Here is a 144,179-nt window from a genome sequence, read left to right as displayed (position 1 = left end):
AAGAAACGGGTTTAAGCCCACATAGCCATTCCCGTAGCCAAAGCTAAATCCATTCTTCCTTTCACAGTACAGATGTATTATCAACCTCCTTCCCCATCTTCTCCTTCTAGCTCATAGTGCAGTGGCTACTTCATGCACTTGCGTGTGGGTATCCAAGCCTAGCCGCCATCCTTTGCCAAACTCTGTCAAAACTTAAGCCACCAAGTTATCAAATGTACTCAAAATGGTCTATGTATTGTCCTGGGACTTGCTCTCAGTCTCCCTGGTGGAATGCTTCACCTGGCACACGTATTTATTATACATGAGGCCACCAATGGAGGATATAAGGCTACAAAGTGAGAGCTATAGCTCAGTGGTTGCTGCAGTTGTGTGGTGCTAGGAGAGGAGACTGCAATCCTGAGCCCAATGTATATTTTAACTTCTGAAGTGAAAATTGGAGCTCCTCTTACTCAGTGGTTTATAAGAGTTTGTGAGTGCTCAGCTCTGGCAAATGATGTGACAGAGTAGGTGGGAGCAGATTGAGTTGGTGTCTTCATGTCAGACTCGGGTACAAAGTAGGTGCCAAGTAGCTCAGCGTCATTAAGATGTGGGTGTTTTTACACATTCCCAACAGCAAAAGTCAGGCTGTACATGCTCCCTCAGGAACTCACGTATCAGCTGAATATCCAGATCCCTACTGACACGTTGGATGGCCCGAGGTGTTGCAGCACTTCATGTTTATCACAGATCAGCAGGACATAAAACCTTGAAGTGCTGATTGCCCACCAAATCTTAGCTATCACCCTCCCATGCAAGTGCAGTAGCTTTGCCAAGGCACAAAAGTTAACAGACCACTTGCACTGGGCTCTCTACTATGAGCACTGAGCTTCTGGATGGGCTGATTGCATCTCTTCCACCAAGGTTCCACAGCTGAGCATCCACACAGGGTAATGTATGTAAATGTAGCCTGTACTGCCAAAACACCCTAAATGACCAAAGTCTTTCCCAACTGATAGACCTTCTCCAGTGACTCAGGTCAGTGATTAGCTATGGCTTCCCCCTGCACTCCTCCAGTGTGGAGGATTTATTATCATCATGCCATGTTGTTATTCGCAGTCATTCCTCAAACCTTGCTGCAGTCATTTTCATTGGGGATGAGCTGAACTACTCCACACAACTATGTACCACGAGGTGTATTGATCAGACTAACTTTTCTGTTTCGTCCTTGCCTATCACATGCTTGTGTCCCAGTACAGGGAAACCCTGACTATTACAGGAAACCAGAAATGCAAATGCCTAAGGACAGATAAATGAATATTTAATTCAAACCAGCAAAACGTTGTTTGCAGTTATTTATTTTACTAAAATGGTTACATATGTTGAAACAAAGAGCAATAGTAATAATGTTTGTTTTTCCAATATCATAAATAATTACTGAGTTTTCATTAGCTGTTGGCTCAGCACTGATCATGACTTTTGTTTTTTAAAAAAGACACACACATATTTCATCAGAACTTGTGTTTTCAGAAAACTCTAAAGCAGCAGTAGAAAAAAAAATAAATTAAAGGAAACAGTAACAAGAAATTAGGCCAAGTATTTCTTAAATTTAAAACCCACTTGGTATGTTCTACAGATTATTCTTGTGCTTTGATCATTGGAAAGGAGAACCATTAACAAATTGTTTATACAATGGCTTGCCTTCTCCAGTTCTACTTCAGAGGAGTCCCCAAAAGTACCCTTTTTATGTGACAAATTTTGTTGTTGCTTATACAGACAAAAACACTGAATATTTCTAACAGAAGAGTTTGTCAAAACCATGAATTTATTGTCACAAAATATTTAATACCAGAATAACTTACAATAGTATGAACGAAAGTGAAGTATTAACTCTCTGCTATTAGTTATAAACTCACATTATTATGCCAAAATCCAGTAAAGTATTAAAAATTAATGTCACAGAATCTTAAGACATATAATGATGCAAGTCAGTAAAACATACTTCAACTGTTCATACAGTCACAACATACATTTCTTGCTTGGCACTTTAAGTCAATGCAAATCAGCAATTTAGAAAACAAAGTAAAAATATATATGTACAAAATATTTTCATATCAAATAATTTTCATTGTACACTAAATAAAACCAACAACGTTATGTTACATCAAGAAGTTTCCTAAGAAGTCACACCAAGGCTGATATTTGCAATGTGTCTTGACTATTTTAGTGCAACTGAAACAGCCTCTATTTGCAAGTTAGTTACATCGTTAGCATAGTCCTGCTTCCATTGATGTGGGAGTTCTGCCATTAAACTCAGCAGGAGCAGAACTAAACTCTTGTCTTGTTCATTGATGGCTCACCATAAAGAGAAGCAAGGAAAGGGATAAGTAGGAAAAAACCTGACAGGATACCCACAGGAAAAAATCCAAATCCTAGCAACAATCAGCTCTTTTCCAGTTTTCTGTAACTGATTCAGCATAAATTGGTTTTGGCTTTGCCACTGTTTATTCAAGCACTGTAAACTTCATTAGACTATTGTTATATGACTTAAGAATAACTTGTACACCTCCAGATAAAATTTAAAAATAAACCTGCTTTTATGGTAGTTATTACACTCAATAGCAGTCAATTTTAGAGACATGACATTTAATACATGGTTTAGTATCTTCTTAAAACCCTCCTGCCTTAAATGCTGAGATTTTTCAATGTTTCAGTTCCCTTGTGATTCTTGTTTGGGCTTTGATAGTTTATATTATAGACTTTTCTTACTGAAATGTGAAATGTCAATCAACTGTCCTCATTTATGCAGTACATACAAAATAAAAATAGTTAAACTACGATAAAGTAATAAGTTCCACCATGGAAACATTTCTGAATGGCATTATAGTTTTAGTTTTGTACAAGAAGAAACCAATTTTACTTCTATCAAAACTTCAGTAAATCACTAGTAAAGCTTTAAATTTATAGAAATTCAACTTGAATTTACAGCTAGTCTGGCTAAAACCTTCTCAACTAGAAATTTTTAAAGAGCAACACAGCTGAGATCATATGTATAAGTTCAAAATAATCTGAACAATTAACTTATTTCCTAAATTTGTGTGTTCTAGAGTATTGCACTTTTCAAAGGAATGATTTTGGTATTTTAATATACTGCATATACAGGTAAGAAACATGCATAACAACCTTATCGTCACTTTGACAAAACATACTGTACAATTTTTATAACACTGTTGATTAAAAAAAGAGAGTGAGAATGATGTAACAATTTCATTAAGACTCATCAATTTGTACAAGTCAAATAAGCACAACTCTCCAGGGCCTTCAGCAGTAATGTGTTTAGCCCTCGGCTGCTTAAGCCCACTTGGAATAATATACAAAGTTTAAGCATTATGGCATTGTCATTTTGAGGCATAACACTGTTGTACTATGCCCACGTTATAGCTTATTTTATCAAAGCAAGGCACTTACTGTAATAGCAATGCAAACATCTTATGCGCACTTTGATTAACATAAAATAAGTTAATGTTTTGATAAAAACAGGGTTTTTATAATTTACATGACTTTTATAGAAGCAATCGAACACTTCATTTAATACAATGAAAACATCTGGGTCAGAAGGGACCTTAATTTTTTTAACTGACCATTCTGTAAAAGGGGACCTATTTTCCACATTTTCCTCATATCAGTGAATCTGATTTTGCTGAAAACCAATCCTGTGAGGAAAATGTCCATTTGATGTGAAAAAGAAAGAGGACCCATCTCTTAAAACTGCTGAACTAATGGCACTTTAACAGTCTTTACTTCTGATATATGTGATGATTTCTGAATGATGCAGCTGGTAGTTCCCTGAAGTTTATCCTTCCCCTGGGCAAGGTTCGTTAGGGCCATAGCTGCGTTGATCTCCTTCCAGTATGTTTCATCTTTGCTGGATCCCTTTCTGTTAGCTGCGCTAGATACAAGCAATAACAAATATTTACACACACATCTTACATAGCTACATGATATCAGGAAAACTGTAATAACAGCAATCATTTTGGAAAATTGTGAAGTCCCTTACTCACCTTTCACACTTATTTGGTCCATTCTCCAGATTTTCTGTAAACAGGAAAAAAAAAAAAGTCTATTTTATTTTAATAGTTTTAAAAACAAGCATGTTCAGGGAATAGGCATATTGAAAAATAATGCAAGGTTTATTCCAAAATTGATACCAGATTTAAAACAAAATCTTTGCTTTGACACATACAAAGGACCAGCTTCATGCAGGCATCTGCCTGGAGAAAGCTACACTGAAAGTGTAGCTGTTCTTGAATGTTCACCTACATTTGGCAGGGTAATAGAGCTGTGTTTCAAAACATAAATACCAAAGACATAAGGAACTGCAAAACCTAAAAATAAAAATCAGCTTCATTGCCCTTCAGTGAATGCCTTTCAGTATGCACTAAAAATAGGACTCTCACCCATGCACACATGATGTGTGGGAGTTTTAATGCGCCCCTTGCCCAAGCAGTGCCTCTGTCACAGAGGCAGCTGAGAGGGACACAACTAACAAGCACACCTGGTTAACAGCCCTCAAAGATGAAATTGCATCACAGGCATAAACTGCACTTCCTCATCAAGAGTCATATTTGTTCATTCACTAAGTCCTCACGTCCCAGAGAAGCCAAAAATATTTACCAGGCAGAAATGTATAAGCTTTATTCAGTGGGTTTGCTATCCTGACACAGAAATACATTATAGAGGAGCAAGAAGCTGCTGCCCAAATGCAATACCTATGCAAAACAAGTCAAACCAAAGAAACAGCAACGGCATGAGCACTAATGGCTACAAGACCCAAAAAGTGTCTAAACACAACATAAATCTCATAAAGGAATGCACATCTTTGCAACACCAGATTCCCAAATACAAATCAACCTTATTGGTAGATTTCCATCAGATTATTAAAGTTGATCTTGTCTTTAAACAGAGCTTCCAGTGGAATAACCGTTGGTAGCCCTCCACTTAGGAGCAACCTTGCCCACCACAGCCAGCAGCCCATTGTCTCCTACAGCCAATAATCCAGCTCAGCTGCACTGCACAGTACTTGGAAGTGACTGCTGGAGACCACAGTCCCACTGAAGAAATGCAGGGAGACCAGCTGTAATTTCAGAGATCAGCTGTTTGTCAAACTGTTTGATCTAGCAGGCCTCCATCCTTTTGCAAAACAGCTTTATAAATAAATGCTCACAGGTGACCAAGGTTTAAGTTTTGTTCCAAAAGCGCACATCTTAAATCAGTATCTCTTAAGCTCTCCTAGATCAATGCTTGAATGGGATTCAAGATGGGAAGTCCAGCCTATGCAGAGGACAAGGAACCAAGGAAAAAAGAAACATTTGATCCAGAAAGAGGTACTGAATGACACAAAAATTCTCCTTCTTCATGCCATACTCGGCTATGAAGAATTCTTCAGCCCTGCTTCATTGTTTTTTTAATTAGAGACAATTTTAAAGAAGAGGTTTAGGACTGAATAGGTCAGTAGGTATAGAAATGGAAATGGCAAGTAATAGAGAACATCATTGCCAGAGCAAACCTGGATATAAATACACCTCTCTCAAGCATTTGTCAGTTTCTTTTGCAGTTGGAAAATATTTCCTATGAACAAAAAAATTGCTTGTACAAACTTCTGAGGGAAGTAGGTGTGAATGGTGACACACATTCCAATTCCAGCGTTTATTTGAAGGAGTATTTGCAAATATTTTTTACTGGTGTTTAGCCAGCTCTAAAAGAAAGCACCTTGCCCATGGTATATAATAGCAGTAGCAAAGCTAAAAAATAAAATCCAGGAGGAAAGAGCTGCTCATTCTTTAACTTTGCTGAAGATTTTTCCTGAATCACACATATTTTCTTATTCTGTTCAGATTTTATGTTTTTTCAAACAAATAATTTATGTCAAAGAAACTCAAAACTGGGTTACAATAAAACCATCACTGACAATTTGCAAAAGTGCTTGCTAATAACTGCTCTAAAAGCACATTAGTACAATGAAGTCTGAAAATCCATCATTTCAAAGCACAGGCCTTTTTTCCTTGCCAAAAATCCTTTTCTCCTATACCAAACCTCTGCCAGCATATCCCAGTTTGCATTACCATAGCATCCAAGCAGCTCCCACATGTCTGAACAGCTCTTAGCAAAGGAAGTAAGTATTACCATATTTTTTTGGTTGGGCATAACCACAGTCAGAGACACAAAGACCTTTCCTTACGCTCTCCTTGACATCTTGCCAGTCAAACCAGCCTGATGTGACTCAAAGCAAAAGTGAGGTTCACTTCACATGCCATGAATCTGCCATCTAAGTCATGTATCTTTGTATCTTGTCCACACTCCATTCATAAACAACAGAGATCTCCTCCAAGAAGTGGTTTCAGCCATTCTATTTAACACTGCAGTCCAGTGTCCCTGAGTGCTGCTGTGAAGCCAAATCCATTGGTTCTGTTCCATGGTCCCTTCCTCACACTTTGTCCTTGGACAGCATTATCATCCATGTGGATATGGTGAGAGCTGGATGAGGAGAGGACCATATCTCTGCTTTGGATATTCAGTATATCTATGATTCATATCTATATTTATTTAGAGAGATTTAGTACACTGCTAGTATAACTACAGCCTTAATGGCTTAGCTCAGCCTGGAAGAAATGCGGGCTGGTCATGTCTGGCTCTTCACTGGCCAAAGAACATAGATGACAAAATGTTATCAAATGTATAAAAAACCCCACAAAATTCTGAGTCTTGCCCAATATTTTGCTCTTTCTTCATCTTTTGTAATCTATCCGCTCTGCCCCCAACTACTAATTAAAGATTTTGATAATTAAAGCTTTTGATATTTGAGGTATCTGCACAAGAATTGCAAGGTATATTTCAACTGTAAGAGCAATATTTTTGTGAGATTGCTTCATGGAAGTGATCAAAGAACTTCATTCTCAAAATGGAAAATGTTCAGTTTCTTGACCATCACACAACATGTTCCTAGATTTCATCTCTGAGGCAATAAGGAAGTGGCACTGGGGCTGGGTAACCTCTCTGGCAATGGGGTTGGAAGGAATGGAAGAACGATGGAGCATACTGAATCTCACTGAGTAGCTTCATCTGAGGACTAGCCCCAGAGCAAGTGCTGACGGGCACTCCATTCATGACTCACTCCACTCTACTACATGAGAAGCAGCACTTTACCAGCCTTGAGGTACCAAGGTTGCTGCAGAGCTGTTCTCTCCAAGCACTGTGGTTACCTTTAATCTCACACACCTTTGGTGGCAGCACCTCTGGTCTCCTCTTAAAGAGTGTGGCTCTTTCAGTAGTTGGATCAAGGCAGGCTGTCACACAAATTTAAACCCCTACAGACTTGCCAAGCTTAGATCAGTGTGTCAAGTGACTCTAGGGAAAGCCAACGCTGATGAATTACTGTATTCCACATTGTTCCCAAGACTCATTTGATAGGTTAAACAATGATGTTTATGCTACTGCATACAGACATAAATACATTTCAACAGCATACAACTGGCCAGCACAAATAATTTTCCTAAACAAACAACAGTAGTGTTCAATATCATATTTAGTAATTGAAACCAAGCTGCTGCTGAAAGTGTTTTGTAGTGTCTCAGAAAGGATTACGCTTCTTGTCAAAGGATGGTAGTAGGCTTTTAATGTATATTGAGATTGTATAATAAATATATTTAATATTAAACATCAGAAATACCTATTTGCTACAGGTCTGGAAATCACTTAAAACAGTGGTCATTTGCTCTGTAACCAGAAAGTTTTAAACACTGTGAAAATGGAAACTCAGTCATTTAAAATTAGGGGTTGTCATTTATACTTCACTTTCTGGTGCTTCATTCTGCTCCCAGTTGCAAGCATCCAGAGAATCAGCTTTTGCCTACCCAAGAATGTCTCATTCTGCTCTCAACATCCTCCCAAAGAAACCAGCAAGGCAGGATATTTGTTCCCTCTTGTTTATAATAGGAAGTCACTATAAATCACCTACCAACGGAATCCTGTATACCTTTCCATTAGTATGAGTTTTCAGTATACAGTTTACTGTAGGACATAGTGCCAAGAGTGTAGACACCAGACAATACCAGCTTTGTGATACATGGTATTTTAGCATGGTATTTTTCAGGACTCACATTATTAATAATATACATGGCATCTTTTTTTCACCATGAAATTTCCTCATAAATATTAACTGGCTGATCCTGACAACTCTCTTGCAAGGTAGCCTGCAGTCCCTTTTTAGTAGAGACGGAAATGAGTCTCAGAAATCCGAAGACAAAATACTGCCTAGGCAATAGTTTGATAATTTCAGAAGCATTTAAAAACAGATTTTTCCAGGATTTCTCTTATATTTAAAATGTTTTCCTTTGTTCTTCTGCTATCAGAAAGGACCAGCCAAAGAAAATTAACCCCAGGGTTCTTGCAGGCAAACCATCCTTAAACTGCACAATAGCATCACACACCTCTAATTTACTGTGCACAAAGGCTGCCTGGCTACACAGAGCTTGCAGCACATCCAGATGTTTCAGAACAATTCAGATGCTTACTGCTCACTGCACCCAGACTAATAACTTTTATATACTTGGACAACTTCAGAGGTGTGCTAAATAATGTTAATTACATTTTATCCTTTGGATATAAGAATTCTGACCTAAGAATATCATGTGTGCGGTGATGAACCAACTTCACCCAAGGCCCTGCTGGGAACAGCGAAGGCAAGACTGACCCCTTACGTGGCACCAAGCAGCCTCCACATTGCTCCCCCACTCACTGTGGTATCTGGCTCAAGCTGAGCCACAATAACTGGCTTAAACCCTGCTTTGTGTTATCAGGTAACACTGACAAAGCAAAGATGGCTTGAAACCAACAGGGGAAAGAATGTGTGAATGAGGGAACGAGACAGAGAGGGAAGGGTACAGAACATTATGTAGTGGGGAAAAAATGGGCATGCAAGTCAAGACACAGTAGGTCAGTCTCACATGACCGTCATATTTTTTGAAGCTACTTAAACATGTACAGATTCCTGATGAATTACACATCTTCTAGTCTAGCTTAAAATGGAGAGAAAAAAAAGAACTGCTGGCCTCAAATGGTGAACACCATAAAACATTTGTTGGTTCAATAAAAGGTCCTGTATAACTTATCTTCATTTTAAAATTGGCAACATTATTCAGTTGTTTCTCTCACTGCCTCTCCTGAACTTTCTTTTGTTGGTTTTGGAGACTCTGGCTTAACATGTGTTGACCAGCATTTTCAAAACAAGCAAGAAGAGGAAAAAGAAGGAGAAACAGGAAATAAACTGGGGCAGCTGAAAAGAAAAATGAACATTACATGTGTGAGTAAATTAGTGGTGAGATGAGGTATTTCTGTAGGTCACATACTTACACACACCTTGACTCCAGTATTTTCCAAACCACAATTTCAAGGCACGTAAGACTTTCAGATCTCTGCTTCTCCAAGGAAAATGCTAGGTTGAGTTAATATTCCTTTACTCTTCTGCATTGACACAGCTCCTTTACCCCAAAGGATCCCAGAGTAAACCATGAATCACACAACACCACTAATATTCACCCACATCTGGGGAGGGAACCAGCAGCCCAGGCTGCTCAGCAATGCAAGGGAGGTGAAATTGTAGCCCAGAGCTGCAGGCCAGGCCCTTTGCTCTTATAAAAAATGTCATTTAATCTTGTTGCAAAGACTGTAGCATCAAGAAAACCTCAGCTTCTCTAACTTTAATTGGAGGCAGCAGGAGCTGGCCATCCCATATTTACACTTGCAGGCTCCCGTTTTGAGCCTGATGTAAACAGACAAATGAGTTTGTAAACATGGATACTGCTCAGCCAGTGAGCCACACTACCACAGGCTTTCTACAACACAGGCAGGACTCATCCCACCCAGCACTGAAACTCCTAAAATCCTTTTCTTTTTGCACCATCCTCCCAGTTTCCTCCTCAGGGACAATAGACCTATTAAGGATGAACTACAGAGAAGTGCAGACAGGAAAGCTCATGCTGGAAGAGACTCCAAACCGCAGAGTCTCTTACAGAAAAATTCCCCAAACACGCCCCGGTGGCTGATCTCCTGCCGACCCCAGGCCACCTCCACATGGGATCCCTTCACTGTTGTCCCTTGTGAGGCCACTCCTGCCCAAAGCAGGTCCTGGACTGGGAAGGTCTGTGTGAAACCATCTGGTTGGGGCTGGCAGTACTCATGCAGCAGAACCTTTTGGTGGAGGAATGAAAGTCCCTGTTGGAGTTTCAGGTGACCTGTGGCTGCAGACACAGCATGGCAGTGTGACCTGGGAGACTGCATGATACCAATCTCAGCTGGTCTGATCTCAGGGGCGTACTGGATTTCTACTGACAAAGATTTATTACCATGTCCTTTAGCTGGGTGGGAGGAGGAAGCTGTCAGAAACTTGCAGGAATGAGCTCTGGGCCCAGGCTCTAGAGAAAGCTCCTTTTCAGCAAAGCTTTATTTTACCACTGCTCTCTTTCTTCCAGGAGGAGGTTACAGAGCAGCTTGTAATGAAGTCAACCTCACAACTCTGTTACCTCACTCTTTGGCTTCACAGGGACACCAAGTATAACAACTGACCTGTCATCAGCTGTTACGTCCTTTCAGATGAACAAACTGCATAATGACAATTTATGTTCACAGCGACCGCCAGAGTGAATATTTTTTTTCCCTGTTCACCCAGTGGGTTTTTTTGCAGGAACAGCTATAGCCCTGGTCTGACATCTTCTATTAAGATCCATACAGTGGGTCTTGCCAGTGTTAGAAACATCCCTTTGCCATCATGCCCTAGACCAAAGCTTTTCTGTGAAAACACTTCATTGCAATTTGTTTCTTGCATCAAACTTCACATATAAGCTTTAAGTGTGAAGGACTGCTATCACTCAAGTTATTTCCTGAATACCTGAGAACCTGACGATGTTTTTACCTTGTGCAGCCTGGAGCCTGATGCAGTGGGAGTAGGCATCTAATTACATTTTAATACATGTGATTTTTATAAAATGAGTGTACAAGCCCACAGAGACTGTGATAGGTATATTTTATAAATCATAAAAGAGAACTTGAGTTTGCAAGTCTATATTAATATTTGCATTAATAAGTGCACTGAAAGCCCCACATAATAGTAAGCATGGTGCAAATGGTCTTACAGTCTTGAACTATGCACATGAATGTAAGAATTTATGAGTTAGCAAAATAGATAAAAACCTGGTGTAAATCGCTTCACTGTTCAGTCACAGCTGACTCTAAATTTCCCCTGACCATTGACAGTGTGTTCTCCTTGGTGAGATTCAGGGCACTGTGCGAGTCTTGTTTTCTTAGCCAGAACTTAGCAGAGCCTAAAATGGGAGCTGGGGCTGTGAGCACTGAGGTGAGCTGTTAACAAACTGGTGCTTATATGGCTTTATTTTCTTTTCATGTTTGCTGCAAAGCTGACTGAAATCAAATTTTTTCTTATTGAGCTGGCATGTTTCTCGTTGAGTCGTGCAATGTTGTCAGATTCCTTGGTGAGAGTCTCCCACATGCATTTCAGAATGCATAAAGAAACATCTGACCTAGGCTTCTTTTTTGTGTGTGTGTGTTATTTGGGAAGGGATTTACAACACGTGCTGTGCTGACTCATCAGATGAAGTGGTTTGCCCTTCTGTTGCAAACCATTAGGGGTTAACCCTGAAAACCATGTTAGGCAGCAGGTAAGGGGGAGGCTGAAATAAAGAAAAGAGGAGAAAGGAGAAGGGGAAGAGAAAAAATAAATAAAGGAAAGAGTATGGGAGATGTTACAAAAAAAGAAAAGGACAAAATGGAAAATGAAGATTCACCAGGAAAAAGAAGAGTAAGTAATATGAAGGGAGAAAACATACTACTATGTCAATTTTCTTTAGTTTTAATACAAAAATATCCTTTTCCCACCCAGGAAAGTTGCTGTTGTGCAGTCAGGCACGTTCAGTCTTTCACTCTGGATCTAAAGAGTTTAATTGGGAGCTCTTAAAGACTAAAATAAGGCTTTAAAAATAAAAAGCTAAAGTCAAATGCAGCCAGGGTAAGCACTACTACACTCCAGCACGATTGTTTTTCATTAAAAAAGCAGGGTGAAAGGGAGGGTTTCAAAGCCATATTTCAACCCTAGGCTGACACGACAGCAGTAAAATCTGATTTTGTTATGCTAGTTGGCTGTGGGTTTGGGAGCAGACCCTATATATGCAGTGTAATGTTATGATATGAATGCATGCACACAGGATATTTTCAGAAGCCTCTTGCAGAATATAGAGGAACATGCCACCCATTCCTGTGGCCCCACTTGCAGGAGCCAGCTCCTCTCCTGCTCCTGGGAGCCATGCAGGCTCAGACATGGCATATGCTGTACAACAAAAATTTAAATTATAAGGTGCTGTATTTTCAGGCAAGTGGAGGAACTTAGTGAATGTCAGAACTGATTTCCATGGCATGTTTAGCCAGAAGCATGGAGTAAAGAATGGGTAAGTCTATCTGAGAGACAAAATCCAGTTTCTTTCACTTGCCTGTAAGATAAAGAACTAACAAATATGGTCTCTTTAAACATCCACTTTCTTCCATCCACTGCATGGGGTACTGAAATGTGCACAATACTTCCCACAGAATCACAGAATACCCTGAGCTGGATCCACAAGGATCATCAAAGTCCAACTCCTGGCCCTGAACAGGCAGCCCCAAGAACTGCACCATGAGCCTGAGAGCATTGTCCAAATGCTTCTGGAACTTCAGCAGGCTTAGTGCTGTGACCGCTTCCCTGGGGAGCCTGTTCCAGTGCCCAGCCACCATCTGGGTGAAGAACCTTTTCCTAATATCCAACCTTAACCACCCTGACACATGTGCAAATACTAAACCCCAGATACCTAAGCAGTGTCCCAAACTTACTGTGCTCTGTGAGATCATAAGCACAAATTCAAGCAGCTTGTAAGAAAAGTGCATCATCAGGGCTCCAGCAATGTAATAGCCATAAAAATGACTGTAAGCTGCAAAAGACCCTCATGGTAACCCAGACAACTGCTGCACAACAGATCCTGCAAATCCAGGGATTACATGTGACATTTAAAACATTGTTTATATCTCCAGGGAGATACAGATATTTTCAAATATATACCTACCTGTATCTGCTTCTAAATTATGTTTGTATAAAAATGGGAATGGCTAAGCAATCTGCCTTCACACTAAGTATACTATGAGATACAGCAGTACAATCACTCATGGTATTTTCTGTGGTCACCACTTCCTGAAGGGACATGATGGAGTTGTGCCAGGGCTGAACCTGGAGCAGTTGGTGACACCTCTCCCTGCACAGCCTCGGTGCCATGACACAGCAGCTCTGATGCTGTTGCCGGAAGAGGACACAAGAAAAGACAGTCAGGTGGACGTAGCACATTAAGTAAATCATGTTAGTGACTGACAGTCTCTCTGCTTCTGCTACAGGTTTGTGTGGGGCTCAATAAGTCATTCTAACTGACCTTTTCACAGTACAGTGCCACAGTACATTCCCCGGTCTCTAGACTCTGACTTGAGAGCCTGAGCTTTCAACTTCAGCAGTGCTGAGCACTCACAGGTGCAAATGAGGTTAAATGAGGTTTTTATGCTGCTTTACATGCATAAAAAGCCATGAAATAATGAGCATCCACAAGGTCTTATGTATCTAAAATTACTTTAAATTGTAATTGTTTGGTGCCTTACTTATCCATTTGTGAAATCCTACAGATGTCTTATGGAAACACCTTCATTAAAGTTTGAAATGGGCCAGATAGAATGTATCAAGTGGCACTGAACAGCACATCATGAAATCAATCATCCTGTCCTTGGAGGGGCTCAGATGTGTTCATGCTATGGCTTTGGTGGTACAGAACCAGCAGTGAGCACCCAATGAGGATATAAGATGGGTTTTGAGGCATCTTTCCAACCAGGCCAGGTTACATATGTCAGAAAAGTATCTCTTTCCTCATCTAGCTTGAAATGTGATGGGAACCCCTTTATTCAGCATCCTGAGGAATTATCACAACATACATAGAAAGTTGTTGTCACACACCTCCCTGACCATATGCAGAATAACCAGCAGAAAGAAGCTGCTGATTGAGCTGCAGGAAAAAGAGCTGCCTGTGGATTATTCTCATCTCCAGCTGCACAAAAGTGATTTTAGTGTTTGATAACATTATTTTTGAGTCAACTCTTTAGTTCTGTTTCCTCTGCTTTACCTTGTGAAGCTATTGCAGTCTTCATGCTCCTGCTCACCACAACTTGCACTGTTATTATTTCCATTATAGGATTTCTTCTGAAACCTAAATATTCCCAGGCACCTTTTAAACAGGCCCTCAGAGATTCTAGTAAATTGGGAGGTATCTCAAGAAGGGTTATGTTTTCAGTTTTCCTATTCACCGAGTGAGTGAGAGGCAGTGCACCAAAAGGCAGAAGGCTCTTGGAGCAGAACAGCATGCCCAGAGTTATTCAGGAAGACGTACCTATTTGCCAAGAGCTTTTGAAGAAGCAGAAACACCTCCTTCTACTCCAAACATCATGTTGTGTTTAAAATGGTTTGAGTCCCAGTGCAGTGCAATTCCAGTAACTCTGCAGAAGAATCAGAAGAGCTGAAAGCCTATCCAGGATATCATGGAGAATGATGCAGTGTAATGAATCAGCCAGACTGTGCTTGAATTCTCAAGGAGCAGCTAAACCTGAACACTGCAGATGCTCACTAATTGAAAGTTGTAAGCGCCCTTCACAGCAGAGTCTTTGCCTAAGACAGATGAGGCTCCGGCATTCTGAAGGAGCATATGTGGGAGGTCTGAAACAGTAGTAGGCCAGTACTTAACATTGCAAAGGCCTTGGATGTGAACAGCTTTGTGGAAGAAGGAGGAATTGCTTCTCTGGCAAAAGGTATGAAACAGTCTGTGATAACAGGAATGAGAGCAAGGATGACTGAACAAATATTTGCACTGAATGCCTTGTCAGGATAGGGGAATTGCTACTGATAGGATCTTTACTTTCAATGTTACTGTTTCTGACAGTCTTACAGACTTTGCAGATGTTTATTGGCCACTAAATCATTCTTCAAGAATGTTGGCTCTGTTCCCAAACCTGAAGAGCCTGAATGTGAAGGGGTTTGTTATTCAACACACACTGCTGCTTTTGGAGACAGTGATTTTCAAGAAACCAGCAGGGAAGCATCGTCAACTGATAACAAGACAGGGACTGGATTCAGATTTCCCTGCACTCCGGGCCTCACCCGCTAAGGCAGGCTGAGTAAACGAGCACCACGTAGCAGGGCATTGAGTATCCACGTGGCAGAGAGCACTGCCTGAGCCGTGACAGCAACGCTGCGCCACAATAATGGACCTGCATTGCAACAAACACTGCTGCTGAGACAGGGCTTACCAGCTCATCCCGACCTTGATGTACTGACTGCTCTTCTTGGTATAGCACAATTGCATGAATTTTAGAGCCTTTATAAAGCTCGCTCCATGGTGTTGCAGAGATTAGTTCTGTTCTGCTCGGCTCCTCTAACTGCAGGACACGCTGCATAACAACGAGGCTCATTCAAACCCTTTGCCATTCATCTCAGGAAGAGTAGCTCGCAAAGACGCAATTGCTGAGCTGTGGAGGACCCTGAGCCACATTATTTCAAGGCAAACAGATTTGCTTTCAAACAGAGAGTTTTTGAACTACGGGCAATATGCTCAGGCTGTTTCTCTGAGTGAAGATGCTGATTCTCTGAGATCACTGCAAACAGTTCTCACCTGAAAAAGCTACACTAGCCACTGGACCACTGGAAGATGTACCTAAATAGAGACTGGACTAAAATAGTAGTAATAATAATTGTGACAGTAATAATACATATCTTTTAAATAACGAGTGATAAAAAGTAATCCATTCCCTTTGTATGAATAAAATGATGAATTATTGGCACACTGTATTATTACCACAGGAAAGATGTACTATTCATAGGTATTAAATATATTTCTCCCAAAAAGGCACCAACACATTGACCAGTGGATGTGATCTAAAAGCAGTTAAAGCCAATTCCCTCCTCTAAAGCCTAATTGAATTGCTGGCTATCAGCTTCCAAGATGAAAGACAGTGGTATCCAAAATAGCCCCTAGTAACATTTTCCCCCCAAATAGGGCAAATATTGTTTAAAAATGTCAGGTTGGTGCAGAGATAATGTGCTTCAAAAATATGTAAGACAGGTGCAGAAAGCAAGAATGTCATATTTACTATGTATTTGTTTTACATTAGCTCGTACATGTTTTCCTGGAAGCCAGGAGATTTCTGCTGGGGAATTCTCTCCTGCAACTGTTTGCTGTATCAGACATAAAACACACATACATATTTATGGCAAAGCCATATGGTATCTATGGTTAAATCAACTGACATACTTGAAAAAACATGACTTTTGATTAATTTGGAAGCTCTGTAGGTCAAAACCAGCTCAGAAGCTTTATTAGCATGTATAAATCACTGGTCTTCCCTCGTGTTACCATAAAAAAAACCCCAAAAAACCAAACAACCCTTCACCCAACAAGGTTTGCAATGGGAAACTGATCTATAGATATATGTGAATAAAAATTTGGAAAATACCTGCATTCATAGAAAGCAATTCCTTACACAGATGCAGTTGGAAATCACTGTGAACTTCTTGTTCAAGGAGCAATTTAATTAATTTTATCTCAGAGTAATTCACACTTATGGAATTTTTTTATGGGTCTTCCCTGACCTACTTAGATGTTTTCCTAAGCATCTGCAACAATCATATATTTGTACAGATACCCTCGCATTCTCACCTGCTTTTTAAGAATTAAGATCCTGAATTTCCACTTCTATAGAGAAAATCAGTAAGACAGAAAGCCATGGTTCCAGACATAAAGAACATTCACATTTTTCAGAAAATAACTATGGTGAAAGAAAGAGAGATCCTTTGATCCCTCCAACACAGTTCAACTCTAAGCTTTGAGTTTTTGGATGGAGGATAAGAGGAAGACTCTTAGCAGCCAAGCAAGCCAGGCAGCTACAACACAAACTCTCTAAGCTCTGTGAACTGTTTCATGTTTTCTAATTAACTTGGTGCTATTATTAGTAGTACTTCTGTTTCCACTTCTATAACAACAAAGGCTTTTTCTTTCATTTCACAAGAATTTTTTATTTTTGCCCGTGAGCCAAAGCTTTACCATAGAACAATTGCCTATACATCACAGCCTGTGAAGTTTATGGGGATCTGCAAAGGGCCTGCAAAGCAGACATAGCAAATCCCATGTGTGGACAGCGCCTGCATTCCTGCCCACCATCCTCCTCCAGCAATGGGCAAACAGACACTGCACCACCAGCAAATGCTGCATTTGAAAGTACAGGTTTCATCAGGATGCACAAACACCAGCCTAGCTGGGTGGCACTGTCATGTTACTTCAGACAAACTAGTGAGGTGTTGGCAAAACCAGCCCCTCTGAGCACCACTGGGAATGGCTCATCCAGCTTGCAGGCAGGGCTTGGCTAGTGTTGGCAGACACCATCAACCCCAACTGCAACTCCAGGTTCGTCAAATCTTCTTAAAATACTCTCTGGACAGCACTTCCTAGGTAACTACTGTCTCAGGTAGGAGCATCCTGAGAGCTGCTCAAAGCACCCTGAAGGCTGCTGACCACCCAAAGCCCCATCTGCAGCGACACGCTCCCTTCCTCTCACACCTCAAACACAGCTGGCTGCCTCAAGCTGTTATAACACGAGCCTTGCACCCTTCAAACACCCAGAGGCCCAATTTGGGGCTTAGATGACACCTGCCCCATTCCTTTATTTTTGTTTTTATAAGACTCATTAGCCTTTGTGGTGAAGCAGAAATTCCAGAATACAAACCAGGACACTGACAATGTGAGTATCTGTACCCTCAGACTCCAAGGAGGAACTGCTTACAAGAAACAACAGTGTCTAAAAACCCTGGCATCAAGGACTTTTCCATTTGATTTTGGTTAATGTTAGGAAGCCACATTGCTCAGATAGGCCTGGGTGAATCACCCTTTGCTTCATTTGTGAAATCTGCATTTCAGTAGAGAGAACAAAGTATAGGAACATATAGGAATGTCCAGCCATATCCAGTGATTGCAATTCTCAATCAAAATTGCTTCTCAATCGCGTTGTCTTCTTTTCTATCATATCTGTCTTTTTCCACTTCCTCCCCATTTCCAACTGGATCCTCATTTTTCTTTCTCTGCTATGACAGGGGATGAGAAAACAAAGAAGAAACTTTGCTGCAGTTCTTTCAAGAAACATTCAAGACTACCCATTGGGAAGGGACTTGGTTTGCAAAACCAAAGTCACACTGTAGCAACCCATCAAATATGAGGTGCTGTTATGTTCAACTGCTGGCATTAAACTCTTGTTCCGTAAGCTTTGGGTAGAAATTGGTAATTTCTGCCCCCCAAAGAGGCAGACTTGTGAATATGAAGCACAAAGACTTTGGGGAAGTTTCCCCTGGCCACAGTTCTGTGCACATGTCCTACCCCTGAGTTTGCTATGTAAGCTGGTTTCTATACAGCACTTAAAATGGAAAAAAAAAAATCCCTTTGAAAGAAGCACCTTGAAACACTGATATTGGCAAGGGATGACACTCACTTGCTGTAATTACTGAAAGACAAAATTTTTGATCAGGACTCCTTACTGAATTCTCTCCAAAGCCTCTCCGAGCCGCAAGTGCCGTGACCTTTAAAATCAAGGGAGCAAAATGTTCTCTGTTCTAATGACTGGTACTGTAAAAGCAGAAAATCCACATGCTAAAACTGAGATTTAAATTGTACTGTTTGGCAATAAAATCAGACTTGTTTCTTTTTGGGTATCAGAGTAAAACATGGTCTGTATAAAATGTTTAGAAGGATACTAAACTTTAGAAAAATGGGCAAAAGTTATAAACAGGGGTCCTACATTTTCAAGGATGGTGAAGACAGTATCTATGTAATGGAATGGCACAAAATCTATTGCTTAAATTCTACATTTACTTGCACAGAACACAAAAAAAAAAAAGGAAAATTTTCTCTGATTATATAATGAAGTTTCAGGTGAGTTTACAGCTCTATCTCTACCTTTTGTTCTTTGTCTCAAAGATACATGCAAGAAACACTTCTGTACAAAACATCCCTACCTTCTAAGCAGCAGAAAGGATGCCCCTACTTTGGACAAATACACACTTTTCATTTATTTGGACAAAAATATTAAAATTAAACAGAACAAATTTTCAATCAACACTTGTTAATTTGAAACACTAAAAATTCTCCCATATTGAAAGCAGATTGCTCTGAAAAAACATTCATTTTCAAGGTCATAATGGTGCTGGCAGAACTGAAAAAATTGTAGTCCAACTTGCTTGTGTTCAGCTGTGTTTACTTAGTCTCAATTTGACAAAAGTCTGCCTCTGATTATACATAGCAGTCATCTGCCCACAGATAAATAGATATTACACAAACGTTTGGAGGGAATGACATTTGGCTACCATTATTTTTGGAATAATTTAGCCTGCATCCTGAACTTAAAACACCAAAATGATTCATAATGGTTTCTGGACCCAAGTATTTCCACTTAATAAATAAATTTACCTCTATGACCTTTGTGGATTTTATATTGTACATGTTAGTGATTAAAAAAAAGGAGCAATTTATTGTTAAATATTCTGTATGCTTGGGAAGGATGGATTTACCCAGAACTCAGACCCAAGTCAGTGGCAAACCTGGTGCAACTCACTGCAGCAGCTCAGAGCCAGCACATGCAGTGCAAAGGGCTCAGGGTGCTGCTGGAGACGGGGCTCTAACTCAGCTCTACGAGACATCCCACCCCATCACCACCTGCAAGCACCGGGGCATTGCTCAGCTCTCTGCAGAGCATGCACCTGCAGTGGAAGCCCAGACTAGCAGAAACCATAACAGCACTGCCTGAGATAGAAACATGTTTTCTATTTCAAATGTACCTACCTCAAATGTAAACTTAATAGTTCTCTGCCTATTATTTTTAGGAGGGAAAGTTAATACTTATTGGATGCCAAACTGAAATTTTGCTTTATCCAAGGGAAACAGTTGTTTTGTGACATTTATGGAATAGCTTATATTTTAAAGGAGACATGCAGTATTTCTCTGATGTGGATAGAAATTTCGTCCAGTTAAAGATACTACTTAGTCTAGGGTATTTTGTGTTATAAATTATCCATGAATAAGGCAAAAAACTTATAAATAAATTATAGTCCCTACTCCCATTCCTTCCCTCATGCCTCTTCCTAATTCTCTCCCCTTTAAGCAACCTGCTGTCAGTTACCCAACATCAACTACCCCAAATGATGTTTCCACATCACACACTGGAAGTATTAAGGACAATTCAAAGTCCATGAGGGATATTGTTACTGTTGCACATTTAAAGTGGAAAATGTTTCCAGAGTGTGGGGATAGATGGAAGAATAAAGCCTAGACCCGACAGAGTCAGATACATTAGTTTCTGTAAAGTTAGCATGCTTTCAAATTGTCTCTTCAATTAGAACACCAAAATTAAGAAAGCCCCTGATGCAATAGGAACCATATGTGTTTGATGTACTCAGCTTCTCTAACAAAACATCTAAATATTCAGTTTAAAGAAAATTAGGAGACTTGTTTACAAAGAACTAGTTTATGTATTTACAAGACTAAGCCGAATATTTTTAGATAGAATGATTGCATACAAGTAATTTCCCCTCATTTTCCCTTGTTTCATGAAGGAATATTACTGTGAAGAAGGAATGTGTTTTTAATGTGGACAGCTGGAGGTATAGAAAACAGATTTCTGTCACATGAAACAAATGCAGCAAATATCTTCTTTACAGGGTGTTTCCTTACAGAGATTAAATATTAGAGCTCATTACACTATGATGCAAAGCCCCGCTCATTCAGAAGTGTGCTAATGACTGTGACCCAAAGAAGAGTTAATTCAGATGGAATCCAGGAAAATGAGGCAGCACAGAAACCTCATCAGCAGTCCAATCACATGACAAAATGCGAGGCATCTCCAAAGCCACTGCCTGCCAAAAAAAGAAAGGCTGCTGCAAGAAAAATACTTTCACAGCTTGATATCTGGGTCTTGTGACTGCTATCCAAACAAGGAGTAAAAGTGGTACTATATAATGTGGCAGGGTAAACAGAACCACCCACTCACCATCACCGATCATGTTTTTAATTCAGATAAATTCTGTTTCTTTAAAAAATGATATGGGAAAAAGAAACAAAACCTTTTGTTGAACTTGAAAATGATATGTGTAATTATCAGATCTGGCATGACATATTTTAGATTCATATATACCAGGAACTGTATAGGAATGCATGTTTTGACATACAGGATCAAACTATCAGTCCATCCCAGGTGATGTCCTTTCTACACTACTGACAGCTACTCGTCTCAGAGGAGCACAAAGACACTGCCCCCAGCCAACTATGCGTTAGGGTAAGAAGATTTCTCTCTGTAACTTACAGATGATGACTTGAAAAATTTTCAAAGAGAATATCTGATTTGAAAAATTTACAGAAAGGAGCAGACCTAAAAGAAGTTAAAACTTTCAGGAACACTGGGCCAAGGAAGCCTCCACACTTGGCCAGTTGTCTCACAGTAGCCTGAAAACTACTTAAGAGTTTTCAAAACAGGTCTTGGTGGAATCTGCCAAATTCTGGATTGGGTATGATTAAGCCAAAGTATGAGAAGCATTCTATACTTTTGTATTCAGCTTAGTCAGGGATTGTGGATGCACCAAGAGACTGGGTAATTAATAACCACATACCTCACACAAACAGACACCTCCATCACTACCACCACTGCCACCAGCACTAGAGTATTTCCCAGTGCCAGACTAAGTTGTGTTTTTGCCCTAAATTGTGGAGCAACAGTTAGGATTAATTTGCTTTGTATTCTAAGCAAGGTCATACTCTTTTCTGGAAGTGTACTTTCTCTTAGCCTGTGTAACATGGAAAAAAATGCCAAGACACAGTAATTAGACTCAAGGTTCCTTCCAAGAAGGGTGGCAGTATCTTCAATGCTTATCTACCCTCATTTCTCAAACACTTTGAAAAGGTAAATATGAAACTTCTAATTCTGGACTGTGAAAAATGCTAGTATCTCCTATACTTCTCTAATTTATTCTAGAACCCTTCCCTGTTACACTCCAGATTCCTACCACTATTTCCATACCTGCTTCCTCAGTATTTTATCTTCTTGCCTTCATCCCTTTGATCCCTTTTCTTTCCTTTTCCTTTTTGTTCTTGTCCTGCATTCCCCTTTCCGCGTCTCTCCCAGCACTATCTTCTTGTTACAATCTTCCAAAAGTTTCTGCTCTTTATTTTCCTACCTGTATTTATTTCCTGGCTGTGAGTTTTTATTTTTCCCTTCAATCCCCCTCCTTTCTTAGATCTTTTCCCTTCTCGAGCTAAAATGATACTCCAGCTATGACCTACCTGAAAAGAGAGTTACATCTTTTAAGTCCATTGTCAGTACTAAAGGGATGGAAAATATCTCAAAAAGAACTAAACGACTATTCCAGTCACTGTCCTGGACAAACAAGTGTAACTCCCATCAACAGCTGGAGGAGTTCAGCACCTGAGTCAAGTTATTTCCCATTTGCCACCAGTGACTGTTTGGGGTGGGAGTCCTGCTATAGCAATCTGTCCTCACACTAGGGCAGGGAGACAGACAGAATTTCATGCAGTGGCTGCAGGGTGTTGGTGATGAGAAAAACAACTCTGATAACAGAAGTCCTTTCTTCACTCTTAACTGAGAACAGCACCTAACTGAAGTGAAAACTTTGTTGAAACTTAAAAAGGAAGAGGCCTGTATAAATACGGAGACGGCTATGCACCACTTCACCCCAGTATTCTGCTGGATCTCTAACAAAATACCAAAACATCACAAGGAAAGTTCCTTGCATGGCATGAATTGTGTAATCAATATCACTAGTAATGAAAGTCTTTCTCCTGGCTTCAAATGAAGTGGTGTAACATCCTGTGTAAGGACAGAATTACCACACAAGCAATTAGGTTGAGAGGATAAAAAGACTAAGAAGCATTATTCCCTGAACTTCTTGAGATCTGCCCCTCAAAATAGTAAATGCTTGCTTCTCAAGACAAAACAAGCTAACAGAAACATGCACTAGAAATCATCTTTGTGGCCAACACTACAGAGAAGATACTGGGGAACACTTTTGTTTTTCATGGTGAATGAATCACCCCTGTAACACTCCCTAGTTGAAAGCCTAGTTTCCCCTCCAGCTGGTGTTGCCTGGACAAGCTGGAGCTGTCTGTGCAGGGCTCAATCCAACTTGCACACCAGATCTTACAAAATATTCTCTGTTTTCTTTGTCTCACTCTTTTTATATTGCTTCTGGTGGTTTTCTCTGTGTGTTTTTGTTGCTGCTTGCTTCCCACCCTTACCACTCTCCAACTGCTTGCTGGGCAGGCACAGCAATTCCATGTAAGGAACGCAGGAAAGAGAAGCATTCCTTGATTTTTCTGTGCACAGTAACTTGCATGACATTTGATCATAGACAGAGATTAAGTCATTCATGAACAGGGCCCAAAGGGAGGAACAACTCCAGAAAAACAACCCTCCTCACTGTTAGTGAAGCATCCAGGACTCCACAATCATTACTGCCACACTTACAGTTCATAGCCGATCTGGCAAAGCAAGGAATCCAACTGCAGGCTCTGTGGTTTAAATAAAATGTATCTACAGCAGCCTGGACCAATGTTTAAAAAAGTTCCATGTTGTTTTAGTCCAAGGACAAGCTTTTAAAACTAAAAGAAAACTTTGGCTTTAATTACAGATTAAAAGTGAAAGTTGTTTAAAAAGAATGCATATTCTAAGAACAGTAATAGAAGTTATTTAATATTTAAAGCTCATTTTTCTCTCTTCCAGAGTGTGACAAGTCTCCTTGTAAATATTTAAAACACAAGTTTGAAAGCTATTAATTTGTGGACAATATTTAGGGTGCTTCTGCCTTGCTGTTGTGAATCTTTGGCATAGCTCAACTTTTTCCTACATTTACATTTTCAATCTAAAATAAGTGTCAGATTTTGATACATGTTTCAATGGCCAAAAAATAACCACAACTGTAACTTTTACCTCCTTTTCCCCTAAATTTTGTCACCACATATGTGTGATGCAGCAAATGTCACCACCCTATATATAAATGCAAAGGGTTTATTCCAGAGCAGCTACAAGCAATGTGGTCCCAAAGTGGTTAGGTGCTACACTGGAGAAGCTGCTGCTCTTGGGATGATTTTCAGCAACAATTTCCCATCTGAAAATCATTAGTGCATAGCAGTGGATTTTCCACATGTTCATATGCTGGACAAGCAGGTTGCCCTTGAAGTATGTTTCCCCGGGGGAAGAAGGAAAGCCCAGAGAAAAGTATTGTATTGTCAGATCACGGTTTCACTAGAGCCAGACAAAAATATGGTCAAGCATTCACTTGGCTGCTCTGCTGGCAAAACGATAGGGTACCGAAATGGAGACAGCTAATGAGGAAGGCAAAGAATGAATCTCAGGAAGAAGACCTTAAAGGAGTACAGATTTTTTTTTCATTTAAAAACTCAGAAATAGGGGTAAGTATGCAAATGCAATGACTTTCAGATTACTGACCTTTATTTTTATAAGGTCAAAAAGGTTTAGAAAGGGTAGTATTTTCCCAGCAAAACATCTCATCTTTTAATTCAGCTTTTTGAAGCATCAATAAGAAAGTATTGAAAGAGCCTAAGCAAAAAACTGTATGATTCTAACTAGGCAGTATTTGTTATTTAATGGCTCATTAATCGATAATTTGGCCTGAAGGAAGAAAAAAAAGCTGGCAAAAGGGAATGGAATTCTTTAGCTCCTTGTTTTACTTAAGAAAAATTCCCAACGGGCTTCACTTAAACAAAGAACTTTAGTTTTCCACTGGAAAGACAAAAAGAAAATCTTGGTCTAGCATGTCCTGCCACATGCTTTAACTACACAGTAAAAGAGTATGTACTTGGATCCCAGGCACATTTCAAAAGTGCAGTATTTATTAGCTGCTCTGTTGCCAAGTTCCACTATTATCATTTTATTATAACTAAGGTATATTTTTACTAACTAAATTATATTTAGGTTTTTAGTTTAAGTATTTTAAGGTCTTGGAGTGTCACGTACAGATGACATACAATATATCAAAGGCCTCTGTTGATTTTCTCTCCTCTCCTCTCCTCTCCTCTCCTCTCCTCTCCTCTCCTCTCCTCTCCTCTCCTCTCCTCTCCTCTCCTCTCCTCTCCTCTCCTCTCCTCTCCTCTCCTCTCCTCTCCTCTCCTCTCCTCTCCTCTCCTCTCCTCTCCTCTCCTCTCCTCTCCTCTCCTCTCCTCTCCTCTCCTCTCCTCTCCTCTCCTCTCCTCTCCTCTCCTCTCCTCTCCTCTCCTCTCCTCTCCTCTCCTCTCCTCTCCTCTCCTCTCCTCTCTCTTCTCCTCACAGTTACCCTGTATTTGTGAACTCAGGGCATCTGATTTACCTAAACCCATATTCCAGCTGCAAAGATATGCAGGGGCCAAGAGAGCAAAATCCTTGGATGAAGCAGAGCTCGCCAAGGATGAAGGCGAGCCCTGTTACCGGATAACCCACCGCACGCATGTCCCTCACACCCTGAGGGGCAGGACAAATCCCTCTCTCCCTACTATTCCCTTCAGACACCTTGCTCCAACACTCCTCTCCCGCCTTTTGGCCAGCTCACCTAGGCCTGGCTTTATGCCAAGACCTCCTGTTCCCAGCTGGGCCTGGAGGTGTTACGTGGTGGGACATGGGCTCCCCATGGGCAAGGGTGGGCAGGAGCCAGCGGCTCACGAGGAGTTTACTTCAGAAGACCCATCTCCCACACCACCTGTAAAAGGATTTTTGTCCTGTGGGGAATGTGGAGCCTCTGTCTGGAGGGTGTCCAGACAGGATGGAAAGATGACATGAGGCAGGAGAGGGTTTTGGTCACATCAGGCTGGGTACTGCCACTGCTCTGGACAGGGAAGGGGTGTTTCTGAGCAGCCATAAAGCCCGCGGAGAGATGACAGAGTTCCTCAAACCTCAGCAAATGCAGCAGTACCACAGCACTGAACACAGCCTTTATTCTTCCTATTTTGTGCAAGGGATGAAGGATGAGGAGTACCCAAATATAAGCAGTTACATTATCTGAGGGTCACAGTCTTTGATGTGTGAGCAAAGATCCCACTGAAAGCAGCAGGAGTTCACAAAATGAAGTTTGGAAAGCTTTGCAAATACATGAACATTGTGTGTCAAATCATGTAGCATGATTTGCGGCCAAAACATTTAAAACCCAGACCACATCTTGGCAAATTGGATTTTTGCACTTCCAAGCACTTCCAAAGGGTTGGTTTTAAAACATATCTGAGTGTCTGTCCATCACTTATCAGGTGAAGATAAAGGCACTTTGACTTGGGTTATCAGATATAATTATTGGCCCCTTCTGAAATAAGAGGGAAGAGAATCAGGGGTGTGAATCTTTGAGTTGAATGAGGTATAGAGGAATGAGAAATATTAATGACCTTTTCCCTATGTAGATTCACAGCAAAGGTAATAAACACAAATTAATACTTATGTGCCCTTGTAGCAAGGAAGAATTATCACTCAGTCTCATTAGACAAGGAGTGAAAACAGCAGTAGAAAGGCTGTGACACAATATTAAAAGGAAAACAGGCTTATAAAGACACATGCTATTTTTATTCATTTAAAATGTTTAAACAAGCATTTCTTCATTTTGGCTTAGACAGCAAAAATAAGCCTTTGCATAAAACAAAGGATTACTGGGATCAATACCTGCAGGTCAGCCTTGTCTTCTCTGCTGGCTTCTGTGAAAAGGATTTTCAGCTTTGCAGGGGCAATCTGGAGTAAGCAAGTCAGTGAGGTATGGGATTTGAAAGTAAGATATGTCATTGTTTGTAGATAACAGAGCTGGGAGCCTCTTTTCCTCTGCCTTTGCAAAGTTCACTGCCATGGTGAGCTACTGCACAGCTCTGAGCTGAAGGAGTAAGCACAGCAAAACAGCAAGAGAACACAATTGTATTCCACAGATATCATCATCGTAATAGAGCACTAAGGAAATATATGTGTGTCTGTGTGTGTGTGTGTGTGTATATAAAGACTGCATGTCTTACAAACACCACTACAGTCTCAGGTGCTGGCCAGAGCAGAAGAGCTTTTTTTGTTTCTCTTCCCTTCAAAAAGTGTCACTAAACATCCAGCACTACTGAGATTCAACAGGTAGGAAGCCCAGAACTATTGTAATTATGATATTGCAGATAGAGAAAGGCTCCAGGCTTCACCAAGCACCCCTGCTCCCGCAGCTGACGTTAAGTTTCACAGGCTGCACTGGGCTTTCTCTGACAGTGCTGGCACAAACAGTGCTGCAGACACTCAGAGCTCTCTCTGACAAAGGAACAAAGACTGTTGTCTTCTGGAGGAAGCTCCTATTTGAAGATGATCCTGGGAAAATGAATTAGTGATGCAGAAATCAACAAGTACACCAGCTAGACAGCATAAGAGGGAGAAAAGCAGGACAATGAATTTTAGTGTGTCTGTGTAATGGACAATCCACCACAGTACAAAGCTGCCATAAATAGTCAGGAGCAGACCATTTACTTTGCACACCAGCTCCAGAACCGGCTCCCTGAGCCGCTGCCAGTTCAGACCCCTTATGGTGCAGCCCGCAATGGGAAAAGCCAGACCCTGCTCCTTGGGGTAGGGAAGAGCAATTAGACAAACAGGGACCTGGGATGAAAGTCTCCCTGAAATCAATGGCTGAGACAAATTCTCCAGCACACCAAGACCTCATTAAAACTGCCCGCAGTGTCTAGCCCACAAAGTACATCTAGTGCAAGGAGAGCGATCCTGCTGCTGTTTTGCAACACATTACAAAATACCTTGGCTAGCAGAAAGAATTTGAGGCAATTTGCTCCTTAAGAGCCAGGTCGTGAGGAGCCTTCATTTTTCCAGCAAACTGGATTTAAGTTGACAAATAGTAACTGAGACAGAAAAAAAACCCTGACCAAGTTAGGGGAGATGGAGAAACCGACAACATTTAACTTGATCTTCAAGGGTGTAAATCTGTCAATACCCACAAATGACCACAAGGCCACATGCCAGTTTTCACTCTGAGATATCGTAACTAAGACATTTGGCTGGTACCTCACATTGGAAAGAAAGTTTTTACATTTAGAAATGTAAAACATTGTAACATTTAAGGAATTTTGGCTACAGCCCACTAGCCAGCCTTCCCCCAGCCTCAGCTAAGGGATTATTTTGAATATTGCTTTGCTGTTCATGCATCTGTTGCCTAAATCAATGTGGAGGCATGAGGGAGGGACTGAAAATTGGCTCCTGAAATAGCGGTATATTTTAGTGTCATAACTGAGAGTCTTGGCAATCCCTTTTAACTTGAAATGTCAGTGCCATACCAAACGATCTGGTCATCATAACCTCAATTTCTGGCCATCAGTGAAAGAACAGAGATAGAGTCTCTGACATCAGGTTTCAAGGCCACTGTGAAAAATTAAGGAAAACAAATTTCATGGCTCACTGGAATTTTGCTTTACCTACTTTTGTGTGTTTCTTTTCAGCTGTTCCAGCTTCAGCTGTTTATCTGATCTCTTTCTGTTTGAATTCTTTTTACGCTTTTCCAGATTTTCTACAATGTAGTTTACCTCTCCAACTTTCTTCCCTGCTTTAAACTCCTGCTCTCCTGCTCCTTTTTTTTTTTTTTTTTTTTTTTTTGTAGCCCACATAAAACTCACTTATACAAGCCTTTTGCATGCTTTGACTGTTAGGACATATTTCTCCTTTAGCAGATCTAAAGTGGTGATTTGATGCCAATTTAATGCCATAAAGCATAAAAGACGTCAACAGGTCTTCAGTAATCACTGGTTACTTCCACATCTGCCTCTTTATCTCACACCCAAATTTTTAAGTTTGTAGTGAAGTGGATTTAATATTACTGAATCCAACTCTGCTTTTCTGGATAATTAGAAATTGAACTTTACAGATGAACATTAGACAAGGTTTTCCAGAACAGGTGTTTCTCCTTCAAGATGACAAAACTCTCATTCACAAACAATATCTGGAAGTTCCTGACATTTCCTGAATTGCAGGTGCAAACTCATCCACAGCCCAGCATTAGTCCATGCAGATAACCTTCAGCTCACTTCTCAAATTGTGTCAAAACCCTCCCAAAAGCTTCTCTGTAAATACACATGGAAGATCAGAAGTCTGGTCTCACTAAAACTGCTTTCATCATTATGTTTCTGGTATTCACATTACAGACAAATGACCTAAAAAATTTCAGTTAAACACATAAAGGAGTTTTGGGGTTTTTTTTCAAATTACAGAATTACTTTCAAAACCCACAAACCTGCAAAGGGAAATAGGATTTGCTGCATCAGATAAGATTACTAGTCTATCTGGTCAGCCACATTCAGTGTGTAGCTTTTTAGAAAAGAAAATTAAAATGGAAGGAAGAAATGGTGAATAAAACTAATTTTGCAGTTCAATACTGTACAGTTTTTACAGTAGTTTAAGAAGAATAAAAAAAATCTCACCCAAAAGAAAGCAATCTGGTCTTCTTATTTTTAACTTTTTCTATTACAATCAATAGATAAATTCTACCATTTGCACCAGCATGAATACAATTTCTTAACCTACTTGAGAATCATCAAACACTGCTTTGGTGCAAGACCCTGAAGACTTTCAAATGTTTGCCACTCATATCAAAATTTGCCATGGTAAGGAAAACACATGTGCTTGTGCATGTAAGCAAACACAGAAAGACCCAAACGCTTTTCTTTATTTACAGCTGTATGACTGAATACAAACAAGCTGCTTTTCACTAGTTTCACCACAGGCATAAAATATTTCCAACTCCAGGACTACTGAGAAGCTCACAGTTTTTTTCACCAGTCATCATGCTCCAAATTTACAAGCCTAACTCAGATGGTTATTACTGGGATGTACCTGCTTAAATCCCTTCCACAGATGGGAGAGTGAACACTCTTCATGCCAAGTTTCAGTCTGGATTGAATTTTTACAGCTGGGTCATAAATTTGCAGATTAAAAGGGTTCTAATGGAAACACAGGTACAACCTTAACTACAGCAACATGAACAGCAGCAATGTAACACTGCACGAGGGACAGTCTGTGCTACAAGCAGAACCCACCAGGAGTTACCCAAAGTCACATTATTTCTCCCCAGCAGTGGCGGAAGGAGGCTGGGACATGCGGAAAACCCATGCCAGGTGTGAAGTTTCAATTCAGATGTTTTTCCAGAAAGAAGTGAAACTTTTATGGGCTTGCCATTCCTTTAAGTTTACTGCCCCAGCCAGAATGTGAAAAGTCCAGCTCTTTTTTTCCTCCTGCTACTACCCTGTCTCGCCTGTGCCTGCCTTGTCTGCACCCTGTCCTCTCCTGGTCACATTTCTTGCACTGCACACAGATTAATATGTTAGTAAGAATCACCAAAGGCAGTGGTTACTAGAGTTGAAGATTATAGATTTCATATGTAAAAGTGATCCACTGGGCAATAAAGAAGAAGTTTGTCCCTGTAATTTCTTTTTCTTCATGCAGGTGCCATGGGCAGATGTCTCGGTGAAGAAGCAGATTCAGCTGCAGTCGCACAAGAGCTCTGAGGAGCAGAACAGGCACATTTCAGCGTTGGAGCCAGCACAAGTCTTGCTCACAACTCAGTGATCTGCCTCCAGCCATGGCTTTGTCTGCTCAAAAGTGCTTCCCCATCACTGATATATAAATTTAGGTGTGTGACTTCAAAGCCACGTCTAATGAGGCGACAGCACCCGTCTCTGTCTTTGCAAACACTCTTGTGTTTTCTTCCTCTTTTCTGCTCTTCCATGTATAAAATCATCCCATATTTTTCAACTTCCTTGGCCCATATCTCCTCTTTGGCACTAACAGCTGATACTCGCATTTTGCCACTGGCTTTCCTGGGTAGGGGACAGAGCAGATACACACTCCTTTGTGCCTTCAGAAGCATTCTGGGGTACAGCTGCAGTGCCAGGGTCCCTCTGCATGCACACCAAGGCAGCGTGAGGCAGCCAGGCTACAGAGACATTCCACAGGATGCAAACCACTGCTCCTGCCTGGTGCTGCCCCATTCTGTCCCTGGCTCTTACACCAGCACTGCAGCACCCAGGGCTTTCTGCTGCTCTGCTTGAGCTGGTACATTGCTGGTTACCTCATCTCATTATCTCCTCTGAGCCCCACTCTGCCCTCCTCTCTGAGCAGTGTTTCTTTTTGCAACACATGCAGTGCTTCTTTTTGCAGCAATGGCTGCAGCTGGCTGACGTTCAGGCTGAGGGACCCCTGAATCAGGGCAGAAGCCATGGCAAGGCAGCACGTGAGCCAGGTTTCTCCTGCAAGAGATGTGCACACAAATTTGGCTACTGGGGAAAATCCTGCTCAGGCAATGGAAAGGGAGAAGGAGTCCTCCATTTTACTTAATGAGTTTTCCCAAGCTGTAGTTTCACACTCTTTAAATATCCTTAAATTAACTGCTAATTTTCTAACTAATTTCCCTATTATATTCATTACTAACCATGCAGTCTACAGCTAAAACTGGAAAACATTCTGATTTATGACTATGTGCTTTTCCATGCACATAATTTCCTGAAACATTCACATTTTGGCTGGCCCCACGTTTTAAGACCAAGCACAATTCTGAAGACATTCAGAACAATGGGAAAATGGGGATAAATATTTTTTTCTCCTTGAAAACACCTTCACTAAATGAGTGAGGCCTAAGGCTTGTCAGGGAACAGCCCTTGCTGAGGCCTGGAGCATTGACTAACTCTAAAGAGGAATATTAAAATATATAGTTGTTAGAGATTGGTGACAGCACCACACATTTTTCCTGCTGTGTCTGAGAGAGGTCTTGGGCAAGCACACAGGTCTGATGCTTTTTTGGCCACTGCTGTGAATATTTGCATCGGGAAAATTTTAATGGTCTTGGAGAAACAAAGGCAGGATTGCTGCATTGGCATGGGCAGTGACAACATGTGGCCATGGAAACATGGCTGGTGCCCTGATTTTTTTGGTGTCTCTGATTTTTCAGTCAGATGTTGTAATCTTTTCCATTTCAAATCATTCATGCAAGAACATTTCATTCTCTACAATGATAAAGCTATCAGGAGTCCTGACACGTGCTGCTCTGAAGCAAGCTGATTTGAAGAAAATCCTCTGCAGCCAAACAACTGGCTCAAGATAGTTTTTACTGAAGCATATGGAAAATTTGCCATGACATCAACAGAAGCAAAACCAGAAGACATGCCCACAGTCTCTGCTCTGCGGGGTCTCCATAGCAATGATACCTGAATTATAGAACAGGCACAAATATGCTGCTATTTGAACACATCTTACCTGCATAGAGGCCAGTCTCTGGGATCTTCAATATTTTGGGTTTAAAGGGGAAAAAAAGCCTTAAACATTCATAACCTTTTGCATCTGAAAACAAATAGATAAAACAAGGATGCGTAGTTTGTGCATCCAGCATCTGTGAGAAAACAAATACTCTCTTTTCCCATAACACTAACCACTAGAAGAAGGGAGTGGAGAGAAGTGGCACAGGAAAGTTGACGCTGCTGGGAGTGCTGCTTCCCCTCTCAGCAGGGCTCGCTCCAGGCAAAGCTCTTCCTAGCTGGCTGGCAGTCCCTGGGTGCCCAGGCTTTTGGGACACTGCTCTACCCTCAGCTGTTGTTGTTCCCAGCCTACCTAGTGCTCTCTTCCTCCATTCCCCTACCTGAAAGAGGTTGGAACTGCTACCTTCCCACAAAAAAAGATTCAGTTCAGATGAAGCACTGTTTTTCAGGGTCATGTGGAAATAATCCTGACCAATTCCCCTTGCAGCTCAGATACTGAGAAACCAAGAAACTAAAGAGAATTAAAAAACCAGCTTATTTGATTTTTGGTGTTTGAACTGAAAGAAATGCAGAAAGTGAACCAAACTAGCAGGGAATGGGTAGGATCTTTAAAGTTCTCAGGTTTGGGCTATCACATCTGGTATATTAAACCTGACACTTCCTGTGTTGTAAAGACATTTCCTTTTATTCTTTCTTTAGAAAAAACAACAGAACAGTAAATTAAACATAATCTTCTCCTCAATTCTCAATTCCATGCTATTTTAGTGTTGACAAATCAGGTCATGTAATAATAAAATTCCTGCAGAAATACGATCTTAACTGTGTAACCTTCAAATTGCAGTTATGCTGCTGTGTGCATTTAACACTGTACTTGACATTCACCTTTTACATTTCATTTCTGGATGATATTAGGATCTGCAAAAAAGACCTCCTTCAGCTCTCCCAGGTTACCATTTATTTCAAAGTATCCCCAAGGTCTCCAGCACCGTTTAGATCAAACTTAAAAAAGTCACTGCTGTGAGCAGTATTTGCAGGTCCCTTGAGTTGTTTCTGAAAACAGGTTCCATTGTGTTTGTATTACGCTCTCAAATTTTATGGCTTATTTTTAAATTACATGTTAATTTCTAAAAATGTTCAGTTGTGAGGAAAAGTTGGCAAGGACCACACAAAATCACAGCACTGTTCTGCAGCTCGTGTGTCTCTCAATAGTACTTATGTGCATGGCTACACCCTTACATTTAAGTGCTCTGTAGGAATGTGGGCCTGATCCTGCAGTATGCAGAAGGTCTCATCAGAGGTGCTCAGCATGCTGGAATAAACGACCCAGGATCATGCTTTATAAATCACCAACTTTGCAGGCTCCAAAGGAAAGAAAGAAAGGAAGGTGAGAGGAAAGAAAAAGTCAGTAGTAATGAAACCATCAGAAACAGAGCGCACTCCTGAGTATAAATGTCTAAAAATAGAAATCAAACATCTTCAAAAATCAGCCAGTCATTCAAGCATTTGTTTAAAACCACCCTCTTTTCCAGGCCTGCAAGTCTTTAGTTTCCTCACTGTTTTTATTTGTCCTGGCTTTTCTACTGTGCTAAGTAACATATAAAGTGAAATTAATGAAAAATCAGCCTAGAGAAAAAGGACTCCCTGTCCTGCCATTTCGTCTCTTTTTCTCTTGTTTCAATTTTTGCTTTCCTTCACTAGACAACAATATGCCAGAAAGCTACTAATTTTTCATTTCCTTGTGCTACAATGATGCAGGACATTTTGTTTCTGCAGGTGACTGATGATAGGGTACTCAGGGAGCACTGCAGCGTGATTACAGAAAAGCCAGAATTTCAGAGATCTGTAAACCAAAGACTGACATCCCCTCTTTAGATTTATATTCAGCCTCACTACAAACATTATTAGATCTTTTCCTTGTAGATTTCTGGAGTGCCCGTTGCAGTCAAGACTGTTGTTTCTGCATGCATTTGTACAACAAATAAAGGTAGACAAGTCTGGTTTCAGTTATTCCTGTCACACAGAGAACCCGCTGTGAGTGACAGCATGGCAAGCAGTTAGTGAAAACTACTTCTCCAACACAGCTTTTTAACTAAACAAAAACACTGAACCAAGCCTTTCAGTCATCAGTTTAAGATGCACATTTGACCAACTATATCTATTTATATTATACCCGCACCAGGATTAATCTGAACTGAAGTTTTCTGCTTTAAGTGAATACACCTGTGTATATGTTATATACATAAGAGTATCAGCTTACGACAGAAAGACTTGCAGAAACCTGTGACACACCCGAGGGCAGCTGCACTCTTCCCTGGCTGCTCTGCTCTCCCTGCACTGTCTGCCCACGCCGCCTCCCGCAGCAGCTCCCTGGCTGCTCAGGCTGGGGAAGTGGCAGTGAGGGCACCGCACCTGCGAGGGCTCCGACTCGGGGGTTTGCTGCCCCTGCTCCAGCACTGAAACGCTTTCCCATGAGCTCACCATAATTGTGTGGAGGTAGAAAACGAGGCTGCTCTGCCGACAGTCAGTTATATAGCCTGTCCTTGATCTTTATGTGGGATTTCCCAGTTGCATGAAGCTGGAGTAGCATATGGTCCCGTGTTTATAAGCATGTTAATGACTGAAATGGGAAATTCTACAACCCGTTTTCCTTATAAACTTTAAACTGCAATTTCTTGTTTTTGTTACTGGACACTGCCCTCGTATGCTGCTAATTTGACGCAGGCTGTTGAGACACACATGGCCACACTGACCCCGGGTGCTGAGCAAACAAAGCAGCTGCAGACACACTGATGTACCTGAAATCAGGGTCCAGCCCATAATCAGAACCAGACAGGGTGAGTAAGCTTTCTACTTATGATCTGCCATGGAAAGTTACCCTTCCAGGGAAGCACAATAAAGAATTAGTTTAAACTCCAGTGACTGCCTGTCCTTAGAGGCACAACGACCTTGCCAAACGTTTCTCAAAAATAAAACATCAATCAGTTTTCACTCTGTGCCTTTTGAAATACTGCTTAAAATGTCTTCATAAATGAAAACATCTAGTAGGGACTTGACAATCCTGCAACATCTCCTTTGTGTTAAAAATCAGCCGTTTTGCTCTACAAAAAATTGCCATGGAGAACTCCTTCTAAGAGGAGACATCTCACTTAAAAATACACTTGCCACTTTCAGGAGGGTAAGAGTGGTAAAGTCAGCCATACCCCATTATTTGCTTAATCAAAATGTATTACAGCTATTTTTGAAAACACAGATACAGGTTGGTACACAACTGCACTGAGAACTGCCAACCCAGGTATTCAAATTACAAATAAAAAACATTTTAAGAAGTAAATCATCCTTATTTATCTCTCCCTAATATTCATGTCAATAATTTCATCTATTTGAAGGTAAGTTTCATAAATGGACAATAACTTGAAAATATCTGCTTTGTTCACGAAAAGCTTAATTCCTGCACATTATAAGATCATCAGAAAATCATTAATGGGAACTGTAATCTTGTAACGGAAAAAAAGCCCATTTTTACCTATATTTCCTGAATGTTCACACATATATAGCAATGATATAGCAAAAAATATCACATATACATATGTTCTTTTTTTCTTTCTATATACTGCATCTCTACTTTCAAAGTGCAAAAAGAATAAAACTATAACCTAAGAGCTGCTGGTCTGTTCTCAACATTTGTAAAAATGTCAAGGAAGATATTTAGGAACTGACTTAAATACAGTCTCAAGAGGAGTTCCAGGAATGTCACAAACTTTTAAGGACAAATATGCTAGGTTTTTAGTCATTCCAGCACAGCTGGTGAATTTACACAGTTACAATGTGCCTCTCTCAGCCTTCACATTAATGACCATATTTTTCAGTGCAGCTTGAAACTTGTCAAGAAGAACTTAATCCAGTAGCAAATTTATTATAAATTTTAAAAAGTCAATGTGTCCATTTCTAGGTTGTGGTATAAAGTACAGAAAAACAGAAGTTTACATATCTGAGCTGCTGCATCTGTTCTTGAGTAACTTCTCACTTAAAAATAAAAATTGGCAGACAATATGCTTGTAATGAAGACCAAATGCATTTGGTATGTTGAGAAAAACGAAATTAAATGAACGGAGAAAGTTAATTTTGAAATTTATTAATTGTGCATGCACTATTCTTCCTCCCCACGAGACCCCATTTCTCTACAGGGCCCCCACTCTCTCCTTGGTCATTTCCAACAACCTGTGCACACAAACATCCTCCTAATCCCCACCACAGAACTCAGCCTTGTGGCCTCTCCACATGGACACAAAAATCCCCACAGGAAATGTGCCAGAAAAAAGAGAGCAAAGGCTGAAAACTTGAGAGGTTGCAAAGGCACCCGAACCTGCCTGCCAGGAAAGCCAAGGGGAACCAAGTACAAAATCTAAATCTGTGTTAACTTTATGGCAAAATCCTCCAGTACTCTTCAGCAATATCCATCCCTAAGTGATGCTCACCTCAGGGGGGTCCCTGGCAGAATAACCTGACAAGAAAGGCCCAGAACAACACATGGGTTGCTGCACTGAGTGGAAACCCTGAGACCCTGGTGGAGACCTTCAGAGATTGTGGTGCAAAACTTCTTTTTTTTTTTCTTTTTTTTTTTTTCCTTATGTCCCAAAGAAATACAGAAGAAGCTTCACAAGAGGAGCCTTCCAGCATTCCCTGCCCCACAGGGACTTGAGCAAGTCCTGACCTTGCCCTGATTTACAGCAATTTACTGGCATAAACCAGGCAGTCCCATGTGCCTTGCTCTGACTGGTAACACAGTGGATGATATTACATCATGTTTTTATGTTTTTATTGATAAGATTAAAATAATAAACTATGTGTAACCCTTCAATAACCAGTAAGACAAGGTATTTAATGGCCAAGTCTGTGTCCCCTTAGCTCAGTGCACTGTATCTGGAGAGTGATGCAGAAATTAGTCTACAGCAATGCCTATATTCCTAAGAGATGCATGAGCACCAAAGGGTCACATACTGGACAAGGCACTCTGAGGACAGAAAAGGTGCAGTACAACAGGGCAAGGTGTTCACATGCGCTCCACTGAAGAGCATATAACTCATGTAAGTGCCACAAAAAGCCACCTTGAAATTTCAAAGCCCTCCTCTTCCTCCCAGCTGGGGCCATGAAAAACTTCAGTCCTTCTCTTCTAGTCCTCCCATATTTTAATAGAATACTGAAGAGTTTTCTCCTTCCTTAGGCTCATCTTAGTGCTGGCAAAAGGTGCCCTGTAAATGTAATTTCAAAAACTATCCCCATTGCTCCATTTGAAAAGCAAACCAGCTTCATTAGTGGTCAGTAACAGCACTCAACTGTTATACTGCAGGTAGAACTTCTCCAGAGAATGAAAGGGTGGACAGGATTTATCCACTCTGATATGAGAGGATGTATAGGAATCATCTACTCTCATGCAAGAAGACAGACAGGAATTATCCACTGTCATATGAGAGAATGGACAGAAGTTACCCAGTCTCATAAAAGGCACAATCAGGTGACACTTATTCCAGGAGACACTGTCTACTGAAGTTGTCTGTAATAGAAATCAAGCAGAAAAATATCCCTTACCTGTCCGATAGACAAAATTGCCTTCTGTCTCTGATGATGATGGAGACACCAGCTCTTCCTCAAATTCATTGGAACTAAATGAACCGGAATGATTCCTTTGCCTTGTTTTTTCCATCATAGCTGCATTAGTAGCCATGACATGTCTCAGTGAGTCATTTAGGTAACGATTCAGTAAGCTGCTTTTGTATTTGGGGGGTGACACATAATCCTCATTGGCACTTGTTTCTGGTCTCACTCCTGTTTTTATTACTGAACTTTCAGTTTTAATCACAGTGTGATGAACTGGTTTGTTATATCCCCCTTCATTCATAAGGTTTCTTGGAGGATTTTCTCCATCTGAAAACAAAAGAACAAAGATACAGTAATACACTGAGTACCTAATATTTAACATGAGGCTTTCTTTAGGTATTTTGAATTGTGATAAATATAACTAAAACTAGAAAGTAACTTCAGCATTAGACACCGATTTTCATTTTCTTCTGTTCACACATTGCTCATAGTAGTTCCCATGGTTCTCAGATGTTACAGCTATTCTAAATTAATTAGCTGTTGAAAGCAGTCTTTGAGTCTAATTTGCCCACGAGTAACACAAGGCAGGTAGAAAAAATCTGAAAAGTGCCCTAACTCAACAATAAGCATTTAAAAAGCTGTGTGAATAAGCTGAATTCTTACTATCATATCTTGAAATCTGGTTCGCCTGAATACCACAGCATATTTAGGTGCATCTTCTTAAACTGTACTCTTTAAATTGTTCTGCAAGCAATCTTTTCAAGGGAAGTGAGTAAAAATGTGAGTATATTCTCACATTTTTCAAGAAATGTGAGTACAGACTGAAATTGGAACAAAGATATTTGAAACTGAGTGCAAATTGAGACATACTCTTCTAAAAATTCACACAGAGATTTCTGACAATGTTCTGTAGGATTTGTTCTTGTCATTGTATCTCCATGTCACAACTGTCTAAAAAAAGTACCCACAGACATAATTAATACAAGAGCTCTATTAAAAATACGGGGTACTTTAAAAAAAATCTTGTATTTGTTAATTTGAGTAAGAAAGAGAATTCCAGTGCACCCTTTATGGAAAAGAGTTGCTAGCAAAATACATTAAATAAATAACAGTAATATTCTTTTTACCATCTAATAAGCCCCGCTGAAGTTAATCAGATTCTCCAGTTAAAGATGTATATTGCTATAACCCTTCCATCAAGGAAAGTAACAGTCAAGTGATTTCTCATTTCTCTATACCAACAAATGTAATCAGTCTTTTTCCTTTGATACAGATTAACAGGAATAGGCTTGTAGAATGTAATGAACTAACAATTATCTTTCTAGCAAAAATGAAATATAACAACATGCAGCCAGATTGTCACCTTGAACAACTTACACAATCCTGCTTTGCAAGGCTGCATAGTAGTTGGGAGCCCATATAGGCACCTAATTCACAAAAAAAAATAAAGGCAGATCCACTGAGGGTATTTTGTGATTAAAAATTAGAGCTAACTCAGGGTATCTAATACTTTCTAAATATATTTTAATCAGTTCAAAATCGATAAAAGAGCATCAACAAACCTTCAGAGCATGAGTCATCACTGCTCACGCTGAGTCGCTCAGCATTTCCCTGAACATATTTGTTGTACAGCTTTATTCGTAAAGCCCAGCTAAGATCTGGTTGCCTGACAGTGTTCTTCAGGCGACGTCTTGCATTGGCAAACCAGTTTGATACCTGCATACAAATGAGTGTATTAGTTTCCCTTGAAAATTACACAAATAAAAAAATCCATAGAGCTCTCAAGAGTTTTATGTATGATTCAAGGATACAGAAAATGAGAAATATGAACAGAAGTCCATGAAATTACCACTGAGCAGAGCAGGAAACTCATACAAGAAGGCAAGCTCAGGCATCCCACCTTTCCCAAGTGTTAGCAAAACCACATTATCACAAGATTTCAATTAAGATGTCTCAAATACTAGCTCTGTATTCTTCTTCTTTTTTTTTTTTAATTTTAAAAATAAAGCCCTGAACTTTCAATATGAACCTTCAATATATCACCAACTTTCTAAATTAAAACTATTATCGAATTTTCAGGAGTTTCCTTTGTTATTTATATAAGCTACAATAATGCTGTTGAACAGAAAAGACATTCTGAATCTGTATATAAAAAAGCCCAAATTTTCCCTTGTACTTTAACAGAACTCTGACAAACCACGGGCATCAGGAAAGTCTTACAGAGTACAACATACTTTGACTCACTGCAGATATCAACCACTTGGTCTACAGAGCAGCAGATTTTAAAAACTCTTTTTGTTGTGGACACCCTAAAAACCAGCAAAGATGCAGACTCCTCTCAAGGTGACTATTAAACAATACTCTGGTTTGTCTTCCTTCCCAACTGCAGAGCATTTTCTAGAGTTTGACATAGCAAAATGGATACATGTTAGTACCCCTCTAGCATACAGGCTCATCACAAAGTCAGGCTCAAACACAAGTATTTCACAGTGGTTTAGGCACTGAATGAGCAAAAGGGCACACTCTACCCTTCTGTGCCAGCAGTGCTAATTAAATCACTAAATGGGATGCATGTTCTTGCAGTGACTTTGCATGAAAGCACACCTGAGAAAATGCTGGCCTCGATTCTACTTCAACTCAAAAAGATAGAAAATAGAAAATACTGACAACTGTATCTTTACTATGAGCAAGAGCAGAGGCAAGCGACCTACATTCTAACAATGTTTGCTTAATGATAAATAAGGTGTTAAAAGTGCTATTTACCCCCTTGCAGGAATAAGTGCATTTTGACATGACCTCTGCAAGAAGGAGGCAGAGTAGCACCACTTGCAAAGGAGAAAGTAAAGGATGTTAGCAGCCTACAGCCCTGCTCACATCTTTGTGTTGTGAACACGCACACAGAGGAAGCCAGACTAGAGTCATCATATTCTGACCCAGAACGATCATACCATTTAATTTACATCAACCTGCAAAGCAAGTTCATATACGTTTTATCAATACATGCTACCCCACCTAGAAGAGAGCCAGACTATAGACCTTAGTGTCGGATTTTGGCCCTAGTTTTGTCATCTGTCTATTGTAGCTAAGGTTACTGTATAAATCACACAGAAGTATGTCTAATTATTCTGGATCAATAATCTCTCCTAAAGTGATTATGAGAAAAATAAACACTATCTGCCTAAAAAAAAAGGAAAGCTTCAGTTCAGAGTCCCAGCTAGAACTTAGCAGTGGTGCCTTATGCATGTCACTTTGATTTTACTTAAAATCACGTTTACATGAAACAGGGTTCCACTGAAAATACAGTGAGCCCTGGATCAGTGCTCAGATGCCAAACACGTAACTTTATAAGCCTTGTAGTTTACTACAACAGGTTAGAAAACCAAAAATGTAGCTGGCAGAGTAAGTAATTTTCCTTCTTTTCTGAGGCTACTTGCTTACAATCATCATATTGACACAGAAATTTTTACAGTATATGAGATTGGGTGGGCTGGAATCCATGCACTTTCTAATGCTGTTAACAAACTCACTCCAGACTGCTCAGCTGAAGCAGCAGTCACCTGCTGCATGACAGTGTAATTCTGAAATCAAGTGTTTAACAGCAGAGATGGATCAATCCAGGGTCCCAATGAACAGGATTGCAGTTACTGCGGCATTTTACCAAACTGACAGCTTTCCAACCTCTCACAAGAAAGATTTCATTACGCTTCATTTTATTACATACTGAAATTTTTCATCAGTGAAGTGCCATTTACAGAAAAGAAAGATAGGGTAGTATTAGTGTGATTCATACAGAAAAGCAATTAAATTTAGCAGGAGTGATTTCTGCATGGTACTCTTGGTTTATTTTGAGCTCATTCTTGCCATGCCATTGCTTTGCTTTCTGCATATCAATATGAAAATATGAGTCATATTTTAAGTCTTCTGCCATGAGAGAAAAGAATAGTAGTATTTGATTGTTATTTCATAATGAGATAAATATACTGCACCTTGTTCTCCTGCTCTTTATAGAGCAGATGATTTTAAGTGCCATTACACAGCATGTACAAGACAATCAGGGGATCAGGCCCAGGCAGCAAGGATTTGTGAAAGACAGGTCCTGCTTGACCAACTTGATCTTCATCTATGACAGTGTGCCTCACTTAGTAGATGAGGGAAAGGCTGTAGATGTAGACCTGGACATCAGTAAAACCTTTGACACCATTTCCCACAGCATCTCCTGGAGAAACTGGCTGCTCATGGCTTGGACGAGTGTGTTCTTTGCTGGGTAAAAAACAGTTTGGATGGCCAGGCCAAGAGAGTGTTGGTGAATGGAACTACATCCAGCTGGTCACCGGTCACCAGTGGTGTTCCCCAGGGCTTGGTACTGGGGCCAGTCTTGTTTAATATCTTTATCATTAATCTGGAGGGGATTAAGGGCACCCTCAGTCAGTTTGCAGAGACACCAAGTTGGGTGGGAGTGTTGATGTGCTGGAGGGAAGGAAGGCTCCACGAGGGATCTGGACAGGCTGGATCCATGGGCCAAGGCCAGTGGTACGAGGCTCAACAAGGCCAAGTGCCTGCCCCTGGGTCACAACAACCCCTGCAGTGCTACAGGCTGGGGGAAGAGTGGCTGGAAAGATGCCTGGTGGAAAAGAACCCGAGGGTGCTGGCTGACAGCAGCTGAACGTGAGCCAGCATGTGCCCAGGTGGCCAAGAAGGCCACTGGCATCCTGGCCTGGATCAGCAAGTGTGATGTCAGAGACTGGAATCCTTTGGCATATGGTCTCATTTGCACCTTAATTCAGGCAGAGGAATTTCTAATAATTTTAAGAACTGGACCATAACATGTGGCCAGCAGGAGCAGGGCAGTGATTGTACCTTTGCACTTACTCAGCACTGGTGAGGTCACAACTCAAATGCTGTGTCCAGTTCTGGGCCCCTCATTTCAGGAAGGACACTGAGATGCTGGATAGAGTCCAGAGAAGGGCAGCAAAGCTGGTGAAGGGTCTGGAGCACAAGTCTGATGAGGAGCAGCTGAAGGAGCTGGGGGGGTTTAGCCTGGACTAAAGGAGGCTCAGGGAAGACCTTACTGCTCTCTACAACTACCTGAAAGGAGGCTGTAGCCAGATGCGGTCAGTCTGTTCTCCCAAGTACCAAGCAATAGGACAAGAGGAAATGGCCTCAGGTTGAATCAGGGGAGGTTTAGATTAGATATAAGGAAAAATTTCTTTACAGAAAGGATTGCCAGGCATTGGAACAAGCTGCCCAGTGAAAGTCACCATGGTTGACTCACTGTCCGTGGAGGTATTTAAAGAAATGCAGACGTGGTGCTTAGGAACAAAGTTTAGCAGTGGACTTGGCAGTGCTGGGTTAATGGCTGGACTTGACGATTATAAAGGTCTTTTCCAACCTCAATGACTCTATGATTTTGAAAGAACCTCAAGTCAGCTATACTAAAGCACGAAGCAGCAAATTCACTCTAGAAACTCTTATCTCAAATGCAATTACAACAAGGCTCACTAAAGCCTTGGAAGAAAGGAAAGTTAGTAAAATCCATTTAAGAGATTTTTAGGCTTAATCTATGATGTGGTAATCTCTAGGTGCTTTCCTGCTCTTGGGCACTGGTGCATGTTGCTGGAAAATCCTGATTTCTAAGACATCATGAGATTCAACACCTCTCTCCCTCCTCAGTCTTGGACAACCTCCAGGTGTGTGAACTGGAACAGGCTGCATGGCCACAGGCTGCACCAGCCAGCACGCTCACCCTGACCTCCAGCCACCACTTGTCTCCTTCAAAGACAACAACGGTTTTACCACCCATTTCAACCAGCCCCAAATGTTACGTTGTCTATCCATGTGGTCTTTAAAAACCTGCCTACTGCTGTAGGTCCCACTCACAGAGTGCCAGTTTGCACCACTTACCTAAACCATTACAAAAAGAAACAACCAATGCTGCCAAAAACATCCAACCTTTCCCACAGTCCCAATCTGAGCTACTCTGATCTCCAAAAATAATTTTAAAAAAAACCAATAAATGATTTAGATAAAAGCCAGTAGGAAAATCTTTGTCACATAAACCTCCCAAGAACTAAGAATCTTGAAAAAACACATGATGAAACTCACTATTCTTGTAAAGTAACAATCCTGTAGTTCTTTGAGAAGTAAAAAGACAAAGCCCAAGGGGAATGATAATAGATGTGCTTTCCAGCATTCATTTTTTTAGAGCAGTTCAGTCGTTCCCTAAGAGCATCAGGTACTTATATCAACATCATGAAAATATTGACCCTCTGGCTTTACTTCTGAAGACACATCTTCAATTTTATTGTAATTTGTTCTGCTTCAGTGCTTAAGAGTGGCCAAACTTTCAGAAAGGGAACAGACATCAAGCGATTCTCCTCCTCCAGTAATCCAGATATGCCTTTATAAATCTGAATACTATTAAATCCATAGCAGCACATGACTGATATATTCATTCTTGTATTGAAAAAACCTTCTTTTCAACAATATACCCATTCATATTTCTTTCTGGAAGGAATATACAGCCATTTTTCTTTTTTATTTCACAAGAACATCTAAACAAAAATTTAAAATAAAATAAATCAAGCACTGTGGTAATAATACAAATGAAAATGTAGCATATTAATAGGACAAATTATTGGATTCTGAACTGAAATCTAATTGGAGTAAAATATAAAATGCCTTTTCAAACTATATTGCTTTTTTGGTTTCCTGCTTTGGCAGTTGTGGAAGTAGAAAACTTTGGACTGTTGGACTGAAATCTGCAATAACATTTGCCTTGAGGACTCCCAAAGACCTTGTTGGCCTGCATAGGAGTAAGTCAGCCCAGAATTTGCCCCAGGTTTTGCTCCTACTACTCAAAGAACAAGATGATTTATGATTCCTGCAAAATCCTTGAAAGAGTCTTGACTTTTCTTTGACTGCGCACTGCAGTTGGACATGCATCTGGAACAGTCCCCTTGCTGTCCCACTGCACTGAAGAACAGGAGGGTAGGCTGAAGTATTAGTGAAGTAGAACAAATTAATTTAAAATCAGCCAACTGGGTGATAGCAAAACTAACAAAAATAAAGTTGTGAAAGATTTGACATGCAGATACTAATAACAATTATTAGTATCTGCATGTTATTAGTTTGTCCCAATAACAAAAGTAAAAAACAGAGCTGGATGTTCACCTCTTTGTCTCACAGAACTGGCTTTATCTATGCCATGGTCCTGAAAAAGCTCCTTTGGATAGATGGTACATATTGGAATTAGGTTCATTAGATGAAAGAAAAGCATAGGGAGAAGAGTTACATCTGTATTATCAATATTACTGTGACCAACATCATCTTCCTGGCAGCTGCTGAAGACCTTTTCCAAAGTCATCAGTCAGGTGAAAAACAAAAAAAACCCCAACCATTCATTCCCTAAATGGCATTTTGTCAGAAACAAAAAGGGATATTCAACAGTATCTTTTGCCTTTCCTAGGGCTTGTGACGACAAGGTGTCAGCACATGAGGGATGCTGGGAAGAGGTAGCAGCTGTCAGCAGACAACAGCCTCCACAGGAGTGGAAATCTGTGGGAGCAAACACCACGGGACAGCACTGAGAAATGTAAAAAGAGTGGTAAATATAAAACAGGTCAGCAAACGTGAAGGCATTTAACCCAGAGGAAACATCATACACTGATTCCTGGTTCTCCAACGATGTCTAACAATATTACTAGATGAGAAAAACAATTTATAGGCAACCCTGGTTGATGCTTTTGCTAAGTGCCCCTCCTGGGACAGAAGTAAAGCTTTCCAACAGACACCAAAGCCCAGTCACAAACCTGCTCTTGGTTATACCACTTGTCTGAAAGAGCACAGCCTTCAGGAAAGCTATGTCAGATGTACCCAGCGTGACTGAGATCACACCCTGGCATGCTCTCTCTCACTCTTAGAGAACAAAAATTTTGAACTGGATTACAATCTTGTTCTTTTTGAGCATCCAAAAAGTAGGTGTGGGGTGTGTGTTGTTTAGCTCTTTGAGGCTCAGGAATTAGTACTGGTGCCAGACATATGTATTTACATCTCCTACAGATGCTATCATATTCCTGGATTAAAAGAGCATTGCACACAAATGATGGAAAAAACAACTGGGATTTCTCTTTGATGTTGTGCTTCTGTAAATGAAGATAGATGTGCCTGTTTGCACAGTTCTTTCAAATATTACAGATCATAGAAACAGAACTGGTCAAATTCAGGTTCAGCGTAAACCCACTAGAGTCACAGGGGTCTAACAGAGCTAAAGGCAGCCCTCCCTGATTCTTTTTAATTTTATTCTACACCTTACATAGATCATAAAACTCTGTGGAGCCATGTGGCCATGGCTCACTTGATGCTTTTATAAAGGCTAATACATCTAATCCCCATCAGGATTTATCAAAGCTGCCACAAGAGAAATTCTGCAAAAATCCATCAGTTTTTTTCCCTTCTCTGTTCATTCCAATGCATTTTTAAAAGAATAGCAGAACTCCTCAAGATGTTGTTAATGGGAAAGTGTCCCAACACACATTCTGGATATATATTTTATATCTCATGTAAAAATACAGGGATATTCTAAGAGCCATAGTCCAATAAAGTACTACTATTGAATTGTGCCATTGACGGGATAGTGTTTATCTAATCATAGTTTAAACCCTTCTAGCATATTTTTTAAAAGCAAGAGAAGTTTTTTTAACTATATCTTCCAGTTATAACTGGCATTTTCTGAGACATTAATATTATTTTTGTCAAAGCTATAGTGTTTTTCCTAAGTTTTGCAGTATGTTCATAGTGAGGTACTGAAGTGTAAAAATTTCCCATTTTGCCATTACTAGAATTGAAGTTCATAGCACAGGTTTTTTTGAAGGAGCACTCAAAATAATAAAGTTGAATTACCACCTGCTTTTTTCTAATACTTTAGTTTACTTTGATCTCTTTGTGTCCTTTGCAAAGTGACACATAATGTGTTAGGCAGAGTGATGAGGACCCAACCTGCAAACACATGGGTTTCATTTTACACACCTACCAGTAGCTTGCAGTAAGGAAATTAGATTATTCACAATGCATAAATCTTTGCAGCATCCAGACCTGAGATAGCATCACTCGGCAACTGATAGCATTTAACCACATATTTCAGTAGAGTGCCAGATGGCAAAGAGAACAAAGAAGTGAGATTTATAAACATTTGCAGCAAACTTTATGTCTCTTACAGCAAGACAATTGCCAGTCACTTCAGGGGAGTATTACCTGAGAGCAAAACAATTACTCCCCATGTCTAATTACATTACAATAATTCCTGCAAGACTGTGAAGCACATCCACCGTGAGCTGAGCCACTGAACACAGTGTGTATGGTAATGCTGATGTCTGTGCAACAGGTGATGACAATTACTATCAGAACAGTAGAGCAGTTTCCATCCTAGCCCCTTTTTGAAAGGAAAGAGTAGCTCCCTGCAATTTCCTCAACAATTCCTATTCTGTGCTGAAATCTCCTATGACTGACTTTTTTTACTTGAGAATTTTTAAAGACAAAGCAAAAATGCTTTCATTGTATTTATTAATGAGATGAAAGGATGAGGGCATCTATTCCTAAGAGGGCAAGCACACACTTTTTGCTGATTGTCTGTAGCACTTCTCCAGCCACAATAGCTCAGATGCAGTAATTCTTGTTTGAGGGAGACAGTCCTGCTGGGGTGGGGGAGCCCAGGGGAGAGTGGAAGAAGGATGTGCACAGGACCCTTCGTCTGGCTGGCTGCACGGATGCTCCCCAACACCCAGCACTGTCCCTTGCTCAGCTCACAGAGGAGCTTTGGCGGATGTTGTCCCCATCCCTCCCGTCCATGAAACGTCTCAGAGCGGCGTTTGGAGATGCGGGTAAGGGGTTCCCTTCCTTACCTGCACCAGGGTCATCTGGGAGCCGAGGGCCAGCAGAATCTTCTCGGTCTTGGTGGGGTATGGGTTGTCGCGGTGCTTGTAGAGCCACTGCTTGAGCGGCCGCGCCATGTCCTGCAGCGCCTGTCGCTTGTGCCGCACCTTCCCGCCGCTCTGCCGCGCCCTGCCGCGGAGAAGGGGCGCTGAGGACCGGAGCGGCGGGACACCTGCCTGCTCCCTGCGCCCGGCCCCGGGCCCTGCCCGCTCCCCCCGCCTGGCCCCGGGCTCCCCTGCGCGGGTGCGGTAGATGCGCCCTGTCCCAGGGGGGACCCAGCTCGGGGGTGCCGCAGCTCCGGGGTGCGCCCTGCCCGGAGGAGCCGAGCCCCGTCCTCGCGGGGGACGTTCAGGGACTTTCCACAGCCGCAACCCTCGGCCCAGACGATTGCTCAAGAGAAGGTGATGCCACCAGCTCCCGAACTCCCCGTGGAGGGTCTGGGCGAGCGGACCCAGAGCTGGTGAATGGCCGCGATAATGCTGCGGACCCGGGCGGCGGCCCCACCGGTCTTTCAGCGGGGCCAGGGCTTCGCCGGTGCGAGTGTCCCGATGTTTTTTGGTTCTCGGCACCTGACAGGAGTGTGGCCAGTCTGTTTACAGAGGAGCTTTCCAGCGCGGCCAGGCCGCACCTCGCTCGGCCGGCCCCGCATCCCGCAGCAGGGGTGCGCGCTGCCCCGGGGCCAGCCTAGCCTGGTTCCCCATCACGGATTTATTTCCCGTCGATACTCAAGAGAAGATACCCGCGTCACCGAGCAGCTCCGGGATCATTTCGCTCCTCGGAGCCGGTGGCGAGCGGTGCTCCTGGAGGAGCCGGCGTGCCGCTCCCAACGCCGCCAGCAACGATGCGAGGCAGCGCGCAAAGCCCCGCGCCTGCCGAGGGAAATAGCGGATGCCGGGGGAACGAAACCCGGGTCCCATTAAAAAAAAAAAAAAAAAAAAAATGTGTCCCTTTGTAAATAAAGGCCTACAATAAAAAGTGAGTGAACAAAATCGGAGGAATCCTAGGAAAAGCCCAGAGGCGGGCTGGGGCCGGCGGCAGCGCTGCGCGGAGGAGGCTCCGGGCGGCGCTGGGTGCCGGTGGTGGCGGCAGGGGGCGCCCCGGGGCCGCGCCGGGCTGGGCTGGGCCGAGCGGCCGCTCCGCTGCCGCCCCGGGGCTCCCGCTGCAGCCCCGCTCCGCCGCGATCGCCGGCAGTAACATCTCGGTGACACACACCTGCGTCGTCTCGGCCAGCACCGCCGGTAAAACTGCGAGCTGATGCAATCGCTAGGGTGGAAATTCGTCAGTACAAGCAGCTCCCCCGGACTTGTCGGTTTCGCAGCCGCCTGACTGTACTCCTCGATCTTTACTTTGTAACACTGACCCGAAATGTCTGGTCAGCGCTCGCCAGTTCAACCCTCCGAGCTACGGCTGACAACACGCCGGAGCTCGCACGTCCTTTCATCACCTTCTATTTCACCTGTTCCAGCATCAAAAAAAAAAAACCCTAACCGCCAAAAACCAACAAACCAAAAAAAAGTCCCCCCTCCAAAAAAAAACCAGCTTCGAGCGGCTTAGCCTCAGCTGCCGTTTTAGCAAACCCCATCTTAACAATCACGTTATCCAGCCCCTGACTGACATCGCGCTAGTCCGTTCTAAATCCCATCCCTGGGAACGCACTGACAACACCGCTCCTTCCCGCCCGTTCGCTCGGCGCGCTGCGAACCCGCGGGGACGGCGGAACAAGTGCCGGGGCCGCGCACTGCCCGCCCGCCTCAGCCCCGCTGCCACGGCACTGCCGGAGGGGATCGGCAGCGCCGCCGCCCCGTCCCCGAGGTCTCACACGTCTCGCCTGGCGCCTCCGTTTTGGAGACTTTAATTGCATGAAGCTCCTGAACAAGCCGGTGGAGCCCCGGTATTCCCGGTTTGTTTTTGTTTGGAGGCAGAGGGGGACGTCAAGCGCAGCAGGACAGGAGCGCTCTGTCTGGCACATTCCAGCCCAATCGGACGCCCCTGCATCACCTATTGCCGGAATTTCCCACCGTAGATGCGGAATGAGAATCCCAGAGAATACGGACCCGGGGGTGCGGGGAAGGACCCAGCTAGAAACCCATCTTGCAACCCCAAATCGGCGACGCGGCGGCCGGCAGCGCCGGCAGGGCCGCCCCCGAAGCCGGTGCGCGGCGCGGAGACGAGCGCACGCATACCCCGTCCGCCGGTTGCGCAGGCTGAGGCTCTCCTTGATGGACGGACTGTCGGGGAGCAGCACCTCGGCGTGGTGTGGGCCCTCCACCACCCCCACGTAGGACCGGCCGCTCCGCTCCCGCTCCTTGGCGTCCTCCTCGAAAAGCACCTGGCCGCTGAGCTTGCTGAAGACGATGGTGTTCATGGTGGGGGGCTGGGGGCCGCCGTCGTGCTGGCCGCCGGCTCCGAGGTGCGGGGGCTCGCTGTGCGCTGCGGGGAGGCGGCAGCGGTCACCGGGCAGCCGCGCCGAACCGCCGAGACCCGCCCGGCGCGACCGGCGGGGGGGCAGCGCGGAGGCACCGGGCGCCGCCTGCCCACCCACGGGGGGGGAGGCAGCCCGCTCCTCCCACGGCCCGGCCCGCTCTCACGGCCCCCCACCCAACCCCGGTCCGCTTCCTCGGCCCGGCCCGCTCCCACGGCCCGGCCCGCTCCCACTCGCACCTCGCCGCCAGCCTTCGCCACGCTCCTCGCTCCGTGTCGCAATAGTTCGGAGCGCGGGTTTTCTGTCGGGTTTGGTGTTTCTGTCTCGCTTGCTCTCTCTCTCACTCTTCCCCCCCCCCCTTCCCCCCCCTTTTCCCTTCCCTTTCCCTCCCCTCCCCTCCCCCGGAACGATTTTCCCCTTCCCCCTCCCCAAACGGGGAGGGAAGCAAATTGTTTTTAACGACCACCAAATGCGCAGAGCTGGCGCCCGGAGGCACAGCCGCCGCGCAGCCACTCACGCTGTCGGGACTGCCGCTCCCCATCCCTGTGGGGAGACACCGCCGGCGAGGGGACCCCAGGAGCCCCAGCCAGGGCACGGGCCCCGCCTGGGCAGAGCGGCGTCGAGGGGCGGTGCGTGGAGAGGCGGTAGGAGTCCGGCCAGGGGCATCTGAGGGTACGGCAGTGCACGGCTGGGCAGTTCACCGTCTGTATGGGGGAGTCCCCCGGGGAAGGCGGCTGAGGACACCGGCTGGTGTCACGCTGACCGCGGGAGAGACTCCCATCGGGGACGCGGGGCGCAGCCGCATCCCCGTGCCATTCATTAACACCGGCGTTTAATGATGCCAAACCAGGAACCATCTCCCACCACGCTTCTCCGTCTTCTCTTGTGTGTCGTGCGTCCCCCTCTCCCCCGCGCCCAAGGGTTATAAATTAGCCCCCAGTCCAAGCGGGGAGACAGCCCGCTGCTTTTTGCATCCTCGGCGCGCTCCCACGGAGATACGATGCTCAGTTGCTGGCGATGTCTGCGGGCGTCTCCGGCCCGCTCCCACGGATGTGCCCCTGTTCCCCCGGCCCCGCCGCTCCACACGCCCCGCACCCCGCGCAGCCCTGCGGCGCAGCAGCCCGGCCCCGCCGGGCTTAAAATTTTGGTTTTCTGTGCGCAGAAACGAAGAAGATGGCCACAGTCAATATTTACAAGGATGTAATTCAGACGTTATTTGACCGCCGCGGGTGAACGGGAGCAGCCGTCTGCGCCTGCGGGCCCGGCGGGACGTGCGCGGCGCGGATCCCTCGTGCGGGCACCACCCGCGACTCCACGCTCTCCATGGCACCGCTCTGTCCCCGTCCTTGTCCCGGCAAGCGTGACCCCAAAGGACCTGAGTCTGCATTCCGCTACCACTTGTATCCCCCCGCCCCCTACCATCATCTTGGCCTCGTGCCCTCCCGTCTTCCCCGGCTGCAGAGGCCACCGCGGAGGGGTACGCGGTTCTCCACTGGCTTGGCGCTGGAGCCGTGGGGACGGAGGGGGCAGGTTCCTGCTGCGGTCCGAGGACCCCCGCCCGCCCGCCGCCGCCCGCCGCCCCCAGGGCTCAGCCACCGTGGTGTCCTTCCCGGGGCTCACCCCCATCCCCGCACCCCGCTGTCACGGGTGCCTGGCGTCACGGCCTCTCTCCGCGACGTCACACAGCCACACGCATTGGGGAAAGGGTTCCTGGAAGAGGAGCACCTTGGCATCGGGATTCACCGATCTGAGTGTAATTTCTGCATTTGCTGACGGGAAGCAGGGGAGCGGTTGGGGAAGGGCAATGCACCGAAGACGCCCCATTGCCCAGGGAGTAAAACTACTGTCCCCAGAGCGGGAGGAAAAGACATGAACATCTTGCTGCCAGTCCCCTGCCGAGAAAACAGAGTAAATAATAGAAAAAACAGAAAAAAGTAAATAACCACGGGAGTGTTTCTGTGCGGGCTGTGCATCCTGCACTTTCACGGACTTTTGGGCAAAGCCCTGGTAAGGCTGCCCCTCAGGACGTGCCATGGCCAGAGCATTCAAGAACCAACTGGGGGAAGGGGGCATAAGGGAACAGTGTGGGACAAATGCCTCCTGATAGGCTGTGCTAACATGCTGATTAGGAGCTTCCTGCACAACATGCAGCTCTGATCATTACCATGCCCAGACGAACTGTTTAGGACCCGGGAAGTATTGCTATAATTATATCACAGCAAAAGGAATCTTAGAAAGTGACAGGTTTGACCAAAACCAAGCTCCTGCAGGAAGGTCATCTCAGTCCTTTGCAGTCTTAGACAATTGTTTGCTCTGTTGTCATCCCACTCCCCTCTCCCAACCCCTCTGGCAAGGCAGGGGTGATCCCTTCTAGTAGGCCAGCACAGGTTCTGGTCCCCAGAGCCTCAGGGGAGGTGCAGATAGGGCATGGCAGGTTTCTGTAGGCCCTGCAGGCTGAGGCAGACTCTGGAGCAGTGGAAATCCGTGCACTGGCAGAGTACTGAGCAAGTGCTTGGAAGAGCCTCCCCTCTTGCCTGTCCACTGTGGTGGAATGGATGCTCATTCCCTGTGTGGTGGCTCAGGAGGATCTGGAAGGCAAAAATAATCCTTCCCTGTGTCTACTGATGATTAGGAGTTTCCTGCAAAACATGCAGCTCTGATCATTACCTGTTTGGGCCTGGGCTTGGAGGATCGCTGCACTTGCAGGGTATATGGCTGTCCTCAAGGGCGTGCATGGTCCCCAGGAGCAGTGGAAATGTGCACTGCTCCCCTGCCTGCCTGTCCAGAGCTGGGCAGGACATGGGTAGCCAGGGCAGCAGGTTGCTGAGGGCCTGGCAGATCCCACACCCACACCCAGAATAAATCACAGCAGCAGGAGCTGAGGGCAGAAGTCACCATTTGGAAAGCAGTTCTGGAAAAAAACAAAAGTCTGTGTGGGGCAGGCATTGCCAAACGCGGTGAGGCAGTGGCAGGAGCAGTTGGCACTGCGGCGCCTCACAAGCCTCTAAAGCAGTGAGATCTCCCAAATCATCACATGTAAATCTCACACACGCCCGCCCCCTCCATATTTCATTACATAGATCACAGTTGAAAAGCTTAAATGAAAACAGTGTTTCTATTTCCAGAGCTTGTTTAACATCGTGAATGTGATACAAACTGTGGGCTTCATGTTTTTAATTAAGGTTACTTACCCGGCCATGCACGGAAAAAGAAGTCAATAGTTGCTGGCTGCATACCGCAGCCTGCAGCCGGCTCCCCTGAGGATGCAGCTCTGGCTGATGGGAGCACTGTGGCTCCCCTGCATCCCACAGTGGGACAGGGGCCCGGGGCACAGCGGGACTTCAGGCACCTGCCAGGCTGGAGCTGCAAGCAACTCCTTGCCATTCTTTGCAACACCCCTCTATTGGCCCATGCTTGTGTGCCAGCTCCAGACAGCTGGTAGGCCAGGCTGGCATGCCAAAAAGTGGCAGCAAGGCACACTTCCAAGGGATATCGTGCAGAAAGAGCCTAAAAGTGGTGCTTTGGGTCCTAATGTGTCTCACTGGAGGAGCCAGGAAAACATCAACTGTGCTGTCAAGCTGAGAGGAGAATTTGCTCCTGAGGCTGCAAGTGACGGAGCTCCTCAGTGCCAGCCCTGCTCCAGGCCTTGGAGAGGCTGCAGCCCCAGCCCTACTGCCTGGGGTGGGCAGCCATGCTCAGATGGCACCACTGGGGCTGGCTGTGAGCACTGTTGTCTGTTCCCCCCTTCTCCAGCTATGAGTGGGTGAAAATCCCAAACCAGTTCAGTAGGGTCCCATCTATGCTCCTAAATACAATCCTTGTTTCTGGTGTCCACTTCCAGCAAAATGTTGCTTTTGTCCATTGTTCTGGCTATTTCTTATGTGCTATCAGCAAACATTTCCTTGGTGTTGCATTCTCACAGCTCCTCCCTCCAGCTGCAGATTCCTTCACAGTAAATATATATGTTTGAAATTCAAAGCATTTCTTCATGTCCCTGGCACACTGTGCTATGGCAGGCTGGGTGGCTAAATAACTATGGCCATGTATGTTGAAAGGCCTGAAGTCGTGTAGGTGAGAAATTGTTTAGGATTATGCCGAATTGGGTGTTATCCAAACTACAAAATAGCCACACTCACAGGGAAAACAGCTGGAGAGACCTGCTGCCATCCCTCACAGCAGCTGGATCACTGCTGAGCAAAGTCCTGAGGCACATATAGACAAGGATGAACCTGCTTTTAACCATTGGCTAAAAGGGGTTTGGTCTGCTTCTGTGAGGAGCCAGAGATGGCAGAGTAGCTTTAGAATGGGCTCTTCATGCTCAGTCTGGCAGCCCCCAGATCCCTGGGATGAGATAATGTAGGGATGAAGTTAAATCTTGTGGTGTGGAGTTTTGTTAAGAAGAGTCCTAAGAAAGGAAGAACTGTCTCCTTTGAAGATTTTGCTGGACCAGTGCCAATAGCCACTGTCTTATAAGGAGCAAGCGGGGGCTCAGTGCTCCATCCTTGCAGGATCAGCAAGATCATCATTCTGGGCACACAACATCTGCGAGGGGAGACAATTATGTTGGGCCACTAGAAAGCAAAGATAGGTTCTGAAGTTGCCACCGGATTACAGGTCTTTTTGCATGCAAAGACTTGAGAAGAAATGAGCTTTGGAAGGTTTCTCAACAAGAGTGAAGAAGCACTTGGAAGACAAAATGTGTGCTTATTTATTTACTTTATGGATATTTGGTTTGGTGGAACCAAATATTTGGCAATAAGCTGTGTTGGAATGATGTATGCAGGAAGCAAACACATCAATGTCATCTGTGACCATCCCTAAAGCAGCCTTGGTGCTGGTGCTCCAGCAGGTAATATTGTCAGACTGTGGGGACTTCTGTGAGCAAGGAGGGCAACAACAGCACAAAGGTGAAATGAGGAGGTTGTCAAGAGGATGTTCTGAAACCTGGCTGATGTGACCATTAATCAAACCCTGGCTTCAGTTCCAAGTAAAGTGAGACTGGACTGAGATAAAATTATAGACTGTAACTCCAGTGTAGCACTCAGCACAACTCAGGTATTTCCTTACCATGTGTACCTGGGAAGCGTGTCCACCAGGGGAGCTGGTCTGCTGTCTCCAGGCTGCTGAATGCTGCAGAAAGGTGGACCAGACGTCACCCGATGAGAAAGCCAGAAAACAAGCCCTGCACAAATGCAGGAGATGACCTTGTGTGAAGGTCCAGTTCTTGCCTTCCACAAATCAGGAAGTTTTGCATGCTATTTTTGTTTGGGAAAGAGTAGGTTGAGGGCATGGGCTGGGTTGTAGAGAGGACTTGTACTACAACATAAAATACTGCAAGGGGAAGTGGCCAGGGTGCTTCAGCTGCAGGAAGAGGTTAACCATGAAGCTGTAAACATGGCTTTAGTCATGGCTGTCAGGTGTGGTGGAGCTGAGACCACTCTGAAGTCAGGGAGCCGAGCCTGCAAACACGAGGAGGGGGCAGGTGCCTCTTCAGAAGCTGCGGCTGGCCCCTGTTTCTTTTAAGAAGCACGGGATCCTATGGGTGGCCTCCCTGATAACACCCTCAAACTGGGGTGGGTGGCAGCAAAAGCCCCAGACAAACTGCAAACCTGGAAGCCCCCAACAGAAAAGCTGTTGCTTTATCTAGAAGGGTGGAAGATCCAGTTCTGTTCTACATATGTGCTTTGTCTTAAGAATTAATAAACAAAACCAAAACAAGGTCTCCAACCAAGGATCTCAGTTATTTCTACTTCCATGTGAACACATCCCCAAAGAGCCAGAAAAACAATCTCCCAACTTGTGCTCAAGGTCTTTATTTTTTCTCACTTCTCTGCCCCACCTCCATTTTTTATTGCATTTTTTAGGTTTCCATCCCCTTGGGCCATGTAAAACAAAACTCCTTCCATAAGGCCTCTGCTGTGCATCAGCTGCTGTGTGCAGTGGGCACGGGGAGGAGGAGGAGGGCCATGGTGTTTGCAGGAGACGTGTTTTCCCAGCATCCCATAAGCTGAGGCTCAGCTGGGGCTCTGTGACCAGCCACAAGAGCAAAAGGGCTCCAGAGAGGGGCCAGATGGTTTCCCTGGGTATGGAAATGGTGTGCAATGCAGTGTTAATTAGGAGGAAACGTGATCAGCAGGAGAAGTTCTGCAGTTTGGCCTGGAACAGAGTCATTGTCTTGAGATCAGGCCTCTTGGTTATTAAGCTTCATTTATGTGTGTGAGCTGTTCTCCATTTTGTGCTTAGGAGCCAGGTGGGGTCTGTGTGTGCCCCATTGGAGACTCCACTGATGGCACTGGTGGCCTGCCTGGTTTCTTCAGTTCTGTGCCCTCTGTGGAGCCAAGCTGTATGTGTGGCTCCAGTCTATACCATCACCTCTCAGTTAGAGCTTTTTGCTTTAACCCCAAGGAATACAAAGCCAGAGACTCAAGCCTTAAATACACACATGAGCTCTTTTTTCTGTAAAAAAAACCACCAGCAGTTCAAACATCCCCAAAGAAGATGATGTTCTTAATTACATGTAATGTATCAATATAATCAAAATCAGTAATTTTGCTATGTTTTATACATTTTATTCATTTAAGTGAGCTTTAAGTTCTGTACTTAATATTCTCAGAGGAAAATCACATCTTTGGTGTCTGTACTGGCCAGGGAATGATTCAGTTCCATTTGATGTAGTATCTCAGATGGGTGATGTCTGTTCTACCTTTGGAAAACAAATGTGGATTTGCTTGGATTTAACATTAATGGTGCAGGTCACATTGCAGAAATCACTGCTCTGAAAAGTTAAGCATAAATGCTGAACAGTTGATAACAATAATAATTATAAATCTAATTTTTCTTCAGCCACCTGTGCAAAAATAAACACACCATGCTGTTCTATTGAATTCCCTACTTTTTATGCCTGTTCTCCCACCTAGCTCCACTGGAAAGCATAAAGTCAGGTAATTTTGCCACCAGTATTTTTCAGTATTACAGATACAGAGATCAGTCCATAACTTGAAATTATTATCTGCAGAATGGTTCAAACCATGATGAATTTTTGCTCAAATTTGTCTTTTTTGGGCAGGAAGAGAAGAGGATGTGCACATATGTGAGAGCAAAGGTAGTGCAGCAATGTGCAAGGACACTGTGATTCATGTGGTGTCTGCCTAGGACCAATCCCCAGGGACTTACTCCACCAGCCCCAAGTCTTGAGTGTCCCCAAATACCCAGGAATGTCAACCAGCCCAGCAAGGCAGGGAGACACGCGTGGGCAGGGAGACACACGGACGGGGCAGCTGTGAGGGTCTGACTCCCTTCCCCGCTTGAGCTGCATGCGGTTTTGTGTGACCTCGAGGATTTCACAATCCCCATGCTTCTCTTCTGCAGCTGTAACACAGGAATAATAACGCTTCCTCCCCTTTCTCTGCTTCCTACTCTGCTTTTGGCACACTGCTAATACAAGAAGGCTTGATCTCAGTTGGAATCTATCACTGCTACTGACATGTTAATAATACCAGTAGAAACGTTTCCTCTTTCCTTTGTACTGACAGAGCTCTGCACGGGGTAGCAGCTCCCAACACGTCAGCCCAGAGCGTATTCATTTTCAACCCCAAATCTGAGGCATTTTCCGGACACAAGACAGAGAGGATGCAAGATTCAAGCTGACTTTTAGGATTTTAAACAGGGAGTAGTCATCATAACATGCTTCAGTTTGATAGCCCTCCAGTTATTGCATAAAAAACTTCTGAATTATCCTCAGCCTCTTGGCTGCTTGCATGGCGTTAAACCTCGTGCGGTTGAGTCAGGGTTTCGACGATTTTCTGTCTAGAAGCTCTTCTGGTAGATATCGGGTCCTGGAGAGGACAGGAAGAGTTGGAGTGTGTTGCCTTGGCAACACGGATGTGATTGAGGGGATTTTGTGTCCTGAAGGAAAACCCCAAAGTTAGTGCCAGTTTCTATAAAGACTCTGTGGAGTCAGGCACCCGGAGCTGTCTGGGGAGAGCTTCCTCTGGGACACAGGATCCCACTCTCTCTGGCTCTGCTTGGGAGTCACATAGTGGGGAGTTGGTTTCCCGCAAAGGAAGCCTGAGAAAATCTGAAGGTAAAACAAGGTTGCGGGAAGATTCTTCTGAAGATGGCTTGCAATCAATGTTTTTGGCCTGAATTTGAAAATCTCCTTTCTCATTGCTTGCACTTACACAAAAACATCTCCCTAGCTGCTCTAGCTCTTACATAATTGATAATTTATAAACCTCTAATGATTTAGAAGTTTTCTGAAAGTTGTCCAGTAATAATAAATATGTTTATTCAAGCAGATAAAAAAGTCAGGCCAATGATATTAATCTGTTTAACCAGTCCTGATAGCTGTATTATCTCCTTTTTAGCAGAACTGAGGTTAAACCTCTGTAAATAGCTGTAAAATACACAAATGCTATTTTAGCAGAGGCTAAAGCCAGAGACTCAAAATGCAATTTGGTTTTGATAGCTACTGCCAGCCTCAAATGTGGATACCCAAGGAGAGGCAACAAACTCGCACTCTGTCTGTGCTTTCCTGCTTGTGTACAGAATAGATGGATTCTGCAGGGTGCAAAACGTGAGGTGTAACAGCATAACTCATGTACACACTGTTACTATTTATTATTGGTGAGGCTGAGGCATGCAAGCCAGCAAAGGAAATAGCTGGCACATCTTCATTAATTCCTTCTGGTTCAAAAGTAAGTAGTTTTCAGGAAATAATTCTCCAAGACCTTGGCTACACACATGGTGTATTTATTCAGAGTTGGCAGGGGCACCAGAAAACATATAGTTCATAGAGCCCTCATTTCTTTGGATCCTGAAGGTGTTTATCAAAAATGATTTTTAGACAGATTAGAGCCACACACATGCACAGAACCATGCCTATGACAGTTGCTGGGTCCAAGCACTGTAGGTTTAATCATAGCCTCTGTCCACCCTATGAATAAACTTCAGAAATTCCCCGATGGCATTAAGGGTTATTTTGAGAATGAGGAGACATCCACCTTAGCTTGGCAAGTGAATATTGGCTTCACAGGTTTTTTTCCCTCAAGTTACTTGAATATAACTATTATACTTTCTTCTGAGTTGTAACTATTTGACTTGTGACCTCACAGATACTTTACTTGTTGCTTTGAGATCTAGTCATGACTAAACCCAGAAATTTAGATATATATTCAGACTTTTTTATCTGAAAAATAGACTGAAAATCTTGAATATCAGTCTCTCTCATGAGATGTCCTGATTTCATGCATTACAACAGGGCCAGAAATAACACAAGAACAGCTTTTCTCACAGTATTTCAGTAGTTCTTTTCTGGCCATTGCCAAAAGCAGGATGTGAAGACATGCACGAACATTAAAGCAAACTCTTATTAGAATAGTTCAAGTTCCTTTTGCATTGTGGTAAAAATTTGTGTCAATTTTCATTCTATTCAAACTATTTCAACCCTTTCAGTACTTCAAAAATCTGTGTTTTTTCTTAATAAATCATTCTGCTATTTTAAATGTGATTTGTGGGTTCTCATCTTTTTTCTTTTTCTTTTTAAACACAGGCCAAGGATATGACAAAGTGCTCAGACCCAAATTGCACATTTGAATGTATACATAAATGTTGGCTATCCCACTGGCTATCCCACTGACTTTGCAAGAATTCCTCATTGGTGTAATATTAAGCCTCCAGTAAGTGTTTGCAGGATTGGGACAGAAGGTGCCCTAGGATGCCCACGGAAAGACCGCAACTGCCATCAGCGGGGATGTGTCCCAGGGATAGGGACAGATTCAGTTTCAGGTTTGCATAATTAAATTGCTTCCTTCAAAGCTGTCAACAGACTCGTGCTGGTCACCTCACAGTCTTTCCACAAAGTAGCAAAATGGTATAAAGTTGCCTGCTTCAGCTGCCAGGGTAAATGCTGGGAGTAAGTGCAAGCACAAAGCAGGGCCGCAGCCTGCTCCTGCCGGCTCCTCCAGTGTGGGATGTGCACTGGGCTGACAGCCGTAGCAGGAATGGGGCAGATCCTGGTGCTGTGCCTGCCCCATGCCGGCAGTGCCCGTGCAGTACCTGCAGCGCTGCGCTGAGGTGCTCCTGCCCCTTTCACAGTGATGGGCTGAACATGTGCTCTGCCACATGGCAGGTTGGCCTCTCCCGCAGAGGGGCTGTCCACCCGCTCTGGAGTTGTGGTGGCACCAGGCGAGGTTACAAATCTCTCTGAAGAACAAGGTTGACACAGTTGGGGCTGACCGAGGCAGCACAGCGTCCAGCTGCAGACATCCCTGGCTTCTGCTGCTGCAGGCAGGGGTCAGCTGCAGCCTGCAGGGAAGGCTGGCTCCTTCGCAAGGAGCGAGCTCCAAACAAAGGGGGTGTAAAAGCATCGGCGGAGGCAAAGGACAAGAGAGAGGTCTTTGTGTAGGTTCCAGCTGGCTTACCGCTGGTGGAGGATCCAGGGGCAAAGACATGAAAAAGGGGAGAGCACAGCATTTTATATGAGGTGGAACAAAGAAAAACAACCAATGGGGATCGACTGAGGAGGCGGAGATAACAGAGGAATAACCAATGGGGATAACTTAAGGGGAGGGGAATTATATGAACCAACCAATGGGGCATCAAAGAAGGGAGAACTTTCCAGAACTAATACATAAGCAACTAGGGGAAACACATAAACATGAACTTATACATAAAACGGGGTGGAAAATTCCTGAACCAATAAACTTAAAACATGTAAACCAAGAACCACTAGGAACATGGGAACTCGCTGTAACCAAGGGGTGAGAATCAGACCTCTTGTGTTCTGGAGGCACGTCCACCAGTCCTCTGAATGCTCTGCTGTAGTGGCCACTGCCTCCTGCACTGCAACACAAGGTTTTCCAGATGTCTGAGCATGGGTGCTTCCCAGGGCACAGAGGAGGTCAGCTAATCCGTTTGGACTTTACCTTCTCCAGCAGGCATATCCCAGCCTGTTTGAATAGACTGGTGCATCCCTTACTTGCTTATGTTTTCTCTTCACCCATTCAGTAAGGAAAGGAATGCAGGGATGTGGTGAGCAACTTGTCCATGCAGCACCTGCAGGGACACCTTGCTGCCACTGGTGAGGAGCTGACAACCCTGCCCATGAACTAGTCTCTAACCAGAGGGAAAGTGAACAGAATTTTGGACTGCCCAGGGCAGCAATGAAAGTGCAGGTCTCCTGAACTGATCTGTTCACTAACATCGCATCACCACATAGCACCAGGTGGTTAGCTCAAACACTTGGTGTCCTTAGGAGAGCTGTCACCTGTCAGGTCCTGGCTGGAGAAGGTCAAGTCACTGCTATAACAGAGAGAAGACCTCTAGTTTTTTGCTGATACTCTCCCCAAGGACAGCTGAGATATTACTGTCTTACTGCAGATGGGTGAATCGGAATGTGAAAATACCTGCCTGGCAAGCCAAGAGCTGTCAGGCCATTTACAAGATATAGTACAGGGTTTGCAGATCCAGCCCTGGGATTGTGAATCCTAGGATCTCAAATCAAGAGGGCACTTCAGGAGCAGCCAAATCCGAGAAGAGGATTTTGCTGTTCACCTTTCTAGGGACAATAACAGGACAAAACCACCTGGCTACATAGTATTTGAATTAAAAATTGATTCCTTCTCAACATTTGTTGATTCTCCTTCAGTGGTCTGTAATACCTGCCTCCATTGGTTGGGATACAGATATCTGGGAAGGAACAGATGGCTTTCTGCAGTGCACAAGTGACATGCTGCTGGTTTTATTGAAGAAGCCTTGACGACGACACCCACTGGGCCTCCTGTAGTTCAGAGAACTCAATTCTGAGATCTTTTTCAGTGTTGTTTCAGCTACTGTCCTGTAAAAGGCTGCAACTGGGATGCCTGGGCCCACTTGGAGCACTGTCTCTCAAAAAAAAGGCACTTTGATTTGTGCCTGTGTTTATGTGGGAGACTCTCCATGGATTGAGCCATAAAGTCCCAGTTAAGGTAATTCTGTCTGGCAGCAGCACTAGATAGTTTGCAATGAACATTTACAAACTGTCCAAGGAATATGATTTCTTACACAAAAGATCCAGCTTTTTAAGGCTTTTACTCATGGAGCTGCTTCAAGCAGTCCTCATACCTCAGTCCTCCCTTGGACGGACTCTGAAGCCGTGGATCAGGCGGCTGATAATACAGAAATGCTCGAAATGCCTGGAAAGGACACAGTCATGTCAATTGTCTCCAATGAAGGTAGCAGTCACAAACACATGGGTTTGCCAGAAGTCGCTGGCTGGTTCCAAGACGCTTGCGTTTGTTTGGATTGCTAATCTACCAGAGACTGAGACTGCTCGGAGAGATACCAAGCCTTTTGTGAGCTTTTTTTCACCCTGCTTCTGTTGGGATCTGCCGGACAGCAGCCATCTGAGAAGGTTTTGGGAGACTGCACAGTTATCAGACTGAGACAGAACGAAACAGTCTGAGCTGGAGGCAGGACAGCCTGTGCACGTATTCATTCTTCAAGTCCTTTTGCTTCTCTCATGTCTCAGCAACTTGTCTGGGCTGTCAAACTCAAGGTCTCACTGCAGCAGGATCTGGATAGGCTGGAGTAATGCCCTCATGAGATGCATCCCCATAAAATTCAGCTAATGCAGTAACAGACAGAAGGCATTTGGCTCACAGGGATGGGATAATGGGATCCCCACTAGAAAAAATTTCTTTAAAACTTTCTGAAGCTCTCTTCTCATAGCAGAGTGCCATGCACTTTTGTGTATTTATGGAAAAGGGAGCAGCATGAGAGTAGTATAGGCCATATACCCCTTTTCTGAGTAGATGCAGCATTGATTCATGTCCCTTGTTGTCCAGAATGATTTCCCAAAAGAGAGCCTGGCTTTGGATCCTGGCAGCCTGGATTGCCTGGGTGCAGGATCCCAAAATCTGTGTTTATCAAGCTAAGAAACCACATCATCTTTCCTTGCTTCTTACTAAGGTCTTTCCTTAATAAAACCTTTCTTTCCACTCACTTTCTTCCATACAGCAGTGTGACTGACCAGCGTCTCCCCTGCAGCTGATAGTGCAGCTGCTCTCACCTGGGCCCTGCAGCAAAAAGCCAGGTGAGAGGTAGAGAGCATGAATGCAGTTGTGCTGCCTTGGTTCTCCCAGGGCTGGAGCACACTGGGTGCTTGCACATCAGCTCAACAAGTGGGAATCACTGAAACTGACTCCTCTATCCCTCCCCTTAAACTTTCCTTGGGCAGGAGTGATATCCTACAATCCATGTCTGGAATTTTTATGCTGTTACTTATCACCCAGGGCTGCCCAGGGCAGTGTTCCTGCCACAGCAGGCTGGGTTTGCAGCACATTCTCAGCCAACAGGAGCTCTCCAGGGGTAGCCTGCAGCCTCCCTTTGGCTCTCACTCAGCTGTTTTGCCAACATTTCATTTGCAGTTATTCAAGACAGATTTACCCAAATCATACTTGCTACTGGCCAAAGCAAAATGTTACCTGTGTCAGCAAAGTGAGATTTCACCTATTTTTCCACAGACTTTCCTGACTGAAACCTTGAAGGGGTATCTGCAGGTGGCAGCCACATTTAGTAACTGAATTCCCTCCACATTCTCCCTACTTTGTAAAATTGCTACTAGTTGATTACAGAAGCACAATCTTGTTACTTCGTTGGCCTGTTTAATTTAGAAATGTAAATCTCATGGACTTCTGACAATTACTAACTTTCTCATTGGATTAAATTTTTAGACAGTTTTATTGATTCATTCTGCAGGGCTTTCCAAGGTTTTCTTTGGCTGGGTAAGTTTTTCTAAACTGCCACTTAGATTTGCTATGAAAATATATGCCTCTGCACCCATTGCACGCCCTGCCAGATGGCACGGTGGAAGCCCTGAGCCCAGGCTGCCTATCAGCCCCCTGCCCAATGCTGCAGGGTGCTAACACATCCATTGGGTCTGCTGGTACTGGGAAACCCTATGGAGAAGCTCTGTGCTTGAGCTCAGCTTCTCAGGACTTACACACTTGAGATTGCAAAAAGATGCTTCACATCCCTAAAACTGCTTGTGTAGTTCAGTGTTTTGGCCAGCACTTTGTGAGGCCCCAGCATGACAGTTGTGTTTGGTCCTAGTTGTAATGGTTGTCCATGATATGGAATAGCTGTTTCAAGGTCACAAGGGTCCTCACTCATATTTGCTTTCTCTGATGGGGACTCTGAGTCTTGCAGTTTCTGAGGGTGCTATGGGACACTTGAGCCTGCATTTCCCATCTCTCAGAGCAAGAATGTACATAGTAGAGTACAGAGTATTTTCCTCTTAAAGCTGAAATACATTTCGGCTCTTTTGGGATGGTGGGTATGGATGTGGCAGTCCTGTAGGAGAGGAGACACCCTATTCAAATGCAGTTCTATCAAAAGTTGAAGTGGTTTCTATTGCACATTCCTACAAAGTTCAGAACAGATTAAGTGGTAATTAGGTATCAGTAATTGCCAGTGGAACTAAAATCCTAACATTGACCTCAGCAACTGTTGATGAAGAAATGCCCACAGTAGGGAGTACACAGCCATACTTGTAGAGCCCCAAGACTGGTGAAAAGAGCATGTCCACACCATGGAAGTGTCTTAAAGATATGCAAAAATCTGAAAAGCAACTTGAAGGGATTGGAAAGAATTCTGTTTTGCGTTGCTGGTTTTTTAATGCTGAGTTTGGAAATAATTAGGCCTCAGTTTCTTCAGACAAATCATTCCTCTTTGTCTTGTAGTGCTTTTTTTTAATGCCAAGTTTGGAAATAATTAAACCTCACTTTCTTCAGACAAATCACTCCTCTTTGTTTCGTACCTCTTCACGCCACATCAGATCCAGCGCTTGGCAGTCACCTATATTCCTTAGTTGCTGTGCTGAAAAACATTCACCTAGTCATTACATTCTGGGAAGCATACCAAGGCTGGCCCACAGATGTCCGCTTTTCCAAATATTTTTACTTTTACATGACACCCCACCACAGACAGTTGTGGAATGGGTTGGAAGGAGGCATCAATCTGACCATGCCCCTCATCTGCAAGTGCATATGGAATAGTTCTCTCCAAGAGTTGCTCCAGCTTCACTTTGAATATTTTCCTGCCTAACCTCATGCACGGGTAAGGACTAGGTAGTTTGCTTTCCAAATGGTGCAGTTAAAAAGAAGAGTCAGCCATAAATGAGTTCAATGAAGGTCTGCAGAGCAAGACTGGCAGCCATGGGGACAGAGATTTTCCCTATACTGGACAAAGAAAGCACAAAAAAAGGCAATCCTAGAGCCTCTGACTATTGCACCCATTGTGACTGAGCAGTTATCAAGGAGAGCACGACTTTGCTTATGAGAATGAAGCAATACTGATCTCTTCTCTCTGAACATTAGGAACTGTTTTTCTTTTGGGCTGATCACCCCCTAGGAAAGCAGGCAGAGAAGACCCATGGTTTAATACATGATGTTGTCCTCCAGTGGGTCTCAGCTCAGCCCTAATCAACCCCAGTCCCATAACCAAGGTTTACATAACTGCTGACCATCTACCACCAGCCTCCTTCTCCTCTTTCTTTTTGACTTTTTGAGTGTCTGTTTGTCCCAATATGTGTTCCCCCACCCTTCCGTCATTGGAAGGTTTAATGCTGAGTGAAAAACCACGAACAGCCTTTGGACGTGTTCTGCCAAGTCTCTTTACAGTACAATACTGGCAGGAGTAAAACTCTGGAGCCAGGCAAATATGCAAGCTTCATCACATTAAAGGAAGCAGAGCTGTACGGTTATTGCATCATTCTATGGCTTCCCAGACGTTGTTGTTATGTTTTCATTAGAGCAACAGAACTGCACTTGGTGCTTTCTGCTGAGGAGCCAAGGAGGCCCCAAAAGGCTGTCAACCGGGGAAGAGAATGCGGCAACGGGAAAGATGAGTGGTTTACTGCACTAATTTTATAGTGCAGCCTTTACCAGTTAGTGGTAGAGGGAACCAGCAACATGATCTGTGTTCACTTTTTTTTTAAAAAAGACACACAGCCAAATACTTATAACTATTTGCTTGTTCAAGACAAGTTATTTGGAAGTTTAACTACTACTGAATCAACCAACATTTTTCAGCACTAAATCATTTCAACTCCGCAACATATGTTTTTAATTTTATCAGCATCTGTATTTTTTTAATTACCATTTTTATTAAAGCCTCTTTTTTTTTCCTTCAGAAGCAGGACACAAATCCCTAGCTATTTAATCTGGATATTAGAAGGTACAGTTCAAGGCTCAGCCATTGAAGGAAAACTCTGCTGCCAGATGCACCCACTGGAGCACAGGTGCTCAGCTTTGCTTTCTTGCCTTCACCAAACCCTTGCAGAAGTGGGGTGTGATACAGCATGGCTGGACAAAAACTTAACCATCATTACCAATTGCAAAGAACAATTTGGACCCCCAAAAGCTTCTTGGCCACTTCTCACCTAATGAAGGATGGAACAGCTTTAAAGGCATTCAGCATCCTGGTGCAATGGGGAGTTGACCAAAAACTGTTGGTTTATGACCTCTTGTTTCATGGTTCAGTATTAGTACAATGTCATTCTTATGGTCCTTTTCCAATACAGACTCAAAGTAACAACAAGCAAAGGTTTTGACTGGCCAGGTAGTATCTTGTCACCATGTCAGGACTCTCAAATGATGGAAGAAAACATTGCAAATTAGTGAAGATGTCTTTGTGTTATGGCAGAACGACAGAAGTGGCAGGATTAGGCCACATCATATTGTATGGCAGCCAGAGTCAACTTCCTTACATGCATTGATGAGCCTTTCAGAAGGGAAACATTTGTGTTTAAAGTAGAATTGAGTGTGATTGTAAAAGATCAAGCAACTGAAGGGTCCTGTGCTCTATGTAGACCAGGATAAAAACACATAACTTGCCAATGACAACAATTGGAAAAGAGAAAGGAACTTGCCAACTGAAAGGTGTCTGGCAGATAACACAAAAAACAAGTCAAGAGGATAAATACAAGCCATGATGATGTCTATGGAAATACTTCCCAGAAAGTTGTATTACTGAACTGATAACTAGGCAAAGCACAAGTTACAATGAAAATTGCACTCAAGGAAAAGGTTCATGAAAATGGGTGACTTTTGGCTGCTTTCAATAGCCAAAGCAGCTAAGATATTAAACACTGAGGAACATCACTGTTAAAGCAAGGGCGAGAACAATAAGTGGCAAAATGAATCCCTTCAGAAATGGTGCAATGTAACTTGCCACTGCAATGGCTATGGTTGAAATATGCTGGTCCTGGCCTGTGCTAGGTCACTGAAGAGTCCACAATTAGGTTGTCTGAACTAAAGAGCAGCCAGGATGCAGCAGAGGCTCCTTCTGTTGTTCTGGATCCTGAGCAGTATGTAGAAAAGCTTAAGTGGCTAAAGAAGAGGCAAACCACAATTTGCAGTTGGGGAGCAGTGAGCTTCTGACTCTGGAAATAAGCACTGCAAACAGCCTGCATGGAAACTTGAATTCCACTGCCGAAGAAACACATTACATGTTTCCCTCGCAGTCTTCCTGCTGTCACGTGTAAAACAAAGATTATTTTGGTGGAAATGTGCAAGGAACAACCATTTAATTTATTATGAGATGAAATTCTTAAACTAACATATTATCTAGTTCAGCCTCCTGGGATGATTCACATCTGACCCCCAGTGTCAGCAGCTCACTCAACTCATTTTAGGAGAAATGGAATGAAAGAGGTACCATGCTTTCACACAAAGCGATCTGTTACCCTAGAGCAAATTACTGAGTCAAATCTTGAGACAGTCCTGTGAGTCTCAAGCTCATTTACTTTCCAAAGGAAAGTTTTGGTGATGGAGCAGAATAACAAAACCTGTAATACATCACAGATTCCTTGCACCCGGGCCGTGAAGTTTATATTTCTCTTACAACTTGGAGACAATACTGTGTGTCAGAGCACATGCACTTGTCATTAGCATGAACACTAAAAGGAAATGAACATAAATCCCAGATTCAAATGTATAGTTTGAACATCCTGGGACAATTAAATTACTGATAATGGTTATCTGTCACCAAGCAATAAATCATAAAGTCATGGTGTGGTAGAAGAAAAGCTATCCTGCTGCTGACAGATGTGTAGACTGAAAGATGTGGTGGGCCTATAAGGTTCTAGAAATAATTGCATAAAGGTGAAAGATTTCTTTTGCTTTTTTCTCATCAACTCTAGTATTTCCATACTCAAAACAACACTTTCTTGTGACAACTTTTCTTACTTGGACTCTTTGTTTTCTGACATTTTAATGTAATTGAGGAACAAAGCTGACAATGAGCAGCCGGTGAAGAGCAGGCCTGGCGTTGTGGCTGCCAGTTGGAGCATGGTGCTCTGTGCAGAGCTGGGAGCTGGCTCCCGAAACTGTGACAAGTGATGGATACTCCCTGCTGATGGTAACATCAATGTAAATAAACTGGAAAAAAGGACATATTACAAGACAGTGAAGCTACAGGAATCACATAGAGAAAATGAGAAGGAAGCAGACTGAGCAGATGTTAGCAAATGAACAGGACAAAGCCTTCTAAATCACTACATTTTTGCAACTAAGATAATTTGTACATCAAATTGCTCTGTGTTGAAGATAATACTGAGTCCCCATATGCAGTACAACCATATTTCCTAAGAGGCTACAAGTTTACATGGACAAGTAGCAGGTGGTGGAAAGAGGAAAGAGTAAAGGCATTTCCCTTCCAAGCATGGGAGCCAGGGAGCGGGAGCCGGCTGGTGCCTGGTTATACACGGTGGGAATGCTGGGCCCGGGCGGCGGCAGCGCCTTGGGTTGATGCCAGGGCTTGAATAGGCCGGCGGGCACTGCCAGGAGGGTTGGAGGGCTGTGTGAGCAGAGTGGGGGACCCAGCTTTGTGAGGATCCCTTTTCAGAGGGCTGCAGCGCTGTGAAACTCAGTGCAGATCTATGGACAATGTGGAAGCTTTTCAAATGTACACGCTGTACTGCACTGCTCAGAGGGGCCAGGGATCACATTAATTTATTCATTTTCCAGAAACTAAATCTCTTTATATTAATTACATGGCATCCACCAGTTTTGGCCAAAAAAAGATGTATTTTTTAAATACTGGTTCTTTGCCTGTGTGGTGATATGTATCTATTTCAACAGTTCTTCTCCTTGTAGAGAACTTAAAAACTGCAGGCATGGTAAAGGAAAAGAAAACAGCACAAGCAAATTATATTAAGTCTGGGATTAACTGTCTGAGGTCTTAAAATAAAGGTTTCAGATTAACTACTTGGAGGCATAAGGGCTACCAATGTGAGTGAGAATGGCAAACTGAGGCCATTTCATTGTCAGAAATGTGACATTTACTGCCCTGACACCTGTATCATAAAATTAAGCTTGCTTTAGAACTTACTCTATTTGAAATCCATGCTAAACAGTCAAGTGTTCCTTGAGAGGTCATGTTAAGGACAAGAGTTATTTTTGGGGAGTTTTTTTCCCCTCAACAGTCAGAAAAATAAGCTACCATTTTACATGTTATTCATAAGTGAGACTGTGATAAACTATTTGTATCCACAGCTTCTCTCACAGAAAAGACAAAAATAAAATCAAGCCTCTTCTCTTACAAATGAATTTGGCAAAGAGCATTTATTTTAGAAGTATTTTTGGGTATAACAATGAAGCATATGATACTACTACAGCTGTGACGTCAGTATAATAATATAGACACATTTATTCAAAATAATATACCAGGCCTGTGAGGCAGAGCTGGAAAATATCTAAAATAGCATGGTGGTCACTGGATGCTGATGGAGCTTGTGATGGACCCCATGACTATGTTGGTGTTTGCACTGATCAAAAAATACTACTTGGATTGACATTTTGATTTCCACACTGCCAGCATCTGTCCCTAGCTGGGGCCAATGCAATTCTCCTTTTTCAGAATTGCACGCATCTTCCAAAATGAAATTTTAAATGAATCTTCATGTCTGCTTCAGAGAAAATGCAAATAAAAAGGTGGATTGGCATTATGTCTTCCTTAGAAAGTTCTGTCAGTAAGGAAATTAGTCGCCTTGAGAAGTCTTGCAAGTTGGAGGAAAATAATGAAGTTACAAAATGCTTCTAAACCAAGAAAATTGTTCATTATTAAGGGAAATAAAAAAATAATTCAGAAGCAAGTCTTTGACAAATGCAAGTCATTTAAATATTTGCTTTTTTCATTTTTGTCAGCAGTCTGTGCTTGTAATTAAGATATTACTGCTCTCAAAGAAATACCTCAGCATTATTTGTTTAGCATGGTGTGTACAGTGGGTCTGCAATTTATAATATCAATAATAATTTCTGTGGTTTTTTGAAAGCAACTGTAATTCTGAACATAATTTTATACAGAAAAAAAGTAACTACATCAATACAATGTTGTCTTGAAAAAATGAAAAAAACCACAAAAAGATAATGTGCAAATCTAAATCTAATATTGGACTCTTTATTTAGAGCTGAGTTAAACGTGTTAATTAAAATACATTTCACCACTACTTATAAAATTAAGCACTATTTTGTTTGATGTTGGTAGAAATGGGAAATTTGGAGCGATGTCTATTGCTACAGCTGTTTGCAGTCTTAATATAACACCAGATGTGAGATTCATGTATCTGCATTTTCTGCTCTCCCGTGACTCACAAGTGATCAAACATGCAAAAGCATAATGAGAGGATGACTGGGCAAGTTTATAATGCAGGGAATTTTTCAAAACATTCATAAATTGCTGCATAATCACACACGCAGAGAAGGAAAATTTATTGTTATGTCACAGATAAGCAAAAATATTTATATCTACAATGAATTAAAATTAAAGCATATCAAAAGTAGAAAACGTTTTTGACATGTCTTAACTGATAGTCTTTTGATGGATTTAATGCTAAAAGACACAGAAAATTAGGTATAAGTGTTTTATCAAACCTAGGGGTGACAAACCAGTAACTTAAAACAAACCTAAGTTTCCACAGATTTGTTTTTATTAAATTATCCTCAGCTAGATGAGCTCTGCTATGAAACAGATTCTGGAAGGAGTAATGATGTATTTAAATGTAGCTGAATTGCTAAACAAGTGTGTTGGTAAAAGCTGCTGAAGCATCAGCCATATTTTGCTTTTTCTGTTGCCAGTGCCAATCTGCGAATGTTTGCTATGCAACCAGCTGCTGCCTCCTGCAGAGTGTCATCTGTAGAGCCTACCATGGCCAGTAGGAGCTAGCAAAAACACAGAGCAGAAAAAAACAAATCAGTGTGCTTCTGTTTTAGTGATGTTCAAATCATATCTAGAACAATGCATGAATTTACCCACACTCCTGGTAAACAAAGTACCAACAGTCATATTAACAACACTGCATTAGATATAGGCATGTATCTACTACATGTATACTTTTGTAAACATATATGTATTAACATCCACATAAAAGTGCAATGCATTATATTTTATCATATTTGTCCAGTGAATTGGTATTTTCATGTCTTATTTTTTGGTTATTGTAACATGTCTGTCTATTGGTTGTGACTTGTTTTTTTTTTATTATAAGGAGAAATTGCACATGTTTTATGTGAGTCACAATTTTCCCCCCAAGGTACACCAGTATAATTGTACATGCTCAAGATTTTTAATAAACAAAGCCATGATTTTTTTTTTTTTTTTTTGGTCTTGATCATGAAACTGGTTTCATGTGATGGACCCTTGTGTCCCATTGACTGGAGTAGGTTTCTTTATTGTCACAGAAAAACACTCATGTTAAACATCTTGAGGGATATAGATCTGGGCATATCAGTCTTAAACATTTGCATGTAAAAGTGAAAAACAAAAGCTCAAGAAAGGCACCAAACTTCTGGAGTTGATTCAGCTTTTCAGTCATGTGTAGTAGACCCTTTACTCTGGAAATCATTCAAATTTTTCAGTGGAAAGTCCCTGGGAGTAAGGTACTGTTCAACATTAGTATGACAGAAGACAGGCCTTGGTGATAAAACATTTTTACATATCAGAAAACCATTAATAATGGGTTTGGCTCTCACTTCACTGTGTTGCAAGTCAGTGATGCAACTTCAAATGCAATAGAGCTGGAAAAGAAAAGACTCTTGCTTAGCTTAAATCAGCTCCACGCAACCCCCAGATTTCTGAAAATTTGCCAGGCTTAATGTGCGTTCAGGTATTTTGAAGCTCAGACAACTCTAATTAAAACCTGTATTTTCAGTCTGCAATACTTAGGAATCTGTATTCACCCAAACAATGTTGAGTTAAACCACAGAGAAATCTGTTATCACTCAACTCTGGTGCATATTTTTCATACAGCTAAAATATTACACAAAATTATGAACTGCTAAATATAAAAGCATAAATTGAATGCAGACATCAAATTCATACGCTACCTTTTCCTAACCTTCCAGCAGTCGTGAGGCATGGGCCACAGCTGCACACATATGGCATTTACTTAGGGAGATCAAAGCATTTTGTACTTGAGGAAGCATTTGTGTTAGCCAAATGTACAAAACAAGCATCTTTCCAGTCACCTTTCACCCTTTGACCCCTCCATGCAACATGGAAGAGTGCCTGTGTTAGGCTTGAATTACGTCAGAGAGAGCATTATGTCAATTAAGCATCAATGATAATTTTTTCTAGCAATTCTTCTTAAAATTTCCATTACTGTAATCAGATGTCTAGGTCCAAGTAGCTAGGTAGAATTCTTAAAATATGAACACTTCTGAAAGGATATGCCAGAGTTAAAATGACATGAGAAGAAATGATACAAGAAAGGTTTATGTTCCTATACTTTATTTTGTGTGCAAAACGTGGGCCAGGGTCAGCAACCAGAGAAATCAGTGGACGTAAGACCAAGGAGACCCCAGGTTTACCTGTAATGATAAAGCTGCTCTACAAAGCACAAAGACCAGAATGCAAGTCTTATCAAATGCCTAACTTGATATTCTTCAAAAATACTGCTGGATGAAGATCTTTCTTTTTTGCCATTTGCCATGAGCAGATTTCTCACCAGGTTAAATTACCAAGTGATTCCTTGGGTGCCTCACAACTTTCTTGTGCAATTTACACAAGAAAACTGCTATAAATCCTTCATATCCCTGACTCAAACCCAAAAATATGTATGCACATGCTGTTCATATGGTGGTTTTGGTAAGGTTTTAAATTTGGGGGCAAGGAAACTATCTGCCTCATGTGATTATTCATTGCATCTTCACAGATCTAATGCAAGGCTTTTGCAGTGTAGTGAGTGTGGAACTCTAACATCTATAATAATTTCATATATGACTTGTATCCATGTGGAAGAGCAGATGTTTATCACAAAAATAATGTTTCGGAGATACATATCTAGTAGAAACATAGGAAAAAACAAAAATTGACCTTTGCCTTTATTATGACTACACATTAGGTAGGACTCAATTCAAGCTTAATTATCTCTTATTTTAGCCATCAGCTCTTCCTAGGCTCAAAAGACATAGGAGAATAGGTATTTTTCTGTCTCTTTCCACAGAGAATTCAATATTAAGCAATGACAATAGCTGTAGGGGAGGGTCCGTGCTCTTTGTTGCAGGTGCATTTTGGAAAATCAGGGTGAGGCATCAAAGAGCAGAATCCTGCATGACACTGGTTCCAAGGACCCAAATAGATGCCTAAAGAATTAGTGGTACAAATGCAATCAATGCAAACACCAATTTTTACAAAGGTATCAAAACCTTATTTTTTCCTTCTGTGCTCAGGGGATCAAGGATCAGTTTCTCTCTAATTTGCTGCTCTTCTAAATCACTTGCCAGTGGTAACTAACATCTGCAAGAACTGCCACGTCATACAAAATCCAGTACTACACTGTTTCTCAGGATTTGCACAGTGAGACTTCAAAGGACTATTCTTGGAAACACTGCCCAATACAGTAGCTGCCTCTAAGGACTGAGGATATACAGCAACATTTGTCAGTTAACCTATTCCTTTTGTACTAACAAAAAGACAGCTGAAGAGAAGATTATAAAAAATGCAAAATATTTCAATAGAAGTAGGTAATTCTGTATTTAGGAATTCAACTTGGAAGATTTTGATATAAATCCTACCTTAAATGAAATAAAAATTTATTATTTTTTTTTAATAAACCGAGACATTTATAATTCTTTCACCTCCTGATTGTCACTCCTTGACCCTTTCATGGGTTCAGTTTCATTTACTGGCCATTTGGGTCATCCAGTTCAGGTATGGAAATGTATTCTTAGATAGTATATACAAACTACACCTATGTATTAAGTGTATTTGACAAGAAATCTTTTTCCTTTTTTTTTATTCCAAAGTATTAGTGCAATATGGCACGCCATTTTTCTTGATATAACACCCTTGAACTTCATGTATCCCTTCCCTTTACTGTTCAGGTATTGTTTTCTGACACATGTAAATGTTAACAGATGTGAGAAGCAGTAAAAAAAGCATGTGGTATAAATGCTTCTTTCTGGCACACAAAAGGCACTTTCCATAGACAGAGAAAGCATTTGCAGCACCATGTAGCCTTCATTTCTGTTGGCAGGTATCTCTATTCTAAGGCTAGAGTCCAATATTTTTGCACAGTTTGCACGTCACACCAGTAAATAAGCACAAATACAAGCTGTTTGGAGAACGTACAGGGCATATGTAGCATTTCTGGATTCCAAAAGCAATGCACAGCCAAATCATTTAAATATTCAGAACAATTAAGATTTTGCCATTACTACCCCAGAATTGTGATACTGTGTATTGACAACAAAATCACAGAGTAATTCAGAATGGAGGTGATCTCAGGAGGTCTCTAGCCTTGTGTCAGGCTCAAAGCAGAGTCAGATACAAAGTTTGACTGGGTTGCCCAGAGTTTTTAAGTCTGATCTTGAAAAACTTCAAGGCTAGAGATGGCACAACATCTTTGGCAACCTAGTGCAGTGTTTGACTGACCTGGTAGGGCAAAAGGTTTTCCCTGTGCTCAGTCAGTTACTCTTGATTTAGTTTATGCTCATTGTTTCTCATCCTCTTGCCATGCATCACTGTGAAAAGCCTAGCCCATCTTTTTGATGACTGAAGTCCCTGTAGGAACTGAAGGCTGCTACTGAGTCCACTTATAGCTCTCTCTTCTCCAGGCTGAAAAGGCCCAGTCTCCTTAGTTTCTCCTCATAGAGCAAGTGCTCCAGGTCCTGACCATCCTGGTGGTCCTCTGCTGAACCTATTATAGTTTATCTATATCTTTCCTACATCAAAGGCCAAAGCTGGGTGCAGTATTCTAGGTGTGATCTAATAAGTACTGAGGGGAACAATCACTTCCCTCAACCTACTGGCTGTGCTCCTGCTTGTAAGCCCAGTGTTGTGACTTCTTTGCTGTCAGTACACATTGATGGCTAATGTTCTGCTTTTTGTCTACAAAATCTCCATACCCTTTTCAGTGAAACTGTTCCTCAGCATGGTGGTCTCTAGCCTGTATCACTGCAAACAGTGATGTCTTTCTAGAATTTTTCACTTCTATGAAGAAGTAGCCCAAGGGGATTTAAAAGCAGAAAAAGCAGAGGTAAGTAGTGTAACAACAAACCCTAAATCTGAAAAATTCTCAGATGGCCTCCATGTACTGGTTACAATAACTTAGAATTACTCACTTTCCTTCAGCCACAGTCACTGCAGCTTCCAGACTTGGAGTGGGGAAGCAGGAAGCATAGGGTGTCCTGTTTTCAGGAAGTATAGAGGTTTGCATGGAAAAGCTCTAAATAAGGGGTTAGTCATGGGATGTGTCCACAACAAGTTTTCTAAAACAATGGAAAGTGTAAAACAAGGCTGTAGTAAAGAGGCTCCCCTGCTCACACAAAACAGATAAAAGATCAGCTTATTCAATACTCCAGAGTCTTGTGAACATGAAAGAAAATTATGAATAAAGAATAACTATATAAAAAAGTATTTATGCCCTTTTTGTCCTGGCTTCTTTAGGTTTTCTTCCCTGTAAAGCAAATCTTATTTGAATTTTTCTAATCAGAAGGAAATATGGACAAACTCCTTCAACAAGATTCATATCTATACTGGGAAGCTACTCAGAGTTCAGATAGAGCTTAAAATTCCTGGAACTAAAGACATATACTTCAGTACAACATCTTGTAGATTGACATAGCATTTCCAGTTGGTGGTAGGACTCGCCTTCTTTTTTTTTTCTTTTTTTAATTTAGATTTAGTATCTGGCTTCTTTTACATGCAATATTTCCTGAAGGATACTAAATTTCTAGTGCTGTGATTTTCTAATTGCGTAACACTTCTTTTTCAAAAAAAGACATAAAAAAGACATTTTTCACGTGTTTTTTATAAATCTAACCTAAAAGAAAAAAAGAATGCTTTAAATAAAAGCATATGGTAGAAGCTTATCCAAGAAAGTATCAGTCTAGATCCAGCCAGCATTTTCTAACTTTCAACACCATATTGCACACTGGAAAATATTAAAGCACCTAGTTTGAGTGTTACGTTACACATATTCCTATGAAAATACTTCTCATAAAATTAAATTATAAATAATAAAACATACTCCACAATCAAAGCATAATGAAGGTTAAGCTAAGTCACTGTTTCTAAACTAAAATTCAGGCCAATTTCCTGATTTCCCTTTTCAGCTGAATGAAAGGGTAAGACAATGTGTACCATACCCAGACTCTTAAGAAGAAGATGCTCATGTAAGTTCTGGGATGTTTTTGTTTTCTTTTTCATTTCTCAGGGGGCACAAAGAAAACAGATTTCAAACGAAAGTCCCATGCACTAGGTAACACTCTGAGCTAGCAGCTGTACAAAATCCAGTACCAAGAAATTCCAGTAAAGGGGAAAGATGGGCTGACACTCACAGTGCTGATTCCCCCTTGCACAGGGTCTCTCCTCTCCAGGACTAAAGTCAGAGCAACCTCTAGTGCAGCCTAGTTCACTCATTCTGAACATAAAGAGGAAAAGCTGAAACTCTCTGCCAGGTGTGGGAGAAATTCTGGGAAGATTACACCTGGCTTCTTTTCCCTTCTTGTCCTATTTCTGTCTTTTCTCTCTCCCATGAAGCACATCTCCATTCTGGCAGCCACAGGAAAAGGACAACAACTTTTCCGAGTCACGCAAGAATGGCTGGGGGGGTATGAGGAGGTCCAAAGGATGCAGCTTGGGCTAAGGCACACCTGAACGTGGTGGCAGCCAGCAGGCTGGCCAGGAACTGTCTCTTCTTTCTCATCTTTCCCTTCCTCTCTCAGGAAGAGTGCAGGAGCCAGAAAACCTGTGCACTTCCTGCAAAGAGGTGCAGGACTTTAAGTTACGATGGGAACAAACTTGTCTGCAGTTTGTTGTGCACTTAAACCATCTCAGCTTTCTCAGGACTTAGGACAGGTGACTCATCCTTGGCAAGTCATTTTTCCTATGTGACTGCCTGTGACAAAACGACTGTTGGCAAGATGAATCCCACAAAATACCAGGAAATGAGGGAAGAAGAAAAGTAGGGCTTGATAGCCTTAGTAAAGGATTCTGAATATATGATTACTGGTACTTTACCATGAGATGTTTACTATTTTGTTAGAATAAACAGCTTCAGTGAGCTACAACTGATTTTACAGCATGATAAATCTGAAGTTTAAAATCCTTCTGGGTACAGCTTCATTTTTCCATTTTTCCTACCTGCTGTCCATTTTTGTCTATTTTGTTTAGCCCCCTCTTTTGTTACAACTAAACTGAAAGGCATTTGGGACAAGGGCCATATTTCTTCAACATCTGAATTGTAACAGCACTCTTGAAAAGAAATCTCTTGACCACACAATAATAGCATACAAAATAATATAGTTGTCATACTCTCTACTAAGGTTAAATGTTGCACTGCATTACTTTGGAGAAATACATACAACCCAAATGCCTAAAGGGAGTTATAATACGGTACACACACACACATACTTGCAAATGTTTATACAGCTACAAAATATGAATAAACTCTAAAGCTCTCTCTCCACCTCATCTATTTTACTGTCTATTTCTTATACGGTTATTTAGAGAAGGATGCCCTCCTTCTCTGCAAAGACATAATAAATGGGCAGAGAACTGTGAATATCAGTGAGAAGGAGAAAGTCAACAAAATGCCAAATGATGAAATGTAGAATAGTTTAAAAACTGCAAATTTGCAGACAACTTTAAAATATACTAAATTTAAAGGTTTTCCCATCTCAATTGGCTACTTACAGGATTTCAGAGGAATATTGGCAACTATTTCAAGTGTAAATCTAACTACACATAGACATATAATGCAAAGATGAAGTAACTAAATAAAACTAGTAATCAAAATAATTTCTAATCTTTGTTTAAAAGGTACAATTATATGTAACTAATTGAAGACCTTAAAGGCAGACAGCTTGAATCTACATTCAGCTGTAAGATGTTTGGTGCAATATTAAGAAAGAATTCAATCATCATGAACATTCCAGTGTACAAAAAGTCTTATGGGATATGAAATTCATCCCATAAAAAAACAATAGGCAGATCTGATAATCCAAAAGTGATGAAGCCCAGGGTCTCACAGCATATTTTTATTTGAACCACTTTCTGTATTTTATTTTTATTTCATTGTTGTTTTCAAAAGAAGATTAACATATAAAAGGCTTTTGGTGGCATAGAGAGAATAAAGATCTTTTTTTGTATTTTCAATAGAGTGACAGTTTAAATTTTTTTTTAATTTCATGGGAAATTAACTTTATTAAGATTAAATTATGAGCCTGCTTACTTATTATATGGAATGGACATTCAAAAAAGTGAATTTATGTCATGGATGTCCCTTTCATAATTTACTTTGGCTCAGGAACATATTGGGGACTATCCTTTATATCATTGCAAGCCTGATCAATTTTTCTTTTTTGTATTTCCTGCTCCTTTTCCATACTTACCTTCTTTTTCACTCTTTGCTTTCCTCTTCATTTTGGAGGAGCATGACTTTTTCCTTTCCCTTCCTTCTCAAACATTACTGAGGAGGTAGTATAGGACATGGAGAAAGAATTGCTAATTCAGTTTTGTTTCAGATTTGTTAACATTACTATGGATAGAAATACTATAATTTTGCCTATCTCTAGCAATCATACGAAGATTATATAAACTTTAATCAGGGGAAGTTGCAAATAAACTATCAGCTGCAAGTCAGAGGAAAAAAAATGAGGTTTAAGCTGTCCTTAACCCTGACATTCTGAATGGTTCTGCCTGATTTCTCAGCAATGCCCTGAAAACATGATGTGGTTTTTTTTCCTTCTGGTTTGTCTTGATATTCCTGAAATGCACTCTAACTATTCTGTCTTTGAAGACAACACTGAACTGCAGTAAAGGGACACTACAGTTTTCAGACTTTTAACAAATTTTGCTGTGTTTCTCTCAAGTGCATCTTATCCTGAGAAGAGGGGTGAGAGAACATAATCTGACTGCACCATATTTTAAAAGTGTGTTAGATCTACTGGTATGCATGAACTGACTTGAAACTCTCTTCTGTATTCAATTGCAGGTGCTGATTTTGATCTCTAAAGTTAATATAGCTTTAGGTCCAATGGTCTAAGGGTCTGTCTCTCTTCCTATATACAATCATTATAATCAAAACCAGTGAGGTGCTTTTGCTAGTAAACCTTACATATCAAAGTCTGGGGATAAAAGCAGGATGTTCTCCTTGTGAATTTGTACAATAGCATTTATTTGAAATAAGGAGCCAGGGTATTTTAAAATTGTTTGGGTTTTTTTTTGTGGCACACAAGAAGACTGTTCTATAGTCTTATGTTTTAAGATGTGGGGGTGGCAACAGTGCATACATTTACATAAACTGGAAGATGAGTGGTACTGTTCAACATATAATCTGATTTTAGACTAGTAAATGTACTAGAAAATGTTCAATTAGAACTCAGGGTAAATAAATGTATGGATGGTATGAGCACAGATCTTCTCTATTCATACAAATGTGAAACTGAATGTGATGAAGCAAGGAAAGATCTGGGGCTGTTCATGGGCAAAGGTACATGTATAGTCCATGAACATGAATAGGTTCATTCATATTGGTAAGTCTAAATGTATGATATCAGAAAATTAAATGTATGATACCATTTATTTGCCAAGATTCTCAAACTGCTTTTTTTGTTACTAGAGAAAAACAGATTATTTTATACTACGGAGTCAATTTCCTATAATCAACCCAAATTTCTTTATGAACGGTCTGGTCAGTTGTCATAAATATATTTACAAGTGCTGGAAATTTGCGTGCTTTTTAAAAGTCTGTGTAGTGGAAAAACATTACCATGTACACTTATTGTGTCAGATACATACTTTGGGTTTTTGGTGATTAAAACAAAGGAATTAGCACTCCAGTCAGGCCACAGTCAACCAAAGTATTTTTGATTTGCATACAGTTCTTTAGAGGGGAGTTAGGTATTTTTTCAAAAATAAGCAAAACATCTCTCCAAAGCCACTCAACGACTCTGTCCACAAAGTGCTTGAATGGATGCTGGTTTTTGGAAGCTTTGTGAGATCAGACTTTTAAAAATACTGCATAGCATGCAAACAAGCAAGCAATAATACCTGTCTGACTTGTGTATGTCAGCCAGGAAATATGAGAGAGCTTGACTGCTTCCTTCCCTCTCAAAAGTTGTAACTGTGAAGTAGGGAACGAAAAATTAATTGAGGTTAAATTTAAAAATTTCTCTGATTAGAGCAAAAGCCTCTTTCTCAATTTTTTAATTAAATTCTCAACTTCAATTCCAAGCTTCAGGTTTTGGAAATGTTTTTGGCTTATTCATTTGCTTGAGCTTTTTTAGTTCTATAAAAAGAAAGTTATAGTTGTGCTTGGGCAAGTGGAGGTTGTACCACATGCGTAAAAGCTTTGCTAAAGCTGGTTAAAGCATGCGGGGGAAGATGTGAAAACTAATTTTCTAAAACCATGCAACTCTGTGCTTTGACACAGGGAAAAAAAATCATGTGAACCTTCTACCTGAATGCTACTGCAAAAGGTAAAAAGAATCACAATTTAAACCTGGTGTGGTGGTTACTTTGTCTCTCAGGTAGGATGAAATGGTTGGAGTTAACCAGCTACCCAAGACATTATTTCAAAACACTGGGCAAGCACAAGAACATTACTGACCACATCTTGGACTTTCTTGGGTGAGTATGTTTGGGGCATTCTGCCACCTAATAAAAACAATACGTGGAAGTTGGTTTAAGAGAAAGTACTACTCCCACATGGGGAATGTACTCTCTACTCCATCAGCTCTCCACTCAAACATGCTACTTTTTCATTTAAACAGTGCATCATGGGCTCGATTCATGATGACAATTAAGAAACTTAACATCCTTCCCTGAACAGAAGTATCTTTATGCAGAATATTATAAATTGTGTGAAAGAGTGGTTTCTCAAAATACAATTCCCTCATGTGCATTTCTGATGCTGAAGAATTAAACAGACTATCAGTTTCTCCTTCCACACTCCAGGATGTCAACAAAAATTTAAAGATAAATAACACCTACATTTAACTGCAAATTTTATGAGGATTCTTGGATTATGAGACCAAGAGCAGAAAGATTAACAGAAACAGCCTGATCAATCAGAAGCAAAGTCAGGGTTTCATGGTGTCCCCAACTGTATCTTACATTGAAAATTTTTCTGTCCAAATTGTTTGCAAGGACTTTATTGACTCACCCAAGCATTTGGACATCTTTTCAGTTCTAACCAATAACTACTGGCAGTCCCTCTGCATCCACTGCACATGCAGTATGCAAAACTGTTCAGTGTAGCAAATCCATGAAAGGTAAAAACTTTGCACTGAGCTGTGATGTATTTGCACAGGAGATTTGACCTCCATGTCTCTGCACTGTGAATTGCAGTTTGCAGTTGTCTCTGCACTACCATGGAGAACTGTACTGTCAGCAGTTTGTGACCTCACCATTTACCACCTTCCCATTATCATTTATGAAAGACTAAATCACAAGATCCCCTGGCTCCAAAACTTCATCCTAATTCTTACACTTTCATTCCTCAGTTTTAAACAGTTATTTATCCTCTTTAGGACTCTGCCTTCTGACCACATGGCATTTTAACTTCTTTAACAGTTTGTGGTGAAGAGTGCTGCTCAATGCTTTCTTAAAATCCAAGCATGGCCAATTCCATCCTTCCAAACAGTAACAGGATTATTGCACACAAATAGAGTAATCAACTGATGGAAAGACAACATGCTTTGAGAAGCAAAAGACTAATAAAATATTCTCTATACCATGAATGTTCAGCAGATCCAGGGCAAAAGTATGACAGACCTTTTTTGGATATATACACAGTCCCTTAGCCTATAATGCCTCTAGAGTCCAGCAATTACGCCTCTCTGGAATTCTGAGAAGGAGCTAATCAAGTCTAATTGATGTTTTATTCGTGCAGATTGCACAGATACAACATAAGAGATAAAAAGAGCAAATAAACCTGGATTCATCCCACACACCTGTGGTCACGGTAGACAGTAGACAAGAACTGGTGAAAGACAGGATCTTCAGAGGGGCAATTTTTATTTAAAGTGTTCTAAAGACCTTCTTGATATTTTTAACTTTTTCTCTATTTCCACAGAACCCTAATTATGTATCTTAGCCTGAGTCCAGTATTTGGAATTGTCATACCTGTATAGCAGTATGGAAGCACCTTTATGAGCTGCTGTTTTCCCAATTCTATGTCATGGAGAGGTTTTTTTATTTTTATCTATACCTTCAACACAAATGCAATGAGTAGACTAGAATGAACCCAAAGGCACCATCTATCTAGCTTTACAGTTTCCCTAAATCCAAAGGTAACATATAATTTGCAGTGCATCAGACTCTTTTGGTAATTAAATAGTATTACTGGCTAATATTCTCTCACTTTAACATTACAATTTTTTCTTCAAAGCTTCCAGAGATCAAGAATTATCATAAACCATGGCAAGAAATTCTGCACTGACTAGCAGCTGATAAATACAGCCAGTAATTATCTTTGCAGATAAAAGCACCATTAATTAAAATAAAATTTTCAATAAAATGAAATCATATGGACTTTCACTCATAGTCCAGGAGAAGATACATTTTAGCTTTTCCATGCTATTGATTGTTAAATGAGCATAATTGCATCAGCAATTCATATCCTGTCCCTGCCCTCACTCAAGTCAGGACAGAATTCTCATCAGCCTCCTGCCACCTGGCAGCCTTGTCAGGTGTTTAGATTTGATGCCAAAGTACAGAACATTGACTAGGAACATTAACACTAGAGCCCATCCCATAACCCACACACTTGAAATGGACTTTTCCTTAGTATCTTTACCTTGAAAGCAACATCAGTAAGATGTGTCCTATCACTTAAAAGATACCACAGAGCGCTCTTTGAAATGGCGACATAAGAGAGATTACAATGAGTAGGGCTTGAAGCCAAGCTGAACTGAGTGATTGATTCTACAGGAAGAACTTTGTTCTTGGTATTTCTTATGTTCAGATTCTTTGAATAGCTCCTTACATTCAAGGAAACTATTTTTGATCAGCTGAATGTCAAAAATAATTACCTGGCATTCTGTCTTTACACATTAAGCTCAATGTCTGTCAATTAAGAAAACTAATTTTATATCTGACAGTTCAGCTAAGATATTTTTCCATAAACATAAAAATATTTTAATGCTTTTTTTTCTTATTATTGCCAAATTAGAAAGAAATGATTCACACAGTCACAAGGATAAGACTGGTGCAGGGAGCTAAACAATTGCAAGAAGCTGCTCTGTGTATTTCTGTGGTTTGGAAATAGTGCCAAGTCGGAAGGAAAAGACATTCTCTGCATTTTCTAAAGCAAGATAAATACAGAAAAGAAATATAGATGAAAGATGGAACTGCTATCTGTGGATTCTGCCAGATTCCTTGGCTTTTTGGCACACCTATTGAAGCTGGCAGACTTAGCCAGTAGCAATCTTTTCCATTAAAAGGAGCAGCATATATTTTGATTTAACATACTTTGTTTGTGCATTTTTAAGCTTCAAAAATGTCTATTCAATTTTTTTTTAATGCTTCCTTCTGCACAGTTGGCTGCAATTGCCCTTATTTGAAATGGCTCATTTATCACTAAAAGAGCTGCAGGGCACAGCTACTGTTAAACAGCTCCAACAAACGTACAGCTTAGTGGGACAAGCTTCTTTTTATAAGACTAAAAGATGTTTAAAATGTGCCAAGAGGAGCTTTATGCCAGCCTCTAGGTTTGTTATCCAAATGTTACAAAATTAGAGATCTCCTGAAGCACAGAGTTTGGGCAAAAATAAGCTGATCTCCCTTAGGCTGCTGTTTTTTCCCATCCACAGTCAGCCAGATTTTAACAGAACACTTGCTACATATCATAAACTTCAGTAATGTGAAATTTTGAAAAAAGTAATGTAAAGTCTGAAGCTTAATCTATACTAAAGCCAAACTTCATTACCTTTGTCAGTGGTGCAAAAGCAGAATGTTTTACATAAAAGTACCCTTACTTTATGAATGGTGACATTTTGCTTATTATAAAGGTAGAACAGCTGCTGATTTCTGTTTCCTGGAGCTGAAACTGTAAGCAAAAATGTTTCAAGCAACCTGGCAGTTGCTAACACAATAGAAACTGGTGTAACACTGTCAATTTACATTAATCCTTCTGAAATGGAATAAAATATGCTACTGTGGGAATTAGTTTATAGAATCTCTTATATCCAAAATTTAAGTGTGATGTGATCAATATATTTGTGGGTGAAGGGATTTCGCATATTTTCTGTAGACAACAGACATGCAGAAATTTTGGAATCTAGTGCCCTCTTTCTTGATGTCCAAGAACTGTAACAACTGCTACAAAAAGCAACAGGCATCAGCTTGGAGTATGTGCCAGACACGCCATATCTCCAGCCTGAACTGTGGAGCCTGAACAGAGCAAACCATTACAGTTACAAAGGGGGTTCTTCTAAACTTAAAATTACAACATAAATATGTAAATTGCAAATACATACTATTATACCACAATAGTACTATTGCATAGATATTACATGAAATATTTTGGATTGATTTATGAAGATATCTTAAACCTTGCTTTATAATGTAAAACTCCACATTGTGTATTTAATGTTCTCACCAAAGGTCCCCACAAGAAAACAATCAAACCTGTTGCCAAATAGTTGTAAAGAAGTAGGTGCCAGTGCTTTTGCATTTCATATTCTATACTCCAGATAAATATAGTATGTGATAAAAGGTTGGCTTTAGAATGTTTTCAGTAGAAATTACCAGTAATTGTCTTCCATGTTTTGTAATTCACATCTATTTATTTCACAAAGATGGTCTTATGAAAGTCTTTGCACATAAAATGGTTAGCCAAAATTTCTTGTAGGGATTTATGACTTTAGCAAACAATGACCAGTTTTCTGGAAGCTCTGCACAATAAATTAGAGAAATTGTATTTTTTAACACAGTCATTATAAAAAACCTTCCAAATACGAAATCTACATTTTCCAATAACTTTCAGAAATTGTGGTTAAACAAACTGGTTTTATATCTTGGAATATTACAAGGGAATAGAAGAGCCTAACCTTCCTGCCACTAAGAACTGAACTCAAAAAGCACGAATACCTCCTATTAACTCCACACAGGATTCAGAAGATACATTATAGCTGTTATGCCTTCTTTGCCAAATAAACCAAAATCAACCAACCAACAAGCCCAAGCTGAACACATCCACCTTCTCCCCACGTCCCCTCCCACACATCTCTTGAGGCTCTAGCCTGATGAAAAGACAAATCTGATGGACTAATTAAAAAAAAAAAAAATTAAGAGGTATGATTATACAAATCAAGTCCCATTCTTAAGGCACGAGTGTCTTCTTTTTCCACTTTATTGTACACAGAAGTTGAAATTTGTTTTTCAGTATCCCTGGTGATGTTCTTATAAGCTACCACAACTGATATTCTAGAAGGCATCTATTATTATTTTATATTAAGAAAACAGAGCGCTTCCATGTAGGGCAAATAATAGCATAAACCAGACCACAGAGTAAAGCAGTTTTATGCATGGGTAGGTTGGATAGACACTTTCAAGAAAAAAAAAATATCAGAACATGAATGAATAGTCTGATCATCTGCATTTCAGGTATGTACCTCAATCATTGAGTTAATGGTTCCTCTAGCCCAAAAATAATTAGTTCTGTATGTACAATGGAACAAGAACAGGAGAAAATAGACATTTTCATAGTGCAGCATAGAAAAATATCTTTAAATAAATTTGGAAAATAAAAGCTGCTCAGAACAATGCAAAGCTCAACAGAGACTAATTTACTTTGACTTCATGTAGCCTTCAGCACAGGCAAACACATGCAAAAACCTGCCAACAGCACCAGTTATGGTTCCCATATGGTGTGAGTGCCTTAAAGTCTGGGTGACTGGCTACCATCCAGTTGTTCTAGATTTTTACAAAAAGCTTACAGTCAGTATTCGTTATTTACTTTTTACTGAAGATGACCGAGTTGCAGCTACGAATTAGCAGTAACTGTATCCTGGTTTTCTTAAACTATGAAATATGACCATTTAAATATTTGACATAATTTTTCTAGCACTCCATTCCTATCTGTTTGTTCACCTCCACCTCATTGTGTGTTACATTTAAATTGAAAGTTTTCTGGAGTCATCTTCTTCTCATGTGGGTACACATTCCTCCCTAGTGAAGTGAACTACTTATCTGTGATCAATGCCTTTAAGCATCATCACAGTACACAGAAATAAATGCATAAATAGAAAAATTAATAACTTTATTATTTCTTAGTTAATTAGTTCAGAATTCAAGCAGAAACTTCAAGTCAAAATATCAAGGGATCATCATACTGGAAATCAACTCACTGGGAAGATCTCCTTAAATCTTTTAGAATATTTATGTACCATCTGATTGGGTACCTGCAAAGGTAGAATTTCATCGGCAGGCAGAACAGGCATTTTTTAGCTTCAAAGCCACTGGTATTCTTTTCACAGGCCTTAATACACGTGTGTCTCTATAATTCAAAAGTATCTACCACTTTCTCAGCCAGTAAACTCCTTCGGTTTTCTAATGAATCTTATCTCTGCTAAACCTGCAATCCTCTACTGTGGAAAGGCAATATTTTGTTTTAAAGGCATTACAAGAAGAGTCACTATAGTGGTCTCTGAAAATTTTCCTTTTTAAAACAATAAAATGCATGAATATATTTTGTGGTTGGTTTTGAATTGTGAATTATTCTTAAAAAAAATGAGAGCTAAGTCATCTGACATTTATTGTTTTGACAAAAATTAAAATCTGATTTAATCACCTGAAAAAAAAAATCAGCTTATATCACAAGGTCTAAATTCACTGGTGATTTTTACTCATGTGCCTGAAGGCCAACATTATAGCATGCAAAGATTTAACCTGGGGATCCGTTTCCAAAAAGACATGAAAATCAAAGTACAAAATTGGCCAAATATGAACTTTGAGGGCAATACTGTGGCCAAACAGAATAATGAAAATCTCTGATGTTCAAGCAGAGCTTACACAGAAACAGGGAAGTTATTTTACCTGATTTAAGTATTCATACAGGTATTACTGGAATACTGAATTTTTTTCTAAGTATGTTGCAACTCAGTACAAAAAGGGAGTTCAAAAATAAAAAATTCAGAACTGACATACAAATATAATTAAAGAATTAAAAAGATAGAAATTCCATCAGTGATTACACTTGCTTATCTAATTAAAAATATGACACTGAGATAAGCAATCTAATTTTTTTCAATAAGAATGTATATGAGAACAGAAGTTATATAGGGCTTGTCAGTTTACCAAGAAAATGTGTCATACATGTAACTGTATAAGATAAAGCTAGACAAACCTTAGCCTACAAACAAGGTGCAAATGTTTTTATGGGGAAGGTATTTAACTACTGGAAGAAGTTATGATGTCTCTGGTGGATTTTCCATCGCTGGAATTTTTTAAGTAAAGAGTCAGTGTTTTTCTAAAAGATATACTCTATTCCAAACAGAAAAAAATGAAGCAATGTCTCTGGTTTGCATGAGCAAGGCTAGTCAGACTGGGTCATTAAAATGATCCTTCCAGTATTATAATGCATGGACCTACAACTACGTAACGTGAGAACAGTGTCCAGTTTACCAGACTATAATAAATATTTTAAATATTGGCACATTACCAGCACTGCAACTTCCCCTGTACCACCAGCTTGTCAAAAATCAACATCCAGGAGGATATTAATTTAAATTCAGCTGTCTGAAAGCTGGCTGTTTAGTCTAAGCTAGTCACCTAAGTCCTTTCTATATTCAGTGGAGAAAATTAGGCACTTTTATGAGTCTATTCCTTGCAGATATCTTGGGCATCTATTTTCAGCTAGGATAAGTCTGCAGGTGTCTCTCTCTTTCCATTGACTACAGAAGGTGTCTTAGTTTAGACTACTTAAACTCCATACCTAAAAGTGGCCAAAGTTAGATGAAAGGAATCCATCCTTAATACTCCAAAGATCTCTTTTAAAATCCTTGGATTCAAGTTAGTTAGATCCACTAATTTAAAACATCTGGCAATATTAGATCATACTCAAAGTGTGCTTCAGTTACAGCTGGGATTGAGTTTCATCACCACCATAGCATATAAATTCAACTCATCTGTATTCTTCTAGGAGAAGAAAAATTAATATTTTTAATAGCTCTTTCTTACTGCACCATTAGTCAGAATTCTGTCATTCCTATCTAATAATGAAATGGACTGTAAGCTCATTTTTAAGTTCTCCACTGCCTTGGATGGGATTCACCCCATTAAACATAGATACCTACAGCATAGATGTGCAGATCTGACCCTTGAACCTGCACTGCCACTACAGCTGAGGGAGACCACAAAATATTGCCAGTAGAAACCAAGGTGCCTTATCTTTGCATAAATGTCCAAATTAAGAGAGATGAAACAGTAAAAAACCTATTAGTCTTCCTTGACTATTTTAAGAATTGGGATGACTATTGCACTTCGGCATGTGCACAGTGTAAACATTTAAAGTTAAGATGAATTACTAATTTGATGAATTTTGTTTTTACACAGCCTGACTTTGGCTGCTTATTTTCTCTTGTTCTTACTTTTTTCATTACTTTAATAATCTCCTCAGAGACTCCTCAGAGTCTCATTAGCCTCATAATAAAAGACTGGCCTCAACTCTGTAGGTGATGAGGCCATTCAAACATCCTAGGCCTTCTCTACAAAGAAATAATAATCATCATGATCGTGATCATCATCATCATTCACAAAAACAAATCCTTTGTATCACTTAAAAAGTGAGAAATTAACTTCTGCAGTAGCAGAAATTAACTTCCATAAGAGATTATCTTTCATCTTTCTTCATTTGCAAAGGAAGAATGACCAGGAATAATCAGCTACATATTTTTCAACTGTATATACTTTGAATCTTTTTTAATCTCTGAAGAAGGTATGTGATGAGCAGTTGCATGAGTGCCCATCCGATCACACCACCATCCTCACTTGCTCACTTCAGAAACAGTCCAAGTTTACATCTTGCCAACATAACCAAGAAAAAGAGTGACTCTAGCACAGAGTAGCATTGTATTAGCTTGACATGGTCTGTAGGATACAGATTTAAATATTTTTTTAGCATCTTCTGATGACTTTAATTCTTCCTTTAAAACATGTTTACACTCATCTTTTCACTACTCAATTATCTGCACTTCCTCAGTCTCCCATTTCTTCCCCAGTCTTTTTACAATTCATCTTACAAGGGCATCCCTATAACAAACCTGTACTCTTTAGCTCACAGTTGGATGTGTTCATGAACAAGCTTGATTGTTCTAAGATTTCAGCAGCAGGCAAATATAGGTGGACATATTTGTTCCCCTGCAATAGCTTTAAGGGTAATGTTCTGCTGTTTTCCTGAAGACTGTGGTGATGGCTTGGTGATACTTCCAGTTGCCTGTGAATTTTCCTATTTCTCTTCTCTGTAACAGTGACAGACTCCAAGTGTAAAGAATGTTGCCTGATATTCCTGCTTATCTCAGCTGTAAACTGCCAAATCCTCACTGGATTTCTCTTCTCCCTTGGTTTGTGGATGGCTATCTCCAGTTTTGAATTCAAATTCATACTTGTTCCTTAGTTTTGATGTCTATCAATTTCTCCTGCTGTCTACTGTCCCAGATGTCATTACTGGATCTTTGAAAATGCAAATCTATTTTCCAGCACAGCCATGAATTTTTACTTCAGAAAGAGGAAATATGTTCTGGTGTTTGGCAGAAAGAAAGCATTGATTCATCTGTCACAGGTCATAACCATTGTTCCATTCCCAGTCATAAGAACATTGATCGTGGAATTGAACATAAAAGAAAAATTTCATAAACTGCCTTTCTAAACATTCTCAAAAATCCCCCTGTTTGTCTCCTCAGAATTTCACATGGCAGCTGACATACACCAGTGATCCCAAGCTTTTTATATAGACTCACTTGAGAAAATTGGATGTATTTTGGGTGCAGTTACAAATAGGTGAAAACTTACAACACTGGTTCTCTCACAACTGTTGTTTTGCAATTAGCAAATACTGTTTGAAGCAGTGGCAAAATGTGAAATGCAAGAATCTGATTGAAATTACTTTCTGTTTATAATTTTATTACTGGTTTCCTGCACAAAAGCATGTATATACACATTGAGTAGGGAATGGTCAGAAAGTCTAACGCTTTGAGAAAGTCTCTGGCCAACTGTTCAAGCACTCAGCAACTGTGTCATTCACACAGGCTAAATGTTTCCCTGAAGCATCACACATTCTTTGTATGTGAACACAGCACATGAACATGTGCTGAAGAACACCTGGGATTAGGCATGTATTGCAACCTAGTCAGAACTACAGAGGCTGTGACAATAATCCAACTGGGCATGATCACTGAAACACCAGGTATCTGGTAAAAGATGAAAAAATATCAAACAAATCCAAACAAGTTTCCTAGAAAAAATATGATTGGTCCTGGAATAACCTGTACATAACAACTTCTATACAAATACAAAGTATGCTTTCAGTCAACTACTCACTGGAGAGACTAGAAGAATGAAAACACCCAGACATTCTGTCATCGCTGCAAAGCACTGAGCAAAGATATCCAACGGTGCAGACACAGTGATGCAACTACTGTCTCCCCTGTGCTGGGCAGACCAACTGAATAGACCAGGCAAAACTCAGCACTGTACTAACTCTTGCATTTGAGCAACTAAATCTCCTCCACCCACTCTCCTTGCCATCTGGGAATGCCTCTCCAGCCTTTCTGAAACTCCAGTTATTGATTTGTGATGGCAATTCCAACAGTGCCAGCAAGGGAGTCAAGCTTGTAAGTGTTGGATTGGTCATTTGTGCCTGAGCTGTCATGGTGCATGTGCTGATTTGCTTCACGATCTGCTCAGCTCTGGCAACACAGAACAAAAGCACTTGGACTAGCACATCTAGAAAAACGATCATAGGTCCAACAGAACATAGTGTCTCAGACTGCCCACCACATTTCATTTACTTGTCCTCACTGGACAGGAAACACTATGTCTCACTGGTCTGGTATATCTTTCAAAAAGGCCTATTTGTTTCTTCACTTTGCCTTGCCGTTCTACATATAACACAACACATAAACATCAGGAAACGCTTGGAAACATCACAGCAGGATAACTGCTAATTAAATCGGGCTTTATTTAGAGTTAGAAACTCTAAATGACCATAGGTGTTGTCCTCTTGTGGGTAGGAGAATTCCATACCCTGAAAAATAAGGACAAACCGAACTAAATACTTTTTGTAAAATAGATATGCCTATGCTGCAGTCGTAGTACTAGAAAGCAAATCATCTGACACTGATCTCCATGCCATCAAAGCTAGACAGGTAAGAAAGCTCAAGACAGCTCAAGAGACCTAGCTCAGATGATTCTCACTGTACTTCTGTCACTTTATGATCTAGGAAGAAGAGGCTGAGGTATAGGTTTGAGTAAGTTCAAAAACTGAATATTTCAGTATTTTCAACCAGTGAATCCTTTAAAGCCAACTACAGATAAAAGCATTCAGGACCATTAACTGTGCTAGAATTGAAACTGCTCACAATACACTACACTATCATAAATGCAGGCATAAACTCAACATTAATAAAAACACTACATTATAAGTCAACTCTTACTGTAAATACATTTACCTGAACATCAAGTAAAATGAAAAGTCTGCATATAGTGAATCTTTCAGGGAATTTATGAGAATTGAGAACTCCTACTACCTCAATCTCTAAAGCCATAATCCTCACCTTTCCTGTGCCAAAGGAATAACTCTTCTGCCTTCAACTAGTGAGACAAAACTTTGCTAGAAAAATCTTTATGAGAGAAAATTTTGTTCTAGGATAAGGTCTTTGCAGAATGTGCTTATGCTTAACTCTTAAAATAAAAATTTTTCTAAGTAAATGCAGAATTCACCAAAACAGCTCCAGGTAAGCCTTCATATTATTCTGCTTTAATTTGTACCCAAATCCAGTTACACTCAGTTCCTAGGTGACTTTCTGCAATATTAGGCAACCATCCATTAAGATAACTCAACTTCTTTAGCAAATGTCACTCGAGAATGTCAAAGTCTGATGCCATGTCACTACCAGCCTAGGTCAGAGACAAGTAAATGTGAATGTCCACATCATACTTCTATTCCCAAAACCCACCTAGCTGTAATATTTTTAGCACCAAAATCCTGTTTCCTAATTCACTAAATAACTGAACATTTTTAGGATGAAGTTTAGAAAATTTGAGGTACACAGCAATATTAAAGAACTATTTCAAATTAAAGATCTCTTTTTTTGACCATGCCAAACCCCTTCAATAGTTTGACCCCAAATAAGACAAATCTTCCACCTCACCTTCACCACTCCATTTTCATTCATGGTGATACAGTTGTTGGGATCCTCTGACAGCTGATATAAAGCCTGAGCTGTAGCTCTATGAACTAATGGATCCTTTGCCTTCAAGTAACGTACTAAAGGAGCCACAGCCTTGGTCTCTCCAAAGGCCACTCTATTGCTGCTCCACATGCAACAGTGGGCAATGGCCTCTGCTAAGTGACGTCTTAATTTGTTATTGTTCTGAAGAAGGTAAAAACATAATAAATTTAAGTCAACACACACAACAAAAAAGTCATTGGAAAGCAGAATTGTATTCTCACACATCTTTAAGGCATCCCAATTTAACTGCAGTACAATTAAAACTGGAGAGAGCTGTAAGGGATACAGCTATTAAAATCCCTTAACATTCTTTTTATAGCAAGTGCTGTGAATTTTTATGTTATTTCAAAGGTACTTTTAGACTGACTGTAAATTAGATAAGACAACATTAAAATGTAAAATATAGCCCCATCATTGAGATTTTCTGCATGTTCGGATTTACTGTTTTCTCAACCCTTTGTGCTTTTTTCATATGGCAGCTGCACCTCTCAAAAGCAATATTCTGCAACAGTAACTATTAAAATGAAGCTCATCTTCCAAAACAATTTTAGTAGCAGACACAGACTGTTTTGCTGTCCAATATATGTCCCATAGAGGAATGATTATACAGCTCTTCCTTGTAGCTGCTGCAAAATCTACTGCTCTTGTGATAACCTTTTAGTTGGGCATAATGCAGTCTGATTTAAGAAATTCCAGTGCTTTGTATGATATGTTTAAATGTTACTTACTGTGTTTGCTAGCTTGGACAACAGAGGGACGACTCCATGATCTGTCATAACAGCTAAGTTTTCTTCATCTTTAGCTATATTTGCAATGGCTGCACATACACTTGTTAAAACTTCTTTATCCTTTGATTTTAGCAAATTGACTATCAGTTCCAAGCCACCAACAAATGATCGAACCATTTCCCCAGAATTCTAAATGAGAATCAAAAGAAACATAGTTTTAAAATATTCAATCAGTATTTATATGCAAATGTTTAAAAAGAGATTGGCATGACATATTTATTCAAAACTTCAGCTATTGCTGTGTTGCCTTCACCAAGAAATATGGCTAATTTGGAACTTGGAACTCTTTTGATTGACATGAGAGTTAGACTGTTTTGCATACCACCATCCAGGCAGAAATTCAATGCCTCAATAAAGCTATCTATCATTTTTCATACCCTGGGATATAAAAGTCTCAAGCTGTCACTTTAGAAGGGTGCAAGTCTCGCTTATCAGTAGTATCAACGTGGCCAGATGGGTGCCTTGCACACCTTAGGACATCTAACACAGCAACACACACTCCTGTTTAGGCTCTCAAAGTGTCTCCTGTTTCCTACATTTAGTCTGACAGCTAAGACAAAGGAGCAACAATGCTATTTTCTTGTATCAATGCAAATGAGTATTCAGGAATATTTAAGAGGGGATATTACACCAGTCATGACTGCAACAGTGGGAGAACCATGGTGCACCTCAGAGTATGAAAAATCAATGTAAAATGTCACTAAAGGACATGAAAATTACCCTGGAAAAATGTCTAAGTTAGCCCATAAAAATGAAATAGAAAACAGTGTGCCTTGATCTTGAATACAGTGGGCAGACCTGGTCCATTTTTACCATCTTCAAAAATTTACAATAAAATTAAAAAAGGTTTAGAAAGACAACAAGAATAATCAGCGGTAGGTAAGTGCTCTGTAGAAGGAATGACTAACCAACTAGGACACTCAAGGTGATAAAAGAAAAAGAAGGAGCAGTGTGATATAGATGTACAGAACCTTGAGTAGAGTAGGAAGAGCACACCAGGATTTCTCCTCTAGGAGAAGATCTGGGATGATCAGAAGAAATTAGTAGGTGGCATTTTTGTCCAAAATCAAAGTTGTTTTTAAACAATGTGCAATTGAGAAGTTGGAAGTCCTTGGAGCAGGATTGCAGTGGCTCTCAAAAAATTTACATTCAAATTCAAAGAAAAAAAGAAAATCCCCTAAGGGTTATTCAATATGAAAGTATTCACTCTGATTTAGAAATTTCCTCAGCACAGACGTCCTGAAGTGATGTTATGGTGGCACATCTGAGGGTGGCATTGGACGGTCTAGTGTCAAACTGTTACTACACTGGAACAAGAGTCAAGTTGGTTGTAACTTCGTAGGATAAATTCCAGCCTGTGCTTCCCAGTGGTGATAAATGTGGAGCAATGGAAAGAAAGGTCTGCAAGTGGAATTACTTTGTTTCTTTCAACAGGTCAATAGGAGTATTTTGAATAAAAACTAACAGACACTCCTGAAATCCTTTGGACTTCATGTAAGTGCAAACATGGATTGTATGAACTTTCCTAGGGCTAGGGAGTGACCCTGACCAAGCATGGTTTTGATTATATTTATTTCTTTTTGGGGGCTGATTTATGAACAGAGTAGGGTACAACTGTATTGTGTTAGCTTTGCTGAGCAAATCCATCAAATCACGCATGGACTTGGTAAATGAAGATTTCCTAAGATGCTGCAGTTTCATCTTTTTTTAGTTCGGGGTCTAAATGTCAAACAGAACTCTTAGCTGTGATGTTTCCTTCTCACAGAAAGCAAAAGCAGTGGGTAGGCCTGTTGGGAATGAAATACTCTTTGCCACAGGCAGAACAAATCTTGAGACTGGAAGGGAGAGGTTAAAGCCAAACTGTGTAATGGTGAAAAACAGAAGCCACAGCATGTGGGAAAAGGGCAGCATCCAAGAGCAAACTTCATGCAGAAGTCCTAAAAACCCCCAAAATGAACAAACAAGAGGTCCTTATAGAAATTAAAATAGAATCTAAATGCAAAAGAACTACAATAAAGGTTTGTGGCTCAGAAAAGCAGTTGAGAAGGAGAAGGAAAGGCAATGCTCTGCCACTTCTATCACTATGTGAGCTGCATGTAGAGGCAGGTGGCCTAACAGAGGGTTTCCCATGGATACACCAGCATAAATGTTCCTCTATCATTGCTAGTGGATGCATAGCACAATACAATGCATCTACAATCACCTGAATTAAAACACTGCTTCTCCACATCAGTTTTCATGTTTGTCTTGAAATTTTAAAATTTGACCCAAGGCAATACATAATGGGTTACTGAGAAAGCTTTCTACACAAAAATTTCTTACCTACATGTATTCATGTAGAAGCTAAATGACAAGACACGGGAGGAGAAAAGAAAATGAGATATTTTATATTTACTTTCATTCTTTGAAAGTCACTACAGCATTATCTTGGGTATAAATATTGGCTCAACAGATGAGAGAGGCTTCTGCTCAACAGGTAAATGCTACAGTACAAGGTCTAAGATTTGAAAGGGACCCTGAACATGATTCTGTGTTCCTGCATAGTTCAGATATCTATGTATTATTATTCCTGCTTTTGAAAGATGTTCCATGAAGCAATAAGATAGCCTTTATCTCATCTTAATGAACCAATACCAACCTTTTTTATTTTTTCTACCTGTAAGTATTTTCTTTCCAGGTGATTATAACCCTATTTGTTGAATTTCTCTTCTGACAAGCTTATACTTTCCACATTTTGTAATGGAGTACATCCAACTAAAGTCATGGAATAACATATAAACAATCCAGCAGTAAGAAAAAGGAAAGAGTTTCAATAATCATCTGTGAAACCAACTAAACACGAGGACTGAACTTTCTACCAATGATGAAAAGCAGAGGGAAACTGCAGAAACCACATGTCAGGGAAGTTTCCCAAATGTGATTGTGGGTGTAGTCTGGTGGTCTGTGCAAGACAAAGAGAAAAGCAAAACAGCAAGAAATTTGAAGAACAATGAATGGAAAGAAAGACCAAAATGAGAGCTTTAAAATCCATTATGTTATGTACAAGATTTCTTTTTTTTCAGAGAAATTTAAACAACAAACACCATCTTTTTTGTATCATTTAAGGAAAACCACACACTTCCTTTGTATGATAGATTTCTAGATTTTTTTTTAAACTGAAGTATTTGTATGTATTATATTTAATTGCCATATCTCAATATTTAAAAAAGAATTTATATGAAGTTGTGCCTGTGATTGCAGAGGCCTAGACTTAATTCTTTTGAATCTAAGTTCTTTGAGTATACTTGTAATAATGATCAGATACTGCTCATAGTGTCAAGTCTAAAGTAACTTCTGTGATTTCAGTTTTCAAATACTCTCAGGCACTTTCATTTATATTTTTTTTATTAAAATAAGAGAAAAAGGAATATATAATGTCTTTGGAAATACTCCTTTACTTTTTTGTTTCAATTAGAAAAAAATGCTATCCTTAAATTCCACCTTCTAAATTAATTGACAAACAACTTACTTTGTCCGACAACCTAAAGGGTTTGTAATTTCCAGCTATTGATGTGTGTTAAGCTTTCATATTTATCTGTATTATATTTGATCCATGTGTCCCACTTCCTTACCTCTTGTGACAAAATCTTATTTCTTGGTCGTCTTAATAAGGTTATTCAGGTAGAATTAGGCAGGAAAAAATTCTAGAATAAAGCTTAAGAAACTGTCATTGAAGAGAAAAACATTGACAAAATCACTGAAAAGCAATAAAATAGATAATTTTATTGTATATCTGAGTGCATGTGTTAACAATAGGCTGAATGCATCTGTTTTAACAATAATATTTCCTGAGCTGAACAAAGTAAGAGGCCAAATTCAAAGACAGCTAAAGAAGTAATAAAAATGTAAAAAAAAACTGAAAGGGGGAAGAGAGCTTTATTGTATTAACAGGAGGAAACTTCATTTTGTATCTTCATCCTTATTATAGTTTTTAATGCAACACTTAACCTGAGGTGACATATGAAAAAACATGGATTGTTAAATTACGTTTTAAGTGGCTAAAAAAAGAGATAACAGAATCTTTCATGACTTCATGTCACCACATCTTCTAAGTATTGGAGAGCAAAGGTTTTGTCCTCAGAAAGTATGAAAAATACTATTTTAAAATTGGATTCAAGAGGAGGAGTTTGCAATATCAAGCAGTAAAAAACCACTTATCTGGTATAGATGCTGAGGCCAGAAAAGTTACCTGCTGTGTTAATAAAAGCCTCATCCCACTACTCTTATTACATACTTGCATTTTTCTGGCCTGCATGACTATTAACAAGATTCAGTTAACTTTGCCTTTCCACTTATTTCTATATTAGCTTCAGCCAAGAAAAAAAATACTGTGAGACAGACCAGCTTTGCACATTTTTTAAAAAATAAGAGCAGAAACTGTTATGGTATTTGCAGGACTTGATCTTCGTGGTATTTATACAAGGAGAACATTTGCAATGAGTTTTCTCATCGTCATATTCTGTGTTTTTTGTGTTTATTTTCATTAAGTAAATAAAGTTCATCAGTCTTAAGTTGAGACATAAAGGTCTCATAGAGGAACTACAGGATTCTTTTGTAACATAATTCCTTTCTTATTTCTTCCAAAGCAAAAAGTGTTTTCTTTATTTGAAAGATTTAAAGCTAAACACCTTATTACAAAAACACATTGTGTTTATCTTTAAAATATACTCCATTTGAAAGATAAAAGTTTCTCCACTAAAGAAAAGAAATATTTCACTCTTAGGACATCTTAAAAAGCTTAAGGTGTCAAAGATAATTTGTCAGATTGAATTACTTTTGCCCAAAAAAGTGATGGTATGGCTATGCAAACAAACTTTAGTTATCAAGAGTCATCTTTAAACTACCTTTTCTTTAATGAAGGAAGCTTTTCCTTTTCATTTCCTATTTCTAACTGAATAACTTCTCATTCTAGTGCACAAGCCAATTTAAAGTTCAAAATAAAGAAATGCAAAAAAGTTTCTGTGTCATAGCTGCTTAGTGAAAATGGAAAATGCAATTTAAAGTTTCTATTCATTGTTCTTATTAAATAACTCAGTGGTAATACTGATCAAATTACTTTATATTTTAAGGCTAACCTTATTCCTGCCTATACAAATTTGGAGGCTTCCACTGTAGCAGAACAGACGAAGAAACATTTGTAAGATGAAGCTACTTCCCTACATCTCACAACTTTTCTTCTGTGTGAAAATGCAATGTATTGGAAAATGCAATGTGTTGGGAAAGAAGAGCAGACAATGATCATGGACTTTCCTGTCCTCTTTACTTCACAGAACCAACTAAAGCCAAAGCAACAAAGCAGAGTTGCTTTAATATGGTTCCAATGCTACTCTATAGCCTATAAGAGCAGAATTCCTCTTCAGAATTTCCTCTCTCTCTCTTCAGGGATTTGATCGTCGCACACTTGGCAACTGTATTGCTATTGACAGTTTCAGGAAACCAAAGCAAAGTCAATTATCCAAGCATACAGCCCAAGAAGGCATGCAATGCATGTTCTCTAAAAAATGGCAGGGGCAAAAAAGTACCTAGTCACTAATGCAACTTTTAGTAGTCCTTCTGTCTGTTGTTTTCCTTACTTTTCAGTCTGGCAGACTATACCTGAAGTTCAGTCCTGGGTAATTGCCAAAATCCTATTTTTTTTTTTTTTTTTTCACAGAAGCAGTGAAACAATGAATAGCAAAGTCCTTTGAGGCTACAGTTGTCTCAATTATTTTAGATTATTTTGAGGAGCATTTAAGTAATGGAAGTAGGAGAAACAAGTAACACTGAATAACTGGAAAAACTGGGAAAACATCATTTCTATTGCTTTTTTGTTGAATTGAATTCAAACACGTCTAAGCAAACTTCTTATAATCATTAATACATTTATGAGATAGTCATCACTAATATTTAATATTGTAGAGATGCAAGACAGCAATATTAGGATGTTCTGAGGACAGTCTAGCTAAACAATCAGTGCAGTGACAACACAAACTGAGAAGTTGTTAAAATAGTTAATGTTTGTCTTTGCACGTCTGGCATGGTTCCAGAAATAGAGTGGGATATAAGAAGGCAATCATATCATATTGTACCACTCACCATTACAGACCACTGAGAATCTGAACAAGCAGCATGAAGTATAAAATATGTTTTAGTACAATTAAAAGTTTCATCACTAGATAAAATGATTGCTTGAAATCTTCTGGTTTATATTATGTAGCAAATGAAACACAATGATCTCCATGCTCTTTTCTTGCTTTAAGACCAATGGAAGTCCCACGTGGCAAGTGAGAGGGTAAAGACAGGAAAAGAGTGACATGGACAAAAAGGAAAAGCAAAGAAGGGAGGAAAAAAATTAGAGAAGATGGGGTTTAATCCTCTTCTAGATTTTTAAAATTGAATTAGTGAGTCAGACTTAAAAGTAAAGAAACTACACAATATGCTGTTGACTAGCATGTGTAGCTGTTAATAAACCAAGCTACAAGAAAAGCTGGTCAAATATTTTCCAGTGGAACAGTATTCCATCAGAAAATGCTAATGGAATAGAACCAAAACCTTCCATAAGAACACAACGACTTCTTGAAAAGTTTTGACAGAAACCAGGCAGAAAGGCAGGCTAAATAACCAATGTGTCTCTTCATCTTTTCTCTTGTCAGCCAGATGGCTGGTGAGTAGCCTGCCAGGCTGCTTGGCTTCTAGTTTTCATAGAATCCCTGACTTCTTGCCTGATGGGCTGCCAAACAGCTGGAAATCCAGGTCTCCAGGAGCTCCTAAGCTTTCTGACATCCCGTGGTCTCCAAGCTCTCAGGCAGCTGCTTTGCATGGAACTTAGGGCCCAAGGCTCCTGTGTGAGGGAAATACAGGCCACACCCTTTGCTTCCCAGCTTCCACGTTATGTGTTTTACAGAAACTGGACTCCTATATTTGTAGACATTAAAGACCTCAGGGTAATTTATGTCAGTCCATTCAAGATTTCAAGCATGTCTGCAGGAGGCCCAAATAATTCCTGAGAGTTGGTTCACTAAACTAGGCAGCCTGTGTCAAGAGTCATTGGATGAGCTGGTTCTTTATGTACCCTGTAAGCGCGGCAGTCACTCATGGATTCACCAAGCCAGGTCTGGATTCCTGGGCTTCCTAAATCTCTGAGGACCCTGGTTCTCTGGAAGGCTTCAGGTGCAAGCCAAAATTTCCTTTTTGTCTCTCTTATGGTATGCTTGTAATGCTTAGTTAATAAAAAATGCTTAAAAATTTGGAAGATCTAAATCCAGATATCAGGGATTAAAAGCTGCATAAAATGAGAGCAAGTATAGAGAAGTAGGTATGACAGATGTAAAAAATCCGAATGTCTAGAGAAAACAAATAGAAAAATGGAAGGAGAGCAGTAAGAGCACTAAGTTTGAACCACCAAGGTTTCTGTGTAAAATTGCAAGAAGCACAGCAAGGCAAACAAAGAAACTGGAAAAATGCTGTACATGTGCAAGAAGGTAATTTTGACATTTTAGGCTTAACCCAAGAATGGTACATAAACAAAAATGCATTGGTAGTAGTTAAGCAAAATATTTAAATATAAAACAAAGGAACAACAGTGTGCAGTATGGAGCATGATTATACACTATAGTTTTAAATTAGTAAAATGTGTAATCAAAGCATCTTAATGTATTTAAAACAGCAAATAGTTTTACTATTTTTTAAATATTGTAAGAATTTCCAACTTCAACTACATTTCTTTGTTATTCTTAGAAAAGAAATGCTCTCTGTGGTTTTACACATATGGTTATGTTAAACTTTCCATTACAAGCAAAATCCATGTAAGAATAGGCCATCAGCAGCATATTTTCTACCCATAGGTTAACTCCAGGCTGGTGACTGCAAAACTCACTTCCTCATTACATAATACTGTTGCAGGACTGAAGACTAATTGACCTTCACATGAACCCATTTTGTGACCCTTCCCTCTTAAACCTGGTTTAGTTTTGATTTGGTTTGGGGTCTTTTTGTGTCAGCATGGGCATTCTCTATCCCCTTATGAAAGAAATACGCAGACAGCCTCAGATGTCTCATGATCTTTCAGCACACCCATGATACTCCCCTGTAGAACTGAAATCACAATTTATCAGAAAGGGTGAGATGTCATTCTACAATATTTTAAGAAAACAGAATAACTTTCTCACTCTTGTTTTTCAAATGCCCAGTTTCTGACTCTTTACTTGAATTATTTTGACAGACAAAACACAGCACTGTAACAGCTACTGAAAAATGATTAACTCTACCCTAGCTGAAACCAGGACAACTCTATACACAGATGGCTTAATGAAGTTCTTTAAGAAAGCCTCTCAGTTGTAGCTACAAAAAGGCTAAAACTGAAAGTTGAAAGCTGATACACAGGCACATGGGACAGAAAACCACGATGCCTGACATTACCATTCACATTCTAATGTTTGCACCCAAAACTCTACTAAATATGAGGACAGAAAATAACCCCTAGAACTTTTTTCCCTTTTCTCTTTTTTTTTAAATTTATTTAAAGATTCTAGTACAAAGTTCCTCTGTGAGGAAATAGGAATTTTCATACAGACTCAAGTTGGCAGTGTTCCTCTTATTGGCACAATACATTTGGGTGATTTTTATAATAGCCCAAATTATATCTTTGCAGAATTTCTCCAAATGTTTATGTTTGGGCTGATGTATGTTGGGAGAACATTACAAATACTGTTTTTCAAAGGAGCATCATAACCAAATATTGCTGTTCCAACATCAACAGGGTTGAATAGACATCTCTTATTCATTTTTCATAATCATTTGTGTTTCTTGGACAGTGCACTTACACTTTGCCACTAGCAATGTGCCTGCAGTAGCAACTTTTCCTTTTGGAAGTAAGGAACTAATTAATAAGAATCTGCTTCTATTAAGATAATTCCTTTGAATAAATGACATTCGTGACTCTTTATGTCTTGTATTTTAAAGAAAGGTATGAACTAATTTATCCAAAATCATGAGATAGTTGTCTAAAACTCCCAAGCAGCACTTTCAGGTACTGTGCAAATTTTCTCAGGAGAGTTTTACTACACAAATTATACCACTGACAGCAAGATCTTCACTCTACAAGAAATTCAGCAAGCTAAAAATATTTAGAACTAATGCTGGCATATGAGGTGATGATTGACATGAAACCAATATTGTGGTTGTCAGAGCTCTAACAGTCTATGTACCAGAGTGTACAATTTATATCCTCTATTTAAAAAGTCGTAGATCTGTCATGGACCAAATATCACTGACCTTTATCATATTTCTGTAATAAACAATATCACTTAGCTACATCACACTGATAAAATTCTATTCTGCGGGAAGTACTGTTAAACAGATTATGGTGAGAGTAAGCATGAAAGAGAAACATGTAATCACATACTATGACAATAACCATCCTATCAGAATGATTGATTAGCTTCTAAGATTTTATAAACACAGAAAATAACCTTTAACTTGGTTGTAAAATGAAAATGTCTGTGCAGAAAAATGGATGCTGCATTACGTCATAATAAAAATTTGTTTACGATACTACTAACAAGTTCAATTTCATCTGTGAACCTCCACAGCACAGAAGAGAACCACTACAGCTTCCACAAAAGAACACAAAAAGAAAACAGACTCCATTCTCACAGCTATTGGAAACACAGTTTGCGGTCCCAAGTACAGGCTTAGAAAGGCCAGAACACACATAACCCTTTAAAGTCATGTCCTTATTGCTGCTTTTGAATCAAGCACTGCATAAACCAAACTTCTTTGTGGAAGATCATGTAATTTGTTGAATAATATTAACTTTGACCAAAAAAACCCCCAAATTCTCTTTAGATAGAAATAGTTGCTGCACTTTGTCAGTGTGGGTGTAGTTGCTGCTTTATACATATTTCTTTCTATTCAGTGTCAGCGGAAAGGGTATTATTGGTAGGTTTGTTTCAGTGAGCCACTTGGTCTCAGTGTCACACAAAGAACTCTTTGTGGGATCACAGATTAGCATTAGGGCAGGCAGCCAAGAGAGATGAAAGGAGGATAGCTACACTAAGGGTGTACATAGCTTGCACTCATCAAACGCCCCAGGGAAAAAAATGAAGAAAAAAATCCATGTAATGCATTATTTCAGTAGTTGTACTCTATTCCCTTAGTTTCTAAAAAGTGCTTTTAGTGGAAGTTCTAGCAATGTGCAGTTCTACTCTGGCCCTTCAAGTCACAGAGTCTTACATACAGGAAGTATTACCTCAGTACTGAGATCAAGTAGTATTTTAACATTCAGTTATAGCAATATTGTTCAAGAGAGAGGCAGGTATATTTGTATCTTGACAGAGGAGACATGTTTAGACTGTACCATTAGGTACCAAAAAACTTTACTGCACTAGAGTGTACATTTAGATAAAAGGATGAAAAGATAATTCAGAATAACTAGCATGTGCGAAAAATGACAAGCAAGTTGCCATTTTAGAAATCGTTGTGAAGAAATATAAAATGCTTAAGTTATAAAAATCAAGACCAAATATTCTCACAATATATCCATATATCTCTATATCCATGTATCTCTAACTACACCAAATCATCTACATAAATTAATAGCAGCCAACTGAGCAGTGCTCAATTCCAAACAGGAAACTGCCTGCAAAGGATTCTATGGATATCTAGCACTCTGAAGGAATTACTATTCTTTACATAGTCAGGATCTCCAATTTTGTGTGGAAGGATATATATTTTTAGTAGAGAAAAGATGCAAATGTTGCATTAAATACAGAGGTAAATCAGAAGTGGAATCTAGTACTGTACAAGGATTAAGGAATAAAGTTAGTACTCTAGGAAACTTCTAATGGGAAACAAAACCTTGCCCATTTATTTTACCACATGTCAGTGCTAAGAATACATAGAAGATGACATGCAGCTTATCCTCACTATTTTATCTCTATTTGGAAACTGACATGAAATAAATGAATAGCTCAGTCTTCTGTGCACAAATGACCTGCACAACTACCACTATTCACAACTGGCACTTTTTGTTGGCAGTCTGAGCAGAAAACCTGAAGATTACATTGGCACCGAGTCTAAAATACACTCTGAAACCAGATGATGGTCTCTTGAGAACACAGCTGAAGTTCCTCACAGTGGAGAACAACTAGAACTACCCATGCTATTCATAGCCTGTGAGTAGAAGCTTTCTGTTTTCAGCATTCTCAGATTTTCATCATGCTTTATTTGGCAACAGCAAGGTTAGGTCCTGGTAAATTATTAAAATATATTTGCCAATCCAGAAAACACTGTAAAGGCAAAAAAGATTATATAATGGGTGCTAGATGGAGGACTATTCACTTTTGAAAAGTAAATACATATGTTTTTTAGGCAGTTAACAGAATAAAAAGAGTGTAAGTAGAAAACAGCAAAGTATTGCTGGAAATTATCCAAATATAAAAATTATACATGAGTGTATATATATAACAAAACTGCTACTTCAAATACTTTCTTACCTTAGCATTTTCAATGCAAGGACAAAGAGCCCAAGCTGCACTTGCTTGAACATCTGGGTCAGGATTTTTCAACAATGACCATAGTAAGCGAACTCCATCTAGACTGTCAATTATCCTATTGCAGAAACAGACCAAAAAGGGAAAATTAATTATGGAGTATACAATGCTGAATCTCAAATTATATCAGTTTGTTTGGAACACTGCTCTAAGAAACACTGGCATGATTTTGACACACTGTTTTGCTTTACGCAAGTGCTTGTGTTTTATTGTCAGCTAATCACCATCAACATGCTCAGTAAACAGTGCCCACTACAACGGATGGGTGTGAACAAATGATGTAAAGACAGAATGTTTTCTAACTAAATCTCATTAATGCTGTTTATTTTTTTCCAGCGCTGTCATTCAGAGCTCTTATAGAAGATAAAATAAACTACATTATAACCAGAACTCATAAATGTGAAAACAAGCATGTGACTTTTTAACGATCTGCATGCAAAGTGAAATCTGAATTTGAGTATACTGGCTTCTTTCATATAGTAACAAATACTCTCCAAAACAAATATTTATGCCCAAAACTATGTACTTAACTTTTTATTCAGTCTATGCTTAATGTATTTACCTTGCTCTATGACATATTTTAAAATACTATGTTTCTAATCAAGCATTAGAAATTAAAATGGTCACACCACAGAGCATCCTTTGTTGGGCACGAATAACGTGCAACTTGTTTCCCATATGTTCCTTACTAACAAGACCAACACTGAGCACTATGTTATAACTACTTAAACATACTGTAATCAAAGTATCTTCATGACTAGCTGAGAAATGAATTATCATCAGAATCATCTCTACACCATCTGTGTTATGTTTACATATCGATCAGGCTTGGGGATCATAATTTCACATTAGGTTCCAGTGAATACCCTAAATGGAAAGGAAGGTCAAACAAAACTTAATAGCCTTTACTAACTTGCCTTTTTCCAAAAAACTGTGTTAAACTCAAAGCAGATGAGCTGAAGAAAAGCAAGTACACCTTAATTGTCTAACCTCAAAAGTAAAATATTCAGTTGTATACATGTTTGTATCTTTAACTGTAAATGCAAGAGAATTCAAAACACATTTTTAAGAGAGCTTAAAAAGAGCAGATAAAGCATTTCATTTGTGTTCACTATTTATGCTTTGCCAGGAAATTTTCAAACTAACTATAAAATGAACTTTGTATGTAATTCTATCATCATTTGAAGCCGAAAAAAAATAAATAAGGACATGAAGTCTGTCTAAAATAAGCAAGGACTTTATTCACAACATTTTTATGCAAACTGGTTAAACAACTATGATTTTCAAAATAATACTTTTTAAACAAAACTATGGTTAAGCTAAAAAACCCTAAGTTTTTTAAGATCTGCCAGTTTCAGTATAGCTTATTTTACACGCTCAGCTCCAAATCAACTGCAAGAAAATCGTCATTCAAAGGACAAATTCAGAAGTCTTAACACAACAAAATACAACAATATGAGCACAAACTACACAACTACACATACACATTCACATAGTAAGGATGACTTAAGTAAAAGCTTCAAAATGAACTTTTAAGTCCCTCTGAACCCCAAACACTTTTAAGCAATTTTAACATTATTCTCCTGTCATTTCAGAAAGTACAAGGAATTTTTTCCTATATTGGAATTAATTAAAAAAGAACTCATGAATCTTTCCTCTAGTCAAGCAGACTACTGATCATTTACCAACATGAGGTACTTCCTCCCAAGAGGGACTAAATATAAATGACCCAGCTCCAACAAGTATATAAAAATCAAGAGATAGAAGCCAAATACTGAGCTCAGATTTTTCCACCACACTTAAAAAAACAACCTCTAGGCTGATTTATCTTTCCTTTCTATTTTTTTTAAAGCTCATTTTCAATTGAAGGTTTACTTTCATTCTCTTTTCAGTTTTCTTGTCTTCTCTTCAGTGTTTCAAGGTAAAATAGACTCACTCTATCGTTAATTTTCCGAAGTGTTTTGCCTTTCCCTTAAGGACCAGAAAGACCAGTTGTCTTAGATCAAGAGAACCCAGCTCAGAATACCTGAAAGTATAGTTTTCTGACCATTCAACATGCATAATTTTAAACGAGGAAACAGTAGAGACAAAACAATAAAATCTCCAAATTACATTGCTCATCACTGATTACTTGCAGTTACACCAGATTAACAAAAATAAAAAGAAATCCACATACAGGAATGATGCTCTTAAACTCTCATTCTGGAAGAATTATTATTGTGTAATCATCATGCAAGCACAAACCTTGCTATTTTCATCTTGCTGAGAATATACATTTGCCAATCTAGAAAGCACTGCTAAAGAGTTCAATTTTTTAATCTCCCTATGGTTTCACTGCACAATCCAGCAGATGAAGAAAATGGGTGCTGAATGAGTGTATTTGCCTTAACAGCAAAGGGAACACTAAAATAAATGGTCCTGAACAATGTTTCCTCTATAAAAGGGCTTAGACATTAAAGTCCTTCCTATGTAAAAATTCCTTTTTAAAGCTGACAAAAATACACATTCAGTTTTCTTTACAAATAAACAAAGAAAGAGAGAGGAAAATAGTCCTGTAATCTTGAAAATTGTAGCTTTGATGACATTATGCTAAACAATATTATGATTTGCTTTTGTGTATAGCTTTTGTATCCAATTTTCTTCTCAAAATGTATTATAATATTATTAGCAGGATGCGGTAATAAAGCTTCTTACCACAATAAATACAAGCAAATATAAAATTTACTTTGTTTGGCATTCAATTCTGTAGTCATTCATAGTTAGCAGATTATTCACTCTGTGGTTTCAGTCAGTTAAATTATGTATTTTATAATAATTTGTTGATATTCTGATGATAAAATTAAACTACAGTAGAATCTGGAGCAAGGAACTACTCATGGGACTGTTAAAAGATGGTTTTTTTAATAAAAATGTAAAACATTTTCTTTGAAAGCTGAATGAAATCTCATAAAAGCTGAAATAATACAATATTTAGTTGATAAAAAAAATCTTTATTTAATACTTTAATATTCAAATATTTAACTGCTTTCTAGAATAGTTGATCTGCTATTGTATCTACGTATGTATGTAATGTATCTAATGTACAGGACATTATTAATAGTCAAAATCTTAACAGGAATGAAACTCACCCAAAGTAGAAATGTAAACTTTATTATAAGTAATTGCCACTTCTCCTTCACTGTAAATACATATCAATATATAAATATGTGGAATTCAAAAGCAAGAATGCAGTTTCTATTCCTTAGTATAGCAAAGGCATCTCACAACAGAACTGGACCACCTCTTCTAATTCAAAGCCCTCTATCACAGACTGATCTTATTTGATCACTGATATAATTTAGAATAGGTGTAGATTATTCTGCCCCTCAAAATAACTCCAAGAAGTTGCAATGGCAGTTAGAACTGGCTGAAGAGGCACTCCTGTCATGTACTCCTGCGCTGGCCAGACATAATTAGAGTAGAGGTGAAGGGATATATTCAGCTGGCATCATCACAACTACCAAAAGGCAACTGCAAGGTGTAGGACCAAAACATCTCCCTGCTTCCAACACAGAACATATGCATGGTGTACACAGAATGGGTTTTATGGGCAAATAATTTTAATGCAATTAAACCCATTCAGAGATGACTGCAATTTTTAGGTTACAGTGAATTGGTATTTGCTATTTGACCAGTGCAGATTGGTCAACTTAAGATAATTTTCTTAATTACTTTTGTTGTCTATTCACAGGCAAAAGCTGCTTAATGAAGATTTTCCACATTATTTAAGAATCTCAATATCATTAAATCATTGAAGAGTATGAGCAAGATGTGGCTTAAAATTCTAGAAATTTACTTTGCTTTTTTTAATATATCTGAAATTACCAAAGCCTTTAATCTGAAATAGTACTTCTCTTTCAAATTAAAACTTAATATTGAACATTTCCAGTAGAAATGTCAACATGAATTGCTTAAATACACATGTGTACGCACAGCCTAGACATCTGTTTGTTATATCTATCATCTTTCTCTGCTACAATGTTACTTACCAGAACTTTGAGAACTTCAGTTTAATTGCCTGCCAATTTAGACCACAAATACAAATGTAAATAAACAAAGTTATACGGACTCTGTATGGTGCTCACTGGTAAGATTACAGGGTTTAATTCTGTCAGAATGTAATCTCATCTTTTTTAAAACCACAGTTTAGCATTTTTCTTAAAACTTTCACTAGTTTCTGCTGACTGCTTTGATAAATAGTATTATATACCAATGACTAAAACTCCATCTGCTTGGCTAAAATAATTGTACATTTTAGTTTATAAGATTCTAAGCCCTCAGTTTTGAATGCTAGTGATGCAGTCTTTGGATTTTCAAATGGAAAGGGCAAATGAAAATCTAGAGTCAGTTGAAGAGTAAGCACTAGTCCTTTGTTTTTAGTAAAAAAAATGAGTAACTTATAAAAAGTTCCTCAAAAAGATAAATATACATGAAAAATGTACAGCAGCATCTCTGTCAGTGTTAGTACAGCAGACCAAGTATGGAGAACAGCTTCATGCTGTCTACATAAGAGTAAGGGAGTTCAGTCACATAATTATGTTGTGTTTTTTAGATAAGTGAACTTATTTTTGGCTGTGAGAGAAGCTGCTGTTTTTTAAATTTTAAATAGCTCAATAGAGTCAGTAAGAATCACTTAATTGTTTCAAGTTGCCTTGAAGTAAGGGATTGGTGCAGAAAAGTAACACTAGTGTACTTCCCATTCAGTAGTTGCAAGAGTCACAGTGTCAACTAGGAAACATAGCAGAAATAAAATATATAAAAGACATACAGAAGATGTAGATTCACCTATTCACCTATTAGTCTTTCTGTCAGTACAAGCTTCCTCCATGGAGCATAAGATAATTGCATAGTACATCCCTCAGAATTTAACTGCACTGCTTCACAGAATATTCTCAGCTTTTTCTAGTCCATAATGATGTTTTATTTCTTATATTAATCACAACCTCTTCATTATATATCCTTGAATAATTTACAGAAATTATGTGAGCTCCACTCTTGGTCTGTGTGGTCTTCACATACTTGCTGCTGCTGCAAGGATAAGCCCATTCAAAGTAGAAGACTGCTCAACTGAATATTTATTCTCTAAGCCACACTTTCTTAAACACACTTGCAGCTAATGAAACTAAGAATATATCTGAAAATTCTCAATCCTTATGAGGGCTTAAATTTTTTCTACATATGAAAGTCAATGACAGCAGAATCCAGGAAAATCATCATAATTTTCAAAGTTTCTATAATGCCAAACTAAAAAACGTTACACTGTAAACAGAGCCTGTCTGTACCACATGACAAAAAACCCCCAAGCCTCAAGACCTGCCAGCCAAATTTGACAGGACAAAGGCAGTAGAGAAGAACTGATTACCTAGAACCTGTCAAACCATTCTGAGAAATAAGTGATTATGAAATAAAAAGTGTCATAGGGATCCAGTTACATGAATCTGAAAGACCATAAACACCTAAGTATCAACCTGCTGCAACAGAAAGTTCTCATCACCTGTAAATACTTACAGGCTACAAGTGGCTTTGCTTCTTTCTAGAAGGCAATCTTGGCCCATTTCCACACCCTTGCTAAGATGTGTCTTTTTGGTTAAGAACTCTAGAAAATGTTTACAGAAAGAGACTGAAGTCCACAGTAGTTTCTAGCAAGGCTATTTATTGTTTTAGGCCCCAGTTTTGTAAATGGAAAAGAGTCATACTACAGACTGTTTGTGTATTTCATGTCTTTGGTGACTTGTTCTTCCCCAAAAGGAGAGCACTTTGGATGAGGAGATGAGAAGATACAATTTCAACTTCTGCTGTACTGGTCTGAGAGGAGGAGAAGATAGAAGAATGAATATACTTCTTTTTCTTCTTTTTTTTTTTTTTTTTTGAGAGAGAAGTGGGGGTCACTGGTGAGTGGGGAGGTTGCTTGTAATTGCCCTGAGGCAGAGCATTCAATCAAGAAAATCATTTAAACATACGAACAGTTACACTGCTGTCAATGTTTTAACTAAGCAGTATTTTTAAACATTTTGCTAAATTAGTATCAAATTTATCCACACTTGGATGAATCATGCTTTGGGAAAAATATAGCAGCATTATCTCTTCTAGTACTACAAGCATAGCTAGCACAACACATCAGGTACATGGCACAGTCTTGATAATAATTTTTGTGTAACTTCTTTTTTTGCAGTAGCAAAAAGTATATTCTACACTTATTTAACATCTTGCTTACTTGCTAATGTTTTGAAATACTTTTAGAAACACTTCTAAAGTTGAGAACATCAACAGAACATCAACAGCATTTGACTCCTTTGTTCACTCTTTACAAACTCTAGAATATAAATTTTGTCCCAAACCTGTACTTTCTGCTTAAAGACAAGACAGACTTTGTTCTATCACAATTTAAGCAGCAGCTCGGATTTTTTTTATGCTTATACTGAACACATTCCAGTATGAAGCTGTCCATACTGGATACTACAAGTGACAGTTCTGAGTACTGGAGTATGTCTGAGGTTTTATAAATATCAATTTATATTTATTGGCATTTAAGTTTCTCAGTATTTGCAATGCTAATTCTCTTAGGTTAATACCTTATGCTAAAGGCTGATTTTTAGTGAGAAATGTCATTAAAATGATTTCATTTATTTATACTTTTATGCTACATGGCTAACTGCTCATACAACCCATGTTTACAGTTGTGTACCATCCAGCCTTTTGCCACTGGGTGACAGCCAAAGCATGAAAACAAAAGCCCTATTCAGGAAAAGAATTCCCTGCACTGCTATATGAATATCAAGTGAATTATGCAAATCAGAACAGGAGGAGCTTAATAAAACTCTCTTTCTGACCTCCCTTATGTATAAGGAGGGAAATATGCTGAGAATCTTGAAGTAAATATCCTTGTAAGAGAACAGTAAGTGCAGCAAATGCTGACCTCAACATTTAACTGAAACACTGAATCATAAAAATCAACAATATTCGTAATTTGTACAAATCTACATCACAAAATCAAAGACAGTCTTTTTCTTTGGTTTTGCAAAGGAGTAAGGGGAGAAAAGGGTCCAAAACTGTCTGAGTTCACAGAAGGAATGATGGAGAGGGACAAAAGAGATATACAATGCAAGTAATACTCTACTACAAAAAAAAAAAAAAGTATATTTTCATGACAGTAAATGTGCATGATTCCTTTTAAAATAACTTTCTCTAATTTAGGCTATTTTTAATTACTTGAGAACAGATGTAAAAAGAGAAGGTAAAACATGGACCTATCATGCAGCACTTCAAAATGGTGCTTTGCAACTTTGAGTTTCAACTTTAACAAAAATCAATTTCCTAAAGGTTTATTTGATTTTTCTCAAAATACAAAAGCTTTACATTCTATATATTTCCTTAATAATTTTTTTATCTATAGCACATTTACAGTAGGATGTAACTAACCCACACAGTTCTGTAAAAAGCAAAAAAGTAAAATATCTTTTAAATCAGATTAAAATTGACTATTTTTGCATCAGAATAACTAATTTTTTTTTCAATATTTAAAATTCTATTAATATGAATAACTTACATCATATTTTCAGGTTCCATTGCACAAGCTCCCACTGCTTTGTTGACATTCACAAGTAGTGCCCTATCAGTTGTAGTCAGTAACTTCACTATAGGTGCGATTCCACCACATCTGCGGACAGTGCCTCGATTTTCTTGCTCTTGGCAACATTCTCCCAGTGCTCCAATGACATTTTTAAGGACCTCTTCAGGCTGATCAGTAAGCAGTGTTACCAAAGCTTCTACAGTTTTATATTCCTGAAATCTAAAAGACAACAATAAATCCAAAGCTATTATTTTCAGTATGTTACCACTATAAGCTTGATTTTGTAATTTAAGTGTTATTATAATTGAAGTACATGTTTTAATTTCTGAATGTAAATCATTTTGTTGAAGAAATCCCAATACGGGTAATCCATTCCAAACACTTACTCTGTGACATACAGCCTAATTTCTTACTCTACCTTTCTAACTACTTTTCTCTAATTTAGCTGTCTAAGAATCTCCTGAGTAGTTTAAGAGTTTTTTTAAACTTGACATATGCATGCAACACCTACAAATAGCTGAAAACAAACCAGAAGACTGGCAATTACTGTGCTATCCTAACTTCCAGCACTTTTTCCTGCTATGTTAACAATAGCTAGAGTAGCATTGTACCAGACCCTCCTCCACCTCTCAAGGATCACCCTCACTTTTCACTAAACATCAGCTTTTTAGAGAGTTTACCCTGACCAGTTTTATACTTAGTTCAGGCCTAATACATTGCATTTTCCTGAGGTCAGAACCATAGTTCTAGTACACTTCTATAGCACACTGCTAGATTCCAACTTGTAATTAAGAAATAAGTTGACAGAAATTTTACTTGACTGCTGTATTAATACTTTCCTCATTCTTCATGGAACTTTTGATACTGAGAATCAAAAACATGTTTTTTAAAATCTTGGAGGTCCTATCCTACAAAGAGATGCGTGCTAAACCTCAGGAGTTCATCACTCAGAACAGGACTTCTTCCTCGGTTCCGGAATCATCTTCTAAGTTGTTTTATTTTTTGTTGTTCAAAACTTAAGAGGATTTTTGACACTTAACAAATACTGCATCTTCCTTTTATACACTTTCTGATACACCTTGACAGTTCCATGTGGTATATCAAGCTAGATCTAACCTGTATATAATCTAATTATCTGAGAAAATTTCTCTGAGGGTACCGAATTCTCATTTGCGCTTTCCTCCAAGCCCCTAGCTTCTGGGAATGTCTACCTGAGCTACAAGAACTATTTTCCAGGAATCAGTTTCTCATGTGGCTTTTCTTTCATATAAAAAAATATTAGTATTTCTGAGATTTTTATGGCAGAACTAGATCTGTTTCAATAAAAACTAATCTTTTCAAGATGGATTATCAGCATCATAATTAAAGTAACTGAGAAATGAGAAACTTTTGTTTTTCATCATCCAAACCTTTGCTTAAAGAGAAATTTTCCTCTTTGTTCATTGTAATTTGGAAGTATCCCTACAATTATTTTTTTCAAGAGTAAACATCAACAGAATGAAAAAAAGAGCAATAAAGTAAGCAAATGATTTTAATAAACAACAAACAAAACTGATTTTTGCTGGCATTTCAACTGCTTCACAGATGGAATGACGTGAGCTGGCTCTGCAACAGGCAGGCTGCACTCTGACAGAGCTGTTGGCTCGGGCCATCTTGTGTCCAGGAGCAGTAGGGCTGCTCCCCCGCCCACTGCACCCAGAGCTACACGGGCACAGGCACCTGCACCAGCTCACGGCCGAGTCAGCACAACATCTCAGCAGTGAACCTCAGGCACAGGAAATACTCTGGAGCACTTTAGAGATAATTAAGTGCCGCTGCAGGAGCCAGCAGGGTTTGTTAGTTCTAGCTTCATGCCAGACTCAGCCTCATCCCTCCAGATCTACTTAGGTGTTTTCGTATTATCCTCGCTCCTTTTTCTTTAGTGCCCTCCCATCTTGAGTTTGGATAGGGTTTACTGCTTCAGACTCAGCACTGTGTAACACATGGATTCAGCTTGAGCTGCGCCGGGCTAGTAACCTTTGTGGAGCATCAAGCACTTGCCAAAGACATGTGAGTAGCCCAACAAAAATCTGTTTGCAGTTGGACAGACTTATTGCCTACAGCTATACTAATAAATAAAACAGGCTAGGGCTCATTCTCTAGCCCTGAGGACAAGAAGCACAAAACAGCATCCACACAGCTAAAATCTCTTATCCTCACCATGCAGGGTGGCCTCGCCCATTCTGTCTAATGGGAACAATCTGTTGCCTGCACTGTTCCCAAGGAGTGTCTGGGCATTATCTGGGAGAGCACTTGTTGGCACAGGCCAAACTGTGTAAGGCACTGTGCTGGCAGTTAAACAATAATCCTAACATAGAGCCTGAACCTTGAAAGGTTTGGCCCTGTTTAGTTAACTAGTACAGAGCGAGCCATTCAGTCCATCTCATCACTGATTGATCCAAAATCAGGATACCTCTGCACATACCCAAAGTCCACAGAAAAGAAGGATACATCCTCATGAAAAGTTATTTTGCTGTGCAATCAAGAATGCAAAAAGCAGTAGAACAGCAGTAAAGGATGTAAAGACCATGGGTCTGTATGCCAACAGTTTGAGAACTCATTTAGGAGAGTAAAAAGACAGAATGCAAAACCTGGAAATATTCCTAATTTTTATCCAGTCTTTATCTGTCATATGTGCTTATCCAGCAAGGTACACTAAAATTAGGACAGCAGGAAGATGTTACTGCTTATGAATACTCTTTCTAACCTTTCTAATCCATCTTTCATTCTTTTGTACACAGCAGCATAATTTCAGCAGGAAACTTAGGACACTTAGCAGTGGAGCCAGATTCCTTTTTTTGGTAAGGTGCATGCATCTGATAAATTAATTTTAGATGAGAGGGTAAAGCGTTCTCAATCATTACGCTGCTCCATGGAAGGTGGAGAGTGACAACTCCTACTGTCACATTCTCAGACATACTCAGGACCCTGGTACTGAGGGGTTGCTGGTACCTACAGTAGGACTCTCATCAGCTAATTCCACTCATTTAGAAGCTGGGTCTCCAGACAAAGCTACTTTTCTGAGCCCCTTCTGTAGTCAAGAAGAGAGGCATGTAGGCTAATTATCCTAGACTCCAGTATATTTCTAATACATATTAGATATCTATCCTACAATGAGATAATTTGGTTTCTGCTTCTCTTGATGTAAAATGTTAAAGTTAAGTGTACTACATACTCTCTCTACCATGCAGCAGTGATTCTGGCTTGTAAGCTACAGACAGGAGGGGGATATCAGATATGGCCATGTGCCAAATGTTTGGTATGTGCTAGTACACCTCCTGACTAATGTCCTATAGCTTAACTAGAGGCACCACTTGTTTCCATTGACTGTTAAGATTCTAGGACCTTAACACTGTACCCTGATGAGGCCAGGTGACAATTTTCTAAGTACTATAAAACCTAAGTTGAAAGCCCAACTGATTATAAAGACTGATTAAGAAGAAGCATAACACAAGTTTTGAAAACAATAGAGGCCCGTAAAATCAAAACATGATAATGTAATAAATGCTTGTAAAATTAAATTGTTACTTTAACACATTTTCTCTACTGATTGCACATTTCCAGATTGCTCCTGTTACAGCTGCCAAAAGTTGCTTGTTTTCACTGTTATCAAGCAGAACAGATAGTGGTTGTAGACCTTCATGTTTTCTAACCAGGTCACGTATTTCTTCATCTTCTGCACACTATAAAAAACAATTAAACATATATGATGTAAAAATATGTCAAATGATGTCTTTAAAAGCTAGCTGAGTTACATTTTAACTAGTAAAAGCTAATAGAGAAGAAAACAAATATATTATATTCAAGCATCTGAATCTGCTAACAACTCACTAAGAGAGTTTGACAGTAAACTGCTCCTGTATTTGCAGCAGTGCTTGTACTGTCACATTGTCCACTTTAGGGCCAAACAAACAAAAAACCCAAAACAACTCTATGCACAGCATGCTTTACCTCTCTCCACTGGTTACCTGTGCAACTTAAGGGTTGCACACAAGAAGAGCAAGTAGGAACCTAATTATAATATTAAATATGCAGCTAAAACATTCACAACATTTCTATAATTTTTTATGCATTAGAGAAATAGTGAAATAAGGAAAATTTAAAACTGCCAATGACATGAAAACAAAGGGCTAATGCTGGTTCTGATCTACTGATTATAATACAATTACCTTAAATATGGCACTTGCACAATGCATCTGGAGCTCCTCATGTTCACAACTCAGATTTTTCACTAGGTTCTCAATCATGCCTTCTGTCCTTATTGCAAGTCTGTAACTTGGCTAAAAAGATAAACTGCATCTTTTAGATCCTGCATATTAACAGTTAATAGGTCACAATAATAATACAATGCTACAATTCTAGGGTTTGATATTGAGAAGCCTTGTACTTTACATAAGCACAAGTCATCATTGCCTTGAAAATACTACTGATGATCTCAAAGGTAAGCAAATACAGACATTCTCTGCAGTGTTCTTCAAATCACCCGTAAAACGAGGTACTGCACTGCCTATCTTGTAGCCACTTGGCTTACACAGAATGCAGAATATTCTGAAAGGTGTCCAGACTCCCTGCTCAGACCCAAGAAAGCAAAAGATGCTGCAGAATGGGATCAAGAAGTACCCACTCACTTCATCGAGAACCAGGAGCCAAAACAACAGATCTATTCCTAAAACAAGGTTAGAAAAACATGTTCTTAGGATTAACATTTTTTAGTGATATTTTCATCCAAATTTTAACCTACAGGCATTGTAATGGGATCATTTTTTAAGTGAGGGAAACATCTGTGTAAGAAATGCATTTAGTGTTCCTTCCAAGTTAGGCCATAGAAGAAACCCTCAAAAATGACACCTTCTCAATATATACTTACTGAACCTAAAACCTGCCAGGTTTGTGTCTCATGGAACATGCATAAATTTGTGAAATTCAGGAAGCTAATTTTTAGTAGACAAAGTGTTTAATAATGTAAAATCTCGTGAAGAATTATATCTTTAGTGCCTCAAATTCACCAAGACAAATTATGTATACTTTTTTATCTGAAATGCAATATACCTCAAATTCAAATGAAGATACAGAATCATAAACAAATAGAATCATTTAGGTTGGAAAAGACCTTTAAGATCATTGAGTCCAACCACTATCCCAGAACTGCCAAGTCCACCACTAAACCGCATCCCTAAGTGCCACATCTGCACATCTTTTAAGTAATTCCAGGGACGGTGACTCAATCATTCCCCTGGGCAGCCTGTTCTAGTGCTTGACAACCCTTTTGGTGATAATATCCAACCTAAACCTCTCCTGATTCAACCTGAGGCCATTTCCTCTGATCCTATTGCTTGTTACTTGGGGGAAAAGAACAACCCCACCTGGCTCCAACTTTCTTTCAGGTAGTTGGAGGAAGTGATCAGGTCCCCTCTGAGCCTCCTTCTCTCCAGGCTAAACACCCCCAGCTCCCTCAGCTGTTCCTCATCAGACTTGTGCTCCAGACCCTTCCCCAGCTCCATTGCCCTTCTCTGGACACACTCCAGCACCTCAAGATCCTTCCCAAATTGAGGGACCCAGAAGTGAACACAGGATTTGAGCAGTGCCAGGAGGATGATCACTGCCCTGGTCCTGCTGGCCACACTATTGCTGATACAGGCCAGGGTACCATTGGTTTTCTAGGCCACCTGGGCACTCAGTGGCTCATGTTCAGCCCTCCAGGTCTTTTTCCACCAGGCAGTCTTCCAGCTACTCCTCCCCAGCCTGCAGTGCTGCAGGGCTTGTTGTGACCCAAGTGCAGGACTTGTCACTTGGCCTTGCTGAACCTCAGACCACCAGCCTTGGCCCGTTGATCCAGCCTGTCCAGATCCCTCTGCAGAGCCTTCCTTCCCTCTAGTACATTGACACTCCCACCCTTGGTGTGCCCTTGATCCCCTCAACCAGACCATTCATAAAGCTATTAAACAGAACTGTCCCACTCCTGTAATCCCTTACATGGCCATGGTAAAAAATTGTATTCAAATTTAAAACTGAATATACTCAAAGTTGCAAAATGTGTCATGGAAATCCGTAGAAAAATCACATATATTCCTTTCTTCTATTTGCAGTGGTTCAGACCCAATGCACAAAGACACTGTAAACCACTCTGCCCTGCACTGCATTGGATCTTCTTGGCCACACCTGCAGGTTAATTTTGTAGAATTTAAATGCATTGATTAACCAGATTACAGCATCTTAGGCTGTGAAATCTGTAAAGTATGATGAAAAAAATAATAAAAAAAAGAAACTGATTAAGACTTTCATTTCTACATTTTTTTCTTTCACGTATTACTCCTAGCCTTTTAAATAAAAAATATGTGGCTTTTACTTCAATCCAAGTTGTGACCTTCTCAAAACAACTTTGATTACACAAAGCATCTACTTTCTGAAGGGATAACTGATCTAAGTGACTGTAGAATGTAATACCTCTTTTTAGTGGCCAATTTCTTTAATGCTTAGAAATAACTTAGCTGTACATGTTTACTCACCTCTGAGGCACATTCTTGTAGTGTGCCCACTATTGGGATTAAGATGTTTGTGTGTGAGCATTTGAGCCATCTAGCTAGTAATGGAATGCCACCAGCTTTACGGATTGCTTTCTTGTTTTTGGTGCTTTTGCTGCAGCTCCAGAGTGCCAAAGCCCCACAGCGTGCTGTTTCAGTGTCTTTGGCTTGGTATGATGATCCTGCTGAAATAGATTCCAACAGCTCAACCTAAAAAAAATACGACTTTCTTAATATCTACAGGGAACTTTGATATCACGCTGCTTTCTAATTATGGTAAACACTACAATAATCATGTTCACAACACATGATGTGTTTTTTGAACAAAAATACACATATGACAAGGGTACAAATTCTAATGTCTGCTTACGAGTTTCTTGATTCCTCCATGTTGCCTTACAGTCTTTCGTGCTCGTTTAAATCTAGCAACATTTGCAATTGTTTCAGCTGCCAAACATTTTAGATCGGTATCTGGAGAGTCCAATATTTTCACCATGATCTCTAAGCCTCCAAGATCAGCAATTGCATGTCTGATCAATACATTTTGACTAATTTCCTTCAGGATTTTTAATGAACCAGTCTAAATAATGGGAAATGATAAAAGTTAAACATTATTTAGGTATACAAAAACATTAACATTATTTAAAATGATAGGTTATTTAATTTTTTTCTTTGTATTTAATCAGGAGAGGAAAAGGAAACTGAAAGTCAAAGAGAGATGTCTTTCTAAAAAATCTGAATAAAACAAGAAAATACAGAAATGAGAAAAGAAATGAATTTTCTTTATACTCTGTACCTCTGAAACTTGAAAAAATATTCTGATAGAAAAGGCATATTCATTGCTCTTTTTGACAAAGCTAGTTACCTGACATTTAATTTCTTCTGTGTCAAGTAAATTAATTAACACTTCAAGACATCCAGTGTCTTTGATGGCCAGCTGACATGTTTCTTGAGACAGATTTAAATCTCTCATTGAACACAGTGCAATTACAGTAGCTGTTGGATCACCTCCCTAAAATAAAGCAATTAATTAACAGATGTGTAAAGTGCATTTAATATAAAATTCAATCACTTCTACTCGTGCTAGTAAAACTACTACTAAAGAAGACCATTTTGATTCTATGGTGTTCAATAACCCAAACATAGTAAGAAATTGAGCTATTGATAAAGTCTGTAAATGGCATAAAGATTCAAATGAGTGCATAGCTCAGGTGGAAAATTACTAACATGGTTTGCTGAGAATAGACCAGATTGGATGTTTTTCTAAATGATAAGCTCTATTTCAGTCACTGCAATGAAACTAAAAGAAAGAAAAAATCAAAGAACACAACACAGAAAGTTAAACCATATGACAGTGGATTTTTTTGAGCCTATAATACAGGTTTACTGTCAATAAAATCAGGGATGAACCGACTTGCATGGAAATTAGGAGAGCTGAGCTACCATGTAGCTGCAACAGAAGCTGGAGTGCATAAACATTGCCAGCTGGTACTAACGTGGAAGATACAACTTAAAGAGTACCTAGTAAATCAAACTACAGCATCCACCTCCTGCATTCCAGGGAAGCTTTGGCTCCCATCCCGATCCAAACTGTTCTGCCCAAGCCCATCTCTTTTAAATGAGAGTTTTGAATCTGTAAAAGATTTTTAGCCATCCATTCCCAGAGGAGTGTTCTGCTAAATTGTGGACATCATAATGAAACATAGAATATTGAAAAACTGAGTAATGTTTGCTAACATAAAACAGATCTAACAAAAACAGAACTTCTGAAGCATATTTTTCTTAAATGTAAACAGAAACAGTAAGACAAATACAGTACAAAAGGAATTTAAATTTAATATGCTCTTCAAGTTACGATAAATGTAGTAGAGAATCACAAGTGAGAAAAAACATCCAAAAATAATGTGAGAGAACTACTTCATAAAGTTTCAGACCAGTAATTTACATCAGACAAAACTGCTAATCAATAAAGTATATATTCATAGCGCTTCATAATTTTTACTTAAATTTCTTGTAACAACAGATGCCACAAAATTTCCCCCAAAACAGCGGTTAAATATAAAGGTAATTTTTAAACATCTGTAACAGAGTGTCCTAGAGGAAGATGCCTACAATTTTAAAAAATTATCTTTTTTTAATCATTTTTATCATCTTGACTTCAGGAGAATGAAATGTGTCTTTCCTTAACAACATATTTTCATCTACTTTGAAAATATGTCCTAGAGTATAAAATAATGTAACAATTTCTCAAGCAGTTTCCTAGAGAAATCAGTTTATCTCCACATATAAAACTCTAAATTATTTTTTTAAAAATCTGCAAAATATGATTACAAAACTACACAGAATATTCTGCAGCTCAAAAAAACTAACAGCTGTCCTTTTATGAAAGTTGTGGCCTTTTCACATAGATTAGACTTTGATATTTACTTTGACTTGTATGATAAAAAATTTCCAACAGGTATTTTAAAAGAAAACTTGTCTTTTTATTATTTTACATAAGTGTAAGAAGTATACTGGTAACCTCAAAAGTGAAGTCTCTTTTTCTGAGGACTGCTTCTCCTACACTGAAACTGCATTGACACATAACAGAGTCATCATAATTCCCTTACCTTACATGCATAAGGGTTGGCATATGACATTTAATATGGAGCAGGTTTTTAAAAAATAAACAGCTTTTAATTTTCATATACTGAAAAAATATATAACTGTATATATAAATATATATATATATATGCACGTTATTTTTTAAGCTTCAAAAACTAACACACCACTTTAAGGGTTTTTAATGTAAAACCACAATCAAATATTTTTCATATGTGCTGAAGCATCCGTTCTACAAAATAAGAAATATTGCTGATGGTTTCACCAATTATTATTCGTTTCTTGAAGTTATCATTACAGTAAGTCTTGCAGTAGTTACAGCATAGATTCTAACATGCATGGAAATAGTTACCTCTCCATTAAGTTGACATAAAATCTGCATCATGTTGCTATACCATTTGAAATCTGATATGTTGGAAGCAAAATAGACTCTATTGGCAGATCAACAATCAATTTTAAGGCTTGAAATTAAACACAGACTAAGTTAAAAATGTGTCTCTTTTCCTATATATTGGTATAACATATATATCCACAAATTAAATGAAAATAAACCAGTATCACTGTTACAGTACCAGTAGAACATCTTCTGTGCACTGTATGTGTAATGTCTCTGCTACAACACTCAAACTGACAACTGAGAACAGTTCGGAACTGAGAATTAAAGAACTACTGACAAGATGAAAACAGAATGAAAAGAAAAGAAAAACACAAGCAAATACAGACACAAACCAAAATACAGTTACCAAGGAACACACAAGTTCAAACCATCATTTTGTTTGGTACTTCTGTAATAATCAAGAGGAAAAACTCTGTTAGTCAATGGCAAGCTTTCAACAAATGGAACCAAGAAAGCAGAAACATTAAAGGGTCTTTTTTCTGCATTAACCTTTAATATATTCTGCTAAAGGTTACTTAATGCCACTGATGGCATAGTGAACACTCTGACTATGCTAAGGACATAACTAGTCAGTTAGTACTTAGATAACTTAGATGTTTTCATACTAGATGAGCTCAATGGACTCTGCTCTATGGTACTGAGAGAATTGGCTAATGCCATGATTAGTTTGCAGAACTGTAGAAAGAAATCTGTTGTTATACACAGAAAACAACACTGATATTATCTATCAATATCACAGTGTTGCTAAACGAAAAAAGCAGACTTTACAGAGAGACTTATAACCAGATTTGTAACCTGTAAGAGACAAGAAATCCTCCTTTGGTTTGGCACTGCTCAAATTTACGTATTACGTTCATTCTAGGTATTACACTTCAAAAAAGATACTGAGAAAGTTGATGAAGACCAGAGGACACCAAAATATCTCAGAATTATGATCTCCACCAAAAAATTGAAGGAACTGGATCTGTTTACTCTGGAGAATAAGAAGGTGGTTTAAAGAACACCTTCAATGCCAATCACCTGTTCTCCAGGTCCAGACAAGAAATAATGGGGTTTAATGGCATCAGGGTTGATCTATTCTAGGTAATAAAAAAGACTCAACAAAACCAACTTTAATGGTAAGAACATTTGAATTCTTGAATATATTGCCTACAGCAGTCATAAAATCTCCATGACAGGAAAGAAAAGGTAGAGAAATATTTGTCCAGAAAACACACATTGATGCTGTTTCGCAAGCAGATGGAGTCAATGACTTCCTACATTCTGCTCTAGTCCTATTTTCTGTTATTTATTTTTTGTGAACTTTTACTACCATGAGATTTTGGAAATAATAAATGGTTTTGATATTTACTTCTTTAAAAAAAAAATAGTAGACCCATAACAGATAATATGATCATAGATACAGATAATAGATAATAAAATATACAGGCTTAAGTTTCAATAGCACATGTCCCATCCCAATTAAACCATTCCTAGTCAATACAAAGCTTTAATTTTTGAACTGATGATGTCAGTTTAGCAGGCTAGGAAAGAAAGATACAAAATTTCCTCTAGAGTTATCTCTTTCAGCTGAAACCTAAAGGTTTCAGGAGTACAAGTAATAGAAGTATGAACAGGATTATAAAGAAGATTATTCCAAATTTGTAGCCCAAGTTGTAGCAACAGGAAGTATATGCACAGAAATACATAAACATTACAACAAAGTTACAGTGCATTTCAGTTTCCCAAGACAAAGCAAAATTAAGTAAAATGAAAATTATACAGCTTTTGGCTCACAAATATCTCTATAAATATGGCACCAATTTCATTTGGTTTACGATTTAGACTGAACATGACTGAATGCTACCAGAAAATGAAATATTGTTTTACTCTGCATGGCAATGTCAAAGACTTTTTTTTTTTTTTCTGTTTAGAGCAATGGCTGAAATTTATTTTGCCAGAGTAAAAGTGTATTTTCTCTACTGTATTAAGTAAATCCTGGATAGATAGTTAAATGTGCACTATGATAACAAGCCTATGGCTGAATAATAGGAAAGAAAATTGCTGTTTGTGGGCAGTTTTTTCATTCTTCTGTATAATACCACAGTTTTGATTATGAGTATATATAATCTGAATGGAAATTACAATATACTTGACAAAATTAAGACCAAACATACCAAGTCAATATATTTTTAAAAAATACTGAACAAACAAAATAGCATAATGTGATAGCCTCAAAAAAGTAGGTATATTATTGTTATATCAGACTTCTTAAATTAGAATTCATTAAGGGAACAAAAAAAACCTCCTAGAAAAAAGAGCATTGTTTAAGTGGAATCCCAGCCCAAAGTAATATTGTAATTTTTATAAAACAAGAAATCCAAAACAAATAGTAAAGTATGAAACAGAATTCTTAGTTTAAAGGTTAGTGACTTTTTTATTTTCTGTTGAACTTGACTCTCTTAAATCACAGACCCTTTTGTAATTTTCTGCTAGAAAATACTTCCACATCTAAATAAATTTTGATACAGCTTAATGAAAGACTGAGTATTGCAATATAAAATACATAATAGGCTTCAGCAAGGCAATTTTTCTATGCTAGTGAATCTCTAAACACTCCGAGTTTTGTTATGGTTTAAATACTAGTTCCAATTTTTCATCTTAGTTTATAAAACATACAAGCTGCAACTTGTTAAGACATGAGTTATGGACAAGTATAACTGAGTTATGGAATAATTCCCTGACCCACTTCCTGAATCTTCTGGGGTTCTTTAGCTCCAGCCTGGCAGTATGTAAACCATACAGATTAATATAAGTAAAGCCAGTGGAAAATCACAGCCATCACAAAGTTTCAAAACATTCACACTGGACTACAACAATGCACAGAAGCTGCACAGTTTTAGTTGCAGATTAATACCTTGACCTTGATCCTACACAGTGGCAGAAGTGACACATATATCATGACCCAGATACAGTTTAAATTGTCATATTTTATGAAATTGAAAATAAATGAGTTTTCAAAAGAAAGAATGTCTATTATTTTCTGTGTGAACCAGGAGGTTTTGTTAGGCAAGCATTGATTCCCCCTTGAAAACTCTTCCAAGACATGTATCCATTCTGTAAGCTTTCCGTTTCTGATTCATAGAAATTGGATTCTGCTATAGAGGAGGTAAGAGTCTAACAGTTCATGTACAAACATATGAACTTTTACTTCATTGGACTAGGAATAATAGAATACTTTTCCTAGTAACTTCTCAAACCTCAGACTTGGAAAGAAGTGAAGTGGTGACCCCAAAACCACAGAAAACCTGGCCAAGATAATATATAATATCCTAACAGTGCAAGTTTATCTTCTAGTCCATTGTGAAATTTTCGTTTTAGGGGTGCATTTCTTCCCCAGATGCATCTGGACAATTTTGTAAGGACACTTCATCTGAGGAAAATAAAGCATATATGTGTTTTAAAAGAACATGTAGAAATTAGAAGGAAATAGGATTGAATAAGAAAGAGAAAAAGGTCTAGAATTAAATTCAAAGAAGAAAAAAAACCATACACAAACAGCACTACTGTCAACAGTAATTTAACATTGCAAACTCTGACTGCAGGCTTGGAGATAAGACATATGCTGTCCATAACACAGGTGTGTTACTGACCTTGTGTGACAGTGTCAGACCTGCCTGAGCATTTCTGATTTTGCCTAGTACTTGGCTCACAAAGAGGATGAAAGCCTTGATGTTATTACAGCCATTTTAATTTTATGTATCCAACTAATTTAGGAAACCAGTGGATGTGAATCTGAGAAGAAAAGTTAATGAGGTTGAACCAGGAAGGACCTTTGCCTCTGCAGACTACTGGAGAGATTGCACACTGTTGAAGCTTTATAAGCACTGAACAGACAGAAGAGACAGTCTCATTTGAAATGGGCCAAAAACTATTTTTGCAAGGAAAACAAAATTATAAAAATAGTTTATGAAAAACTGAGAGATAGGTGCTCTCTGGAGAAATAAAACAAACTTAGAAACAGGGCTTAGTGAGAGCATAGGAAAAACAAATATGGGTGAAGACATGGCTGAAGCACAAGCATGCTTCTGAGATAACTGTGTGTATAGTGAGCTGTGATTAAATTGAGCCTAGAATAACACTTAAAAACAATGCAGAATGTTGTTCTCACTACTTAAAACTCTTGCTACCTTTCAGACACAATCCCACTCTAATTATTTAGGAAACATAACAATTTGATTATCTACTTCATGAATATAAAACCTGAAGTCAGATTGAGACAACAGGGGCAATTTACTACTATTTTAGAGGTACTACAGTTATGGTGTCAGTTATGGTTACCTGCTTTCATCATAGAATACAACCCTGCAGAAAGAGGAGAATCAAACTTAAGTTATTTTACATTATTTTCCTCCATCCTTTATTTTTCATCTACAATCTCTTTTTTCCCCTTTTTTACTGAATTCTGTTTACTTTTTTTCTTCATTTATAGATTGTCTTTCATCTCATCAGGTATGAAACTAAGGAATGTGTGACCCTGCGAACATTAATTAAACTTCCACTACACAGAAATTCATCAGAGTTGGTGTTGGTGTTAATGGTCAAAATTCAACTGGTTATTATGAATTTTATATGTCTCTTGGGATGAAGAATGATTGTATGGCATTTTGAGGAGAGACCTATTCCAGTGCTTCACAGTTGCCAATTATAATAATAAATTGAGAGTTCACCATTTGCCAGTATTTCCTACCTAGTAAAGTTATCACAAAAATATTTCTTTTTCATGATCAGCACTATCTAGGTTATTAGAAAATACACATCTTACCTATAAAATGCATTTTTCACATATTTTTATTTCCTTTTTTTTGCAGTAATCGCATCCTTTACCAAATTTTAAAATAAAATCTTGGCTAGTACTGGAAGATAGGAGCAAGAGACGTTCATGAACACTAGAGAAGGGAGTGACAGGAAGGCTGATAGGTTTGCCAAGGCTGAAGGGTGAGCCAAACACATGCCAGGAAACACTAGCAGGTGGCACACGATTATGTCACATACATTTGGTATTTGCTGAAAAGTAACAGCCTTAGCCAAACTAAAGAAAAATTTATTTTTCATCTTGATTTTTCTGTCCAGTTGAATAACCTCCTCCAGATTACCCCACCATATACTTTCATGAGGGAAGGGAAGGGAAAAGATTTGTTGTTAGTCATTCTACTAATAAGGTGAATTGGTCAAAGTTGGTCACTCCTGAAAAAAGGCATTATACAGAGACCAAGTTATTACATGTACAAAAATATTTTGTATGCATTTACATATGCTTATTATGTATTTACCAGCTAAAATATAATCTCATGCAAGTCTTGCCAATAAGATATTATAAAGGAAAACCAGTTAGCTCTTATCCACAGATTGTAGAAAAAACTGACGTGTAATATATGTCCTACAGAGATTAGGGACTTTTACTCCTCCTCTTAGATTCTAACATTTGCATCTATCATACATACAGGGCCAGATTTCAGGACTACAGGAACATCCATAAACAATAGAGATTTTAAGACTTCTGTGAGAATGAAAAAACTTTTAAAGTAGTATTACAATGTGCAAAATAAGCAACCAAATGTCTGGTACTTCAGTAGGTAAACTGTAACACTAACATTTTATTTTTCCTTGTCTTACTAAATTTGTAATTACTTTGTGTGTAATTTACTTTAAACAATTAGTACTAGAAGACTAATTACTTCTACTTATTCCTTTGGTGGGATGTTCATGTCTTTTTCTGAGGTCCTGCACGTTAGAATAAAATAGAATTACTTTTCTGCTAATCCCAAAACACAGTCAATTTCTTAATACATGACTCATGAAGCTGATTTAAATTTTTATAATGAGCAGTAGTGTAATCCTAATAATATGGAATGTTTGCAATTCTATTACAACTTAAGAAAGCTATACTTTTCCATGATGCAGTTTAAAAAGACTGTCTGTCCTCTATTGCATGTAAATTTTGAGAAAAATCTACAAGCCACATCAGTGTCTTCACAAGTGCTGTAAATTTATCACTGGTTCTTATAAAAGAGTTGCTGTATACATCAGCTGCTAAACCACACAATTTTCATTTGCACGTGGGCACCTGGGAGCTGCTGTCCAAGGCCCAGGAACATCCTTCCTGGCACCTGTGCAGTGCCATAGCCTTTCTCCAGCTCCTGGGCCTGGCACAGGACACAAACAGCTAGGGAGGGACAGCAGATTTGTCCAGATATGATTCCAAAGTAGAAAAGAAACATAGTGCTGTTCTGGGAATGAGGTCTTTTGCACTGGAGTAATTCCAAACAGATACGAAATTAACGGATATTTTACACAAAGTGTGAGATTTGACTGGTTTCACTAGCACACTCCTGAAATACAGCCAAAAGTAGAATGACTTTCCATGTAAGAAACTGAATGGTCCTGCAGAACTCTCTTCATCCTCATCCTGGCATAGGTGTATGCATAAATCACACCCTTGCAGGGAACCAAAATCAAACAGCACAAGTTCTTAAGGGATTAAAGACTTATTCTGGATATTGGTGTTATTCCTGGCACAGTCACCAGCCCCAATTCACCTCTCAACATCTCAGTTTTATCATAAAACTGGGCAGCACGAAGCCCAGCTCTCACCATTTTTTTTCTTCTTTTTTTTTTTTCAGTGAATAGCCCGAGCTCTGCCACAAAGAATATTCTGCATTTCTACCTGGTGCTCCCCATTTCTAGTAAAAGGATAACTGAAAAAGATGACCCCTTCATCCTACTCCTAAAACCATTCAGATGTAGAATGTAGTCCTTCCATTTAGAAATCCAATTCTTCAGAAGCACCAATTTAACAAATAATGTCAAATCTGAAGTAGGCTGGGTGAATCTCACTGTTACAAACATCAACAGAGCGCTTCATTCCAATTTTATCTACTCTGGCCCCAAAGGATGCCTAACACAAGGCCATCACCAAGCTCACTGATCTATTTTTCTGCTCTTTGTTAAATCAATGGGGAAGCATGGCAGGAACACACATGCTCCATCTCCTACTTCACAGCCCTGGGAAGATTGAAGGTAGGACAAGGAGCCAGACCACAGAAGCAGCTGCTTCCCAGCGGAACAATTCCAACCTGATACTCTTTCCCAGAAAGGAAGGGGAGTGGAGAAGGGCAAAAAGTCAGAAGGGAATTTCCCCAGCGCTGGATTTTCTCTCCATAAAGAGGAATACAAGTACAGAGCCTACAGGCACAACTCACAGCATCTTGCAAGTTTGCTTTATACAAAGAGCAACCATCTTTTTAACATTTAATGACAATCTAACATTATAAAAAAAGTAGGTATCTTTCAGGTTTTATGGGAGTTTTTTGTTTGCAAATTGATTTATAGAGACTTGCTGAATTGTGATTCACTTTAGCAGACTTTTGAAAAATGACTGCATCTACAAATTATTGTATTTTCTTGGTATCTCAAACATCTATTATTTAAGGCATTTTATTAATTTTTTCAGATGGGCAAACAACACAAGCCCTTTGAAATTTGTGCTTCTATATAAATTGTAGATGCTTAAATAACACAGTCATAAATCTATTTTCTCTTATGTTGCATGTGTCATGAACAGTTGCCTACATGAACAACAAGAATGCCAAAAAATCTCCCAAGTCTGGCCAGAAGTGCAGTATTTATACTTGAATTAAAATGAATTCCATGTGCAAGCTAAAGTAGCACTCCATCAATAAAACATTTCAACCACTGTCTGTGGTATGGCACTGAAGCATCTCTTTTCAGCTTTATCTGACACTAGGGAGTTCTTGCTTTATGTTGCTAAGACTGAACACAGAACTATTTTAAGTATATCTTCAAATACTTAGTTTAATTTATATCTAACTTTAAAAACTATTGGAAGACTCAGGTGTGTGCGAATACATAAAGAAGTTTATATTTGAATTTTCACAACAAAACCTTTTCATATTATGGAATTTTATATTATAAACTTCTTAATGGGTACTCACTATCTGATCAAAAATGCTGCCCTGCCATTTCCTAGTTCTAAACCATGATGTAATTTTGCTTGTTGACAGCTGGAACAAAATACACTCATTTCTAAAAGAGAGGTGCATGAAAAATATGCTTTCCTATTTGTCATTCTTGCTCTCCTTTCAGAATGGTTTTATGCAAATATAGATATGAATTTCAATTCTGATTTAAGTTCAATACTAAAATACAAACATGACTATATGAAGGATCTAGAGAGGAAAGGGAGTTTGAGACTTAAGTAACCAGGATACAAGAGCCTTGTCAATAGAGGGTGGTACATAAATAGGCCAATCAAAAGATTAGTGGTAATTCATCAACAGTAACAAATTTCAAGCATCCTCTCCAGAAGGACCTTGAGTCTTTACTAAGAAGTAACATGGTTGTTTTTCTGAGCTCTCAGAAAAGTACAAAGAGTTGCTTCATAACACAGACAGAAGCAAGCTGAAAGGTTATTAGCAAACTGAAAGGTTTGAAAACAACCTCTTGAACTGTAATTACATGCAAGTTGGGAGAATTCTATAATGCAAAATGTATACATGCTGTGTTCAGCACTAGGAATAGCTGAGCAAGTTACATGCTTAAAGTTACATTTGCAAAGGGTTATTTTACCGTAGCCAAGATGACAAAAATAAAGAGGTCCAACCTAGAAAAGATAAAGGTAGGCTTGCATTATCCATGTTTGTCTGAGTCTCTTTGCCAGGTCCACTAGAAGGCCACACAGACACGAACTGAGAACAAGCAGTGTGAGTACTCAATACATTTTGAAATACTGAGTTACTCTTCTACAATAGTTAAATGGACTGTGAGGAGCCAAAACTTTGCTTATTCCTCACAAGTATTTAATTGCAGAATCATAAAGGTTGGAAAAGATCTTCAGGATTATCGAGTCCAACCTTTGAGGCCCACCACGTCAACTAAACCACAGTACCAAGTCCCACATCCAGTCATTTCTTGAATACTTCCAAGGATGGTGACTCCACCACTTCTCTGGGCAGCCCGTTCCAATGCTTAACAACCCTTTCAGCGAAAAATTCTTCCTGATGTCCAGCCTGAACCTCCCCTGGCACAGCTTGAGGCCAGGTCTTCGTGTCTGGTCTCTGGCTGCCTGGGAGAAAAGGCTGACCCCCACCTGGCTACTACCTCCTTTCAGGCACTTGGAGGGAGTGGTAAGATCACCCCTGAGCCTCCCCTTCTCCAGACTAAACAAGCCCAGCTCCCTCAGCTGCTCCTCGTATAACTTACTCTTTCTGCTGTACCAAAAGCCAGCACCATCATTTTATCAGTCGGATGTGTATACTCTGTAGTTGTACTCAAAAAAATAAATAAGCCAGGGCTTTTATTAGCAACTTAACAGAACATAAATTCCAGTACAAAGTTGTAAAGGAACTTCTCCTGAGGGAAAAAAATAATTAGAGTTTTCCAGAACAGTAAAGGGATGTTGGGTTTTTGATCTGTTTCAGACATATTCAGGATTCTAACTATCTATATTTACAGGTTCCAAAAGATTTTCAACAAGTCTCTGTAAAAACCGTTTTTTTGGTTTGTTTTAGAAGATGCCTGTTTATCATACATTTTCTTGTCCACTAAAGCATCTATCCAGACACAAGACCATGTTAAAATTATTTCAGACATGCATTAATCATAGTTGATGAAAGACTTTAGGCAACTATTCAGTTTTAATAAAAACTCTTGAAAGTTATTATCCACATAAAGAAATCTCTTTGAAAGTTTCATACAAGAAGAAAAGCAGAAACCAAATAATTAATAAAGAGATTATGCCATCTTACGTTTTAAATAACACTGAACAGATGGTTTAATCTAAAGGGCTATATAAGCCAAAAATAGCAGATTAAAAAGAAAGTGCATGATAGGAAAGTCCACTATACTGCAGGACTATACGAAATAATGAATGTGGATAAGGACAAGGAACTGGTCTGGTGTCCTCAAACATAACTGCTTTATTTTTATTTTTTATACAATTTATCAGTGCTTACTTACTTTTACATATCTTGCAAGTTTCTGAACTCCCCAGTATTCTGGTGACAAATCGGTGCCTCCTTCCTGACGATGTACAGGCTGTTCATCTTCATCAGTCTCTGAGGAACTTTCACCAACATCTTCAAGGCTGCTTGATGTTTTACTAAAATAAATAAACAGAATCACCAATCTCAAATAGTTACAAACTAATATGGACAAGCACATTTCAAACAGGTATGACAACACTGCCTAATAAAAGAATTAGAAAAATACAATTCACATTACCAAATGGTAAGTATAGTGATAATTACTGTAGATAGGGAAAATAAAAATTTAAAAATGAAAGGAAGAAAAGTAAGTAACCCATACCATTTTGAAGTCTGTTGAATTTTAACAGTTTTAGATTTGCCACTGGCTGTCTTTTTTGTAGTCAGAGGTACAGTACTACTTTTCCCTTCCTCTTCAGAGTCTTTTTTTGAAGCCTTTACACTACCGGATTTGGGTTTATTTAAAAGAAAAGAACACAGAAATTATTTTTTCCACAGTATTCTTCAGCATATTGTGATTCAGAAAAGTCTTGATTGTCCATGCATTAACAGTTTTGGATGGATGAATAATTCAATGAATGTCTCTGGTTGCTTTTTGTACTCACATAAACAAATGAATTTACTACATTCTGGCATAGAATTCAAGTGCTTAACTATGTGGTGTTGAAGAAGTCTCTTCCTTTGTTCAGGACTGATCTCTCTGCCTCATTTTCATTTGATGTCCTTTATTTTTGTCCTAGAACTGACAGTGACTATGTGTTCCCTATTTACCATCCCCAGACATGATTTTCTGTATCTTTCTTCTTTAGTCATCTTATTTCCAGGCAGACTTGGTCTACCTACTTCTTCCACACACTGAGATGTTCCATAGCTTTGATCAGCTGAATACAATATATATTGCTTTCCTCGTATTCCAAAAATACTTCTAGTCCTAGCTGGCCACAATCTCTGGTGCTTCTTTTGTCCCTAAATTACAATGTCATGAAAGCAAAATGTCTTTTTGAGCCTGGGCTGGTCACTCTATCACAGTCACAAGAAAAAAAGAGAATATTACTTATGATTACAGTCAATTTCACTACATCAAGACTTTAACAATGACTGTAGAAATAGGTTAGCTCTTGCTCTGGAAAGCCAATTTTTTTTTTAACTGATAACCATAGGTCACATCCAAAACCTCTTTAAAATGTTTCTTGCAACTTGTTAAATTGCCAGACTTGAGAAAGATATTATTTTTTTTGTAGGATGACATTGAAAGGCTTTTCTGCAGATATTCTTCTTCCTCCACTAACACAAAATCAGGAAACATGAAATCATAACAGAGTTCTGATTTCAGAAGAAAAATCCAACAATATCCAATATATGTATACTCTATTTTGGGTGTTCAAACTTTGAGATAATCTCATTAGTGAATATCATGGCTAAGCAGAGCTAGAGAAGTAGCTCATACAATAAGAAATCATTATAAAGTGGTAGTAATAAGTAAGATTCATTCTGATTTTCCATCCTGGACCTCTTTTACCTCCCTCAGAAACCGTGGTTTAGATTAGGTTTTCTACTCTGTCTTGCCTAAAAAGGCATTTTACACCAAAAATATGATGATATCACAGCCCTGGAGGACCAGTACTGCAGATGATTGCAAGTTTTCCTCCCTGCCTTGCTGTGGAAATGACCTAATGACATCAAAGTTGTCGCATGACAGAAAACACCTGAGAACTCTCTTTGGTGGTCCAAACTCTCTCCTTAGAAATTAACATGTAGTCAGCTTTGTTTTACTCCTCCTAACTTAAGACAATAATGGAAACCTACAACATGCAGCCCAATCATTACCACAGTTTAGAGAGATCTATAAGAAAATTCAATTTTAAAGATAACTACTTATCTTTGGGAAGCAGAAAGCCCACTGCTCTTCCACTTCATACATGGTTTTAACCTCTGGCCAGTGGATCCTCCCCCTGCTGAAGAACTTTTCCCTTTCTCACATAAAGTCTTTTCTGCAAAATCATGAAGGCTCTGTGATTGGCCAGAAACCCCAGCACCTTCCACATGCTGATAATTCTTCTCCTGTGCTGGTTCTTTGAAAAAACTATATTCCTAATAAAAGGAGACATGGTTTGTCACTCATTGCTATATGAATAATGAGCATTAAAACAGTAAGTTATAAGCACAATTCTAGGATGCCATGCTTAAAAATTGTATGCATTAAATGTAGAATTAGATTCTAAGCACAAAATTATATTGTCTTTAAAAGAACAAAATATTAATTTGGAAAGCTGCAGTTATCATGTGTAAATTGAAGTCTTTTAAGTAAATCAAGTTGATAAATTTGGAACTTCCAGAACATCCTTGAATATTTGGTGGTTTTGATTTCTAGTATGTCAAAAATCCGTGACACAAGCATTTTTACAGAACCTAGGTCCAAATGAGTTTTAAGATTTAGAATTGCAAAGTCAGCCATTCTGCTTTCAATGGATCATTTACATAAAAACTATTTCCCTGCATAAAGGATTTACAAAAAATTCCCACAAAAAAGTAATGAACATAAAACTGAAAATAGGCTATCATAAACTGCTAGATTTCAGTTCCAAGTAATTTAATTTGATATAGTTTAGAACTAATATAAACACATTCCTTTTTTTTTTTCATCTTCTGCGTCTCAGGAGAAAACATTGTTGAACAAGTCACACACAAGAATGGAGCTGAGTGGCACCTACCAATCCTTCAGCTGTCAGTGTCTAGTACCATGGCTGATCAATAATATACAGAACAGAAAAGACTCTTGTCAACTCTTATTCTCTATTGGAACACATTCAATTTTTACAGGAAAGTCAACATATGATCGTTACTTATTATTATTATTGTTATTGCAGCTGTCAGTACCAGATAGGTGAAGACATTCCTTTATGTGACAGATTCAGGGCAGTTTTAAGGAGACTGTCACAGTAGCCTCTGTTTTCTTGTCCCTGATGAGAATCGGCTGTTGACACCTTGCCAACTCAAGTGTCTAATTCCAAACTAACTCATGCTAATTCTCTCATTCTGAAAATGTACTCTAGACAAGACAATTTAGCACATGATAAACTAGACAAACCACAGGGGAATTAGTGCTGTAGTTTGATCAGTTAAGCATACTTTTAAAAGTATGTTTGCTACAGCTGTATATGCCAACACAGCAATTCTGAATGTTAGCTTAAACAAGGCCAGGCAGATATTATAAAAGTTAATTGGTTTTGCAATATATGTGTATGTAATGAGCTTTTTGAAGTTCTCTTCTCTTCAGAAAATAAATCAAAACTAGTTCCACTCATATTTCACTTCATTTAGGCAAACTTGGAATTACAGCTTTTCTCTGCATTTTCATAGTTCTAGAGCAGAGAAGATTTTCCCTCAGGTACAAATGTGCTGCAGAACTTGTTCAAATTCTAGATTCAGAAAGCAAAATGTACTAAACTAGCTCTTCAGCAGGGCAAGATGATATGAAATTCCTAAACCATTAAAAAGGTATAATGTATACTCTTCTGCATTAACTTATTTACACAGCCAGGGAATACTGAGTATGTGATTTACATGAAAATTAAGGAAAAACAGGATAAATTCTATTTATTTGCTCTTTATTTGCTCATTTCTTAAATAGTTACAATATATTCACAAGGACAGAAAACGAGTAAATAAAGGTATGTTTCTCTATCACCAATAGTAACACTAATCTATATTAACATTTAGGATTAGAACAGAAAAAACAGTAAAATATTACCATATTTTACCCTTCATGAGCATCAAATGAAGCCAAATCACTGCAAATACATTAAGCCAATGCCTAAAAACATTCATATGTTGTCCTATTTATAAAGTGTAAACCAATATCTAGGTGTAACATTAAAAAAATACTTGCCTATGAGATAAATGAAAAAATTTGGAACTTAATACCCTTTCAAATAGAACAACTCACAAATCCTTTTCCATTAATTCCATCCCATTCCATTACTGTTAATATAAGGTACTGTATTTATGTGCACAACTTGGAATGCTCTGTTCCTTCAAAATTGTCAAATGTGCTTCTCAAAAAAATAAATATCAGCCCTACATCCCAGAAAATCAGAACTAGAGAATAATTAATTCCCCATTCATTACTTCCTTCTTTCAATAATTAAAATTGTATTTAAATAATCACAATAAAACCCCTGACAAAAAAGTTTTATCAGGAACAATGAAACAACTAAAATTGTAGTGGTAATGTGTGATTCTAGCTAGTATAGAGCTCTAAATAAAAGCCAAAACACTTGCATTTTACAGTGTCTGAAGCAAGACAAAGTAAGCTGGATACTTAACTCTCAGAGCTCTGATATTTAAATCAGGCAGCTCTCATAAAAAAAGTTGGGCAAATATTTATGTTTGGGTTACAAAGAATGAAAATAAAAATTTAAGTGGTTTTGATCACAGAAAAATATTGTCATAAAAAGCTGACCTTTTCCATACAGATATCATATTTTCCTGCTTTAACATTTCCACTGCTCCATAAAGAACAATACCAGAAGACAGGCAAAACATTTCATGCAAAATTAGAAGCTGATCTCACATGCTGAATCGAACCCCACCATAAAGTATGATAGAACAATACATGAAATGGTGTATTAGTTGCTATTTACAAAAGAAACTTATTTATTAGAAACTGAAACAAATAATAATTTAAAAAAGCACTGCAGTCTTTAAAATTCTTCATTTAATCTTAGATTTATCTTTGATAAAGAACATAAACGTTCAGCCAGGTTTACAAGGTAACTCTTACCAATGTATATTTGCACAAAGAAGTACACCCAGTACCAATAAATACATACCTGTTTAGCCATATTTTCTACAAATCTAGGTGATTTCTCCCTTAAAAATGTGACTATGTCTTTATATAGATCACTTTTTCTTTCATAGTCAATACCTTTACCCTTTAGCTGACCCTTAAAAAGAGAATACATTTAAAATTGTTAATAGTTATGCCTTACACAGGTAATTTAATCTGCATCATAAAATAGTGCAAAAGAGCACCAAGGTCATACTGTAATGGATTAGATAAAGAAGTCTCATGCTCAGCAGAGTTGACCAAACTTCAAATATGCTGCATAAAGAGACATGGATCATCTCCATGGACCCCAACAGACAATGATCAAGATCTTACACAGAATTTTGCAGGCAATAACCATCAGTTAATTGTACACTGTGTAGTTCCACTGAAAAGAATTTATGGCTTATGGCAAACAATCAAGTAAATATGAGTTTCCTGTGCAGTATGGCAGATGTCTAAAAGGCACAGAAAATAACGTGACCTGACGGCCTGAGCTTTATGAGCTTCATCTATTAAAAATAGGCCAAATCAAACCTTCCCTGGATTTTTCAACTCTTAGGAAATCAATCTGTGGAGTTATGCCTGACAGACATCAATCTCTCTTCAAAATTAATATAAGAGCTCTGCTCACCACTTAACACACGTAAGGGACTAAATAAAACCCATCTTTAGGTTTTAGGAAAAAGGTAGCCAAAAGGAAAGAAGGAGAAAAGAGAGAAGTAATTTCTAAAAAACTTCTGCTGAAAGAAGAAGGAGCGGCTTATCATTTATAAAAAGACCAAAGCAAGCTCTACTAGCCTCACATAATAATATCACACCTCAGATCAAGAGCAATGAGGCACTAGAGAGGCATCAAGTCCCACAGTACCTTTAAATAGGAATAGTGTGAAGAACCTTTATTTAGAGACTAATCAAACACTGCTAGCAAAGAGTGCAGAATACATTCCTAGTATAAAACTTATAGAAAAAGCACTTAAAACATATGGGCAAACTAGCATACATTTATTACTGTGGCTTTCCCTCCTGTACCAAAACACTAGCTCTGCAGGTCTTACAGCCCAATACAACCACCCTAAATATGACTGAGTTCTGATTTTAGCACATAAAAATATTCATTACTCAATGGCATCCTTTATTATTACTTACTCCATTTAAAAACACTCCTGCTGTGCTGCAAGTGAGATACAAAGGATCAGTGTCATGTGGTTTGATGACTAAATAACAAATTTCTCCATGCACTTGTCTCCAGGGAGGAGCTCGGCATCCATTAGAGAACATGTAATCTGTAATCAATTAGCATTAGTGTTTGAATCCAGTTTAAAAATATTTTAATAGTTATGGCTGATGATTAATATTACACGTATGCAAATCAAATTCCAAAATCAATACCTTGCTCTTAAGAATTCATACTGTTAAGTATTAATCATCCAAAATTCTGTGACCCATGGCCCAATCCAACCAAGAACTATAACTGTGCTTAGCACTTTTCAGGATCAGGGACTCATTTCTCTTCCTCTGCTTCCATTGAAAATATTCATATAATTGAGACATTATTTCTGTGTGTAAAGGCTGAGGAACAACACTGCATATCAGAAAATACTTTTTATTTTACTTTATAACTTCAAGGTAGAAATAAACACCTCAAATGTATTATTGAAATTAATTCAGAAAATTTCACACAGAATTCAAGTACTTAAATAAAGGTCTATGTAAATGTGAGATATGGTCAGATTGGTACCTGATGTATATTCCAGTGATTCCAGTATAGTATCTTCTCCTTGCCCAGAGAAATTCTTGAGAAGATTCACTTCATTATTTACAGCAGTTGGATTTAGTCTTACATCTCTGCAATTAATAGAAAATGGTCCGGTATGTATTCATTGAAAAGGATGTACTCAGAGAACATTACACATTTTTTTTTGTTTACACCAAGTCTTAAAAGAAGCAACAAAAAGATGAAAATGGTTTATCTTCCATCTTCTTAATTTTTTTTATAGGCTAGTGAAATTTTAGTTCCATACCTAATGCAAAGTCCTTGTAACTGAAACAGACTCAATGTAATACCTAATACAATTCCATGAAGAAAGAAACAGTTCCTCGAAAATATTTAACTGTGACTTTGTTGTTTGTACAAATGACTTCAATTTGCTAACAAAATGCAAAACATATGCAATAAATGCAATAACACCCCCACACTTGTGGGCACACACTTATATACCCACATCTATAGAAAAAACTTCAGAAAAAAATGACTTTTCATTAACTTAGCAAACAGTGAAAATTATTTCAATAAATTTCTTTGTCATACCAAAAACACATTGTGGGTTGAAACCAATCTGATTTAAAAAAAAACTCAAAAAAATGTACTGCCCGAGATGCTTAGCTTCTATTTGAAATGCACTTACTGTGAAATCTGTTTCAAAGAACTATTAAGCAGTTGCAAATCCAGCTGATGAAGAAGAAGAACGATTTTCATTTTCAGTTCTGTTTCAAGATCAGATTCTTTTCTCACTTTGTCAAATAAATGCAAGATGGACATATCTTCTCCTTCAACAGTCCCATATTCAGGGCCAAGAATTTTCACTATAGGATCTCTGTTAGCTGTAAACACGAAACAGAATCATGTTATGTGCTACTATGTTTAAAATGCTCAGGTAAGACAAACTTTTTATTTCAATTGCTCTATGATTTTGAGGCTATTAATTTTCAATAAAAAGTTTATAATGTGCATAGCTATTCATCAAACATTACTGTATGATGTATTCTTTCATATCCCTCTACTGTAATTTGAAATGTACTTTTAAGAATATGAAAACATTAAGAACAAAAGGATTTTTTTTCCTTAACAAACGAATTCCTTTTCAAAGCAAAGATTGTAAGACTCATTCAACCAAGGGGGGAATATTAAATAGCTCCTTTTATCAACACTCTCTCCTTATCCAAAAATATGGCTGGCTGATTTCCAAAACAGGAAATCAATGGGCTTAACTCACTGAAAACTGATCATTTTGGAAATACAATTTAGTGTTAAAGAACATCTTTAGGTTTTCTAGCAGCATTCCCAATGGCCCCATTACTTCCACAGCTATGCCAGCTGCTCTTCTTGGTAAACAGTGACATAACTGCATATCAATGTGTTTTACAAAACCATTTTGCTCTGTTCCTGCAAATGAAGTCCCATGCATCTGTGAATGGCTCTGCATGATACACTGTCCATATTATTCTTCCCTAATAGTCATGGTTGATCGATGACAGGACCCATAATTAGATGGCTCTGAAACTTGATCCAGTATGAGCATTTATATTATTAAGGCAGTTTCCACTACTATTATCAAAGAATACCACTGATTTCTTCTACCTCTAGGTAGGAGAATGATAAGTAGTTTAGCATATCAAGAGTCTTGTCATTTTGAAAATCTAGGACTTGAAGATGACACAGTGGAAGTACTTGTACCTCTATTTTAGAGCCATTGTGAGAAGGAATCTGGAAGTGCTCACAGTGAACCTTGTGCAGGTAAGAATGGCTTTAAGCATATTATTTTTTCTTTGGCTATCTTTAAAGGATGTAGCATTTTAAAGGAGCATTAAACTACATACATAGGAAAATCTGTTATTAGCCTCAAATAAAACATTCATTTTTTTTTCAAAATTTAAATCTACTGTCTGTTGCAACAACTGGGATATTACTCAGTATACATGAATTTGTATATGAGATTCAACAGTTTTATTTAACTTTATTCCAAATTTCTGGGTTATTAATTTCTATGTAAATAAAAGAAGAAATAGAAACTCCATTACGTTCTGGATCAGCACTTTTAGCCACCTTCATGAATTAACACCTTCTCATATACTTAAAATGAAGGCATATCTTCCTTCCTGGACATTTCATAAATATGAACTGAAGAAGACATATACTTCTTAAGAAAGAGGAGAGATGAAAAAAAAAAAGAAAGAAAACCTTCAAGGCATGCCTGTGCTTCCTTTAACTTTTTTTCCATAGCAACTTGTAGCAAACGGGACAGCTGGTCAAAACTGCGAACTCTGAGGGTTGATGCTGAGAGGACAAGCAATGGTTGGCCATCTTTACCTTTGGCTTCAGACTGAACAGTCGCTTCACTAGAAAAATTAAATTGTTATATTTTTAAAATATGAACTTTAATAGAGAAGAATCTTGGATGTTATTCAAGCATCACATAATAAAGCATGATATACAATTTCTTTAAACTGTATTTCAGAAAACTCCCAAGGTAAACCAATTTATTTACAGTACATCAGCAGACAGATAGGCCCAAAGCAAACTGTGACTCCATGGGAAGCCCACAATAAGCAGGGTCCTGGAAGGACCCATGAACCAATGGAGAAGGGAGACCATGCTGGAGCAGGTTTGCTGGCAGGACTTGGGACCCTGAGGGACACCCACACTGGAGCAGCCTGTTCCTGATGGACTGCACCCCATAGAAGGGACCCATGCTGGAGCAGGTTGTGAAGACCTGCAGGCTTTGGAAAGGACTCACATTGGAGAAGTTCGTAAAGAACTGTCCTGTGAGAGGGACCCCATGATGGAGCAGAAGAGTGTGAGGAGGAAGAAACATCAGAATAAAACTGACCTCAACCCTCATTCCCTGTCCCCTTGTGCCACTCGGGGGTAAATCAGGAGAAAATCAGGAGTGAAGTTGAGCTTGGGAAGAGGTAGGTGTGGGACAAAGGTAGAAGGTCTTAAGACTTGTTTTATTTCTCATTATCCTACTCTGACTTTTGATTGGCAGTAGATTAAATTAATTTCCGTGACTCAAGTCTGGTTTGCTGATGACAGTAACTGGTGAGTGATCTCTCCCTGTCCTTATCTCAATCCATGGGCCTTTCATTGTACTTTTCTCTCCTGTCCATTACAGGAGGGGGAGCAGCTTACTGGACACCTGGCAACCAGACAAGGTCAACCCACCAAACAGGACTAACTCCTAACACCAAGAGAAATTACACAGTTAATCACTGTTAGACACATGTTGTAAAAAATCTTGGGACTAGACAGGGCAAGTTATATAGATCACTGGCTAAACAGGTCTGCATCACAAACCAGACAGAATTGTCTCAAACTCTCAAAAAGCAAGTTTTTACACTCTACTAATATTAGCTCAAAATTTTCAATATATATCAAAAAAACCTCCACCTGTTTCAGCCTCCCAAATACAATAGGGTTTTGTTTATGCTAAATGAGGACAATATTTCATCATAGTTCACCATCTGCATTTGAAAACACACCACAGTTCAGACTTACTTGATCTCATAACCCTCTCCAAACACTGAAGAGTCCAACTGCGTTTTCCACTCAAGAGGCTCTCTGAAGACAAATGCTGCTTCCTGAGGATGCTTAGTGCTGAAGTCCTCTGCAAACTTAATAATTTGATTTAAAAGGGATTCGTTCAAAGGGGTGATTTCAAGCGTGCCAGTTCCAGAGCCAGCAGCAGTCCACTGAGCTGCTCTCGCCAATGCCACTCCCATGGTCTTGGTCAGTGTCACCGGAGCCCACCGTGGCAACGAGACCCTGTCACAGAACGACCAAACCGAGCTCTCAAATGGTTAAATATGCTGTGGCTGCTATGATTTGAAATAAACCTATCTAGGAACGACTGGGGTTTTTTAACTCATTTAAATCCCTGAAGAGGGGAAGGGGGACTTGATGAAGCCAACTCGCAAATTTTAAAGAAATGGGGAAATCAAGTGCAAACACTGACTATTTTTTCTTAATTGCTGGTGTTATTAGAAATCCTGCAGCCGGCAGCAGAAGGCCTCTGTTGAAGCTGTAGCAAAAGAATCCTGCTGTTAAAGCCCCGTGTGCAGGCGCACAGACACGGCCCCACAGCCCCCGGCACTGTCGCTGAATGGCGGAAAGAGGGGCTCAGCCCCGCCCGGCCTGCCCAGGGAGGCCGAGGGCCGCCCAAGTGCGCCGGGCTCGGGGCGGCCCCGGCCGTGTGGGGAGCGCGGACCAGGGTCTGCGGTGGCAGCGGGAGGGAGCCGGGAGCCGAGGGCCCGGAGCAGGGACACAGGGAGCCCGGGGGTCGCACGCAGCCCGCCCCACGTTCGGCCCTCACCTCGCCCCGGGCCAGCCGCGCCGCGCCCCGCCATGGCCGGCGGCGTTGCCGTGGGGACGGGCCGGCGTTACCGGGACAGCGGGGACAGCCGCGGCCCCGGCCGGCATTCCTCGTCGGAAGGGAAGGGAGCGGCAGTGGAACTCGTAAAGCGGGCTGTGTGCTTTGTGTGTGGAGTTAAATACTGTTGTAACTAGAGTTACCTTGCACCGGAGGTTGAAGGAAGACCACCGAAAGGTTTTTAGCTTGACTTCTACCCAGTACAGCTCAAACCTTTCCCTGACTGTCAGTGGTTACAGGAAAACAGCTTTAATTAATAAAGGTTAAGACTGACCACTTTTAGTTCTTGAGGCAGTGTGACAGATCGTGCTTGAAAT

The 144,179-nt window shown here is 39.5% G+C and overlaps 2 protein-coding genes across 4 annotated transcripts; both read right to left on the bottom strand.

The window, feature by feature from the left end:
- Positions 1 to 1,783: 1,783 nt before the first annotated feature.
- Positions 1,784 to 50,636, bottom strand: MKX (mohawk homeobox). Of its 2 annotated transcripts, none has more exons than XM_069005737.1 (7): positions 50,619 to 50,636; positions 50,141 to 50,387; positions 47,927 to 48,086; positions 39,593 to 39,746; positions 38,022 to 38,357; positions 4,038 to 4,071; positions 1,784 to 3,925 (listed from the first exon to the last, which is right to left on the bottom strand). In XM_069005737.1, exons 2-7 carry the CDS (start codon positions 50,320 to 50,322, stop codon positions 3,739 to 3,741), a joined length of 1,053 nt encoding a protein of 350 aa, XP_068861838.1. In that variant the 5' UTR covers positions 50,323 to 50,387; positions 50,619 to 50,636; the 3' UTR covers positions 1,784 to 3,738. The 2 variants fall into 2 exon arrangements, with proteins under 2 accessions (XP_068861838.1, XP_068861839.1); XM_069005738.1 differs by having other exon boundaries at positions 3,839 to 3,920.
- A 20,175-nt stretch (positions 50,637 to 70,811) lies between these two features.
- Positions 70,812 to 143,912, bottom strand: ODAD2 (outer dynein arm docking complex subunit 2). 2 transcript variants are annotated; one of them, XM_069005735.1, is made up of 20 exons: positions 143,806 to 143,912; positions 142,992 to 143,258; positions 141,675 to 141,832; positions 140,122 to 140,317; positions 139,455 to 139,561; positions 138,863 to 138,999; positions 137,718 to 137,831; positions 134,765 to 134,976; positions 133,208 to 133,342; positions 132,860 to 133,001; positions 120,710 to 120,856; positions 120,215 to 120,424; positions 119,830 to 120,054; positions 117,493 to 117,603; positions 116,852 to 117,006; positions 113,261 to 113,503; positions 105,619 to 105,733; positions 94,046 to 94,234; positions 93,237 to 93,458; positions 70,812 to 71,579 (listed from the first exon to the last, which is right to left on the bottom strand). In XM_069005735.1, the coding sequence occupies exons 1-20, from the start codon at positions 143,910 to 143,912 to the stop codon at positions 71,466 to 71,468; spliced, it is 3,306 nt and encodes a 1,101-aa protein (XP_068861836.1). In that variant the 3' UTR covers positions 70,812 to 71,465. The 2 variants fall into 2 exon arrangements, with proteins under 2 accessions (XP_068861836.1, XP_068861837.1); XM_069005736.1 differs by lacking the exon at positions 143,806 to 143,912 and having other exon boundaries at positions 133,208 to 133,340; positions 134,763 to 134,976; positions 142,992 to 143,215.
- Between the last annotated feature and the right edge of the window lie 267 nt (positions 143,913 to 144,179).

Source organism: Aphelocoma coerulescens, chromosome 2 (assembly GCF_041296385.1).
Source record: "Aphelocoma coerulescens isolate FSJ_1873_10779 chromosome 2, UR_Acoe_1.0, whole genome shotgun sequence".
NCBI classification, from domain to species: Eukaryota; Metazoa; Chordata; class Aves; order Passeriformes; family Corvidae; genus Aphelocoma; species Aphelocoma coerulescens.
The sequence above is the reverse complement of the archived record's forward strand: the minus strand, read 5'-3'. Positions and strand labels throughout refer to the sequence as shown.

Bases quoted from the DNA above. Each gene is read 5' to 3' on its own strand.
- MKX (XM_069005737.1), bottom strand. From the start codon at position 50,322: ATGAACACCATCGTCTTCAGCAAGCTCAGCGGCCAGGTGCTTTTCGAG. The intron at 4,072-38,021 runs GTAAGGGATATT...TCCTGTTTACAG, and splicing joins CAATTTTGTCTATCGGACAG to AAAATCTGGAGAATGGACCA. The intron at 3,926-4,037 runs GTGAGTAAGGGA...GCTTGTATCTAG, and splicing joins GGACCAAATAAGTGTGAAAG to CGCAGCTAACAGAAAGGGAT.
- ODAD2 (XM_069005735.1), bottom strand. From the start codon at position 143,912: ATGCCGGCCGGGGCCGCGGCTGTCCCCGCTGTCCCGGTAACGCCGGCC. The intron at 133,343-134,764 runs ATAAGTAGTTAT...TCTTTTAAATAA, and splicing joins GGGCTTTCTGCTTCCCAAAG to ACCCAAATCCGGTAGTGTAA. The intron at 93,459-94,045 runs GTAAGTAACATT...TACCTTCTTCAG, and splicing joins TGTCCAAGCTAGCAAACACA to AACAATAACAAATTAAGACG.